This window comes from Podarcis filfolensis (genome assembly GCF_964270895.1).
Source record: "Podarcis filfolensis genome assembly, chromosome: 2".
Lineage (NCBI taxonomy): Eukaryota > Metazoa > Chordata > Lepidosauria > Squamata > Lacertidae > Podarcis > Podarcis filfolensis.
In genome coordinates this window covers 116,543,953-116,688,131 of record NC_139605.1, presented here as the reverse complement: position 1 = coordinate 116,688,131, position 144,179 = coordinate 116,543,953, and the positions used below count along the sequence as shown (strand labels likewise).

At 42.1% G+C, this 144,179-nt stretch overlaps 2 protein-coding genes and 1 long non-coding RNA gene across 5 annotated transcripts; 2 read left to right on the top strand and 1 right to left on the bottom strand.

The window, feature by feature from the left end:
* The first annotated feature begins 52,614 nt into the window (after positions 1 to 52,614).
* LOC310755915 (claudin-34-like) lies at positions 52,615 to 95,846 on the top strand. Of its 2 annotated transcripts, none has more exons than XM_083599434.1 (2): positions 52,615 to 52,866; positions 94,430 to 95,795. In XM_083599434.1, the coding sequence occupies exons 1-2, from the start codon at positions 52,829 to 52,831 to the stop codon at positions 95,484 to 95,486; spliced, it is 1,095 nt and encodes a 364-aa protein (XP_083455560.1). In that variant the 5' UTR covers positions 52,615 to 52,828; the 3' UTR covers positions 95,487 to 95,795. The 2 variants fall into 2 exon arrangements, 1 of the variants encoding a protein (XP_083455560.1); XR_014544591.1 differs by lacking the exon at positions 52,615 to 52,866 and adding an exon at positions 93,711 to 94,203 and having other exon boundaries at positions 94,430 to 95,846.
* On the top strand, positions 90,296 to 138,677 carry LOC310755975 (claudin-34-like). Its single transcript, XM_083599545.1, has 2 exons — positions 90,296 to 90,356; positions 137,384 to 138,677. The coding sequence occupies exon 2, from the start codon at positions 137,385 to 137,387 to the stop codon at positions 138,381 to 138,383; it is 999 nt and encodes a 332-aa protein (XP_083455671.1). The 5' UTR covers positions 90,296 to 90,356; position 137,384; the 3' UTR covers positions 138,384 to 138,677.
* On the bottom strand, positions 123,065 to 125,716 carry LOC310756035. 2 transcript variants are annotated; one of them, XR_014544670.1, is made up of 2 exons: positions 125,633 to 125,716; positions 123,065 to 124,359 (listed from the first exon to the last, which is right to left on the bottom strand). It is a non-coding gene; the product is annotated as an uncharacterized lncRNA (long non-coding RNA). The 2 variants fall into 2 exon arrangements; XR_014544671.1 differs by lacking the exon at positions 125,633 to 125,716 and adding an exon at positions 124,737 to 124,857.
* Positions 138,678 to 144,179: the final 5,502 nt, after the last annotated feature.

Genomic DNA, 144,179 nt, shown 5'->3' with positions numbered 1-144,179 from the left:
GTTTCCCATGATAAAAACCCATCTGTTTCCGCCGAAAAACCTTTCAAGTGATCATTTGCAATAGTTTGGCACCATTTTTGAGAGAATTGCAGAAAGTCAGATTTTTGCTGAAATTGTGACCGCACGGCTTAGGGATTTTTTCAAAAAAAAGTTGTTCAGACGTCAAGGGCTAATTCTGTTTCCGATGATAAAAACCCATCTGTTTGCACTTAAAAACCTTTCAGGCGATCGTTTGCAACAGTTTGGCACCATTTTTCAGTGAATTGCAGAATGTCAGATTTTTTGCTGAAATTGTGACCTAGCGGCTTAGGGATTTTTTCAAAAAAAAGTTGTTCAGACGTTTAGGGCTAATTCTGTTTCCGATGATAAAAACCCATCTGTTTCCACCGAAAAACCTTTCAGGGGATCGTTTGCAACAGTTTGGCACCATTTTTGAGTGAATTGCAGAACGTCAGATTTTTGCTGAAATTGTGACCGCGCGGCTTAGGGATTTTTTCAAAAAAATGTTTTTCCGCAAGGTTAGATGTTGGGGGCTAATTCTGTTTCCTATGATAAAAACCCATCTCTTTCCACCGAGAAAGCATTCAGGGGATCGTTTGCAACAGTTTGGCACCATTTTTTAGTGAATTGCAGAACGTCATATTTTTTCTGAAATTGTGATTAGGGATTTTTTCAAAAAAATGTTTTTCCGCAAGTTTAGATGTTGGGGGCTAATTCTGTTTCCTATGATAAAAACCCATCTTTTTCCGCCGAGAAACATTTCAGGTGATCGTTTGCAATAGTTTGGCACCATTTTTGAGTGAATTGCAGAACGTCAGATTTTACCTGAAATTGTGACCGTGCGGCTTAGGGACTTTTTCCAAAAAAGTGTTGTTCAGACGTCGAGGGCTAATTCTGTTTCTGATGATAAAAACCCATCTGTTTCCACCGAAAAACCGTTCAGGGGATCGTTTGCAACAGTTTGGCACCATTTTTGAGTGAATTGCAGAACGTCAGATTTTTGCTGAAATTGTGACCGCGCTGCTTAGGGATTTTTTTTAAAAAAAAAAGTGGTTCAGATGACGAGAGCTCATTCTGTTTCTGATGATAAAAACCCATCTGTTTCCACCGAAAAACCGTTCAGGGGATCGTTAGCAACAGTTTGGCACCATTTTTGAGTGAATTGCAGAACGCCAGATTTTTGCTGAAATTCTGACCGCGCGGCTTAGGGATTTTTTGAAAAAAAAGTTTTTCCGAAAGTTTAGATGTTGAGGGCTAATTCTGCTTCCGATGATAAAATCCCATCTATTTCCGCCGAAAAACATTTCAGGGGATCATTTGCAACAGTTTGGCACCATTTTTGAGTGAATTGCAGAACATCAGATTTTTCCTGAAATTGTGACCACGCGGCTTAGGGATTTTTTCAAAAAAAAGTTGTTGAGACGTAGATGGCTAATTCTGTTTCCGATGATAAAAACCCATCTGTTTCCACCAAAAAACCTTTCAGGGGATAGTTTGCAATAGTTTGGCACCATTTTTGAGTGAATTGCAGAACGTCAGATTTTTTCTGAAATTGTGATTAGGGATTTTTTCAAAAAAATGTTTTTCCGCAAGTTTAGATGTTGGGGGCTAATTCTGTTTCCTATGATAAAAACCCATCTTTTTCCGCCGAAAAACCTTTCAGGGGATCGTTTGCAACACTTTTGCACTATTTTTGAATGAATTGCATCACGCCAGATTTTTGCTGAAATTGTGACCGCGCGGCTTAGGGATTTTTTCCAAAAAAGTGTTGTTCAGACGTCGAGGGCTAATTCTGTTTCTGATGATAAAAACCCATCTGTTTTTCAGACGTTTAGGGCTAATTCTGTTTCTGATGATAAAAACCCATCAGTTTCCACCGAAAAACCTTTCAGGAGATCGTTTGCAACACTTTGGCACCATTTTTGAGGGAATTGCAGAATGTCAGATTTTTCCTGAAATTGTGATTTAGGGATTTTTAGGGATTTTTTCCAAAAAATGTTGTTGAGCTGTAGAGGGCTAATTCTGTTTCCGATGATAAAAACCCATCTGTTTCCACCGAAAAACCTTTCAGGGGATAGTTTGCAATAGTTTGGCACCATTTTTGAGTGAATTGCAGAACGTCAGATTTTTTCAGAAATTGTGACCGTGCGGCTTAGGGAGTTTTTCAAAAAAAAGTTGTTCAGACGTATAGGGCTAATTCTGTTTCTGATGATAAAAACCCATCTGTTTCCACCGAAAAACCTTTCAGGGGATCGTTTGCGACACTTTGGCACCATTTTTGAGTGAATTGCAGAGCCCCAGATTTTTGCTGAAATTGTGACCGCGCGGCTTAGGGATTTTTTTCCAAAAAAAGTTGTTCAGACTTCGAGGGCTAATTCTGTTTCTGATGATAAAAACCCATCTATTTCCACCGAAAAACCTTTCAGGCGATCGTTTGCAACAGTTTGGCAGCATTTTTTGGTTAATTGCAGAACGTCAGATTTTTGCTGAAATTGTGACCGCGCGGCTTAGGGATTTTTTCAAAAAAAAGTTGTTGAGACGTCGAGGGCTATTTCTGTTTCCGATGATAAAACCCCATCTGTTTCCACCGAAAAACCTTTCAAGGGATCATTTGCAACAGTTTGGCACCATTTTTGAGTGAATTGCAGAACGTCAGATTTTTGCTGAAATTGTGACCGCGCTGCTTAGGGATTTTTTTTTTTAAAAAAAGATTTTCAGATGTCGAGGGATAATTCTGTTTCCGATGATAACAACCCATTTGTTTCCACCGAAAAACCTTTCAGGGGATCGTTTGCAACAGTTTGGCACTATTTTTGAATGAATTGCAGAACGCCAGATTTTTGCTGAAATTGTGACCGCGCGGCTTAGGGATTTTTTCCAAAAAAGTGTTGTTCAGACGTCGAGGGTTAATTCTGTTCCTGATGATAAAAACCCATCTGTTTCCACCGAAAAACCTTTCAGGGGATCGTTTGCAACAGTTTGGCACCATTTTTTAGTGAATTGCAGAACGCCAGATTTTTGCTGAAATTCTGACCGCGCGGCTTAGGGATTTTTTCAAAAAAAAAAGGTTGTTCAGATGTCGAGAGCTAATTCTGTTTCTGATGATAAAACCCCATCTGTTTCCACCGAAAAACCTTTCAGGGGATCGTTTGCAACAGTTTGGCAACATTTTTTAGTGAATTGCAGAACGTCAGATTTTTGCTGAAATTGTGACCGCGCTGCTTAGGGGTTTTTTTTTAAAAAAAAGTTGTTCAGATGTCGAGGGCTAATTCTGTTTCCAATGATAAAAACCCATCTGTTTCCACTGAAAAACCTTTCAGGGGATCGTTTCCAACAGTTTGGCACCATTTTTGATTGAATTGCAGAACGTCAGATTTTTGCTGAAATTGTGACCGCGCGGCTTAGGGATTTTTTCAAAAAAAAAAGTTGTTGAGACGTAGAGGGCTAATTCTGTTTCTGATGATAAAAACCCATCTCTTTCCACCGAGAAAGCATTAAGGGGATCGTTTGCAACAGTTTGGCACCATTTTTTAGTGAATTGCAGAACGTCATATTTTTTCTGAAATTGTGATTTGGGATTTTTTCAAAAAAATGTTTTTCCGCAAGTTTAGATGTTGGGGGCTAATTCTGTTTCCTATGATAAAAACCCATCTTTTTCCGCCGAGAAACATTTCAGGTGATCGTTTGCAATAGTTTGGCACCATTTTTGAGTGAATTGCAGAACGTCAGATTTTACCTGAAATTGTGACCGTGCGGCTTAGGGACTTTTTCCAAAAAAGTGTTGTTCAGACGTCGAGGGCTAATTCTGTTTCTGATGATAAAAACCCATCTGTTTCCACCGAAAAACCTTTCAGGGGATCCTTTGCACCAGTTTCGCACCATTTTTCAGTCAATTTCAGAACGTCAGATTTCTGCTGAAATTGTGACCGCGCGGCTTTGGGATTTTTTTTTAAAAAAATGTTGAGACTTCGAGGGCTAATTCTGTTTCCGATGATAAAAACCCATTTGTTTACACCGAAAAACCTTTCAGGCGATCGTTTGCAACAGTTTGGCACCATTTTTGAGTCAATTGCAGTACGTCAGTTTTTTGCTGAAATTGTGACCGCGCGGCTTATTGATTTTTTCAAAAAAAAGTTGTTCAGACGTTGAGGGCTAATTCTGTTTCTGATGATAAAACCCCATCTGTTTCCACCGAAAAACCTTTCAGGGGATCGTTTGCAACAGTTTGGCACCATTTTTCAGTCAATTGCAGTACGTCAGTTTTTTGCTGAAATTGTGACCGCGCGGCTTATTGATTTTTTCAAAAAAAAGTTGTTGAGACGTCGAGGACAAATTCTGTTTCTGATGATAAAACCCTATCTGTTTCCACCGAAAAACCTTTCAGGGGATCGTTTGCAACAGTTTGGCAACATATTTTAGTGAATTGCAGAACGTCAGATTTTTGCTGAAATTGTGACCGCGCGGCTTAGGGATTTTTTTTTTAAAAAAATTGTTCAGACGTCGAGGACAAATTCTGCTTCAATGATAAAAACCCATCCGTTTCCACTGAAAAACCTTTCAGGTGATCGTTTGCAACACTTTGGCAGCATTTTTCAGTCAATTGCAGAACGTCAGATTTTTTCTGAAATTGTGACCGAGCAGCTTAGGGATTTTTTCAAAAAAAAGTTGTTGAGACGTCGAGGGCTAATTCTGTTTCTGATGATAAAAACCCATCTGTTTCCACCGAAAAACCTTTCAGGGGATCGTTTCCAACAGTTTGGCACCATTTTTAAGTGAATTGCAGAACGTCAGATTTTTGCTGAAATTGTGACCGCGCGGCTTAGAGATTTTTTCCAAAAAAGTGTTGTTCATACGTAGAGGGCTAATTCTGTTTCTGATTATAAAAACCCATCTCTTTCCACCGAAAAGCTTTCAGGGGATCGTTTGTAACAGTTTGGCACCATTTTTGAGTGAATTGCAGAACGCCACATTTTTGCTGAAATTGTGACCGCGCTGCTTAGGGGTTTTTTTTAAAAAATGTTTTTCCGCAAGTTCAGACCTTGAGGGCTAATTTTGTTTCCGATGATAAAAACCCATCTGTTTCCGCCGAGAAACCTTTCAGGGGATCGTTTGCAACAGTTTGGCAACATTTTTTAGTGAATTGCAGAACGTCAGATTTTTGATGAAACTGTGACCGCGCGGCTTAGGGGTTTTTTTTTTAAAAAAAGTTGTTCAGATGTCGAGGGCTAATTCCGTTTCCGATGATAATTTTTGCTGAAATTCTTACCGCGCGGATTAGGGATTTTTTGAAAAAAAAGTTTTTCCGCAAGTTCAGACGTTGAGGGCTAATTCTGCTTCCGATGATAAAATCCCATCTATTTCCGCCGAAAAACATTTCAGGTGATCATTTGCAACAGTTTGGCACCATTTTTGAGTGAATTGCAGAACGTCAGATTTTTGATGAAACTGTGACCGTGCGGCTTAGGGACTTTTTCCAAAAAAGTGTTGTTCAGACGTTGAGGGCTAATTCTGTTTCTGATGATAAAAATCCATCTGTTTCCACCGAAAAACCTTTCAGGGGATCGTTTGCAAAAGTTTGGCACCATTCTTGAGTGAATTGCAGAACGCCAGATTTTTGCTGAAATTGTGACCGCGCAGCTTAGGGATTTTTTCAAAAAAAAGTTGTTGAGACGTAGATGGCTAATTCTGTTTCCGATTATAAAAACCCATCTGTTTCCACCGAAAAACCTTTCAGGGGATAGTTTGCAATAGTTTGGCACCATTTTTGAGTGAATTGCAGAACGTCAGATTTTTGCTGAAATTGTGACCGCGCGGCTTAGGGATTTTTTCAAAAAAAAGTTGTTGAGACGTCGAGGGCTATTTCTGTTTCCGATGATAAAACCCCATCTGTTTCCACTGAAAAACCTTTCAAGGGATCATTTGCAACAGTTTGGCACCATTTTTGAGTGAATTGCAGAACGTCAGATTTTTGCTGAAATTGTGACCGCGCTCCTTAGGGTTTTTTTTAAAAAAAAAGATTTTCAGATGTCGAGGGCTAATTCCGTTTCCGATGATAACAACCCATCTGTTTCCACCGAAAAACCGTTCAGGGGATCGTTTGCAACAGTTTGGCTCCATTTTTCAGTCAATCGCAGAAGGTCAGATTTTTGCTGAAATTCTTACCGCGCGGATTAGGGATTTTTTGAAAAAAAAGTTTTTCCGCAAGTTCAGACGTTGAGGGCTAATTCTGCTTCCGATGATAAAATCCCATCTATTTCCGCCGAAAAACATTTCAGGTGATCATTTGCAACAGTTTGGCACCATTTTTGAGTGAATTGCAGAACGTCAGATTTTTGATGAAACTGTGACCGTGCGGCTTAGGGACTTTTTCCAAAAAAGTGTTGTTCACACGTAGAGGGCTAATTCTGTTTCTGATGATAAAAACCCATCAGTTTCCACCGAAAAACCTTTCAGGAGATCGTTTGCAACACTTTGGCACCATTTTTGAGGGAATTGCAGAATGTCAGATTTTTCCTGAAATTGTGATTTAGGGATTTTTAGGAATTTTTTCCAAAAAATGTTGTTGAGCTGTAGAGGGCCAATTCTGTTTCCGATGATAAAAACCCATCTGTTTCCACCGAAAAACCTTTCAGGGGATCGTTTGCAATAGTTTGGCACCATTTTTGAGTGAATTGCAGAACGTCAGATTTTTTCTGAAATTGTGACCGTATGGCTTAGGGAGTTTTTCAAAAAAAAGTTGTTCAGACGTTTAGGGCTAATTCTGTTTCCAATGATAAAAACCCATCTGTTTCCACTGAAAAAGCTTTCAGGGGATCGTTTCCAACAGTTTGGCACCATTGTTGATTGAATTGCAGAACGTCAGATTTTTGCTGAAATTGTGACCGCGCGGCTTAGGGATTTTTTCAAAAAAAAAAGTTGTTGAGACGTAGAGGGCTAATTCTGTTTCCGATGATAACAACCCATTTGTTTCCACCGAAAAACCTTTCAGGGGATCGTTTGCAACACTTTTGCACTATTTTTGAATGAATTGCATCACGCCAGATTTTTGCTGAAATTGTGACCGCGCGGCTTAGGGATTTTTTCCAAAAAAGTGTTGTTCAGACGTCGAGGGCTAATTCTGTTTCTGATGATAAAAACCCATCTGTTTCCACCGAAAAACCGTTCAGGGGATCGTTTGCAACAGTTTGGCACCATTTTTGAGTGAATTGCAGAACGTCAGATTTTTGCTGAAATTGTGACCGCGCTGCTTAGGGATTTTTTTAAAAAAAAAAAGTGGTTCAGATGACGAGAGCTCATTCTGTTTCTGATGATAAAAACCCATCTGTTTCCACCGAAAAACCGTTCAGGGGATCGTTAGCAACAGTTTGGCACCATTTTTGAGTGAATTGCAGAACGCCAGATTTTTGCTGAAATTCTGACCGCGCGGCTTAGGGATTTTTTGAAAAAAAAGTTTTTCCGAAAGTTTAGATGTTGAGGGCTAATTCTGCTTCCGATGATAAAATCCCATCTATTTCCGCCGAAAAACATTTCAGGGGATCATTTGCAACAGTTTGGCACCATTTTTGAGTGAATTGCAGAACATCAGATTTTTCCTGAAATTGTGACCACGCGGCTTAGGGATTTTTTCAAAAAAAAGTTGTTGAGACGTAGATGGCTAATTCTGTTTCCGATGATAAAAACCCATCTGTTTCCACCAAAAAACCTTTCAGGGGATAGTTTGCAATAGTTTGGCACCATTTTTGAGTGAATTGCAGAACGTCAGATTTTTTCTGAAATTGTGATTAGGGATTTTTTCAAAAAAATGTTTTTCCGCAAGTTTAGATGTTGGGGGCTAATTCTGTTTCCTATGATAAAAACCCATCTTTTTCCGCCGAAAAACCTTTCAGGGGATCGTTTGCAACACTTTTGCACTATTTTTGAATGAATTGCATCACGCCAGATTTTTGCTGAAATTGTGACCGCGCGGCTTAGGGATTTTTTCCAAAAAAGTGTTGTTCAGACGTCGAGGGCTAATTCTGTTTCTGATGATAAAAACCCATCTGTTTTTCAGACGTTTAGGGCTAATTCTGTTTCTGATGATAAAAACCCATCAGTTTCCACCGAAAAACCTTTCAGGAGATCGTTTGCAACACTTTGGCACCATTTTTGAGGGAATTGCAGAATGTCAGATTTTTCCTGAAATTGTGATTTAGGGATTTTTAGGGATTTTTTCCAAAAAATGTTGTTGAGCTGTAGAGGGCTAATTCTGTTTCCGATGATAAAAACCCATCTGTTTCCACCGAAAAACCTTTCAGGGGATAGTTTGCAATAGTTTGGCACCATTTTTGAGTGAATTGCAGAACGTCAGATTTTTTCAGAAATTGTGACCGTGCGGCTTAGGGAGTTTTTCAAAAAAAAGTTGTTCAGACGTATAGGGCTAATTCTGTTTCTGATGATAAAAACCCATCTGTTTCCACCGAAAAACCTTTCAGGGGATCGTTTGCGACACTTTGGCACCATTTTTGAGTGAATTGCAGAGCCCCAGATTTTTGCTGAAATTGTGACCGCGCGGCTTAGGGATTTTTTTCCAAAAAAAGTTGTTCAGACTTCGAGGGCTAATTCTGTTTCTGATGATAAAAACCCATCTATTTCCACCGAAAAACCTTTCAGGCGATCGTTTGCAACAGTTTGGCAGCATTTTTTGGTTAATTGCAGAACGTCAGATTTTTGCTGAAATTGTGACCGCGCGGCTTAGGGATTTTTTCAAAAAAAAGTTGTTGAGACGTCGAGGGCTATTTCTGTTTCCGATGATAAAACCCCATCTGTTTCCACCGAAAAACCTTTCAAGGGATCATTTGCAACAGTTTGGCACCATTTTTGAGTGAATTGCAGAACGTCAGATTTTTGCTGAAATTGTGACCGCGCTGCTTAGGGATTTTTTTTTTTAAAAAAAGATTTTCAGATGTCGAGGGATAATTCTGTTTCCGATGATAACAACCCATTTGTTTCCACCGAAAAACCTTTCAGGGGATCGTTTGCAACAGTTTGGCACTATTTTTGAATGAATTGCAGAACGCCAGATTTTTGCTGAAATTGTGACCGCGCGGCTTAGGGATTTTTTCCAAAAAAGTGTTGTTCAGACGTCGAGGGTTAATTCTGTTCCTGATGATAAAAACCCATCTGTTTCCACCGAAAAACCTTTCAGGGGATCGTTTGCAACAGTTTGGCACCATTTTTTAGTGAATTGCAGAACGCCAGATTTTTGCTGAAATTCTGACCGCGCGGCTTAGGGATTTTTTCAAAAAAAAAAGGTTGTTCAGATGTCGAGAGCTAATTCTGTTTCTGATGATAAAACCCCATCTGTTTCCACCGAAAAACCTTTCAGGGGATCGTTTGCAACAGTTTGGCAACATTTTTTAGTGAATTGCAGAACGTCAGATTTTTGCTGAAATTGTGACCGCGCTGCTTAGGGGTTTTTTTTTAAAAAAAAGTTGTTCAGATGTCGAGGGCTAATTCTGTTTCCAATGATAAAAACCCATCTGTTTCCACTGAAAAACCTTTCAGGGGATCGTTTCCAACAGTTTGGCACCATTTTTGATTGAATTGCAGAACGTCAGATTTTTGCTGAAATTGTGACCGCGCGGCTTAGGGATTTTTTCAAAAAAAAAAGTTGTTGAGACGTAGAGGGCTAATTCTGTTTCTGATGATAAAAACCCATCTCTTTCCACCGAGAAAGCATTAAGGGGATCGTTTGCAACAGTTTGGCACCATTTTTTAGTGAATTGCAGAACGTCATATTTTTTCTGAAATTGTGATTAGGGATTTTTTCAAAAAAATGTTTTTCCGCAAGTTTAGATGTTGGGGGCTAATTCTGTTTCCTATGATAAAAACCCATCTTTTTCCGCCGAGAAACATTTCAGGTGATCGTTTGCAATAGTTTGGCACCATTTTTGAGTGAATTGCAGAACGTCAGATTTTACCTGAAATTGTGACCGTGCGGCTTAGGGACTTTTTCCAAAAAAGTGTTGTTCAGACGTCGAGGGCTAATTCTGTTTCTGATGATAAAAACCCATCTGTTTCCACCGAAAAACCTTTCAGGGGATCCTTTGCACCAGTTTCGCACCATTTTTCAGTCAATTTCAGAACGTCAGATTTCTGCTGAAATTGTGACCGCGCGGCTTTGGGATTTTTTTTTAAAAAAATGTTGAGACTTCGAGGGCTAATTCTGTTTCCGATGATAAAAACCCATTTGTTTACACCGAAAAACCTTTCAGGCGATCGTTTGCAACAGTTTGGCACCATTTTTGAGTCAATTGCAGTACGTCAGTTTTTTGCTGAAATTGTGACCGCGCGGCTTATTGATTTTTTCAAAAAAAAGTTGTTCAGACGTTGAGGGCTAATTCTGTTTCTGATGATAAAACCCCATCTGTTTCCACCGAAAAACCTTTCAGGGGATCGTTTGCAACAGTTTGGCACCATTTTTCAGTCAATTGCAGTACGTCAGTTTTTTGCTGAAATTGTGACCGCGCGGCTTATTGATTTTTTCAAAAAAAAGTTGTTGAGACGTCGAGGACAAATTCTGTTTCTGATGATAAAACCCTATCTGTTTCCACCGAAAAACCTTTCAGGGGATCGTTTGCAACAGTTTGGCAACATATTTTAGTGAATTGCAGAACGTCAGATTTTTGCTGAAATTGTGACCGCGCGGCTTAGGGATTTTTTTTTTAAAAAAATTGTTCAGACGTCGAGGACAAATTCTGCTTCAATGATAAAAACCCATCCGTTTCCACTGAAAAACCTTTCAGGTGATCGTTTGCAACACTTTGGCAGCATTTTTCAGTCAATTGCAGAACGTCAGATTTTTTCTGAAATTGTGACCGAGCAGCTTAGGGATTTTTTCAAAAAAAAGTTGTTGAGACGTCGAGGGCTAATTCTGTTTCTGATGATAAAAACCCATCTGTTTCCACCGAAAAACCTTTCAGGGGATCGTTTCCAACAGTTTGGCACCATTTTTAAGTGAATTGCAGAACGTCAGATTTTTGCTGAAATTGTGACCGCGCGGCTTAGAGATTTTTTCCAAAAAAGTGTTGTTCATACGTAGAGGGCTAATTCTGTTTCTGATTATAAAAACCCATCTCTTTCCACCGAAAAGCTTTCAGGGGATCGTTTGTAACAGTTTGGCACCATTTTTGAGTGAATTGCAGAACGCCACATTTTTGCTGAAATTGTGACCGCGCTGCTTAGGGGTTTTTTTTAAAAAATGTTTTTCCGCAAGTTCAGACCTTGAGGGCTAATTTTGTTTCCGATGATAAAAACCCATCTGTTTCCGCCGAGAAACCTTTCAGGGGATCGTTTGCAACAGTTTGGCAACATTTTTTAGTGAATTGCAGAACGTCAGATTTTTGATGAAACTGTGACCGCGCGGCTTAGGGGTTTTTTTTTTAAAAAAAGTTGTTCAGATGTCGAGGGCTAATTCCGTTTCCGATGATAATTTTTGCTGAAATTCTTACCGCGCGGATTAGGGATTTTTTGAAAAAAAAGTTTTTCCGCAAGTTCAGACGTTGAGGGCTAATTCTGCTTCCGATGATAAAATCCCATCTATTTCCGCCGAAAAACATTTCAGGTGATCATTTGCAACAGTTTGGCACCATTTTTGAGTGAATTGCAGAACGTCAGATTTTTGATGAAACTGTGACCGTGCGGCTTAGGGACTTTTTCCAAAAAAGTGTTGTTCACACGTAGAGGGCTAATTCTGTTTCTGATGATAAAAATCCATCTGTTTCCACCGAAAAACCTTTCAGGGGATCGTTTGCAAAAGTTTGGCACCATTCTTGAGTGAATTGCAGAACGCCAGATTTTTGCTGAAATTGTGACCGCGCAGCTTAGGGATTTTTTCAAAAAAAAGTTGTTGAGACGTAGATGGCTAATTCTGTTTCCGATTATAAAAACCCATCTGTTTCCACCGAAAAACCTTTCAGGGGATAGTTTGCAATAGTTTGGCACCATTTTTGAGTGAATTGCAGAACGTCAGATTTTTGCTGAAATTGTGACCGCGCGGCTTAGGGATTTTTTCAAAAAAAAGTTGTTGAGACGTCGAGGGCTATTTCTGTTTCCGATGATAAAACCCCATCTGTTTCCACTGAAAAACCTTTCAAGGGATCATTTGCAACAGTTTGGCACCATTTTTGAGTGAATTGCAGAACGTCAGATTTTTGCTGAAATTGTGACCGCGCTCCTTAGGGTTTTTTTTAAAAAAAAAGATTTTCAGATGTCGAGGGCTAATTCCGTTTCCGATGATAACAACCCATCTGTTTCCACCGAAAAACCGTTCAGGGGATCGTTTGCAACAGTTTGGCTCCATTTTTCAGTCAATCGCAGAAGGTCAGATTTTTGCTGAAATTCTTACCGTGACCACGCGGCTTAGGGATTTTTTCAAAAAAAAGTTGTTGAGACGTAGATGGCTAATTCTGTTTCCGATGATAAAAACCCATCTGTTTCCACCAAAAAACCTTTCAGGGGATAGTTTGCAATAGTTTGGCACCATTTTTGAGTGAATTGCAGAACGTCAGATTTTTTCTGAAATTGTGACCGTGCGGCTTAGGGAGTTTTTCAAAAAAAAGTTGTTCAGACGTTTAGGGCTAATTCTGTTTCTGATGATAAAAACCCATCTGTTTACACCAAAAAAACTTTCAGGGGATCGTTTGCAATAGTTTGGCACCATTTTTGATTCTATTGCAGAACGTCAGATTTTTGCTGAAATTATGACCGCGCGCCTTAGGGATTTTTTCAAAAAAAAGTTGTTCAGACGTCAAGGGCTAATTCTGTTTCCGATTATAAAAACCGATCTGTTTCCACCGAAAAACCTTTCAGGGGATCGTTTGCGACTCTTTGGCACCATTTTTGAGTGAATTACAGAACCCCAGATTTTTGCTGAAATTGTGACCGCGCGGCTTACGGATTTTTTTCCAAAAAAAGTTGTTCAGACTTCGAGGGCTAATTCTGTTTCTGATGATAAAATCCCATCTGTTTCCATTGAAAAACCTTTCAGGCGATCGTTTGCAACAGTTTGGCAGCATTTTTTGGTGAATTGCAGAACATCAGATTTCCGGGTTGGCGCCATCGCCGAATGGCGGACTCCCTCCGAGCTCCGGAGGGAGCCGGCTCGGCAGGGGCTGGGTTTTACCGCACCGGCGATGCGGGGACCCTTAGAAACCACGGCCACGGGGGCCGTGGACTTGGAGACTCGGCTAGCACCGCTAGCGCCCTCCCGACTCGTGAAGGAGCCTTTTTAAAGGCTACGGATCGGGTGCCGGGGAGAAGCGTGGTGCTTTGAGTCCTCTGCCATCCCTGCCGAGCGAAGCCGCATGCCATCCGGCGGAGAGCGCTGACTTCTTCCATTGAGAATTTGGACTTTTAACAACAACCCGTGAGTAAATTGGAAATCGGGTTTAAAAGAAGAAAAATTTTTTGGATTTGAGACGAGCGGGGGGGGATCTAAAAAGGAAGTCAGTCCCCCTCCCTATTGTAGACATTTTAAAACAAGGATTGGGAAGCCAAGGCCCAAAAAGAACGGTATCTTTGCTAAAATCAAGAATTCCATGATGGGAAAGTACAAGAATTGTGCTGGAGGAAGAATTGAAGGAGAAGGAAAATGCACCCCCCTCCCTGGGAACCGGGGCGATTGAGGAGTGAGCCTGGTGAAAAGAGCCGGTGATTTTGACAGCTGTCAAAGTAGCTGTCAAAGTCGGAATTTTAAAGAGGATTTTATTACAAGGACCTTGCTGGTCAAATTTGTTACAACTTGATATAATTTGTTAAGACTTGAATACAAAATGGCGAAAATACGGAGAACAATCGGATTTTTGGAAACAAAGTTACAACAACCCCCCTAGAGGAGCTTCGGGACATTACAAAGATGGGCGTAAGCCGGGAAAAATACAACACTTCGGAATTTCACAGAACTGGTTATCTCCTGGGAAAGCTGCAAAACTGAAACTGAATCTCGTCTACAGGGTGTTTAGACTAAAAGGAGACAACAGAATACTTTACTGAAGAAGGAAGGGACTGAACGCAAGTTTTTGTTCCTGAATAACAACAACCCATGTAGAGTTACTAAACTTCTGAATAAGAAAGTTTTAGCAGCGGAACAAGAGGAAGCTGGACTATAACCTTGAAAGAACAATGGGGGGAATTTTATAATTTGACATTTTTAAAGATTTAGGAATTAATTTTTAAAAAGTAATCCTAAAAATGGGAAATAATTCTGCAAGGAGTTGGGGGAAAAATGGGATTGATGGACTTAAGACTTCCAGGCTGGAAACATAGATTGGAGGATAAGGGAAATTAAACCGGGGAAGGGGAGGGAGAATTAGAATCCAAAGGCTTGCAACTATTTTCTGAATTGGTTTTCTTTTTTCTAATATATTTCTTATTTTTTTATACTTTTATTCTGTGTGCTTTTACTTTAATGGGAAAAAAGGGGGACATTGTGGAAAGAAAAGGGGGCGGGCTATGGGGAGAGATCTTTTGCTTTTTTTTTATCAAGGGTGTTGCATAAGGTTTGTATAAATTTAAATTTGAACAATGGGGTATATAAATTGTGCTTTAAATCAGAAACAGAACTTGTGGAAACAACAATATGAAAGGGGAATACGGTAGGGGTGGGGGAAGGGGGGAGTCCCAGAAAGTGGATGTTTGAAAATAAGGTTCTGAATGTATCTTCATAATTTCTTTTCTTCTCTTTCTGTATTTTGGAAACTTCAATAAATATTATTTAAAAAAAAAAAAAAAAGAACATCAGATTTTTGCTGAAATTCTGACCGCGCGGGTTAGGGATTTTTTTAAAAAAAGTTGATGAGACGTCGAGGGCTAATTCTGTTTCCGATGATAACAACCCATTTGTTTCCACCGAAAAACCTTTCAGGGGATCGTTTGGAACAGTTTCGGACTATTTTTGAATGAATTGCAGAACGCCACATTTTTGCTGAAATTGTGACCGCGCGGCTTAGGGATTTTTTTTAAAAAAAGTTTTTCCGCAAGTTCAGACGTTTTGGGCTAATTCTGTTTCCCATGATAAAAACCCATCTGTTTCCGCCGAAAAACCTTTCAAGTGATCATTTGCAATAGTTTGGCACCATTTTTGAGAGAATTGCAGAAAGTCAGATTTTTGCTGAAATTGTGACCGCACGGCTTAGGGATTTTTTCAAAAAAAAGTTGTTCAGACGTCAAGGGCTAATTCTGTTTCCGATGATAAAAACCCATCTGTTTGCACTTAAAAACCTTTCAGGCGATCGTTTGCAACAGTTTGGCACCATTTTTCAGTGAATTGCAGAATGTCAGATTTTTTGCTGAAATTGTGACCTAGCGGCTTAGGGATTTTTTCAAAAAAAAGTTGTTCAGACGTTTAGGGCTAATTCTGTTTCCGATGATAAAAACCCATCTGTTTCCACCGAAAAACCTTTCAGGGGATCGTTTGCAACAGTTTGGCACCATTTTTGAGTGAATTGCAGAACGTCAGATTTTTGCTGAAATTCTGACCGCGCGGCTTAGGGATTTTTTCAAAAAAATGTTTTTCCGCAAGGTTAGATGTTGGGGGCTAATTCTGTTTCCTATGATAAAAACCCATCTCTTTCCACCGAGAAAGCATTCAGGGGATCGTTTGCAACAGTTTGGCACCATTTTTTAGTGAATTGCAGAACGTCATATTTTTTCTGAAATTGTGATTAGGGATTTTTTCAAAAAAATGTTTTTCCGCAAGTTTAGATGTTGGGGGCTAATTCTGTTTCCTATGATAAAAACCCATCTTTTTCCGCCGAGAAACATTTCAGGTGATCGTTTGCAATAGTTTGGCACCATTTTTGAGTGAATTGCAGAACGTCAGATTTTACCTGAAATTGTGACCGTGCGGCTTAGGGACTTTTTCCAAAAAAGTGTTGTTCAGACGTCGAGGGCTAATTCTGTTTCTGATGATAAAAACCCATCTGTTTCCACCGAAAAACCTTTCAGGGGATCCTTTGCACCAGTTTCGCACCATTTTTCAGTCAATTTCAGAACGTCAGATTTCTGCTGAAATTGTGACCGCGCGGCTTTGGGATTTTTTTTTTAAAAAATGTTGAGACTTCGAGGGCTAATTCTGTTTCCGATGATAAAAACCCATTTGTTTACACCGAAAAACCTTTCAGGCGATCGTTTGCAACAGTTTGGCACCATTTTTGAGTCAATTGCAGTACGTCAGTTTTTTGCTGAAATTGTGACCGCGCGGCTTATTGATTTTTTCAAAAAAAAGTTGTTGAGACGTCGAGGACAAATTCTGTTTCTGATGATAAAACCCTATCTGTTTCCACCGAAAAACCTTTCAGGGGATCGTTTGCAACAGTTTGGCAACATATTTTAGTGAATTGCAGAACGTCAGATTTTTGCTGAAATTGTGACCGCGCGGCTTAGGGATTTTTTTTTTTAAAAAAATTGTTCAGACGTCGAGGACAAATTCTGCTTCAATGATAAAAACCCATCCGTTTCCACTGAAAAACCTTTCAGGTGATCGTTTGCAACACTTTGGCAGCATTTTTCAGTCAATTGCAGAACGTCAGATTTTTTCTGAAATTGTGACCGAGCAGCTTAGGGATTTTTTCAAAAAAAAGTTGTTGAGACGTCGAGGGCTAATTCTGTTTCTGATGATAAAAACACATCTGTTTCCACCGAAAAACCTTTCAGGGGATCGTTTCCAACAGTTTGGCACCATTTTTAAGTGAATTGCAGAACGTCAGATTTTTGCTGAAATTGTGACCGCGCGGCTTAGAGATTTTTTCCAAAAAAGTGTTGTTCATACGTAGAGGGCTAATTCTGTTTCTGATGATAAAAACCCATCTCTTTCCACCGAAAAGCTTTCAGGGGATCGTTTGTAACAGTTTGGCACCATTTTTGAGTGAATTGCAGAACGCCACATTTTTGCTGAAATTGTGACCGCGCTGCTTAGGGGTTTTTTTAAAAAAATGTTTTTCCGCAAGTTCAGACCTTGAGGGCTAATTTTGTTTCCGATGATAAAAACCCATCTGTTTCCGCCGAGAAACCTTTCAGGGGATCGTTTGCAACAGTTTGGCAACATTTTTTAGTGAATTGCAGAACGTCAGATTTTTGCTGAAATTGTGACCGCGCGGATTAGGGATTTTTTGAAAAAAAAGTTTTTCCGCAAGTTCAGACGTTGAGGGCTAATTCTGCTTCCGATGATAAAATCCCATCTATTTCCGCCGAAAAACATTTCAGGTGATCATTTGCAACAGTTTGGCACCATTTTTGAGTGAATTGCAGAACGTCAGATTTTTGATGAAACTGTGACCGTGCGGCTTAGGGACTTTTTCCAAAAAAGTGTTGTTCACACGTAGAGGGCTAATTCTGTTTCTGATGATAAAAACCCATCAGTTTCCACCGAAAAACCTTTCAAGAGATCGTTTGCAACACTTTGGCACCATTTTTGAGGGAATTGCAGAATGTCAGATTTTTCCTGAAATTGTGATTTAGGGATTTTTAGGGATTTTTTCCAAAAAATGTTGTTGAGCTGTAGAGGGCTAATTCTGTTTCCGATGATAAAAACCCATCTGTTTCCACCGAAAAACCTTTCAGGGGATCGTTTGCAATAGTTTGGCACCATTTTTGAGTGAATTGCAGAACGTCAGATTTTTTCTGAAATTGTGACCGCGCGGCTTAGAGATTTTTTCCAAAAAAGTGTTGTTCATACGTAGAGGGCTAATTCTGTTTCTGATGATAAAAACCCATCTGTTTCCACTGAAAAAGCTTTCAGGGGATCGTTTCCAACAGTTTGGCACCATTTTTGATTGAATTGCAGAACGTCAGATTTTTGCTGAAATTGTGACCGCGCGGCTTAGGGATTTTTTCAAAAAAAAAAGTTGTTGAGACGTAGAGGGCTAATTCTGTTTCCAATGATAAAAACCCATTTGTTTCCACCGAAAAACCTTTCAGGGGATCGTTTGCAACACTTTTGCACTATTTTTGAATGAATTGCATCACGCCAGATTTTTGCTGAAATTGTGACCGCGCGGCTTAGGGATTTTTTCCAAAAAAGTGTTGTTCAGACGTTGAGGGCTAATTCTGTTTCTGATGATAAAAACCCATCTGTTTCCACCGAAAAACCGTTCAGGGGATCGTTTGCAACACTTTGGCACCATTTTTCAGTCAATCGCAGAAGGCCAGATTTTTGCTGAAATTGTGACCGCGCGGCTTAGGGATTTTTTCCAAAAAAGTGTTGTTCAGACGTCGAGGGCTAATTCTGTTTCTGATGATAAAAACCCATCTGTTTCCACCGAAAAACCGTTCAGGGGATCGTTTGCAACAGTTTGGCACCATTTTTGAGTGAATTGCAGAACGTCAGATTTTTGCTGAAATTGTGACCGCGCTGCTTAGGGATTTTTTCAAAAAAAAAAAGTGGTTCAGATGACGACAGCTCATTCTGTTTCTGATGATAAAAACCCATCTGTTTCCACCGAAAAACCGTTCAGGGGATCGTTTGCAACAGTTTGGCACCATTTTTGAGTGAATTGCAGAACGCCAGATTTTTGCTGAAATTCTGACCGCGCGGCTTAGGGATTTTTTGAAAAAAAAGTTTTTCCAAAAGTTTAGATGTTGAGGGCTAATTCTGCTTCCGATGATAAAATCCCATCTATTTCCGCCGAAAAACATTTCAGGGGATCATTTGCAACAGTTTGGCACCATTTTTGAGTGAATTGCAGAACGTCAGATTTTTCCTGAAATTCTGACCACGCGGCTTAGGGATTTTTTTAAAAAAAAGTTTTTCAGACGTTTAGGGCTAATTCTGTTTCTGATGATAAAAACCCATCAGTTTCCACCGAAAAACCTTTCAGGAGATCGTTTGCAACACTTTGGCACCATTTTTGAGGGAATTGCAGAATGTCAGATTTTTCCTGAAATTGTGATTTAGGGATTTTTAGGGATTTTTTCCAAAAAATGTTGTTGAGCTGTAGAGGGCTAATTCTGTTTCCGATGATAAAAACCCATCTGTTTCCACCGAAAAACCTTTCAGGGGATAGTTTGCAATAGTTTGGCACCATTTTTGAGTGAATTGCAGAACGTCAGATTTTTTCAGAAATTGTGACCGTGCGGCTTAGGGAGTTTTTCAAAAAAAAGTTGTTCAGACGTATAGGGCTAATTCTGTTTCTGATGATAAAAACCCATCTGTTTCCACCGGAAAAACTTTCAGGGGATCGTTTGCAACAGTTCGGCAACATTTTTGATTCAATTGCAGAACGTAAGATTTTTGCTGACCGCGCGCCTTAGGGATTTTTCCCAAAAAAGTGTTGTTCAGACGTCGAGGGCTAATTCTGTTTCTGATGATAAAAATCCATCTGTTTCCACCGAAAAACCTTTCAGGGGATCGTTTGCAAAAGTTTGGCACCATTTTTGAGTGAATTGCAGAACGCCAGATTTTTGCTGAAATTGTGACCGCGCAGCTTAGGGATTTTTTCAAAAAAAAGTTGTTCAGACGTCAAGGGCTAATTCTGTTTCCGATTATAAAAACCCATCTGTTTCCACCGAAAAACCTTTCAGGGGATCGTTTGCGACACTTTGGCACCATTTTTGAGTGAATTGCAGAGCCCCAGATTTTTGCTGAAATTGTGACCGCGCGGCTTAGGGATTTTTTTCCAAAAAAAGTTGTTCAGACTTCGAGGGCTAATTCTGTTTCTGATGATAAAAACCCATCTATTTCCACCGAAAAACCTTTCAGGCGATCGTTTGCAACAGTTTGGCAGCATTTTTTGGTTAATTGCAGAACGTCAGATTTTTGCTGAAATTGTGACCGCGCGGCTTAGGGATTTTTTCAAAAAAAAGTTGTTGAGACGTCGAGGGCTATTTCTGTTTCCGATGATAAAACCCCATCTGTTTCCACCGAAAAACCTTTCAAGGGATCATTTGCAACAGTTTGGCACCATTTTTGAGTGAATTGCAGAACGTCAGATTTTTGCTGAAATTGTGACCGCGCTGCTTAGGGATTTTTTTTTTAAAAAAAAGATTTTCAGATGTCGAGGGATAATTCTGTTTCCGATGATAACAACCCATTTGTTTCCACCGAAAAACCTTTCAGGGGATCGTTTGCAACAGTTTGGCACTATTTTTGAATGAATTGCAGAACGCCAGATTTTTGCTGAAATTGTGACCGCGCGGCTTAGGGATTTTTTCCAAAAAAGTGTTGTTCAGACGTCGAGGGTTAATTCTGTTCCTGATGATAAAAACCCATCTGTTTCCACCGAAAAACCTTTCAGGGGATCGTTTGCAACAGTTTGGCAACATTTTTTAGTGAATTGCAGAACGTCAGATTTTTGCTGAAATTGTGACCGCGCTGCTTAGGGGTTTTTTTTTAAAAAAAAGTTGTTCAGATGTCGAGGGCTAATTCTGTTTCCAATGATAAAAACCCATCTGTTTCCACTGAAAAACCTTTCAGGGGATCGTTTCCAACAGTTTGGCACCATTTTTGATTGAATTGCAGAACGTCAGATTTTTGCTGAAATTGTGACCGCGCGGCTTAGGGATTTTTTCAAAAAAAAAAGTTGTTGAGACGTAGAGGGCTAATTCTGTTTCTGATGATAAAAACCCATCTCTTTCCACCGAGAAAGCATTAAGGGGATCGTTTGCAACAGTTTGGCACCATTTTTTAGTGAATTGCAGAACGTCATATTTTTTCTGAAATTGTGATTAGGGATTTTTTCAAAAAAATGTTTTTCCGCAAGTTTAGATGTTGGGGGCTAATTCTGTTTCCTATGATAAAAACCCATCTTTTTCCGCCGAGAAACATTTCAGGTGATCGTTTGCAATAGTTTGGCACCATTTTTGAGTGAATTGCAGAACGTCAGATTTTACCTGAAATTGTGACCGTGCGGCTTAGGGACTTTTTCCAAAAAAGTGTTGTTCAGACGTCGAGGGCTAATTCTGTTTCTGATGATAAAAACCCATCTGTTTCCACCGAAAAACCTTTCAGGGGATCCTTTGCACCAGTTTCGCACCATTTTTCAGTCAATTTCAGAACGTCAGATTTCTGCTGAAATTGTGACCGCGCGGCTTTGGGATTTTTTTTTAAAAAAATGTTGAGACTTCGAGGGCTAATTCTGTTTCCGATGATAAAAACCCATTTGTTTACACCGAAAAACCTTTCAGGCGATCGTTTGCAACAGTTTGGCACCATTTTTGAGTCAATTGCAGTACGTCAGTTTTTTGCTGAAATTGTGACCGCGCGGCTTATTGATTTTTTCAAAAAAAAGTTGTTCAGACGTTGAGGGCTAATTCTGTTTCTGATGATAAAACCCCATCTGTTTCCACCGAAAAACCTTTCAGGGGATCGTTTGCAACAGTTTGGCACCATTTTTCAGTCAATTGCAGTACGTCAGTTTTTTGCTGAAATTGTGACCGCGCGGCTTATTGATTTTTTCAAAAAAAAGTTGTTGAGACGTCGAGGACAAATTCTGTTTCTGATGATAAAACCCTATCTGTTTCCACCGAAAAACCTTTCAGGGGATCGTTTGCAACAGTTTGGCAACATATTTTAGTGAATTGCAGAACGTCAGATTTTTGCTGAAATTGTGACCGCGCGGCTTAGGGATTTTTTTTTTAAAAAAATTGTTCAGACGTCGAGGACAAATTCTGCTTCAATGATAAAAACCCATCCGTTTCCACTGAAAAACCTTTCAGGTGATCGTTTGCAACACTTTGGCAGCATTTTTCAGTCAATTGCAGAACGTCAGATTTTTTCTGAAATTGTGACCGAGCAGCTTAGGGATTTTTTCAAAAAAAAGTTGTTGAGACGTCGAGGGCTAATTCTGTTTCTGATGATAAAAACCCATCTGTTTCCACCGAAAAACCTTTCAGGGGATCGTTTCCAACAGTTTGGCACCATTTTTAAGTGAATTGCAGAACGTCAGATTTTTGCTGAAATTGTGACCGCGCGGCTTAGAGATTTTTTCCAAAAAAGTGTTGTTCATACGTAGAGGGCTAATTCTGTTTCTGATTATAAAAACCCATCTCTTTCCACCGAAAAGCTTTCAGGGGATCGTTTGTAACAGTTTGGCACCATTTTTGAGTGAATTGCAGAACGCCACATTTTTGCTGAAATTGTGACCGCGCTGCTTAGGGGTTTTTTTTAAAAAATGTTTTTCCGCAAGTTCAGACCTTGAGGGCTAATTTTGTTTCCGATGATAAAAACCCATCTGTTTCCGCCGAGAAAACTTTCAGGGGATCGTTTGCAACAGTTTGGCAACATTTTTTAGTGAATTGCAGAACGTCAGATTTTTGATGAAACTGTGACCGCGCGGCTTAGGGGTTTTTTTTTTAAAAAAAGTTGTTCAGATGTCGAGGGCTAATTCCGTTTCCGATGATAATTTTTGCTGAAATTCTTACCGCGCGGATTAGGGATTTTTTGAAAAAAAAGTTTTTCCGCAAGTTCAGACGTTGAGGGCTAATTCTGCTTCCGATGATAAAATCCCATCTATTTCCGCCGAAAAACATTTCAGGTGATCATTTGCAACAGTTTGGCACCATTTTTGAGTGAATTGCAGAACGTCAGATTTTTGATGAAACTGTGACCGTGCGGCTTAGGGACTTTTTCCAAAAAAGTGTTGTTCACACGTAGAGGGCTAATTCTGTTTCTGATGATAAAAATCCATCTGTTTCCACCGAAAAACCTTTCAGGGGATCGTTTGCAAAAGTTTGGCACCATTTTTGAGTGAATTGCAGAACGCCAGATTTTTGCTGAAATTGTGACCGCGCAGCTTAGGGATTTTTTCAAAAAAAAGTTGTTGAGACGTAGATGGCTAATTCTGTTTCCGATTATAAAAACCCATCTGTTTCCACCGAAAAACCTTTCAGGGGATAGTTTGCAATAGTTTGGCACCATTTTTGAGTGAATTGCAGAACGTCAGATTTTTGCTGAAATTGTGACCGCGCGGCTTAGGGATTTTTTCAAAAAAAAGTTGTTGAGACGTCGAGGGCTATTTCTGTTTCCGATGATAAAACCCCATCTGTTTCCACTGAAAAACCTTTCAAGGGATCATTTGCAACAGTTTGGCACCATTTTTGAGTGAATTGCAGAACGTCAGATTTTTGCTGAAATTGTGACCGCGCTGCTTAGGGATTTTTTTTTTAAAAAAAAGATTTTCAGATGTCGAGGGATAATTCTGTTTCCGATGATAACAACCCATTTGTTTCCACCGAAAAACCTTTCAGGCGATCGTTTGCAACACTTTTGCACTATTTTTGAATGAATTGCAGAACGCCAGATTTTTGCTGAAATTGTGACCGCGCGGCTTAGGGATTTTTTCCAAAAAAGTGTTGTTCAGACGTCAAGGGTTAATTCTGTTTCTGATGATAAAAACCCATCAGTTTCCACCAAAAAACCTTTCAGGAGATCGTTTGCAACACTTTGGCACCATTTTTGAGGGAATTGCAGAATGTCAGATTTTTCCTGAAATTGTGATTTAGGGATTTTTAGGGATTTTTTTCCAAAAAATGTTGTTGAGCTGTAGAGGGTTAATTCTGTTTCCGATGATAAAAACCCATCTGTTTCCACCGAAAAACCTTTCAGGGGATAGTTTGCAATAGTTTGGCACCATTTTTGAGTGAATTGCAGAACGTCAGATTTTTTCAGAAATTGTGACCGTGCGGCTTAGGGAGTTTTTCAAAAAAAAGTTGTTCAGACGTATAGGGCTAATTCTGTTTCTGATGATAAAAACCCATCTGTTTCCACCGGAAAAACTTTCAGGGGATCGTTTGCAACAGTTCGGCAACATTTTTGATTCAATTGCAGAACGTAAGATTTTTGCTGACCGCGCGCCTTAGGGATTTTTTCCAAAAAAGTGTTGTTCAGACGTCGAGGGCTAATTCTGTTTCTGATGATAAAAATCCATCTGTTTCCACCGAAAAACCTTTCAGGGGATCGTTTGCAAAAGTTTGGCACCATTTTTGTGTGAATTGCAGAACGCCAGATTTTTGCTGAAATTGTGACCGCGCAGCTTAGGGATTTTTTCAAAAAAAAGTTGTTGAGACGTAGATGGCTAATTCTGTTTCTGATGATAAAAACCCATCTGTTTCCACCGAAAAACCGTTCAGGGGATCGTTTGCAACAGTTTGTCACTATTTTTGAGTGAATTGCAGAACGTCAGATTTTTGCTGAAATTGTGACCGCGCTGCTTAGGGATTTTTTCAAAAAAAAAAAGTGGTTCAGATGACGACAGCTCATTCTGTTTCTGATGATAAAAACCCATCTGTTTCCACCGAAAAACCGTTCAGGGGATCGTTTGCAACAGTTTGGCAACATTTTTTAGTGAATTGCAGAACGTCAGATTTTTGCTGAAATTGTGACCGCGCTGCTTAGGGGTTTTTTTTTAAAAAAAAGTTGTTCAGATGTCGAGGGCTAATTCTGTTTCCAATGATAAAAACCCATCTGTTTCCACTGAAAAACCTTTCAGGGGATCGTTTCCAACAGTTTGGCACCATTTTTGATTGAATTGCAGAACGTCAGATTTTTGCTGAAATTGTGACCGCGCGGCTTAGGGATTTTTTCAAAAAAAAAAGTTGTTGAGACGTAGAGGGCTAATTCTGTTTCTGATGATAAAAACCCATCTCTTTCCACCGAGAAAGCATTAAGGGGATCGTTTGCAACAGTTTGGCACCATTTTTTAGTGAATTGCAGAACGTCATATTTTTTCTGAAATTGTGATTAGGGATTTTTTCAAAAAAATGTTTTTCCGCAAGTTTAGATGTTGGGGGCTAATTCTGTTTCCTATGATAAAAACCCATCTTTTTCCGCCGAGAAACATTTCAGGTGATCGTTTGCAATAGTTTGGCACCATTTTTGAGTGAATTGCAGAACGTCAGATTTTACCTGAAATTGTGACCGTGCGGCTTAGGGACTTTTTCCAAAAAAGTGTTGTTCAGACGTCGAGGGCTAATTCTGTTTCTGATGATAAAAACCCATCTGTTTCCACCGAAAAACCTTTCAGGGGATCCTTTGCACCAGTTTCGCACCATTTTTCAGTCAATTTCAGAACGTCAGATTTCTGCTGAAATTGTGACCGCGCGGCTTTGGGATTTTTTTTTAAAAAAATGTTGAGACTTCGAGGGCTAATTCTGTTTCCGATGATAAAAACCCATTTGTTTACACCGAAAAACCTTTCAGGCGATCGTTTGCAACAGTTTGGCACCATTTTTGAGTCAATTGCAGTACGTCAGTTTTTTGCTGAAATTGTGACCGCGCGGCTTATTGATTTTTTCAAAAAAAAGTTGTTCAGACGTTGAGGGCTAATTCTGTTTCTGATGATAAAACCCCATCTGTTTCCACCGAAAAACCTTTCAGGGGATCGTTTGCAACAGTTTGGCACCATTTTTCAGTCAATTGCAGTACGTCAGTTTTTTGCTGAAATTGTGACCGCGCGGCTTATTGATTTTTTCAAAAAAAAGTTGTTGAGACGTCGAGGACAAATTCTGTTTCTGATGATAAAACCCTATCTGTTTCCACCGAAAAACCTTTCAGGGGATCGTTTGCAACAGTTTGGCAACATATTTTAGTGAATTGCAGAACGTCAGATTTTTGCTGAAATTGTGACCGCGCGGCTTAGGGATTTTTTTTTTAAAAAAATTGTTCAGACGTCGAGGACAAATTCTGCTTCAATGATAAAAACCCATCCGTTTCCACTGAAAAACCTTTCAGGTGATCGTTTGCAACACTTTGGCAGCATTTTTCAGTCAATTGCAGAACGTCAGATTTTTTCTGAAATTGTGACCGAGCAGCTTAGGGATTTTTTCAAAAAAAAGTTGTTGAGACGTCGAGGGCTAATTCTGTTTCTGATGATAAAAACCCATCTGTTTCCACCGAAAAACCTTTCTGGGGATCGTTTCCAACAGTTTGGCACCATTTTTAAGTGAATTGCAGAACGTCAGATTTTTGCTGAAATTGTGACCGCGCGGCTTAGAGATTTTTTCCAAAAAAGTGTTGTTCATACGTAGAGGGCTAATTCTGTTTCTGATTATAAAAACCCATCTCTTTCCACCGAAAAGCTTTCAGGGGATCGTTTGTAACAGTTTGGCACCATTTTTGAGTGAATTGCAGAACGCCACATTTTTGCTGAAATTGTGACCGCGCTGCTTAGGGGTTTTTTTTAAAAAATGTTTTTCCGCAAGTTCAGACCTTGAGGGCTAATTTTGTTTCCGATGATAAAAACCCATCTGTTTCCGCCGAGAAAACTTTCAGGGGATCGTTTGCAACAGTTTGGCAACATTTTTTAGTGAATTGCAGAACGTCAGATTTTTGATGAAACTGTGACCGCGCGGCTTAGGGGTTTTTTTTTTAAAAAAAGTTGTTCAGATGTCGAGGGCTAATTCCGTTTCCGATGATAATTTTTGCTGAAATTCTTACCGCGCGGATTAGGGATTTTTTGAAAAAAAAGTTTTTCCGCAAGTTCAGACGTTGAGGGCTAATTCTGCTTCCGATGATAAAATCCCATCTATTTCCGCCGAAAAACATTTCAGGTGATCATTTGCAACAGTTTGGCACCATTTTTGAGTGAATTGCAGAACGTCAGATTTTTGATGAAACTGTGACCGTGCGGCTTAGGGACTTTTTCCAAAAAAGTGTTGTTCACACGTAGAGGGCTAATTCTGTTTCTGATGATAAAAATCCATCTGTTTCCACCGAAAAACCTTTCAGGGGATCGTTTGCAAAAGTTTGGCACCATTTTTGAGTGAATTGCAGAACGCCAGATTTTTGCTGAAATTGTGACCGCGCAGCTTAGGGATTTTTTCAAAAAAAAGTTGTTGAGACGTAGATGGCTAATTCTGTTTCCGATTATAAAAACCCATCTGTTTCCACCGAAAAACCTTTCAGGGGATAGTTTGCAATAGTTTGGCACCATTTTTGAGTGAATTGCAGAACGTCAGATTTTTGCTGAAATTGTGACCGCGCGGCTTAGGGATTTTTTCAAAAAAAAGTTGTTGAGACGTCGAGGGCTATTTCTGTTTCCGATGATAAAACCCCATCTGTTTCCACTGAAAAACCTTTCAAGGGATCATTTGCAACAGTTTGGCACCATTTTTGAGTGAATTGCAGAACGTCAGATTTTTGCTGAAATTGTGACCGCGCTGCTTAGGGATTTTTTTTTTAAAAAAAAGATTTTCAGATGTCGAGGGATAATTCTGTTTCCGATGATAACAACCCATTTGTTTCCACCGAAAAACCTTTCAGGCGATCGTTTGCAACACTTTTGCACTATTTTTGAATGAATTGCAGAACGCCAGATTTTTGCTGAAATTGTGACCGCGCGGCTTAGGGATTTTTTCCAAAAAAGTGTTGTTCAGACGTCAAGGGTTAATTCTGTTTCTGATGATAAAAACCCATCAGTTTCCACCAAAAAACCTTTCAGGAGATCGTTTGCAACACTTTGGCACCATTTTTGAGGGAATTGCAGAATGTCAGATTTTTCCTGAAATTGTGATTTAGGGATTTTTAGGGATTTTTTTCCAAAAAATGTTGTTGAGCTGTAGAGGGTTAATTCTGTTTCCGATGATAAAAACCCATCTGTTTCCACCGAAAAACCTTTCAGGGGATAGTTTGCAATAGTTTGGCACCATTTTTGAGTGAATTGCAGAACGTCAGATTTTTTCAGAAATTGTGACCGTGCGGCTTAGGGAGTTTTTCAAAAAAAAGTTGTTCAGACGTATAGGGCTAATTCTGTTTCTGATGATAAAAACCCATCTGTTTCCACCGGAAAAACTTTCAGGGGATCGTTTGCAACAGTTCGGCAACATTTTTGATTCAATTGCAGAACGTAAGATTTTTGCTGACCGCGCGCCTTAGGGATTTTTTCCAAAAAAGTGTTGTTCAGACGTCGAGGGCTAATTCTGTTTCTGATGATAAAAATCCATCTGTTTCCACCGAAAAACCTTTCAGGGGATCGTTTGCAAAAGTTTGGCACCATTTTTGTGTGAATTGCAGAACGCCAGATTTTTGCTGAAATTGTGACCGCGCAGCTTAGGGATTTTTTCAAAAAAAAGTTGTTGAGACGTAGATGGCTAATTCTGTTTCTGATGATAAAAACCCATCTGTTTCCACCGAAAAACCGTTCAGGGGATCGTTTGCAACAGTTTGTCACTATTTTTGAGTGAATTGCAGAACGTCAGATTTTTGCTGAAATTGTGACCGCGCTGCTTAGGGATTTTTTCAAAAAAAAAAAGTGGTTCAGATGACGACAGCTCATTCTGTTTCTGATGATAAAAACCCATCTGTTTCCACCGAAAAACCGTTCAGGGGATCGTTTGCAACAGTTTGGCAACATTTTTTAGTGAATTGCAGAACGTCAGATTTTTGCTGAAATTGTGACCGCGCGGCTTAGGGGTTTTTTTTTAAAAAAAAGTTGTTCAGACGTATAGGGCTAATTCTGTTTCTGATGATAAAAACCCATCTGTTTCCACTGAAAAAGCTTTCAGGGGATCGTTTCCAACAGTTTGGCACCATTGTTGATTGAATTGCAGAACGTCAGATTTTTGCTGAAATTGTGACCGCGCGGCTTAGGGATTTTTTCAAAAAAAAAAGTTGTTGAGACGTAGAGGGCTAATTCTGTTTCCGATGATAACAACCCATTTGTTTCCACCGAAAAACCTTTCAGGGGATCGTTTGCAACACTTTTGCACTATTTTTGAATGAATTGCATCACGCCAGATTTTTGCTGAAATTGTGACCGCGCGGCTTAGGGATTTTTTCCAAAAAAGTGTTGTTCAGACGTCGAGGGCTAATTCTGTTTCTGATGATAAAAACCCATCTGTTTCCACCGAAAAACCGTTCAGGGGATCGTTTGCAACAGTTTGTCACCATTTTTGAGTGAATTGCAGAACGTCAGATTTTTGCTGAAATTGTGACCGCGCTGCTTAGGGATTTTTTCAAAAAAAAAAAAGTGGTTCAGATGACGACAGCTCATTCTGTTTCTGATGATAAAAACCCATCTGTTTCCACCGAAAAACCGTTCAGGGGATCGTTTGCAACAGTTTGGCACCATTTTTGAGTGAATTGCAGAACGCCAGATTTTTGCTGAAATTCTGACCGCGCGGCTCAGGGATTTTTTGAAAAAAAAGTTTTTCCCAAAGTTTAGACGTTGAGGGCTAATTCTGCTTCCGATGATAAAATCCCATCTATTTCCGCCGAAAAACATTTCAGGGGATCATTTGCAACAGTTTGGCACCATTTTTGAGTGAATTGCAGAACGTCAGATTTTTCCTGAAATTCTGACCACGCGGCTTAGGGATTTTTTTAAAAAAAAGTTTTTCAGACGTTTAGGGCTAATTCTGTTTCTGATGATAAAAACCCATCAGTTTCCACCGAAAAACCTTTCAGGAGATCGTTTGCAACACTTTGGCACCATTTTTGAGGGAATTGCAGAACGTAAGATTTTTGCTGACCGCGCGCCTTAGGGATTTTTTCCAAAAAAGTGTTGTTCAGACGTCGAGAGCTCATTCTGTTTCTGATGATAAAACCCCATCTGTTTCCACCGGAAAAACTTTCAGGGGATCGTTTGCAACAGTTCGGCAACATTTTTGATTCAATTGCAGAACGTCAGATTTTTGCTGACCGCGCGCCTTAGGGATTTTTTCCAAAAAAGTGTTGTTCAGACGTCGAGGGCTAATTCTGTTTCTGATGATAAAAATCCATCTGTTTCCACCGAAAAACCTTTCAGGCGATCGTTTGCAACAGTTTGGCACCATTTTTGAGTGAATTGCAGAACGCCAGATTTTTGCTGAAATTGTGACCGCGCAGCTTAGGGATTTTTTCAAAAAAAAGTTGTTGAGACGTAGATGGCTAATTCTGTTTCTGATGATAAAAACCCACCTGTTTCCGCCGAAAAACCTTTCAGGTGATCATTTGCAATAGTTTGGCACCATTTTTGAGAGAATTGCAGAACGTCAGATTTTTGCTGAAATTGTGACCGCACGGCTTAGGGATTTTTTCAAAAAAAAGTTGTTCAGACGTCAAGGGCTAATTCTGTTTCCGATGATAAAAACCCATCTGTTTGCACTTAAAAACCTTTCAGGCGATCGTTTGCAACAGTTTGGCACCATTTTTCAGTGAATTGCAGAATGTCAGATTTTTTGCTGAAATTGTGACCTCGCGGCTTAGGGATTTTTTTAAAAAAAAGTTGTTGAGACGTCGAGGGCTAATTCTGTTTCCGATGATAAAAACCCATCTGTTTCCACCGAAAAACCTTTCAGGGGATCGTTTGCAACAGTTTGGCACCATTTTTGAGAGAATTGCAGAAAGCCAGATTTTTTCCTGAAATTGTGACAGCGCGGCTTAGGGATTTTTTCAAAAAAAAGTTGTTGAGACGTCGAGGGCTAATTTTGTTTTAATTATAAAAACCCATTTGTTTCCACCGAAAAACATTTCAGGGGATCGTTTGCAACAGTTTGGCACCATTTTTGAGTGAATTGCAGAACGCCAGATTTTTGCTGAAATTGTGACCGCGCGGCTTAGGGATTTTTTCAAAAAAAAGTTGTTGAGACGTCGAGGGCTAATTTTGTTTTAATTATAAAAACCCATTTGTTTCCACCGAAAAACATTTCAGGGGATCGTTTGCAACAGTTTGGCACCATTTTTGAGTGAATTGCAGAACGTCAGATTTTTTCTGAAATTGTGACCGTGCGGCTTAGGGATTTTTTCCAAAAAAGTGTTTTTCAGACGTCGAGGGCTAATTATGTTTCCGATGATAAAAACCCATCTGTTTCCACCGAAAAACCTTTCAGGCGATCGTTTGCAACAGTTTGGCAGCATTTTTGGGTTAATTGCAGAACGTCAAATATTTGCTGAAATTCTGACCGCGCGGATTAGGTATTTTTTTTTTTTTAAATTGTTCAGACGTCGAGGGCTAATTCTGTTTCTGATGATAAAAACCCATCTATTTCCACCGAAAAACCTTTCAGGCGATCGTTTGCAACAGTTTGGCAGCATTTTTTGGTGAATTGCAGAACGTCAGATTTTTGCTGAAAATGGGCGGGGTCTAACTAAATTATTATTATTATTATTGTTTTATTTGTGTGTGTGTGTTTATCTTGTATAAAAGTTTAAAACACACAAAAAAACAGAGTGGAAGCAAGAAGGAATCTTCAGATATTAAATAAATGCAAGGAGTGAATTGCCAGGACTTGGAAGCCCCCTGGTGATGAATTCACTCTTTCCACCCACCCACCCCCCTTTCAAAAATGTGCATGGAATGAATGAGCTGGCATTCAAATCTATTCTTTAAAAAAGCATATTTCCTATTATTATTGGGTCCATTCTGACAAATATTGGGTCCATTCTCTCAATTCTTCCCCTACTTGATTCCCTCATTTCTGGGGGTTGGACTAGATGACCCATGGGGTCCCTTCCAACTCTTCCGTTCTACAATTCTCTCGCCTACAATTCCGACACCCGCTTCAGGTGAACCTGAACAAACAACACTGACACCAAACCCTACATATAGTAAGTAAAATAGAAAAATCGCCACCCGACCTCAGCCCCACCCATCTTTCCCCCCCTCCACCTCTTTCCCCTTTTCTTCCTAATGTCTCAACAAATGAAAATGATTTGTAAAAATGTTACATGGGCGAAAATAAATGAGAGAGAGAGACATTGCACACTTTTGTAAATCAACAAAATCTTTAATAAATAAATAAATAACTACTAGTCATAAAAAAGAGGCCTCCTCACCTGAAGGACATCAAAGCCCACCTGAAGTCCCAAAACAAAACTATCAGATCCTGATCCACGCAGATCCATCCGTGTATGGAGCGATCTGTGTGGATCTGCATCTGATAGTTTACCACTCCCTGTTGTAGGGAATCACATATATAATTGTATGTTTGGGGACATCAAGTGGGCTTTGATGTCCTTCAGGTGAGCTTTGGGGTGTATGGCTTTCCTCCATCTCCTCTTCGCAGGATTCCTCTGGAATGACAAAATCTTCCGCATGGCTTTCCTCCATCTCATCTGTGGATTTCTCTTCAATTACGAGATCCAGCAGAGAACCACACTTTCCGCAAGTAGTTAGACTCTTGCTTTTTGCCGCGCTTCTTGGGGTGATCAGCCTTACAGTTGCTATTTGACATTTATCTGTTGCGGTGGTCTAGACGCAAAATCTCTCAATCCCAACAAATGCTGCACTCAGCAGCTGGAAACCTGCAGCGATATAGCCTAGATAAATAGAAGGTCCAATATGCTGCTCGCTGGGAATTTGAGGCAATTCAAAAGCTTGTGGGAAGACAATTTTCCCATTATGTAAGACGGCAGACATGTTCCATATCACGGAAATCAGGACGAGTATCCCTGCAACTAAGTTCAGGAGAGCTGCAAGCCTGAAAAAGGTTAACACAAAATTCTTATGTTTTCTGGGCTTGAACACATTATACAAGGCAAATGAAATTAATGCTAGGGCTGCTGAATTCATAATGGCAGCTAATGCCATTAAATCCTGTGCAATAAAAATTTCCCTCGGGAGGCTTGGATGTTGCTCATTGAGATCTTCGCAATGCCAAAAAGAGTTTCCGTCGTTAGAAGGGTCTTTCCAAAAGCAGACCTGCCAGATTCCAACCCAGATGTTTTCAGAGCCAATCCCCTTGATGTTTTCCACACGCCACACTCTCCAGCTGACAACGGCTGTTGAGGCAATGCACATAATCCAGGCCACAATATCCATCAGGAATGCACACAACTGGAGACCGGAAACTAAACTCAGCCACCTGACCACCAGGGAGCCTTCTTTCACCCGCATGGGGGGTTTGGAGGGGAGGGGAGCAGGGGAGACCTTGGCAGACATCCTGGAAACAAAAGAGAAGACAAGATGCAGTGAGAGAGGGAATAACAAGCATGTCTAGTCATTGAAGGACATCCTCCCTCCTGCATTCTTCCTTCTATGCACAGAAAGAAGCAGCAAAAGAAAGAGTTCCCCTGCTCTCTCCCACCCCCTGGTTAGGTAGAGACATCTGATCCACACATACTTTCTTCCAGCAAACTGCTACTGATTTAATATACTCTTGCACTGTTCCTGTGAAAATGGCCAGAACCTCAGCAACCTGTTGTGGATGGGAAGTTGCTCATGATTCGCTGTTCTGCTATCTGCTACTGCAGCTATCTTTTTCCACTGAGCATAAACACAGCTATGGCATAGTGAGGAATGTTTAAGCCATAAACTTACGTGAAATGCCTTCCTCAGCTAGAGTCTAGCGTGCCAGGAACAGAGCAGATATTTGCTAGGTGCTCCTGAGCCTCAAGAAGACTGAGCTGTTGGCCACTGAGCTGACGTTCGCCTGAGCAGCCGGCCAGCCACAGCAGCAACTGCTCTGCAGAATTCTTAGGTCAGTTACAGTTACAGTTAGAATCCTGACAACACCACAAATCATAACTTTAAGGTACTGGTCATTTGGAACATCAGGAAAGTGGAAAATGGGAGGGAACTCAGTTCCCTTCTTTCCCAATGCAGAGTGTCTATTCCAGGACACTGTGCAGTTAAAACACGTTCTTCCTGAAGTCAGATTCAGAGCAGTTCCAGCAGTAAAAATGGTGATACAGTATGTGTATCTCAGTACAGATTTGTTTGATGGTCCTGAATGCATTTCATAAAGGATCTCCATGTACAAGAAAGGCTAATAGAGTGAGGCCCTGAACCATAAGAATCTCCTTGGCAAAATTATTGAAAACTCCCTACAAACCTCTCATTCTTCTTCTCCATTCCATCTTGTTTGGACATAATAGTAAGGGAGAAGATCTTAGCTCTTTTCCTTTGCACTGGGATTACATGGAATTTGTGCCAGGGGACCCCATCACTCACACCAATACGGGCAACACCATTTTCAGAACCTAGGTGCCCATGATTTAAAATCGCTTTCCTAAGACACTTCCGTCAAAATATTTGTGTTGCTTGCTTCCTGTTCCTTTCTGTGTTGATGCTCTGAATGTGAGCTGCTCAGCTGCATGGAGTTTCCACTGAAGTGTGTGTTTGTGTGTGTGAGTGTGTGATTATCATTCGGCCAAGTAATGGGCCTAAATCCATCTATTTCACCTGAAATAACTTTGGGAGCCAGCATTTAAAAATCTAAAGTAGCTATCAAATTCAGAGGAATTAAAAGCTGTCATCTTTTTGACTATTTTAAACACCTTAGAACATACACAAATGTTAATGTTTGAAGGAAGGCAGCAAATGGAGCATTGGAGCCATCCATTCATTTCAGGAGTTGTGACCATTGATAAGATGAAGCACTTTCACATTGCATGGCAGTGTGCAGTGCTTTTAAAAAGGTAAAGGACCCCTGACACTTAAGTCCAGTCACGGCTCTGGGTTGCGCCACTCATTGGCTTTACTGGCCGAGGGAGCCGACGTTGGTCCGCATACAATTTTTCCGGGTCATGTGGCCAGCAAGACTAAGCCGCTTCTGGCGAAACCAGAGCAGCGCACTGAAACGCCCTTTACCTTCCCGCCGGAGCGGTACCTATTTATCTACTTGCACTTTGACGTGGTTTGGAACTGCTAGGTTGGCAGGAGCTGGGACAGAGCAAAGGGAGCTCACCCCCCTCAAAGATGCAAGTCCAGTTCTGTTTGGCCGACAAGTTCTTCCCAAGTGTGGGGATGTTTTCAGGGGCTCTTTGCTTTTCCCTGCCTCCCCTTTCATCCTCACCTGAGGAGATCTTGGCCATTCTCTTGACAGGGACCTCCGTTCTCAGGCCGGATTTCTGTTTTCCTTCATTCCTCCTTCTCCCGGTCTGGTTCACTGAGCAAATAAGAGAGAGGAGGTTCCATGCAAGTCAAGGTGTGCAATGGATCTTCAGGGCATTTGGGAGGAAGAAAAGGTTCAGGAACAAGCGACGCAGCAGCCCCCCAAGCGTAAAAACACATTTGACATATCGCTCATGAGATTCGCCCCCCCTTAGGATATAAATGCAGAACATCCTGCGCTCCTATTAATATATAAAGTGGGGTATTTCATATGATAAGAACAGAGGAAGCTGCCTTATACGGAGCCAGGTCAATTTTGGGAAAGTGCTACATGGGCCAGTCCACCAATTGGCTACCAATGAGAACATAGCAAAAGACAAAATGGCTGCCATATGGTGTGGTATGAAATAAATTTGCCTGGCTGTGGGGCGTGAAGGCCGCACCCTGCAAGACCCTTTCCACGTGGCCTAGGCCCCGACTCGCTAGCCCCACAAAAGAGGCTCCTCACGAGGCCAGAGGAACATGGCCTGACTGTGGGGCATGATTCAAAACCTCCAGTCCCAGTCCACTGCTCTAACCACTAAACCACACTGCCCCCCATTGCAGTCTATAACAGCCTGGAGGGCCACAGATGCCCCATATTCTCTGGCTCTGAGATTGCCCAAAGATTCCTTTCTCTCCCTTGCTGTGCAAAAAGAAAAATGCCCATGACAAAAGTGACATTTTTGGTTCTTTGGAGAGAGTTCTGCTTCCCTCTCTCTCGCTCTTCATTTAAAGGAGTCTCATCCCTTTTCCCACCCAACTTCCTCCTGCACACAGCTTCAAGATTTCCATGAAGAACTAACTAACCAACCAACCGACCAACCCATAATTGGAAATTACGAGATTAAGGAGATAATTTATTTTTATATAATGAAAACAGATGGGAGGATAAGTGAATTGCGCATGGCAAGAATATATAGGATGGCAAAAATCAAAAGAAACAAAGATTATGATTTGGGTTCTTAAAATAACAACAACACATGCTTCCTCAGTGGATTTCAGAACAAATATGTCTCTCTTTTTTAAAATTACCCAAACAGTATAATGCAAGGAGTTGTAGTGATAGGCTTCGGCCTTTCCTGCCTAGCTTGACTCTCCTCAGCTTTGATGCAATACGTTTTTTTCTGAGGGCTAATATTATCAGACTTTTCTCCTCCAGCTCTACAATTAAAACTTTTGTGGCCAAATTTTCCACATCCCTAGCATTGAACTTCTTTGGAATTTGTATAATTTGTTTTCCACCCTTTCTCCTCAGTGAGACTGGTGTTGGCTTGGGCCTTGTCATTTTGCCCTTTTGACAATGGCATATTTCCCTTGTCTTTCTCTGAAGAGGGGTTTCCCTTTGTTGGAATTTATTTCTGTTAGTCCCCCACACTTTCCCGCCAAAACTTGGTTCATCGAACCTATGGTCCCTTATTTCATTTATTTGGTCAGCTAAATTAGCGGCTTCTTGAAGTGATTTGAGGGTGTCTTTCCTTTATAAAATATTTTAATTGATCGTTTATTGTTTCATAAAATTGTTCCAGAGCAAACACTTCTCTGATTTTTGGAACAGAGTCTGCCCTCGCCTGTTCTAACCATTTTATGAGGTAGTTTGAGATTTTCGCCCCAAGCTGAGCGGATGTCTCCTCCCTCACTTTAGTCACACTTCTAAATTTCTTTCTCTTTTGTTCTGAGGTAATCCCAAACCTGGTGTATATTAGTTGCTTAAATATATCAACATTTTTTGAATAGTTCTCCGACATTTGGGCATAAATTTGTGCTAATGACCCACTGATCCTGCCTCTAAGGATCGTCATCTTATCCTTATCTTTCACTTGAAAGTCTTGACAAGTTCTTTCAAATGATATAATGAAAGCCTCAGGGCAAACTTTTTCCTTAAACTCAGGAAAACGCTTTAAATCTACCTTCACTTGAGTTGGACTACTGGTGTTATTACTATTATTTTGATTCTCCGTAGCTGCCAATTCCAGTTTCCTCATCTCCAACTGAAATTGCATTCTTTCTAATTCCTGTGCAGATTTAATCTTTTCCAATTCCAATCTATATTCTTGTTCTAACTTCCACTTTTCAAATTCTTCAGAGAATTTTGGACCTCCTGCCGCAGGTTGAATATTCATTATATTTTCTAAACTCTGCTCTTCCCTCTGAGGATTTCCATTCTCCTCTCCTTCAGAGCTTTCATAAGTTGTTTCCCTCACAGGGTTTCTTATCTTTTTGGGTGACATATTGTGTGAGTGAGAACTATCAATAAATTAACAAATAAGAGAAATTTCCTCTCAGTTCTGTTTCTTCTGGCTAGGCTTCTCTCAAGACTCTGGTCCCAAAGCTCTGCTATGGGTTTTCTCTCGAACCCTTCAAGCTTCACTTCCTCTGACCACGAGCCGAAATCCTCTACCAGAACAGACTTGCAGCTCTCTTTCTCTTAGTTATCTTGGCTTTGCGGCTTATCTTGGGTACCTCACAACTACACCCCCGGCTAGGTAATCCCTTCCCCGATTTACCCTTCCCCCTCCAGGTGTATTGTTTTCCCTACCAAATCCCACCACTTGCCTACCACTTCTGTGGTGACAGGTGGTGATGTTACGGTTGTAATCCCACCGCAGCCACCAATTTTGTGGCCATCACACAGGGCCCTGGACGTTTGACGGTCTATTGACCCTGTGCCACCACTGTGATTGCTTTCTTTTTTTGCAAATGCTTTTTAATGAGTTTTTTCACAAACAAAATAAAACAATCTTTTAGTCATCATTTTATGTGTCATCTTATTTACACTGCGTATATACACGCCCAGACTTCCTTCCTTCCCAGCTGCGGTTTTCTTAATATATATCTTCTCTTACAGATTCTTATTCTCTTCTATACACATCACAGGATTTATGTTAACCCTGCTGTAGTTTTTAAACTTCTACAGTTAATTCTTATGTATGCCACAAATTTACCCCATTCTTCTTCAAACTTTGTCCCTTTTTGGTGCCGGATTTTATACGTCATTTTAGCTAATTCTGTGTATTCAAAAAATTGAGCCTGCCATTCCATAACCGTTGGGGTCTCCTGTGACTTCCACTTTTGAGCTACAAGGATCCTAGCTGCTACTGGAGCATATTGGAATAATTTATGATCCTCCTTTTTTACTTCCTCCCCGATTATCCCTCATAAAAAAGCCTCCAGTTTTTTCGAGAATGTATACATAAAAAGTTTCCTCAGTTCATTATATATAAAGTCCCAAAATTTTTTCATCTTTTCACACTCCCACCACATGTGGCCACCACTGTGATTGCTTTCTTGGCTGCCACCACCCCGTTTCTCACGGGACACACGGAGTCCAGACAGGTGTTAACATTAACAAATAATCAAGTTTATTTTTAAATGCAGGAACAAGCGTATGGTTTCAGTTTATTTTTCTCTTCTCAGTTTCTTAATTTTAGTTCCTAACAACTCCAAACTGATTATTCCAACTATCTATCTGACTCTCCCTAACAATTCCTCTCACTCTCTCACAATACAACTTGACCAACCCACTGCCTATTCCTCCCTCTTCCTTCTCCAACTCCCTTTTTTTTAAAATGAATATTTATTAGATTTTCCAATTTTATATAAACACAAAAAAAGAGAAAAAGAAAAATATTAAAAACAATTCAGTTTCAATAACAGTTTTTCAATCACATATTTCTTTGACTTCCTCATACCTCCCCTTCTTGTTCTCTAGTTCACTTTATTAATTCAGCAAATCCTAATCTCTTAACTTTCCTTTTAAAATGAAACCTTATTTTCCATTCAGCTTTTTTTAAATTTAATAACATAAACCATTATAATCCCCATTATCTTTATCATAACAGCTAGTCCCCACCAACATCTTTTCAAAATTCATTAATTTTATAATATTTCTGTAGATAATCCTTAAATTTCTTCCAATCTTCTTCTGCTGACTTTTCTCCCTGGTCGCGGATTCTGCCGGTCATTTCTGCCAGTCCCATACAGTCGATCAACTTCATCTGCCATTCTTCCAGAGTGGGTAGATCCTGAGTCTTCCAGTGCTTTGCTATAAGTATTCTTGCTGCCGTTGTAGCGTACATAAAGAAAATTCTGTCTTTCTTTGGCACCAAATGGCCGACTATGCCCAAGAGAAAAGCCTCTGGTTTTTTCAGGAAGGTATACTTAAGTATCTTTTTCATTTCATTATAAATCATTTCCCAGAAGGCCTTAATCTTTGGGCACGTCCACCATAGGTGAAAGAATGTACCTTCAACTTCCTTATATTTCCAGCATTTATTATCGGGCAAGTGATATATTTTTGCGAGCTTGGCTGGAGTTATGTACCACCTGTATATCATTTTCATAATATTCTCTCTTAAGGCATTACATGCCGTGAATTTCATACCTGTGGTCCATAACTGTTCCCAATCAGCAAACATGATGTTATGTCCAAGATCTTGTGCCCATTTAATCATAGCTGACTTAACCGTTTCATCCTGTGTATTCCATTTCAGCAGCAAGTTATACATTTTTGACATGATTTTAGTTTTAGGTTCTAGCACTTCTGTTTCTAATTTAGATTTTTCCACCTGAAAGCCAATTTTCCTGTCCAAATTGTATGCCTCCCTTATCTGAAAATAATGTAACCAGTCTCGGACTTTGTTTTTTAATTTCTCAAAACTCTGCAATTTCAGTCTATCTCCTTCTTGCTCCAAAATTTCCCAATATTTTGGCCAACTGGCCTCCATATTGAGTTTTTTCTGAGCTTTCGCTTCCATTGGTGACAACCACCTTGGGGTTTTGTTTTCCAGTAAATCCTTATATCTAGTCCAGACATTAAACAAAGATCTCCTAACAATGTGATTCTTAAACGCTTTGTGAGCTTTAACCTTGTCATACCACAAATATGCATGCCATCCAAAAACATTGTTAAAACCTTCTAAGTCCAAAATGTCTGTGTTTTCAAGAAGCAGCCAGTCTTTCAACCAGCAGAATGCTGCTGACTCATAATAGAGTCTGAAGTCTGGCAGGGCGAAGCCACCCCTTTCTTTTGCATCAGTTAAAATCTTATATTTTATCCTAGGCTTCTTGCCCTGCCAGACAAATTTAGAAATATCTTTCTGCCACTTCTTAAAACATTCCATCTTGTCCACAATTTGTAATGTTTGAAACAAAAACAACATTTTAGGCAATACATTCATCTTTATAGCTGCTATTCGACCCATCAAGGAAAGCTTCAAATTTGACCATGTTTCGAGATCTTTTTTCACTTCTGACCAGCATTTCTCATAATTATTTTTAAATAAGTTCCCATTTTTAGATGTCATGTTAATCCCCAGATATTTCACCTTCCTCACCACAGACAGACCTGTTTCATTCTGAAATTTCTCTTTTTCAAACAATGTCATATTTTTCTCTAAAACCTTAGTTTTGGTCTTATTCAATTTAAATCCTGCCACCTGACCAAATTCTTGAATTAGTTCTAAAACTCTTTTAGTACTAGATTCTGGCTCCTGTAACGTCAAAACTAGATCATCTGCAAATGCTCTCAATTTATACTGTTTAACTCCAACCTGTATACCTTTAACCAACCGGTCCCTTCTAATCATATTCAGCAAAACCTCCAGGACCGATATAAAAAGTAAGGGGGAAATTGGGCATCCTTGTCGTGTCCCTTTTTCAATCTTAAATTGTTCCGTAACCACATTATTTACAATTAATTTGGCCTTTTGTTCAGAGTATATTGCACCTATACCATTTTCAAAACCTTGGCCTACCCCCATACCCTGTAGATTCTTTTTCATAAAACTCCAAGAAATATTGTCGAAGGCTTTCTCCGCGTCCACAAATATCAAAACAGCTTTAGTATTTATATCCACATCTAGCTTTTCCAAAATGTCGATTACATTCCTCAAATTGTCAGATATGTGTCTTCCCGGCAGAAAGCCCGCTTGGTCCTTATGTATCTCTTCAATCAATACTCTTTTCAATCTCTTGGCTAAAATGTCAGCAAAAATTTTGTAATCCACATTTAATAAGGATATGGGACGGTAGTTTTTAAGTTGGGTCTTTTCAGTCTCTGTTTTCGGTATAAGTGTAATGTAGGCCTCTTTCCACGATTCTGGTGCCTTTTTCCCTTCCAGAATCTCATTGCAGACTTCCTTCAGAGGTTGTACTATCCAATCCTTCAAGGATCTATAGTATCTGGAGGTCAGTCCGTCCGGTCCCGGGGATTTGCCCAATTGCATATTTAAGATGGCACCTTCTATCTCCTGATCTGTTATTTTACAGTTCAACAATACTTTACTTTCCTGTGAGATTTTTTGTAATCCATTTGTTTTCAAAAATCCATCGATGTCCCTTTCATTCTGTGGCCCTTGTGCATATAATTGCTTAAAATACTTCTGGAAACAATTTCTTATCTCATTTGGATTATTTATGTCTTTTCCTTCTACTTCCAGGTTTGTAATTGTATTCAGTTTTTGTCTTTTTTTCAATTGCCATGCCAGTAATTTCCCACATTTATCCGCCGATTCAAATGTCTTCTGTCTCATTTGTTTAATTTTCCATTCTATTTCCTGATTCATCAATTCCATATATTGTGTTTGGTATATCTTTATTTCTCTCAGAATCTCTTGTGACTTCGGCTTGGCTCTCAATTTTTTCTCACCTTCTTTAATTTTCTCCAAAATTTTATCTTTTTTCTCATTTTGCCTTCTCCCAGATTACTCTTGCGTCCACATTTGTTGGCAAATTTAATTCAAAATAGTCTTTTAAAGTCTTTTGGGACTTGTTGTATACTTCTTCATCTCTAAATAGGGTGTCATTCATCCTCCATCTAAAGGTACCGGTTGTTGTTGACTTCATCTCCATCTTTACAGCGTTATGGTCGGAGCATGTTTTGGGGCAGATTTCCACTTTTTTTATCTTTGGAGCCATTCCTCTAGTAATCCAGATTTGGTCAATTCTGGTCCATGTCATCTTGGCTTCAGAGAAGAATGTTCCTTCTCTCTCCAAGGGGTTCTTAGTTCTCCAAATATCGATCAAGTCCATGTTATCAGTCATTTCAAAAAAAGTTTTTGGTAGTCTACCATCTTTGGTAACTACCTGTTTTTGGGCCTTGTCCATATTGGTTGATACAACTCCATTCATGTCCCCCATCAAAATTATATTGTAGTCCATAAAGTCCATCAAAGTCTCATGCAGTTTCTTGAAAAATTCCGACTTCCCCTCATTTGGTGCATACACACCTACTATCAAAAATTTCTCCCCTTGAAACTGAATTTCAATGGCCAAATATCTTCCTTGCTCATCTTTGAGGATAAATTTCGGTGAGAGTTTCTCCTTAGCATAAATCACCACTCCTCTTTTTTTAACTTTGTCAGACGAAATAAATTCTTGCCCTAATCTTTTATTAACCAATATTTTCCTGTGTAGCCTCGTGACATGAGTCTCTTGTAAACAAATCAGGTCCAGATGTTCTTTCTTTAATATATGAAATATCTCTTTTCTCTTTCTAGGGGAGTTCAATCCATTACAATTCCAGCTTAAAAGTTGCAGAGACATGATTGATTAGTTAGTTTTCCCTCCTACTGCACCAAGTTGTTGTTCTTCTTCTGTCGGTGGCTTGTCTCTCCTTGGGCCGGAGCGTCCAGATATCAAATTTGCAATCTCCAAGAGTCCTTGTCCTGGCATCAATACGTCCTCAGTAGAGTCCACTTCCTTCTGCAGGTCCTCTTCGTGGTCTTTCAAAAACTTGTCCTTGTCGTTCACTGTCCTTATTCTTATTTTCTTTCCTCTATATTTAAAAGATAGGCCTTGGGGGAATTCCCACCTAAAGATTATTCTGTTTTTCCTCAGCAAGGCAACCAAGTCTCTGTAGTGGGCCCTTACCTCCAAGATATGTTTGGGTATATCTTTGAAGATTTCCACATAGGTGTCCCCAATTTCCAGGGTTCTTTGGTAATGTAAGTTCAGTATCTTGTCTCTTTCTTCCTTAGTTTTCAAAATTATCAGACAGTCTCTTGCTTTGTTCTTTCCTTGTCTTCTGCCAAGTCTGAAAGCACTCACAATAGTGAATTCTTCCTCCCCCAGGTCCTTTTGCCAAAATTGTGTAAATTCTTTTGTAAGAAATTCTACCAAATTATCTTTCTCACTTTCTGGCACGCCTCTTATTCTTAAGTTTCTCGCTTTTCTTTCAAGATCTATCATCGACAACGTCAAGTCATACTCTTCAAATTTCTTATATACCGGTGGAATCTGTTCCTGGGCAGCAGTTGCAATTTCCTTGGCTTCTTCAGCCAATTTTCTAGTTGACGCCGATTCTTCCAATAATTTTTCAATAGACTGCGTATTAGAGTTCACCTTTTTCCCTAGTTCATTTATACTTGAGGTATTCAAATTAATGCTTGCAGTGTTCGCTTCAATTTTTGCACAGGCCTCTGCTACTTGTTTATTTGTCTCTTCAACTCTGTTTGCCAGTTTCTCCAAAGATGCATCAATTTTACCCAGTGCTTGGGCTAACAGTTCATCAGTTGACATAACCTTTAATTTTGCCTGTGGGGCAACAGCTCCTGCTGTGCCCACTACACCCCCCGTTGAGGGCCTTCTAGTGGTATCTACTTTGTATTGTTTTCCGGATCTGGTAGTTTTCTCCTGTGTCAACTCTGCTTTGTCTGCCATAACACTCACATGCACTCCCAAGGTCAGTCACACACTTGAGGAATTTGTTTTGATAGAATAGGAATTTTCCCACAGCAAAACTTGCAGTCTAAAGTGTCTTTGCAACGTAGTTACCACTAGGGGTCTCAAACCAACTTCTTGTTGCAACTTTATAACCAATAATGTTCAAAAAGTCCCCGTTTCTTAGTATCAAATTTTTAGTCCCAAAATGTTCCTTTCCTTTCCCAGCTACTGTATCCTTTGCAGAGCTAAATCAAACTTTAAACTCCATTCTCCATTTGACAGATCCCTCTGATCGGCTTCTCTGTCATAGGCAGTCCGTTCCCAAGTTTTAAAGTCAGCAGATGTATTTTAAAAATTCTTTCCTTGCAGGTCTAAGATCTTTCAAATATCTATCCACTGTTCCTGCTAACAGTGGAGTAGGTTTTCTCTTCAGATATTGGGTTTTAATCCTCCCGAGAACTCCTCTTTCCAAGTCCCAGCTTTGAAGTCTCTTTACTTTGATCTGTTAACAGTCCGGGAAGGCAGACTTCCTGTTTTTACCTTCCCCCGTTTCGGCCGAATTCTTAGTAATTTCTTCCCAATATATGTCAAATTCCTACTCACGGGTAGTTGTTTTTGAGTCCAATTAGCCAGAAAAGAAATCAGCGCTCTCCGACCCTGGCTGTGCGGCTTCACTTCAAGGAGACGGGTAGACAGCTCTCAGCTCCGCACCCCTCACCCCCGGTCCGTTCCGGAGCCTTTAAAAAGGCTCCTTTGCAGCGAGGGGGGGCACAAATGGAGCCCGCCGAGCCTTCAGTTCACAGGCTTCCCCACCTGTGATTTTTTTTGGGTCCCCGCTTCGCCGTAGCGGTAGAACCCCAGCTCCACGAAGCCGATTTCCTCCGGTGTTCAGAGGAAATCCGCCATTACGGTCGCCGGCGCTGACCGGAAGTCTTCCTTCTCCAACTCCCAAACCTCAACTGACTTTCAAAACTTTTTTTTTTTTAGAAATATTTATTAAGATTTTACAAAGACAAATATACAAAAACACATAATAAAAAAATAAAAAATAAAAAATAAAAAGATAAGCAAAACATACAGAAAAAACAAGAAAAATTAAAAACAATTGTTTTTCATAACATAAAACTCATTTGCTTGTTTCTTTGACTTCCTCACACCTCCCCTTCTTGTATTCCCATTTAAATAATCAAATCAGCAAATCCTTACCCTCTTTCATTTATCTTATCTCTATAACTTAACATTTTATAACTCAGTATTTTCATCCATTATCAATTCATTTTCGCATATTCTTATTAACTTTGTTGCCAATACCACTTATTTCCAATCCAACACCATTTTAGTTATTATTATTATTATTTTTACCTAATTATACCCTTCTTCCATATTCTTAAAGCATTACAGCTGGAAACCACTTAATTTCTATCCAACATCATTCTAACATTCATTAATTTTGCAATATTTCTGTAAATAATCTTTAAATTTCTTCCAATCTTCTTCCACCGCCTCTTCTCCCTGGTCCCGGATTCTGCCAGTCATTTCTGCCAGTCCCATATAGTCCATCATCTTCATCTGCCATTCTTCCAAAGTGGGTAAATCTTGTGTCTTCCAATACTTTGCAATAAGTATTCTTGCTGCTGTTGTAGCGTACATAAAAAAAGTTCTGTCCTTCTTTGGCACCAATTGGCCGACAATGCCCAGAAGAAAGGCCTCTGGTTTCTTCAGGAAGGTATATTTAAATACCTTTTTCATTTCATTATAAATCATTTCCCAGAAAGCCTTAATCCTTGGGCACGTCCACCAAAGGTGAAAGAATGTACCTTCAGTTTCTTTACATTTCCAACATTTATTATCGGGCAGGTGATATATTTTTGCAAGCTTGACTGGGGTCATGTACCACCTGTATATCATTTTCATAATATTCTCTCTTAAGGCATTACATGCCGTAAATTTCATACCGGTGGTCCACAACTGTTCCCAGTCCGCAAACATAATGTTATGTCCAACATCTTGTGCCCATTTAATCATAGCAGATTTCACCGTTTCATCCTGAGTGTTCCATTTCAACAGCAAGTTATACATCCTTGACAAAATCTTAGTTTTGGGTTCTAACAGTTCTCTTTCTAATTTTGATTTTTCCACCTGGAAGCCAATTTTCTTGTCCAAATTATATACCTCCATTATCTGATAGTAATGAAGCCAATCTCTCAGTTTGTTTTTTAGTTTCTCAAAACTCTGCAATTTTAATCTATCTCCCTCTTGTTCCAAAATTTCCCAATATTTCGGCCATTTGGCCTCCATATTGAGCTTTTTCTGAGCTTTTGCTTCCATTGGTGACAGCCACCTTGGTGTTTTATTTTCCAATAAATCCTTATATCTTGTCCAGACATTGAACAAAGTTTTCCTGACAATATGGTTCTTAAATGCTTTATGTGCTTTAACCTTGTCATACCACAAATATGCATGCCACCCGAAAACATTGTTAAAAGCTTCTAAATCCAAAATGTCTGTGTTCTCAAGAAGTAGCCAGTCTTTCAGCCAGCAAAATGCTGCTGATTCATAGTAAAGTTTAAAGTCTGGCAGGGCAAATCCACCCCTTTCCTTTGCATCAGTCAATATCTTAAATTTTATTCTGGGCTTCTTGCCCTGCCAGATAAATTTAGAGATATCTTTCTGCCACTTCTTGAAACAATCCATCTTGTCCACAATTTGCAATGTTTGAAACAAAAACAGCATTCTCGGTAATACATTCATCTTTATAGCTGCAATTCGACCCAACAAGGAAAGCTTCAAATTTGACCAAATTTCTAAGTCTTTTTTCACTTCCGTCCAACATTTTTCATAATTATCTTTAAATAAGTTCCCATTTTTTGCTGTCATATTAATCCCCAAGTATTTCACTTTCTTAACCACAGTCAAACCTGTCTCATTCTGAAACCTCTCTCTTTCAATCAGTGTTAAATTTTTCTCTAAAACCTTACTTTTTGACTTGTTCAATTTAAATCCTGCCACTTGACCGAATTCTTGAATTAGTTCTAAAACCCTTTTAGTACTAGATTCTGGCTCCTGTAACGTTAATACTAAATCATCTGCAAATGCTCCCAATTTGTACTGTTTGGCTCCGACCTGTATACCTTTAACCAACCGGTCCCTTCTAATCATATTCAGCAAAACCTCCAAAGCTCACCTGAAGGACATCAAAGCCCACCTGATGTCCCCAAACATATGATTATACATGTGATTCCTTTCAGCCGTAAAGACTAAACTGATAGTTTTGTTTTGGGACATCAGATGGGCTTTGATGTCCTTCAGGTGACGAGGCCTCTTTTTTATGACTAGTATTTATTTATTTATTAAAGATTTTGTTGATTTACAAAAGTGTGCAATGTCTCTCTCTTGTGTCCCCCCCCCCCCATGTAACACATTTACAAATCATTTTCATTTGTTGAGACATTAGGAAGAAAAGGGGAAAGAGGCGGAGGGGGGAAAGATGGGTGGGGTGGGGTTGGTTATTTTCCTTCCTATATGTAGGGTTTGGTGTCAGCGTTGTTTGTGCAGTTTCTTTGCTGTTCGCTTGTGTTCCTTTGGTGGTGAGAGAGGTTGGGGTTGGCCTAGGGTGTGGTTATTCATTTGTAGTTGGCTGTGGTGCTCTTTGTTTTCATGTGTGAGTGGGGTGGGTGGGTGTTTGGGATCAGCAACAAATCTACTTATTTCAAGACGTCCCTTAAAGCAGTAGTGGATCACCATGAAGAAGGTGCCACCACCCAGAAGGCCTCTGCCTGGTTCCCTGTAACTTGACTTTTCGCAGGCGTCTCCTACGTTTGTCCTTCTAGCGCCTGCTGAAAACCTTTGATTTCACCCCCCAGAGGCGCACTCCATTGCCTCTCGAAAGAGATGCCACAACTTCCCAGGGAACTCTGGGAATGGGAGTTCTGGGTGTGGCATAGGGGGTCTCCTAACGGCTCTCAGCACTACAGCTCCCAGAATCCTTTTGGGGGAAGCGTTGCAAGATACCATATGGCTTTTAAGTGGATGTTGGGCGTGTAACATCAGCTGTCATGCATTCCCCATCCACTGGATGTCAGGATTTCCTAACAAAAACCTCCAAAACAAAGCCACACTCCTTTCTACCCCCTAAAAAAAGACCATCAACTGGAGAAAATGTGGTTTATCTGCTGGTATGATTGGTACAAGCTGAAGCGGGTGTCAGAATTATAGGCGAAAGAATTGTAGAACGGAAGAGTTGGAAGGGACCCCATGGGTCATCTAGTCCAACCCCCAGGAATGAGGGAATCAAGAAGGGTCAGAAGTGAGAGAATGGACCCAATGTTTGTCAGAATGGACCCAATAATAATAGGAAATATGCTTTTTTAAAGAATAGATTTGAATGCCAGCTCATTCATTCCATGCACATTTTTGAAAGGGGGGTGGGTGGGTGGAAAGAGTGAATTCATCACCAGGGGGCTTCCAAGTCCTGGCAATTCACTCCTTGCATTTATTTAATATTTGAAGATTCCTTCTTGCGTCAGCTTTGGTTTTGGGGAGTTTTATTTTTTATACAAGATAAAAACACAAATAAATAAGACAACCATAATGATTTAGTTAGACCCTGCCCATCCGGCTGGGTTTCCCCCTCTTTTAATTCTAGAAGAGCATTAGAGTTCTGATATAAAAGAGGGAAGATAAGTTGCAGCTAAGGGTGGAAAAGAAAAAAAGCATCCTAGGAAATGGGATGGGAAGCAGATAATAGAAAAGGGGGGGGGGTGACTTACTATGTAACGAATCCTGATGTGCAATTTGTGGAATTTCAACAACAACACCACAACAAAATACTTAATAAAAACAAGAACAGAAAGAAATCTCTATCCCTAATTAGGTATTATCTAGATAAAAAGCAAGAAATAAAGGACACAACTAATTCAAACCCATTCATTCCAATAGGCTTACTCTGAGTAGAATCTCACTGCATTGTCACCAGAACTCCTTGCATTACAGTGTTTGGGTAATTTTAAAAAAGAGAGACACATTTGTTCTGAAATCCACTGAGGAGGCATCTGTTGTTGTTATTTTAAGAACCCAACTCATAATCTTTGTTTCTTTTGATTTTTGCCATCCTATATATTCTTGCCTTGAGCAATTCACTTATCCTCCCATCTGTTTTCATTATTTAAAAATAAATTATCTCCTTAATCTCGTAATTCCAATTATGGTTAGTTGGTTAGTTAGTTAGTTAGTTAGTTAGTTGTTCTTCATGGAAATTTTGAAGCTGTGTGCAGGAGGAAGTTGGGTGGGAAAAGGAATGAGGCTCCTTTAAATGAAGAGAGAGAGAGAGAGAGAGAGAGAGAGAGAGAAGCAGAACTGTCTCCAAAGAACCAAAAATGTCACTTTTGTCATAGGCATTTTTCTTTTTGCACAACAAGGGAGAGAAAGGAAACTTTGGGCAATCTCAGAGCCAGAGAATATGGGGCATCTGTGGCCCTCCAGGCTGTTATAGACTGCAATGGGGGGCAGTGTGGTTTAGTGGTTAGAGCAGTGGACTGGGACTGGAGGTTTCGGATCATGCCCCACAGCCAGGCCATGTTCCTCTGGCCTCGCGAGGAGCCTCTTTTGTGGGGCTAGCGAGTCGGGGCCTAGGCCACGTGGAAAGGGTCTTGCAGGGTGCGGCCTTCACGCCCCACAGCCAGGCAAATTTATTTCATACCAAACCATATGGCAGCCATTTTGTCTTTTGCTATGTTCTCATTGGTAGCGAATTGGTGGACTGGCCCATGTAGCACTTTCCCAAAATTGGTCTGGCTCCGTATAAGGCAGCTTCCTCTGTTCTTATCATATGAAATACCCCACTTTGTATATTAATAGGAGCGCAGGATGTTCTGCATTTATATCCTAAGGGGGTGGGGCGAATCTCTTGAGTGATATGTCAAATGTGTTTTTATGCTTGGGGGGCTGCTGCGTCGCTTGTTCCTGAACCTTTTCTTCCTCCCAAATGCCCTGAAGATCCATTGCACACCTTGACTTGCATGGATGATGGTGTGGATGATGTCATGCAGATACAGAACTGGACTTGCGTCTTTGAGGGGGGTGAGCTCCCGTTGCTCAGTCCCAGCTCCTGCCAACCTAGCAGTTCCAAACCATGTCAAAGTGCAAGTAGATAAATAGGTACCGCTCTGGAGGGACGGTAAACGGCGTTTCTGTGCGCTGTTCTGGTTTCGCCAGAAGCGGCTTAGTCATGCTGGCCACATGACCCGGAAAAACTGTCTGCGGACCAACGTCGGCTGCCTCGGCCAGTAAAGCCAGATGAGTGGCAACCCCCCCCCCCGAGTTGCTCGTGACTGGACTTAAGTGTCAGGGGTCCTTCACCTTTTTAAAAGCACTGCACACTGCCATGCGATGTGAAAGTGCTTCATCTTATCAATGGTCACAGCTCCTGAAATGAATGGATGGCTCCAATGCTCCATTTGCTGCCTTCCTTCAAACATTAACATTTGTGTATGTTCTAAAATTATAAATTTTTATTCATATTTGCACATATATCCAGAAAAAACATAAACAAAAAATCCACCACATACCTTATACAAATTATATCCACTTCACAAATCATAAATAAAATACATAACTGAACTAGTCTCAACTGAGCCTTGGACTTCCCTCCACTCCTTTGGTAAGTATCGAATAAATTATATAGTCGCGTACTTTTTAACTCTTTTACATAGGCCTTTCCCGCTGTTAGAGTTATTTCAACCCCGCCAGTGTCACCTGAGATTTAGATTCCATATACATTAAATATTTCTTCCAATTATCATGAAATTTCTGTTCGTCTTGGTCCCTTACTCTTCCTGATATTCTGTTGAGCTCAGCATAATTTATCATTTTAACCTGCCAATCACTTATGTTAGGTATTACTTCTAATTTCCAATTTTGTGCTAACATAATTCTTGCAGCTGTCGTAGCATATAGAAACAAGGTCTTGTCTTCTTTTTTAATTTCTTTACCGACCATTCCTAACAAAAAAGCTTCTGGCTTTTTGGGAAATGTATATTTCAAGTTTTTTTTAAGTTCATTATAAACCAATTCCCAAAAGCCTCTCACTTTGCAACACGACCACCACATATGGTAGAGGTCACCTTCTACCTCTCTACATTTCCAGCATCTTTTATCCTTCAACTTATAAATCTTCGCTAATTTCACTGGTGTATGATACCACCTGTAGATCATTTTCCACAGGTTTTCCTTTAGTGCCGTGCATGCCGTAAATCTCATATTCTTGTTCCATAGTTCCAACCACCTCTCAAAGTCGATGTTATATCCAATATCTATCGCCCACTTAGTCATAGCCTCCTTCACCTCCTCATCTTTTGTATACCACTCCAGCAAAATATCATACATCCTTGACAGTGTTTTGTTCTTACCTTCTATAACTTCTACATTAAATTTAGATTTTTTATCTTCAAATCCTACTTTCTTTTTGTCTTCTTTTAGCAGATCATTTACTTGGTGGTATTGCAACCACCCTGTAAATAAATTTTTGATCTCTTCATATGGTCTAAGTTTAATCCCTTTATCTGTCTTCCAAGTTAGTTCTTCATAGGTGGCATTCTTCCCTTCCATGTTTATTTTTTTTATAGTTAACACCTCTATTGGTGAAATCCACCAAGGTGTCTTCCTTTCCAATATATTTTTATTTCTTTCCCATACTTGGAATAGTGGTCCCCTAAAAATATGATTTAGAAAGCCTCTATGAACTTTCACCTTTTCGTACCACAGGTACGAGTGCCACCCGTACCTGTTATCGAAACCTTCCAAGTCCAAGATGTCCCTATTTTCCAATCTTATCCAATCCTTCAGCCACAATAAACACGCCGCTTCATAATATAAACTTAGATCCGGTAGAGAGAATCCCCCTCTTTCTTTTTTGTCCACCAATATTTTCATTTTTATTCGTGGTCTTTTGCCTTGCCAGATGTATCTCGCTAAGGCTCTTTGCCACTCTTTACACTGCTTTAGACCTTTTAGTACCGGAATGGTTTGAAACAAAAATAACATTCTGGGGAGAACGTTCATTTTGATAACTGCTATCCTCCCCAGAAAAGATAACCTCAATCTCTCCCAGATTTCAAGATCTTTCTTAATATTCTTCCAAGTGACTTCGTAATTATCCTTATATAGGTTAATATTTTTCGCTGATATCCACACTCCAAGATATTTCACTTTCTTTGCTGTCATAATTCCCATCTTTTGTTCTAGTTCTACAATATCTTCCTTAGTTAGATTTTTAGTCAACATTTTAGTCTTATTTTTATTAATCTTGAGGCCTGATACCGCTCCAAACTCTTCAAATTTTTGCAAGGCTTCTTTCATACTATTTTTTGGGTCTTCTAGAGTTAATACAATATCATCCGCGAAAGCTTTTATCTTATGTTCTTTAATCCCTACCTTAATCCCTTTCACTTCCACTGCCTCTCTCAGTCTCTTAGTAAGTACTTCAAGTACTGTTATAAATAACAGAGGAGACAGGGGGCAGCCTTGTCTAGTCCCTTTAGATATGTCAAAAAATTCTGATGTTGAGTTATTTATTATTAGCTTAGCTTTTTGTTCATTATAGATAGCTTCTATACCTTTTCTAAACCTTTCACCCAGCCCCATCGTTTTTAGATTTTCTGTCAGGAAGCACCAAGAAACGTTATCAAAGGCCTTTTCGGCATCAATGAAAATCAAAGCGGCTTGTTTGTCTATTCTAGTTTCCAAATATTCAATGATATCTATCACATTTCTTACGTTGTCCTTCAATTGTCTCCCTGGAAGGAAGCCCGTTTGATCTTTATGGATTCTGTTATTTAATACTTTTTTTAATCTTTCGGCCATTACATCCGCAAACAGTTTATAGTCGTTATTTAATAATGAAATTGGCCTATAGTTTTTCACCTCTAAGGCATCCACATCTTTTTTAGGAATTAATGCCTTCCTACAAACATTAACATTTGTGTATGTTCTAAGGTGTTTCAAATAGTCAAAAAGATGACAGCTTTTAATTCCTCTGAATTTGATAGCTACTTTAGATTTTTAAAGGCTGGCTCCCAAAGTTACTTCAGGTGAAATAGATGGATTTAGGCCCATTGCTTGGCCAAATGTTAATCACACACTCACTGACTCACACACACACACAAACTTCAGTGGAAACTGCATGCAGCTGAGCAGCTCACGTTTGGAGCATCAACACAGAAAGGAACAGGAAGCAAGCAACACAAATATTTTGACGGAAGTGTCTTAGGAAAGCCATTTTAAATCATGGGCACCTAGGTTCTGAAAATGGTATTGCCTGTATTGGTGTGAGTGATGGGGTCCCATGGCACAAATTCCATGTAATCCCAGTGCAAAGGAAAAGAGCTAAGATCTTCTCCCTTACTATAATGTCCAAACAAGATGTGATGGGGAAGAAGAATGAGAGGTTTGTAAGGAGTCTTCAATTATTTTGCCAAGGAAATTCTTATGGTTCAGGGCGTCACTCTATTAGCCTTTCTTGTACATGGAGATCCTTTATGAAATGCATTCAGGACCATCAAACAAATCTGTACTGAGACACACATACTGTATCACCATTTTTACTGCTGGAACTGCTCTGAATCTGACTTCAGGAAGAACGCGTATTAACTGCACAGTGTCCTGGAATAGACACTCTGCATTGGGAAAGAAGGGAACTGAGTTCCCTCCCATTTCCCACTTCCTGATGTTCCAAATGACCAGTACCCTGGAGTTATGATTTGTGGTGTTGTCAGGATTCTAACTGGACTGTAACTGACCTAAGAATTCTGCAGAGCAGTTGCTGCTGTGGCTGGCCAGCTGCTCAGGCGAACGTCAGCTCAGTGGCCAACAGCTCAGTCTTCTTGAGGCTCAGGAGCACCTAGCAAATACCTGCGCTGTTCCTGGCACGCTCGACTCTAGCTGAGGAAGGCATTTCATGTAAGTTTATGGATTAAACATTCCTCACTATGCCATCAGCTGTGTTTATGCTCAGTGGAAAAAGATAGGTGCAGTAAAGGTAAAGGGACGCCTGACCATTAGGTCCAGTTGTGACCGACTCTGGGGTTGCGGTGCTCATCTCGCTTTATTGGCCAAGGGAGCCGGCATACAGCTTCCGGGTCATTATTAAGCCGCTTCTGGCGAACTAGAGCAGCGCACAGAAACGCCGTTTGCCTTCCCATCGGAGCGGTACCTATTTATCTACTTGCACTTTGACGTACTTTCGAACTGCTAGGTTGGCAGGAGCAGGGACCGAACAACGGGAGCTCACCCCGTTGCTGGGATTCGAACCGCCAACCTTCTGATCGGCAAGTCCTAGGCTCTGTGGTTTAACCCACAAAACAGCAAAATCATGAGCAGCTTCCCATCCACAACAGGTTGCTGAGGTTCTGGCCATTTTCACAGGAACAATGCAACAGTAGATTAAATCAGTAGCAGTATGAGTGTCGGCTTCTCTGGATCAGATGTCTCTACCTAACCAGGGGGTGGGAGAGAGCAGGGGAACTCTTTCTTTTGCTGCTTCTTTCTGTGCATGGAATGCAGGAGGGAGGATGTCCTTCAATGACTAGACATGCTTGTTATTCCCTCTCTCACTGCATCTTGTCTTCTCTTTTGTTTCCAGGATGTCTGCCAAGGTCTCCCCTGGTCCCCTCCTCTCCAAACCCCCCCTGAGGGTGAAAGAAGGCTCCCTGGTCGTCCAATGGCTGAGCTTAGTTTCCGGCCTCCAGATATCTGCATTCCTGGTGGATATTTTGGCCTTGCCGATGTGCATTGTGTCAGCACTCAGTGTCAACTGGAGAGTGTGGCGTGTGGAAGACATCAAGGGGATTGGCTCTGGAAACATCTGGATTGGAATCTGGGATGTCTGCTTTTGGAAAGACCCTTCTAACGACGGCAACTCTTTTTGGCATTGCGAAGAGCTCAATGAGCAACATCCAACCCTCCCGAGGGAAATTTTTATTGCACAGGATTTAATGGCATTAGCTTCCATCATGAATTCAGTGGCCCTAGGATTAATTTCATTTGCCTTGTACAATGTGTTCAAGCCCAGAAAACATAAGGATTTTCTCTTTCGCTTTTTTAGGCTTGGAGCTCTGCTGAACTTAGTTGCAGGGATACTCGTCCTGATTTCTGTGGTATGGAACATGTCTGCTGTCTTACAAAATGGGGAAATTGACTTCCCTGAAACTTTTGAATTGCCTCAAATTCCCAGCGAGCAGCATATTGGACCTTCTATTTATCTAGGCTATATCGCTGCAGGTTTCCAGCTGCTGAGTGCAGCATTGGTTGGGATTGAGAGATGTTGCATCAGGACCACCGCAACAGATACATCTCTCATAGAAACTGTAGTGGTGATTTCCCCAGGAAGTGCAGTGAATAGCGAGAGTCTAACTACATGTTCGAAGTGTGGTTCTTTGCTGGATCTAGTAATTCAAGAGAAATCCTCCACAGTGGAGATGGAGGAAAGCTGTGCAAGTGATCTTGTCATTCCAGAGGAATCCTGCGAAGTGGAGATGGAGGAAAGTCCCAAACATACCATAATACATGTTATTCCCTGCAACAGGGAGTAATAAACTAGTATTTATTTATTTATTTAAGATTTTGTTGATTTACAAAAGTGTGCAATGTCTCTCTCTCATGTTTTCTCCCCCCATGTAATATTTTTACAAATCATTTTCATTTGTTGAGACATTAGAAATAGGTGGAGGGGGGGAACGATGGGTGGGGGTGGGGTTGGGTGGCGATTTTTCTATTTTACTTACTATACGTAGGATTTGGTGTTAGCATTGTTTGTGCAGGTTCTTTGCTGTTTGCTTGTAATTAATAAACCAATATTAATTAAAATATTGACTCTGTTCGCATGATCTTGGCCGGTCTTAATGCACGCTCTCGTTCCGTTTTTCAGAGCCTCCTCCAGAGCAGACCCACTAAAGCCTAACCGGTGGGTCTACTCCTGTGTAGGATTCAGTTCTTGATAATTGTGCACTTGGGTCTGGGTTAAAGGCGGATCTACACGGATCCTCATGGATCCTCCACTTTCTTAAAAAATAACTCCAACAAATGCAGTGTCAAATCACACCTGGAAGGCACGCCTACAGACTGGACTATCAAAAACGTGGATGCAGCACCACAAAAACATGGATCCGAGGCATGGATCCTCATGAATTCATATGATTTTTATAGTGAAACAAAATAAAAACACCATGATACTGTAGACCACTTTTTAGTCTGTAAGCAGAACCAAAGAAATCACGCATCCACTGTTTCGTGCTGCCGAAATGGAGCAAAAATATGGTTAAAAAACACGCATCCTGATGAATCCTCATGATTTTTGCATTAGATCAGGCCAAAGTTACCATCAGATCAAATATCATGGCCATGGGCACAGTATCCACCACAAAAAGCACGAATCCACGGCTTCCTGGCAACACCGTAGCCCAAAAACATGGTTTTGAAGCATGGATCCTCATGGATCCTCACGCTTTTCACATTGGGCCACCCCAAACTCACTGTCAAATCACACATCATGTCCAGCGGCACAGCCTGCAGCACAAAAAACTCGGATCCACGGCTTCCTGGTCATACCATGGCCCAAAAACGTGGTTTTGAAGCACGGATCCTCATGGATCCTCATGCTTTTTGCATTGGGGCAATCCAAACTCACTATCAAATCACACATTATGCCCAGGGTCACAACCTGCACCACAAAAAAAACTCGGATCCACGGCTTCCTGGCCACTCCATGGCTCAAAAACGTGGTTTTGAAGCACGGATCCTCATGGATCCGCACTCTTTTCACATTGGGGCTCCCGAAACTCACCGTCAAATCACACATCATCGCCAGGGGCACAGCCTGCACCACAAAAATCATGAGTTGCACTACAAAAATCACAAAAATGCCCTTACCTGCACTGTTAATGTCACCACTGGAACATTATTATTAGAGCCGATAGGAGAATATATGACTATATATTGTACCAATATATGGTTCATCTTCAAGAACAGATCAAATACATGCCAAAGTATTAAAGAGGACAAAAAATATGAAACTGCTTACATACTGTCAACTAATATCCAGATTCAAGAAAGACTGTATGGCAAACATTTAAATCAGTGAAAAGACAGAATTTAAGTCCATCATAACAGAGTTCTACCTTTTGGGTAAAATTTATCAACTATTACTCAAATATGACACCGAGCCCGAACAAGCAAAACCTTATATGACAAAATGGATGCAAAAAATTTAAGAGCAGTTTACAGTGGTACAAGAGAACAATTATGAATAAAGGAATAACATTTACTGCAAGTTAAGCCCTAAAACAAAATTGGTACAGTGGAATCTCGGGTTGCAGACATAACCCATGACTGAGGCACGTCCGCAACCCACAGCGTTCGCATCCTGAAGCGCCACGGCTGCACAGGCGCTGGCGCAATTTGGCGCTTCTGCGCATGTGCGAGTGGCGAAACCCGGAAGTAACCCGTTCCGGTACTTAACCTGAGGCGGCCGTAACATGAGGTATGACTGTACAAAAATGTTCTTTCAATGGTATATAACTTTGAAAAATATACAGAAGATGAATAATGCAATGAATGGACATTGCTGGAAATGTGATAGACCTTAAGGAATCTTCTTCCATTTATGGTGCACTTGTGAAAAGACCAAAAAGTTTTGGAGGAAAGTTCATTTCGAAATGAAAAAATGTAAAAAAAACAACCCTAAATTTGCATTGGACCCCAAAACTATGCTGTTGGGAATGACTCCTTCAGCTACTGTATTGTGAAATCGTCAGTGGAAGTATTTAGTTATATGACCATAGCAGTTAGAGTGGTGTTGGCTAACATATGGAAATCTGACATATGTCCTGAAATAGATGCATGGAAAGAGAAACTATCAGAATATGCAGTAATGGCAAAACTCGCCAATTTAGTAAATAATTGACTCATCTTTATAATTTGTATACAACTTAACAGAACTGTAAGAAAATGAACATCTGTATGGATTTGTATAATAGACCTTAGTTACAAAAATATTTCCTGTTTAAAAATAGAAGCTTTGGGTGTATATGATAAAGAAAGAAATATATAGTAGAAGAAATCTTGTCTGTCTGATCTAGAAATGAAATCATATTTTCAAATAATTCTTGCTTTAGATTTTTATAATCATATATGGTATTTCTCCAATAGCAAATCACCTAGAATTGGAAATAATATTTAGTACACTAACCTTTGTTTAACTCTTGATAAATGTCAGCTTGCTGAGTTATTTTGTACCATTGTGATTCAATGTTATATTTGCGCTCAACAAGGGAAACCCACATGACCTGAAGGAACTACAACTAATCCAGAATGTGGCAGCTAGTCTGGTGACTGGGAGTGGCCACTGGGACCATATAACGCATGTCCTGAAAGACTTATATTGGCTCCCAGTACATTTCCGAGCACAATTCAAAGTGTTGGTGCTGACCTTTAAAGCCCTAAACGGCCTCGGCCCAGTAGACCTGAAGGAGCTGGAGCATGTCCAGAGGAGGGTGACCAAAATGTAAAAGGTCTGGAATCCAAGCCCTATGAGGAGAGATTTAGGGAGCTGGATTTGTTTAATCTAGAGAAGAGAAGATTAAGGAGTGACATGATAGCCATGTTTAAATATTTGAAGGGATGTCATGTTGAAGAGGGGGCAAGCTTGTTTTCTGCTGCTCTAGAGACTAGGATGCAGAATAATGGATTCAAACTATGGGAAAAGCGATTCCACCTAAACATTAAGAAGAAATTGCTGTCAGTAAGGGCTGTTGGACAGTGGAATATGCCACCTCGGAGAGTAGTAGAGTCTCCTTCTTTGGAGGTTTTTAAGTGGAGGCTGGCCGGCCATCTGTCAGGAGTGCTTTGCTTGTGTGTTCCAGCATGGCAGGGGGTTGGACCAGATGGTCCTTGTGGTCTCTTCCAGCTCTATGATTTTATGATTCTATGACACTAGCTAGTACGCTGCACTGTTCCATTAGATAGATATTGTTGCTATTTTTTAAGCTAAAGGTTATGTATAGCTGCCATCTGTTAGTCTTTGAGCCAGTGTGGTGTAGTGGTTAAGAGCGGTGGACTCGTAATCTGGTGAGCTGTGTTTGCTTCCCCGCTCCTCCACATGCAGCTCCTCACAGGGTGTCTGTTGTGGGGAAGGAAGGGAAAGGAGATTGTTAGCTGCTTTGAGACTCCTCAAGGGGAGTGAAAGGCGGAATATCAAGTCCAAACTCTTCTTCCAAACTCTTTGTAATAGTGACATTTCCCATAAATATGCTGAGACACAACTGAATAATGTTATAGATTTCAATGGGATTCATGGAAGGGCCAAGTTTATTCAGCAGTTTAAATGAATGGGGCATGGAAGTGCTTAACTGGTTCTTAAGCAGGGCCAAAACCTGGGGGAAGGAATCTTCAGTCTCTGCAGAAAACAGCAGGCACAACAACATTTTCTATGGAATGCAGAGCCAGTTTTTCTCATAAGCAAGCAAGGGGAGCCCCTGAGGTGCTGGATGCACCACTAGAGCTGGCGGCATGGTGTGAGTACCAAGGTTGGTTTTGCTCTCTGCATTTTTCCTGAAGTTGTTGAGCTGTGAAAATCATGCCCACTGTCCCCCTAGAAGGCTGAAAACCATTTTGGGATTCAGGAAGGGTCACCTCGGATAATGTTAAGAGATGGTTTGTTAAGATCAATAATTTTGCCGGCCACAGTTAATAGAGAGATGCCGTGATAGTTTCCGCAATCAGTTCTGTCACCTTTTTAAAAAGAGATTGATAATTTTGGCATCCCTGAAGTCTGCTGGGATCGCTTCTCTCTCCCAGAGTTTTTTGATGCACTTGTGAAGTTGTTGTGTAAGTTCAATTCCACCCACTTGGAAGATTTCAGCAGGTATCCCATCAGGTCCACTGGCTTTGTTGTTTTTCACTTGGTTAATAGCTGTACACAACTCTCCCAGATTTGGAGATACAGCAAGCTCATCTCTAATTTGTTTTTGCAGGATTTGTGAGAGGACCTCAGCAGCTATGGGGGAGTTGTGGTTAAGGAGATGTTGGTAGTGTCCTTTCCAACACAGTGCAATAGCTTCTTTATCCTTTAGAAGTGTGGTACCATCTGCTGAGCGGAGGGGGCATATGCTATGATATAGTGGTCCATAGATGGTCTGTGTGGCTTTAAAGAAACTCTGTGCATCATGAGTGTCGGATAAGTGCTGGATCTCTTGAGCTTTCTTTTATCCACCAGGTGTTTTTTAGTTCTCTGGTTCTTAGCAAGCAGTGAATTGCCAGGATTTGGAAGCCCCCTGGTGATGAAATCACTCTTTCCACCCACCCACCCACCACAGTTTCAAAAATGTGCATGGAATGAATGAGCTGGCATTCAAATATATTCTTTTAAAAGCATATTTTCTATTATTATTGGGTCCATTCTGACAAATATTGGGTCCATTCTCTCACTTCTGCCCCCTCTTGATTCCCTCATTTCTGGGGGTTGGACTAGATGACCCATGGGATCCCTTCCAACTCTTCCGTTCTACAATTCTCTTGCCTACAATTCTGAAACCCGCTTCAGCTTGTACCAATCATACCAGCAGATAAACCGCATTTTCTCCAGTTGATGGTCTTTTTTTAGGGGGTAGAAAGGAGCGTGGCTTTGTTTTGGAGGTTTTTGTTAGGAAATCCTGACATCCAGTGGATGGGGAATGCATGACAGCTGACGTTACACGCCCAACATCCACTTAAAAGCCATATGGTACCTTGCAACGCTTCCCCCAAAAGGATTCTGGGAGCTGTAGTGCTGAGAGCCGTTAGGAGACCCCCTATGCCCCTCCCAGAACTCCCATTCCCAGAGTTCCCTGGGAAGTTGTGGCATCTCTTTCGAGAGGCAATGGAGTGCGCCTCTGGGGGGTGAAATCAAAAGTTTTCAGCAGGCGCTGGAAGGACAAACGTAGGAGACGCCTGCGAGAAGCCAAGTTACAGGGAACCAGGCAGAGGCCTTCTGGGTGGTGGCGCCTTCTTCATGGTGATCCACTACTGCTTTATCTATTTATTTTTATAATTTTTGTTATATTTTATACAATTGTAACACATACTGCAACAAACGTTGCACAACCCAAAAAACAAACCAAAACAAAGATTACAAAAGGAAAAAGGAAAAAAAGAAAGAAAAAGATAAAGAATACATCTATAACAAACAACAACAGACAAATAAACCACACAAACAAGCTTAATTATTTAAAAATCTAATCTTCTAGACATATTACTTGACTTTCTCTAACCCCTCCCTTCTGAGTTTCTTTGTGTCTGAATGTAACAGTTTTCCAATATCATTATTAAAGCACAATATTCCAGTTATAATCAAATTTATTCACTTTTCTTAATGTTCTAAATCCCATTTATTGAAATAAATCCTAATTTAATCCTAGGCCTGTTAGGTACTTTCAAGGAACTTCTAATGTTTAATATTACAATCTTTATTCAAATAGTCCTTAAATTTCCTCAAATCTTTTTGATATTCCTCTTCTTTCTGGTCGCGGATTCTTTCAGTAAGGTCAGCTAGCTCCATGAAGTCCGTCATCTTCATTTGCCATTCTTCCAAAGTTGGTAGTTCTTATGTTTTCCACTTCTCGGCTAGTAAGATTCGAGCAGCAGTTGTGGCATACAAAAATAATTTTACATCTTTCTTGGGCAATTCCAAACCTGTTATTCCTAGAAGAAAGGCTTCTGGTTTCTTTATAAATGTATATTTCATTATTTTTTCCAATTCATTATGAATCTTTTCCCAGAAGTCTTTCACCTTAGGACAGGTCCACCACATATGATAAAAATTTCCTTCTTCTTTTTCTTTGCTAATTTAACAGGGGTCAAGTACCATCTATACATCATTTTCATTATATTTTCCTTTAACATCGTACATGCGGTAAACTTGATCCCTTTCTTCCATAACCTCTACCAGTCCTCCATCATTATATTATGTCCCACATCTCTTGCCCAATCAATCATAACCAGTTTAACTTGTTCATCCTTTGTATGCCAGTAAAAAATAAATTTGACATTTTAGACATATTCTTAACTTTAGTATCTAACAACTCCGTTTCCAAGTTGTTCCGCAAGTTCAGATATCGAGGGCTAATTCTGTTTCAAATTATAGAAACCCATCAGTTTCCACCGAAAAACCTTTCAGGGAATCGTTTGCAACATTTTGGCACCATTTTTGAGTGAATTGCAGAACGCCAAATTTTTGCTGAAATTGTGACCGCGCGGCTTAGGGCTTTTTTTCAAAAAAAAGTTGTTGAGTCGTCGGGGGCTAATTCTGTTTCCGATGATAAAAACCCATCTTTTTCCACCGAAAAACCTTTCAGGGGATCGTTTGCAACAGTTTGGCACCATTTTTGAGTGAATTCCAGAACGTCATATTTTTGCTAAAATTGTGACCGCGCGGCTTAGGGACTTTTACAAAAAAAAAAGTTGTTCAGATGTCGAGGGCTAATTCTGTTTCCGATGATAAAAACCCATCTGTTTCCACCGAAAAACCTTTCAGGGAATCGTTTGCAACAGTTTGGCACCATTTTTGAGTGAATTGCAGAACGTCACATTTTTGCTGAAATTGTGACCGCACGGCTTAGGGATTTTTTTTTAAAAAAAGTTGTTCAGACGTCGAGGGCTAATTCTGTTTCAGATGATAAAAACCCATCTGTTTCCACGGAAAAACTTTTCAGGGGATCGTTTGCAACAGTTTGGCATCATTTTTCAATGAATTGCAGAATGTCAGATTTTTGCTGAAATTGTGACCGCGCAGCTTAGGGATTTTTTTTTTTAAAAAAAGTTGTTCAGACGTTGAGGGCTAATTCTGTTTCCGATGATAAAAACCCATCTGTTTCCACCGAAAAACCTTTCAGGGGATCGTTTGCAACAGTTTGGCACCATTTTTGAGTGAATTGCAGAATGTCAGATTTTTTCTGAAATTGTGACCGCGCGGCTTAGGGATTTTTTCAAACAAAAAGTTGTTCAGACGTCGAGGGCTATTTCTGTTTCCAATGATAAAACCCCCTCAGTTTCCACCGAAAAACCTTTCAGGGGATCGTTTGCAACAGTTTGGCACCATTTTTGAGTGAATTCTAGAACGTCAGATTTTTGCTAAAATTGTGACCGCGCAGCTTAGGGATTTTTTCCAAAAAAATGTGATTGAGACGTCAAGGGCTAATTGTGTTTCCGATGATAAAAACCCATGTGTTTTGACCAAAAAACCTTTCAGGGGATCGTTTGAAACAGTTTGGCACCATTTTTGAGTGAATTCCAGAACGTCAAATTCTTGCTGAAATTGTGACCGGGCAGCGTAGGGATTTTTTCCAAAAAAAGTTGTTCAGACGTCGAGGGCTGTTTCTGTTTCCGATGATAAAAACCCATCTGTTTCCACTGAAAAACCTTTCAGGGGATCATTTGCAATAGTTTGGCACCATTTTTGAGTGAATTGCAGAATGCCAGATTTTTGCTGAAATTGTGACCGCGCGGCTTAGGGATTTTTTCCAAAAAAATGTGGTTGAGACGTCGAGGGCGATTTCTGTTTCCGATGATAAAAACCCATCTGTTTCCACTGAAAAACCTTTCAGGGGATCATTTGCAATAGTTTGGCACCATTTTTGAGTGAATTGCAGAACACCAGATTTTTGCTGAAATTGTGACCGCGCGGCTTAGGGATTTTTTCAAAAAAAGTTGTTCAGACGTCGAGGGCTAATTCTGTTTCCGATGATAAAAACCCATCTGTTTCCACGGAAAAACATTTCAGGGGATTGTTTGCAACAGTTTGGCACCATTTTTTAGTGAATTGCAGAACGTCAGATATTTGCTGAAATTGTGACCGCGCTGCTTAGGGATTTTTTCAGAAAAAAAAGTTGTTCAGATGTCAATGGCTAATTCTGTTTCCGATGATAACAACCCATTTGTTTCCACCGAAAAACCTTTCAGAGGATCGTTTGCAACAGTTTGGCACTATTTTTAAATGAATTGCAGAACGCCAGATTTTTGCTGAAATTGTGACCGCGCGGCTTAGGGATTTTTTTAAAAAAAAAGTTGTTCAGACGTCGAGGGCTAATTCTGTTTCCAATGATAAAGAGCATCTGTTTCCCCCGAAAAACCTTTCAGGGGATCGTTTGCTACAGTTTGGCACCATTTTTGAGTGAATTGCAGACCCTCAGATTTTTGCTAAAATTGTGACCGCGCGGCTTAGGGATTTTTCCAAAACAAGTTGTTCAACAGTTGAGGGCTATTTCTGTTTCCGATGATAAAAACCCATCTGTTTCCACCGAAAAACCTTTCAGGGGATCGTTTGAAACAGTTTGGCACCATTTTTGAGTGAATTCCAGAACGTCAGATTTTTGCTGAAATTGTGACCGGGCAGCGTAGGGATTTTTTCCAAAAAAAGTTGTTCAGACGTCGAGGGCTATTTCTGTTCCCGATTATAAAACCCCATCAGTTTCCACCGAAATCCTTTCAGGGGATCGTTTGCAACAGTTTGGCACCATTTTTGAGTGAATTCCAGAACGGAAGATTTTTGCTGAAATTGTGACCGGGCAGCGTAGGGATTTTTTCCAAAAAAAGTTGTTCAGACGTCGAGGGCTATTTCTGTTCCCGATTATAAAACCCCATCAGTTTCCACCGAAATCCTTTCAGGGGATCGTTTGCAACATTATATATATATTGTTGGAAGTAGCAACAAAATCAAGTTCAAGTTCAAGTTCAAGTTTTATTGCGGCAAAAGCCAGTAACACTAAACACCACAAGATCAAACAAAAAGAGATCAACAACAACATCAGAAAAGAAAAGAAAAAAGATTACACAAGGGAACTTCGCAGTGTGCCATTCAACAGAAGAGATTTTCGCTTCCTGATTACTAAAGTGCAAAATTTGGCCACCTCATATGATATTGAGCTTGAGGAATCTTCCAGAAGGTATTTTCGTAGAATTTCGGGGGAGGATTCCAAATAATGTTGTAGGGGTATAAATTTTGATAAAAGCGGCAAAATAAGTTGAACTCGTTCTTCACTATAAAATTCGCAAAATAGAAGGATGTGTGTGACAGATTCTACCTTATTAGACATACAGGGGCAGAGACGCGCATGCATTGGTACCCGCGTGAATTTGCGGTACAGCACTGCTGAGGGCATTGTCTCAAAGCGGGCTCTAGAGAAAGCCCATCTATAAGCTTCTTTAGTGATGTTAGTTAAGTAATGGGCAGCTGCAAAATTAGGCCAAGCTTTTAAGCATCTATACGTCTCCGGGAGTAGGGCGACTTCTTGTTGTAATTCGACATCGTAAAGTCTCTGAGTGATAATTGCTTTTGCCTTGTTCGGAGTTTCAATAAAAAGATTTTCAGGGTTTAGGCCAATTTGTTTGATCTTATTAGTTATTTGCATAAACCAAGGAGGATAGGGAGCTGCGGCCAGGAAGCAAGGTAACAGTCCCTTAGGATTGTAATGGATTTTCAGCCAGAGGGATATTGCTTGCTCCCAGACTTTTAATTCCACTCTGGGCAGTCCTGCCTCTTGCCTTAAGACTGCATTAGGTGTACACTTTGGGGTAGCAAATAATGATCTTAAGAATTTTGATTGTACTGTTTCAAGGGTTGGCAGAGGGGCTAATTTGAGAGCCATACAGGAGTTGGGCTAGAGATTTTGCCTGAAAAACTTTTAGGGCCATCGGGAGGAAGCCAGCTCCTTTCCTTCTGAATAATCTAAGGATGGCATTTGCACTTCTTCCTGCTGATATAGCTGATGTGGTCAGGTGTGTTGACAGTTTGGCATTATAAGAGAAAGTAATGCCTAAGTATTGGAAGGTCTTAGTCTGTTCAATGGCGTTTCCCTTTACGCTCCAATTATCTTTCCTGAAGGAGCGGTTAAAATGTACAATTTTGGTTTTGGCAAAGTTAATTGTTAACAGTTCAGTGTTACATTGGTCACTAAACTTTCCTAAGGCACGTTTCAGGCCCACTTTGGTTTGAGAGAGAAGAACAGCGTCATCCGCATACATTAAAACTGGTACTTTTCTGCCGTTAGAGAACACGGGGGGTGGGTTTCGATTTCACGGCAGCATGTGACCAGGGAGTTAACATAGATGTTAAATAAAAATGGGGCTAATAGGCATCCTTGTCTAACTCCCCTTTGGACTGGGATTTCTCTAGAGAGTCTGCCGTCCTGTGCGAGTCTTATCTGGAGGGTATTGTTCTCATGAAGCTTAATCATCAGAAGTAATAACCTTCTGTTAATACCCATATTGGCCAATCTGGCCCAGAGCCTACCCCTGGATACAGAATCAAATGCTGCCTTTAGGTCCACAAAGGCCGCATACAATGACTTTTTCCAATGTTTCACATACTTATAGACAAAATAATCTAACACTAAGCAGTGATCTATGGTAGAACGTCCAGATGTAAACCCTGCTTGTTCAATTTCTAGCAAGTCATTATGATCTAACCATTCACATAATTTTAAACATAGATGTTTTGTATAAAGTTTACAGATCACATTCAGAAGACTAATTGGTCTATAATTAGATGGCTCAGAGGGGTTGCCCTTTTTAAATATAGGAACAATTATAGCCAGTCCCCAATCTTTAGGGATTTCAGTTGTCTTATCTATATATGAAAATAGATTTGCAAGAACCGGGGCCCACCAGTTTATTTGCGCTTTCAGAAGTTCAGCGACAATGAAATCACTTCCTGGGGCTTTGCCAGATTTCATTTGTAGAATTAACAAAGTGATCTCAGTTTCAGATGTTGGGGGCCATGGTGTATCATTATCTAAAGAGATGTTAAGCAGCGCGGAAGGACGATGTTCCCTAAACAGCACTTTATAGTGCTCTTCCCATGAGTTTGCAGGGATTATTGTGCCCTCGTTAGGAGTTTTGGTTTGACTGGAGATAATTTTCCAGAAGTTGGTGTTGTCTTTTTCTATTGACGCTTTTATGAGGGCCTGCCAGATGAGAGAGTCTGCGGTTCTTTTTTTGGTTTTTAGTAACTCTTTGTAGTTCTTTTTTTTAAGTTGTAACTCTAATTTAGTAATAGGGTTAGGATTTTGCCGGAAGACCTTAAAGCATTCCCTAAGTATAAGTTTTGCCTGGATGCATTCGCGGTCAAACCATTTTTTGTTGGTAGGGAACTCATTGTGGTTAGGTCTCCTGAGTCTTGACAATAACGGTTGGAGTTTTCGGATTAAAGTGTTATAATGGTCAATTGGGGAGGTCTCTTCAGTGTCATTGGAGGTCAGATCAGCCCAGAGGAGTTGACCTTCCATTGATTCTGTCCAAATGCTAAAATTGTTATTAACATAAGGGGACCATTTAATTCTGGATCTGCCTATTTGTTGTAGAACATTAGGGTCAGGTGTCTGTGGGACGAGCCCACATCTAGAGGGTTCCCAAAATTCAGTCCTTTTAAGATTTAGGGGTAGATGGTCACTTTCGGTTCTTATATCTACAGTAAATTCAATATATTCATCAAAGAGTTCTTGGGAGACAAGAATGTAGTCAATAACAGAATGCCTTAAGCCTGACCAATAAGTAAATTGGCCAGGGCAGTCTCCCGAGGAGAGGCCGTTTAAAATAACAAGGTTTAAACTAAGCGCCATTAGAAAAAGACATGTACCAGCAAAATTGGTAACTGGGTCAAGTGAATGACGCCTGAATAGGGGCCAATGTTCATCATTAGCATTTAGGGGACCCATTCCACTTTCATTAATTAGCTGTTCGTCTGAGTGGCCTAGCCTTGCATTAAAGTCCCCACCAATAATTAAGGAGGCAGAGGGGAACTTATTTGAGACAAGGAGAATGCAGTCTTCCAGTTCGTTCCAGATGTTTTTAAGATCAGTTTGTTTCATAAGTGGATGAATATAAACATTGATGCATATGATCTTAAAGTGGGTAGAGAATATTTTAACAGCCAAAATCCATTTTTTATCGATTTTCAATTGGATAGGGGAGGTTCCTAGATCTGTCGATACGAAGGTGCTCAGACCTCCCGCCGGTCTTCCGCCTTTTGGGCCGATTGTGGCACAGGAATGGAAAGCAAAATAATTGTGTAGTTCAAAAGGATTTTGCATCCAGGTTTCTTGGAGCATGATGATCTTGAACTGTGATACGTAGGTTAGAACGTCTTTGTCCATTGTTTTCGATTGCCATCCAGCAACGTTCCAGGATAGTAGTAGAGGCGGGAGTCATTTTGTCTCTTCAATAGCATCTAGGGCTTTCCCGGGGTCGTGGAAGATGCATCCATTGGATGGTAAAGTCTCCGGTAATGTGATTAGGGGCGCCACAGAGATTTCGGTGTGGATTTCAGTTGGGCAGAGTAGGGGTGTGTGTTCTGACGTGACCTGAGGAGATTCATATCCCATTTTTCGCTCCAAGTTAGGTGGAGTATTTGCCTCTTTTGTGGGCGCTAGATCTTCAGAGTTGCGGAGATAGAGTAATAACTCATCTAGTCTGTCCGTTATCTCTGTTTGTTCGGCTTTTGGCAGATAGGAGCAGGAAACAAGTAACTCCTGCTCCATCGAATTCTCTAGATGAGTAGCCTTTGATAGGAGGGGCATGGGGGTCTCTGTCCAACTAATTAAGTCTGAGGGTGGAGAGGAAGAGCTCGTAGTAAGTGGGGTGCCCTCATTTTTAATTGCTTTCCTTTTAGCTGGAGAGTAGGGTATAAGAGGGCAAATCTTAGTGTTGATAAAAACTCTTGTAATAAAAATTCCATAATTAGTCAGGTAGCTTCGTAGGGACATCATATAAGTTGGAAACTTTTTAGATTCGAAGGTGAGCAGTATCCTCTGCATGTGTGGCTTGCTGCAAATGTGGACAGTGGATTTCAGATCGATGGAAAGGGGATTTACGCCCAAAAGCTCAGCTAGATGTCTTCTTGCGACATGTATAGACGACCAGTTAACAACCTGACCTTTGAAGGGGAGGATAATTAAACAGAGTCTAGTGGCTTGTAGTGAGAGATTGTAGGAAGATATGGTGTGTAAATCTTCCATAGTTTGTTCATTTTCAAATTTGCAGCCAGTCTGCGAAGTTGAGCGCAGTAGGACAGGTACTCTAGGTGTTGGTTCGGCCCTATCCTCCGGTGAAGCATCTACGGGGCTGACATTAACTTTTGGGGATACAAAGGATAAAATCTTCTCTAGGGAGCCTTTGATGTCTCTTATGTATTTAAAGATATAGTCCAAGGTTTTAGCCACTAGGTCTAACGTGGTAGAGTGTTCCAGTAGTAATTCAGAGAGATGGTTTTCTTGTTCTCTGATGTAGTCTTCCACCTGAATGGGCATAGTTGGAACTTTTTTGGGACCTTTTGGTCTCGTGATGGTGTTGTTTAAGGGGTTAGTGGGTTGTTTAGCGGATAATTCCTTCGGTGTAGTTTCCTTATCTATTATCTCTGCTAATGGAGAGAAGCTATTCGAGGTCGGAATATTAAAAGTATCCTTTGTTTTTCCATTAAAGAATTCGCTGATTTTGGTTTGCTTGGTGAGGGGCAAACATGACATTTCCTCTAAGTCCTCAGATTCTCTGCAGCGTTTTCCAACCCCCCCTCCTCGCATCAGCAGGGCTGTCTAATAGCAATTAGAGTCATCTCTCCCTTTACCTCGCTCTTCTATCTTCCCTAGGTTTTTCAAAGAATCGAGGGAGTATTTTCATTGAAAGTATCCTGTTCAAGGAGGAGTAGTGTGCCAAAGGTTATTGGCATAACACTAAATTATGCTCCGTCTGTGCCTCCAAACTTGCAGTGGGAACAGCCCATGAGTCTTCCTGTAAACTCTTCGCAATGTGATAAGATAGTCAATTCAGCTTTAAACTTCCAAGAAGAGTCAGGAATACAAAGCGTGGGATAGAATGCGGTGAGGTGCTTAAATTTATCTGAGCTCAGTGTTCATTAAAATAGTCTTTAAAATAGTCTTTAAAAGGAGTAAGAGAAAATAAAAAGATAAAATCAACGGGCTCACATTAGTAGAGTGCTGGTCGCCATCATACCGGAAGTCCTCGATGTCCGATCTGCTTCCACCGAAAAACCTTACAGGTGACTGTTTGCAACAGTTTGGCACCATTTTTGAGTGAATTGCAGAACGGCAGATTTTTGCTGAAATTGTGACCGCGCGGCTTAGAGATTTTTTCCAAAAAAAGGTGTTCAGACGTCGAGGGCTACTTCTGTTTCCGATGATAAAAACCCATCTGTTTCCACCACAAAAACCTTTCAGGGGATCGTTTGCAACAGCTTGGCACCATTTTTGTGTGAATTGCAGAACGTCAGATTTTCGCTGAAATTGTGACCGCGCGGCTTAGGGATTTTTTCAAAAAAAAGTTGTTCAGACGTTGAGGGCTACTTCTGTTTCCGATGATAAAAACCCATCTGTTTCCACCGAAAAACCTTTCAGGGGATCGTTTGAAACAGCTTGGCACCATTTTTGAGTGAATTGTAGAACGTCAGATTTTCGCTGAAATTGTGACCGCGCGGCTTAGGGGTTTTTTCAAAAAAAAGTTGTTCAGACGTCGAGGGCTAATTCTGTTTGGGATGATAAAAACCCATCTGTTTCCACCAAAAAACCTTTCAGGGGTTCGTTTGCAACAGTTGGCACCATTTTTGAGTGAATTGCAGAACGTCAGATATTTGCTGAAATTTTGACTGCGCGGCTGATGGATTTTTTAAAAAAAAAGTTGTTCAGACGTCGAGGGCTAATTCTGTTTCCAATGATAAAAAGCCATCTGTTTCCACCACAAAAACCTTTCAGGGGATCGTTTGCAACAGTTTGGCACCATTTTTGAGTGAATTGCACAACATCAGATTTTTGCTGAAATTGTGACCGCGCGGCTTAGGGATTTTTTCAAAAAAAAGTTGTTCAGACGTTGAGGGCTAATTCTGTTTCCAATGATAAAAACCCATCTGTTTCCACCACAAAAACCTTTCAGGGGATCGTTTGCAACAGTTTGGCTCCATTTTTGAGTGAATCGCAGAACGTCAGAATCTTGCAAGGTTGATTGCCACTTTGTGTGAATCTGTGCTCCGGGGACCCAATAGCAGACATGGAACAGGTCCAACTGCCAGATTAAGACCTGAGAGGCACCAGGGTTCAAATCCCCCACTCGGCTATGAAGCCACATCTAAAAGAGCATAGAAATAAAGAAGACCACGAAATGATACAAGCATGTCCCCCCGCTTTGCAGCCTCCTTTAAACAGATGTGAGGAGTCTCGGTGTGCCATCCTGCGGACCAATGTCAGCTCCCTCGGCCAGTAAAGCCAATGAGTGGCACAACCCCAGAGCCGTGACTGGACTTAACTGTCAGGGGTCCTTTACCTTTACCTTTTTAAAAGCACTGCACAGTGCCATGCGATGTGAAAGTGCTTCATCTTATCAATGGTCACACCTCCTGGGATGAATGGATGGCTCCAATGCTCCATTTGCTGCCTTCCTTCAAACATTAACATTTGTGTATGTTCTAAGGTGTTTCAAATAGTCAAAAAGATGACAGCTTTTAATTCCTCTGAATTTGATATCTACTTTAGATTTTTAAAGGCTGGCTCCCAAAGTTATTTCAGGTGAAATAGATGGATTTAGGAAGAAGAACGATAGGTTTGTAAGGAGTCTTCAATAATTTTGCCAAGGCAATTCTTATTGTTCAGGGCCTCATGCTATTAGCCTTTCTTGTACATGGAGATCCTTTATGAAATGCATTCAGGACCATCAAACAAATCTGTACTGAGATACACACATCACCATTTTTACTGCTGGAACTGCTCTGAATCTGGCTTCAGGAAGAACGTGTTTTAACTGCGCAGTGTCCTGGAATAGACACTCTGCATTGGGAAAGAAGGGAACTGAGTTCCCTCCCATTTTCCACTTCCTGATGTTCCAAATGACCAGTACCCTGGAGTTATGATTTGTGTTGTTGTCAGGATTCTAACTGTAACTGTAACTGACCTAAGAATTCTGCAGAGCAGTTGCTGCTGTGGCTTGCTGGCTGCTCAGGCGAACGTTAGCTCAGTGGCCAGTAGCTCAGTCTTCTTGAGGCTCAGGAACACCTAGCAAATACCTGCTCTGTTCCTGGCACGCTAGACTCTAGCTGAGGAAGGCATTTCACGTAAGTTTATGGATTAAACATTCCTCACTATGCCATAGCTGTGTTTATGCTCGGTGGAAAAGGATAGGTGCAGTAGCAGATAGCAGAACAGCGAAACATGAGCAGCTCCTATCCACAACAGGTTACTGAGGTTCTGGCCATTTTCACAGGAACAGTGCAAGAGTATATTAAATCAGTAGCAGTTTGCTGGAAGAAAGTATGTGTGGATCAGATGTCTATACCTTAAGGGGGGGGGGAGAGAGAGCAGGGGAACTCTTTCTTTTGCTGCTTCTTTCTATGCATGGAAGGAAGAATGCAGGAGGGAGGATGTCCTTCAATGACTAGACATGTTTGTTATTCCCTCTCTCACTGCATGTTGTCTTCTCTTTTGTTTCCAGGATGTCTTCCAAGGTCTCCCCTGCTCCTCTCCTCTCCAAACCCCCCCTGCAGGTGAAAGAAGGCTCCCTGGTGGTCAGGTGGCTGAGATTAGTGTCCTGCCTCCAGCTGTGTGCATTCCTGATGGATATTATGGCCTGGATGACGTGCATTGCCTCAACAGCCCTTGTCAACTGGAGAGTGTGGCGTGTGGAAAACGCCAAGGGAATTGGCTCTGGAAACATCTGGATTGGAATCTGGCAGGTCTGTTTTTTGAAAGACCCTTCTAACGACGGAAACTATTATTACCATTGTGAAGAGCTCCATGAACAACATCCAAACCTCCCGAGGGAAATTTTTATTGCTCAGGACTTAATGGCCTTAGCTGCCATTATGAATTCAGCGGCCCTTGGATTACAGTCATTCGCCCTCTGCAATGTGTTCGAAGCCAGAAAACATAAGGATTTTCTCTTAACCTTTTTTGGGCTTGGAGCTCTGCTGAACTTACCAGCAGGGATACTCGTCCTGATTTCTGTGGTATGGAACATGTCTGCTGTCTTACAAAATGGGGGAATTGACTTCCCTGAAACTTTTGAATTGCCTCAAATTCCCAGCGAGCAGCATATTGGACCTTCTATTTATCTAGGCTATATCGCTGCGGGTTTCCAGCTGCTGAGTGCAGCATTGGTTGGGATTGAGAGATGTTGCATCAGGACCACCGCAACAGATACATCTCAAATAGAAATTGTAGTGGTGATTACCCCAAGAAGTGCGGTGAAAAGCGAGAGTCTTACTACTTGTTCAAAGTGTGGTTCTCTGCTGGACCTGGTAATTCAAGAGAAATCCTCCACAGTGGAGATGGAGGAAACCCATGCGGAAGATCTTGTCAAATCCTGCGCAGTTGAGATGGAGGAAGGCTGTGCAAGTGATCTTGTCATTCCAGAGGAATCCTGCACAGTTGAGATGGAGGAAAGCTGTGCAAGTGGTCTTGTCATTCCAGAGGAATCCTGCACAGTTGAGATGGAGGAAAGCTGTGCAAGTGATCTTGTCATTCCAGAGGAATCCTGCACAGCTGAGATGGAGGAAAGCTGTGCAAGTGATCTTGTCATTCCAGAGGAATCCTGCAAAGTTGAGATGGAGGAAAGCTGTGCAAGTGATCTTGTCATTCCAGAGGAATCCTGCACAGTGGAGATGGAGGAAAGCCATACACCCAAAGCTTACCTGAAGGACATCAAAGGCCACCTGATGTCCCCAAACATACAATTATACATGTGATTCCCTACAACAGGAAGTCGTAAACTATCAGATGCAGTTCCACGCAGATCGCTCCATACACGCATAGATCTGTGTGGATCAGGACTTCAGGGATTTTGGGACTTCAGGTGGGCTTTGATGTCCTTCAGATGAGGAGGCCTCTTTTTTATGATTTTTTAAAATAATATTTATTTATTTATTTATTAAAGATTTTGTTGATTTACAAAAGTGTGCAATGTCTTTCTCTCATGTTTTTTCCCCCATGTAACATTTTTACAAATCACTTTCATTTGTTGAGACATTAGGAAGGAAAGGGGAAAGAGGTGGAGGGGTGGAAAGATGGGTGGGGGTGGGGTCGGGTGGCCTAGGGTGTGGTTATTCATTTGTAGTTGGCTGTGGTGGTCTTTGTTTTCATGTGTGAGTGGGGTGGGTGGGTGTTTTGGATCAGCACCAAATCTACTTATTCCAAGACCTCCCTTAAAGCAGTAGTGGATCACCATGAAGAAGGCGCCACCACTGAGAAGGCCTCTGCCTGGTTCCCTGTAACTTGGCTGCTCCCAGAGATGGGGGGGGTCATATTTTTTTCCTTGATTTCCCCCTCTGAAAACTAGGTGCACCCTATGGTCAGGTGCGCCCTATAGAGCGAAAAATACCATAATAATAATTTAGTTAGACCCCCCCCCATCCGGCTGGGTTTTCCCCTCTTTTAATTCTAATAGCACATTAAAGTTCTGATATAAAAAAGGTTTGTCCTGGAATATCAGTTCTGGCAGCGGGGAAGAGCTAAGTGCCTTCATGCCCTGCCTGGAAGCTTCCTTGAATCACCCATCCGGCTTTTGTGGACATCAGTGCATTGGACTAGAATGGGCTATCGGTCTGTTTGCATGACCCTAAGTAATTGTGAGGTTGGGTAACTTGCGATCTGAACAGCAGTGCCATTTCCTAGAAAGTCAAACATCTTTTCTGTTTCTGTGGAATTAAGCTTTACTTAGAATAAGATACATTCTCCGCAATTCGCAGTCTCCCTCTGTCCTCATCTGCCACAGTCCACAAAAGTCTGGGTGTCTTTTTCTGTTGTCCTTGTGAGGCATCTGATCATAGCCTGCATTTTAATCAAGGCTTATATTTTGATCAGATTCCTGTATTCTAAAAATGAGCTTAAATTCACATGTTTCTTTCGAGACAGGAAACCAGCAGGCAAGGTCTTTGTCGCAGGCAAGGTCTTTGTCAGAGGCCCCTTTGGTTTATTGCGGTCATAAAACAGGCTGGGAGCAAAAGGTCACACTGACCATACAAATTATAGAATACAATCAAGGTTGCAAAAACACAATTAATTATTGTGCCTCCCATTAAACTTGAGCCACATCTTCCTAAGGTTAAAAGGGCAAGAGCTAATACAAACAGCAGCTGGCTAGGGAAGAGGCCTCTCTCTCTCTCTGAAGCTGCTTTGAAGCTTCAGAGAATTTAAGGGAACTTAGAGAACTTAGCTTTTACTAAGTTCCTTTTTACTTAAGACAAGATCTTTGCTTCTAAAAATCTATATATGTTATGTATGAAATATATTGGCTTAAATGTAATTATGCAAAGGATTTAGAAAGTAAGAAATCATAGAATCATAGAATCATAGAAGAAGTTGGAATAGACCACGAGGGCCATTGAGTCCAGACCCCTGCCAAGCAGGAAAAACAATCAGAGCACTCCTGACATATGGTTGTCAAGCCTCTGCTTAATGACCTCCAAAGAAGGAGATCTTTCATTGATAATGTGAGGGAAGGTGAACAAAAAGATCTGTTCAGATAAAATTAGCCACCATCTGTTTTGGAGTGAATAGGGCAATAGGGCAAAAGATGAAATGTTAGTTAAGGCGCCTAGTCTAGGGCAAAAGGTTATCTGGTAATTAAGGTGCCTTGTAGAGGTTAATGGCTATTTTTTTTGCCAATTATAAATAGAAGGAAATATAGCTCTTTGTCTCCCATAAAAGGTAATAGGAAATGGGTGTATCTTTTATGATTGGTTCTAGCAAACAGCCAATAGGAATTTTAACCAGGCTGATTGGACAGAGGCAGCCAAAGGAGGAGCAAGGGGGCTGGGCTGAGGGAATATAAGTGCTGGCCATAATGGCAGGAGGCCAGGCCAGAGCTTGGTAACCTTATACCACTGTGCCTCACATTTATTTGTCTGACAAATAAATTATTATTTTAATTTCTCTATTGCTGCGTTGAATATTTCATTCCAGCTAAGCGTTAACCACAAGCAGGGTGCTACACTTGTGCTTTCCAAACAACTGGCCTCCTCCCAAACCGTAGTGCTTATATACTGGGATGGATCTCGTACACGGAAAACCACAAGAAGAATTCAATTCCGCAGCATCTGTTAACAGCCCCCCCCCCAATCTCTGAAAATTCCAAAGAGCTCAATATGGTTTCCAGAACCCTGAGAAAGCTGCAGTTCCCAGCACCTTTAACAAACTACAGTTCCCAGGATTCTTGGTGGGGGCGCCTTAAATGTACGGTGCGGCTACGAGGGTTGCAAAGCAAAGTTCACAGTCCTATAAAGAAAGCTGGTTTAAGCAGGAATATAGGTCCCCAATTAAGGGCTGATTCAAGCAGGAAGGTGGAGAGGCAGTGTGGCCTAGTGGTTAGACTGCCAAACTAGGACCTGGGAGGCACCGAGCTCAAATCCCCCACTCGGCTATAAAGCCACATCTAAAAGAGCATAGAAATAAAGAAGACCGCGAAATGATACAAACATGACCCCCGCTTTGCAGCCTCCTTTGAACAGATGTGAGGAGGCTCGGTGTGCCATCCTGCCCAGGGCCGAGCGATGTCTGGTTTTCAACGTCATCCGATGAGCAGGGCTTAAATTCAGCTCAGTTGGGCGGGATTCCAAGCAAACCCCTTCCAGATTCAGAAGCCGGTTTGTCTCCTCAACAGTCCCCCTTCTTTGTTTTAGCAGGGGAATCCAGTCTCATTCAGGCAGGGGGCTGCCTTGAATTTCCTGCTGAAACCCCCAAGTTGTCCAACTCTCTTTTAGCTGAAATCCCATCTTGATTGAGGAAGGGGGTTTGCATTAGAAGTGGGACAGGCGGGGAGGGGGAATAGTTTCTAGCAGCAGGACCTCCCCAGGTGTTTTGAGGACCTATTACTAATCAATTGATTGATTTTCTATATAAACCTTTTGCAAATAGATCTTTTTTAAAAAAGAAACACAGTAAGCCACACATTTCCTGCGAATTATCCCCCATGACCATTGCAAAGCTCACAATAATAACAGTAATAGCAGCATATTGGGCCTAAACTCTGCCTAGGAAGCAAACAGGGGTGGGCTGTCTAAAATAATTGTGCCCAGAAAAGGGTGGTGGTGGACTGGAGAGTTTTAGGAGATAGAGAGTGACCCCTCCCTTCCCCCAACTTAATCTGCAGCTAAATTTGATGTGAAATGTGCTTTTCTTAAAAAAACAAAAAGCCAGCCACAGGGACAGTCTAAGGAACAATATTTCGGGGGGGGGGGGAGTGGGGAGATAGCTCCATTAGAAATTCCACACTGTTAAGGAAAATTCCAGGTTGAGAGACTACTCAGCAGGCCAGCTTCTCGGGGTACAGGTCCCACCCCCACCCCGCAGGTCCATGTGGTCAGTAAAAGGAGGAAATTCCAGCAAGCAAGCAATTTGGAGCAGTCAGTAGACTCAGAGCCTTTCTTGTTGCGCAACAGATTCAACAGCAGCCAGTGAACCCAGAGCATGGAGCCACATTGACTTTGAAAACTTTCCCACCATATGTCAGAATACAGTTTGCACAGCATCATCAATACATCATTGCTACATCACTAACATGTCACAAAAGGAGAGGGTTACACAAGATTAGGATAGGCAGCTATGTCAGGGCAACACCCAAGTACAGTATAAGATTAGCATCATCGGCAAACATGTCTTAAGTACCCACCACCCAAAGTATAACAGAAATTCCTTGGCATGTCTGGAGCCGGAGGCAAGTCTGGGGATGAGATTTGGCTTCCCTTGGAGAACAAGGAGCCCAGCAATTGTCATCTCTGGGCATTTCCTGGGGCAGGAGGTGTGTACACATGTCTTCAAGCTTGGGGAGGTGGAAGGGGAAAGAGTCTTTTTTCCCAGGGCAAAATGGTGCTGGAATGGAGGAACTTGGCAAAGGGGTTGATTTTATAGGATTCATAAAGCTTGGTATCTTCCCTGAGCTGTCAAGTCGAAAGGATACGTTCAGGCCTAATATTTGTAACATTTAACAACTTTAAAGATGTGCCCCACCCCCCGTAATTTCCGTAACACCTTGGGAGATGAATTTGTTTAGGTTCTGTAGGGATGGAGAGATTTTGCGTCAAGACCACCGCAACAGAAAAATGTCAAATAGCAACTGTAAGGCTGATTACCCCAAGAAGCGCAGTGAAAAGCGAGAATCTAACTATTTGCTCAAAGTGTGGTTCTCTGCTGGATCTCATAATTGAAGAGAAATCCTCCGCAGTTGAGATGGAGGAAAGCCATGCAGAAGATTTTGTCATTCCAGAGGAATCCTGCGAAGTGGGGATGGAGGAAAACCCCAAACATACCATCATACATGTTACTCCCTGCAACAGGGAGTAGCAAACTGCTAAATATTGGAATATATTGATATATGGCAATATCTGAAATAAGGATGGAGCTATGCAGAGGTATTGGCTGGCTTCACAGTGAGGAGCTCTCAGTAGAAGCTAGGGTTACCCAGCTGGCGTGTACCCCATTGATGTTTTTCCTTTTTGTGTTTCTTGGTCTTGTGCTGGTGCCAGGCTATTTTGTGCCCTAGGCATGGCTAGCTACTTGCACTCCTCTCCCCAAAACTAGTATTTATTTATTTATTTTTTAAAGATTTTGTTGATTTACAAAAGTGTGCAATGTCTCTCATGTCCCCCACCCCCATGTAAAATTTTTACAAATCATTTTCATTTGTTGAGACATTAGGAAGAAAAGGGGAAAGAGGGGGGGGGAGATGGGGTGGGTCAGGTGGCGATTTTTCTATTTTCCTTACTATACGTAGGGTTTGGTGTCAGTGTTGTTTGTGCAGGTTCTTTGCTGTTCGCTTGTGTTCCTTTGGTGGTGATAGAGGTTGGGGTTGGCCTAGGGTGTGGTTATTCATTTGTAGTTGGCTGTGGTGGTCTTTGTTTTCATGTGTGAGTGGGGTGGGTGGGTGTTTGGGATCAGCAACAAATCTACTTATTCCAAGACCTCCCTTAAAGCAGTAGTGGATCACCATGAAGAAGGCGCCACCACCCAGAAGGCCTCTGCCTGTAACTTGGTTCCCTGTAACTTGGCTTCTCTCAGGCGTCTCCTTCGTTTTTCCTTCTAACGCCTGCTGAAAACCTTTGATTTCACCCCCCAGAGGCGCACTCCATTGCCTCTCAAAAGAGATGCCCACAACTTCCCAGGGAATTCTGGGAATGGTAGTTCTGGGAGGCATATTTGTTCTGAAATCCACTGGGCAGGCATGTGTTGGTGTTATTTTAAGAACCCAAATCATAATCTTTGTTTCTTTTGATATTTGCCATCCTATATATTCTTGCCTTGTGCAATTAATTTATCCTCCCATCTATTTTCATTATATAAAAATAAATTATCTCCTTAATCTCGTAAATGGGTTGGTTAGTTAGTTAGTTCTTCATGGAAATCTTGAAGCTGGGGGGGCAGTGTGTGCAGGAGGAAGTTGGGTGGGGAAAAGGATGAGGCTCCTTTAAATGGAGAGAGAGAGAGAGAGAGAGAGAGAGAGAGAGAGAGAGAGAGAGAGAGAGAGAGGTCTCCAAAGAACCAAAAATGTCACATTTTGTCATGGGCATTTTTCTTTTTGCACAACAAGGGAGAGAAAGGAAACTTTGGGCAATCTCAGAGCCAGAGAATATGGGGCATCTGTGGCCCTCCAGGCTGTTATAGACTGCAATGGGGGGCAGTGTGGTTTAGTGGTTAGAGCACTGGACTGGGACTGGAGGTTTTGAATCATGCCCCACAGCCAGGCCATGTTCCTCTGGCCTCGTGAGGAGCCTCTTTTGTGGGGCTAGCGAGTCGGGGCCTAGGCCACGTGGAAAGGGTCTTGCAGGGTGCGGCCTTCACACCCCACAGCCAGGCAAATTTATTTCATACCACACCATTTGGCAGCCATTTTGTGTTCCCATTGGTAGCCAATTGGTGGACTGGCCCATGTAGCACTTTCCCAAAATTGGTCTGGCTCCGTATAAGGCAGCTTCTTCTGTTCTTATCATATGAAATACCCCACTTTGTATATTAATAGGAGCACGGGATGTTCTGCATTTATATCCTAAGGGGGGGGGGCGAATCTCTTGAGCGATATGTCCAAATGTGTTTTTACGCTTGGGGGGCTGCTGCGTCGCTTGTTCCTGAACCTTTTCTTCCTTCCAAATGCCCTGAAGATCCATTGCACACCTTGACTTGCATGAAACCTCCTCTCTCTTATTTGCTCAGTGAACCAGACCAGGAGAAGGAGGAATGAAGGAAAACAGAAATCCGGCCTGAGAACGGAGGTCCCTGTCAAGAGAATGGCCAAGATCTCCTCAGGTGAGGATGAAAGGGGAGGCAGGGAAAAGCAAAGAGCCCCTGAAAACATCCCCACACTCGGGAAGAACTTGTCGGCCCCAAACCCCTGCACGGAAGTGTATCTGCATGAAGACGGTCAGGACTTTTCTATTGGATGGGTGTCACTGAGCAGAGTTTTCAATGGAGATGGCGTATCCTGATTAAGTGGGGGAAACAGAATGGGAGAGCATTTGGGTGTGGATGATGTCATGCAGATACAGAACTGGACTTGCGTCTTTGACGGGGTGAGCTCCCGTTGCTCGGTCCCAGCTCCTGCCAACCTAGCAGTTCCAAACCACGTCAAAGTGCAAGTAGATAAATAGGTACCGCTCCGGCAGGACGGTAAACGGCGTTTCTGTGCACTGCTCTGGTTTCGCCAGAAGCGGCTTAGTCTTGCTGGCCACATGACCCAGAAAAATTGTCTGCGGACCAATGTCAGCTCCCTCGGCCAGTAAAGCCAATGAGTGGCACAACCCCAGAGCCGTGACTGGACTTAACTGTCAGGGGTCCTTTACCTTTACCTTTTTAAAAGCACTGCACACTGCCATGCGATGTGAAAGTGCTTCATCTTATCAATGGTCACACCTCCTGGGATGAATGGATGGCTCCAATGCTCCATTTCCTGCCTTCCTTCAAACATTAACATTTGTGTATGTTCTAAGGTGTTTCAAATAGTCAAAAAGATGACAGCTTTTAATTCCTCTGAATTTGATATCTACTTTAGATTTTTAAAGGCTGGCTCCCAAAGTTATTTCAGGTGAAATAGATGGATTTAGGCCCATTGCTTGGCCGAATGTTAATCAAACACACACACACACACACTTCAGTGGTAACTGCATGCAGCTGAGCAGCTCACATTCGGAGCATCAACACAGAAAGGAACAGGAGGGAAGCAACACAAATATTTTGACTGAAGTGTCTTAGGAAAGCGATTTTAAATCATGGGCACCTAGGTTCTGAAAATGGTGTTGCCCGTATTGGTGTGAGTGATGGGGTCCCCTGGCACAAATGTCATGTAATCCCAGTGCAAAGGAAAAGAGCTAAGATCTTCTCCCTTACTATAATGTCCAAACAAGATGGGATGGGGAAGAAGAACGATAGGTTTGTAAGGAGTCTTCAATAATTTTGCCAAGGCAATTCTTATTGTTCAGGACCTCATGCTATTAGCCTTTCTTGTACATGGAGATCCTTTATGAAATGCATTCAGGACCATCAAACAAATCTGTACTGAGATACACACATCACCATTTTTACTGCTGGAACTGCTCTGAATCTGGCTTCAGGAAGAACGCGTTTTAACTGCGCAGTGTCCTGGAATAGACACTCTGCATTGGGAAAGAAGGGAACTGAGTTCCCTCCCATTTTCCACTTCCTGATGTTCCAAATGACCAGTACCCTGGAGTTATGATTTGTGTTGTTGTCAGGATTCTAACTGGACTGTAACTGACCTAAGAATTCTGCAGAGCAGTTGCTGCTGTGGCTGGCTGGCTGCTCATGCGAACGACAGCTCAGTGGCCAACAGCTCAGTCTTCTTGAGGCTCAGGAATACCTAGCAAATATCTGCTCTGTTCCTGGCACGCTAGACTCTAGCTGAGGAAGGCATTTCACGTAAGTTTATGGATTAAACATTCCTCACTATGCCATAGCTGTGTTTATGCTCGGTGGAAAAGGATAGGTGCAGTAGCAGATAGCAGAACAGCGAAACATGAGCAACTTCCCATCCACAACAGGTTGCTGAGGTTCTGGCCATTTTCACAGGAACAGTGCAAGAGTATATTAAATCAGTAGCAGTTTGCTGGAAGAAAGTATGTGTGGATCAGATGTCTATACCTAACCGGGGGGGGGGGGGGGGAGAGAGAGAGAGAGAGCAGGGGAACTCTTTCTTTTGCTGCTGCTTTCTGTTCATTGAAGGAAGAATGCAGGAGGGAGGATGTCCTTCAATGACTAGACATGTTTGTTATTCCCTCTCTCACTGCATGTTGTCTTCTCTTTTGTTTCCAGGATGTCTTCCAAGGTCTCCCCTGCTCCTCTCCTCTCCAAACCCCCCCTGCGGGTGAAAGAAGGCTCCCTGGTGGTCAGGTGGCTGAGATTAGTGTCCTGCCTCCAGCTGTGTGCATTCCTGATGGATATTATGGCCTGGATGACGTGCATTGCCTCAACAGCCCTTGTCAACTGGAGAGTGTGGCGTGTGGAAAACGCCAAGGGAATTGGATCTGGAAACATATGGATTGGAATCTGGCAGGTCTGTTTTTTGAAAGAACCTTCTAACGACGGAAACTATTATTACCATTGTGAAGAGCTCCATGAACAACATCCAAACCTCCCGAGGGAAATTTTTATTGCTCAGGACTTAATGGCCTTAGCTGCCATTATGAATTCAGCGGCCCTTGGATTACAGTCATTCGCCCTCTGCAATGTGTTCGAAGCCAGAAAACATAAGGATTTTCTCTTAACCTTTTTTGGGCTTGGAGCTCTGCTGAACTTACCAGCAGGGATACTCGTCTTGATTTCTGTGGTGTGGAACATGTCTGCTGTCTTACAAAATGGGGGAATTGACTTCCCTGAAACTTTTGAATTGCCTCAAATTCCCAGCGAGCAGCATATTGGACCTTCTATTTATCTAGGCTATATCGCTGCAGGTTTCCAGCTGCTGAGTGCAGCATTCGTTGGGATGGAGAGATGCTGCATCAGGACCACCGCAACAGATACATCTCAAATAGAAATTGTAGTGGTGATTACCCCAAGAAGTGCGGTGAAAAGCGAGAGTCTTACTACTTGTTCAAAGTGTGGTTCTCTGCTGGACCTGGTAATTCAAGAGAAATCCTCCGCAGTGGAGATGGAGGAAACCCATGCGGAAGATCTTGTCAAATCCTGCGCAGTTGAGATGGAGGAAGGCTGTGTAAGTGATCTTGTCATTCCAGAGGAATCCTGCACAGTTGAAATGGAGGAAAGCTGTGCAAGTGGTCTTGTCATTCCAGAGGAATCCTGCACAGTTGAAATGGAGGAAAGCTGTGCAAGTGATCTTGTCATTCCAGAGGAATCCTGCACAGTTGAGATGGAGGAAAGCTGTGCAAGTGATCTTGTCATTCCAGAGAAATCCTGCACAGTGGAGATGGAGGAAAGCCATACACCCAAAGCTTACCTGAAGGACATCAAAGGCCACCTGATGTCCCCAAACATACGATTATACATGTGATTCCCCACAACAGGAAGTCGTAAACTATCAGATGCAGATCCACGCAGATCGCTCCATACACGCATAGATCTGCGTGGATCAGGACTTCAGGGATTTTGGGACTTCAGGTGGGCTTTGATGTCCTTCAGATGAGGAGGCCTCTTTTTATGATTTTTTAAAAATAATATTTATTTATTTATTTATTAAAGATTTTGTTGATTTACAAAAGTGTGCAATGTCTCTCTCTCATGTTTTTTCCCCCATGTAACATTTTTACAAATCATTTTCATTTGTTGAGACATTAGGAAGGAAAGGGGAAAGAGGTGGAGGGGTGGAAAGATGGGTGGGGGTGGGGTCGGGTGGCCTAGGGTGTGGTTATTCATTTGTAGTTGGCTGTGGTGGTCTTTGTTTTCATGTGTGAGTGGGGTGGGTGGGTGTTTGGGATCAGCAACAAATCTACTTATTCCAAGACCTCCGTTAAAGCAGTAGTGGATCACCATGAAGAAGGCGCCACCACTGAGAAGGCCTCTGCTTGGTTCCCTGTAACTTGGCTGCTCCCAGAGATGGGGGGGATCATATTTTCTTCCTTGATTTCCCCCTCTGAAAATTAGGTGCACCCTATGGTCAGGTGCGCCCTATAGAGCGAAAAATACCGTAATAATAATTTAGTTAGACCCCGCCCATCCGGCTGGGTTTCCCCCTCTTTTAATTCTAATAGCACATTAAAGTTCTGATATAAAAAAGGTATGCCCTGGAATATCAGTTCTGGGAGGGGGGAAGAGCTAGGTTCCTTCATGCCCTGCCTGGAAGCTTCCTTGAATCATCCGTCCGGTTTTTGTGGACATCAGTGCATTGGACTAGAATGGGCTATCAGTCTGTTTGCATGACCCTAAGTAATTGTGAGGTTGAGTAACATGCGATCTGAACAGCAGTGCCATATCCTAGAAAGTCAAACATCTTTTCTGTATCTGTGGAATTATGCTTTACTTAATTAATAAGATACATTCTCCCCAATTCGCAGTCTCCCTCTGTCCTCATCTGCCACAGTCCACAAAAGTCTGGGTGTCTTTTTCTGTCGACCTTGTGCTTTCCAAACAACTGGCCTCCTCCCAAACCGTAGTGCTTATATACTGGGATGGATCTCGTACACGGAAAACCACAAGAAGAATTCAATTCCGCAGCATCTGTTAACAGCCCCCCCCCCAAGTCTCTGAAAATTCCAAAGAGCTCAATATGGTTTCCAGAACCCTGAGAAAACTGCAGTTCCCAGCACCTTTAACAAACTACAGTTCCCAGGATTCTTGGTGGGGGCGCCTTAAATGTACGGTGCTGTTACCAGCGTTGCAAAAAGAAAGCTGGTTTAAGCAGGAATATAGGTCCCCAATTAAGGGCTGATTCAAGCAGGAAGGTGGAGAGGCAGTGTGGCCTAGTGGTTAGACTGCCAAACTAGGACCTAGGAGGCACCGGGGTTCAAATCCCCCACTCGGCTATGAAGCCACATCTAAAAGAGCATAGAAATAAAGAAGACCACAAAATGATACAATCATGTCCCTCTGCTTTGCAGCCTCCTTTGAACAGATGTGAGGAGTCTCGGTGTGCCATCCTGCCCAGGGCCGAGCGATGTCTGGTTTTCACCGTCATCCGATGAGCAGGGCTTAAATTCTGCTCAGTTGGGCGGGATTCCAAGCAAACCCCTTCCTGATTCAGAAGCGGGTTTGTCTCCTCAACAGTCCCCCTTCTTTGTTTTAGCAGGGGAATCCAGTCTCATTCAGGCAGGGGGCTGCCTTGAATTTCCTGCTGAAACCCCCAAGTTGTCCAACTCTCTTTGAGCTGAAATCCCATCTTGATTGAGGAAGGGGGTTTGCATTAGAAGTGGGACGGGCGGGGAGGGGGAATAATTTCTAGCACGGGTGGCGATTTTTCTATTTTCCTTACTATATGTAGGGTTTCGTGTCAGCGTTGCTTGTGCAGGTTCTTTGCTGTCCTTAATTGGGGACCTATATTCCTGCTTAAACCAGCTTTCTTTATAGGACTGTGAACTTTGCTTTGCAAGCCTGGTAGCCGCACCGTACATTTAAGGCGCCCCCACCAAGAATCCTGGGAACTGTAGTTTGTTAAAGGTGCTGAGAACTGCAGTTTTCTCAGGGTTCTGGAAACCATATTGAGCTCTTTGGAATTTTTAGAGATTTTTTTTGGGGGGGGCTGTTAATAGATGGGGTTTTTGTGCTTTTATTTTTATACAAGATAAAAACACACACAAAAAATAAAACAATAATAATAATTATTTAGTTAGACCCCGCCCATCCGGCTGGATTTTCCCCTCTTTTAATTCTTATAGCGCATTAGAGTTCTGATATAAAAAAGGTTTGTCCTGGAATATCAGTTCTGGGAGGGGGGAAGAGCTAAGTGCCTTCATGCCCTGCCTGGAAGCTTCCTTGAATCATCCGTCTGGTTTTTGTGGACATCAGTGCATTGGACTAGAATGGGCTATCGGTCTGTTTGCATGACCCTAAGTAATTGTGAGGTTGGGTAACTTGCAATCTGAACAGCAGTGCCATTTCCTAGAAAGTCAAACATCTTTTCTGTATCTGTGGAATTATGCTTTACTTAATTAATAAGATACATTCTCCCCAAATCGCAGTCTCCCTCTGTCCTCATCTGCCACAGTCCACAAAAGTCTGGGTGTCTTTTTCTGTCGACCTTGTGCTTTCCAAACAACTGGCCTCCTCCCAAACCGTAGTGCTTATATACTGGGATGGATCTCGTACACGGAAAACCACAAGAAGAATTCAATTCCGCAGCATCTGTTAACAGCCCCCCCCCCCCAAGTCTCTGAAAATTCCAAAGAGCTCAATATGGTTTCCAGAACCCTGAGAAAACTGCAGTTCCCAGCACCTTTAACAAACTACAGTTCCCAAGATTCTTGGTGGGGGCGCCTTAAATGTACGGTACGGATACCAGCGTTGCAAAAAGAAAGCTGGTTTAAGCAGGAATATAGGTCCCCAATTAAGGGCTGATTCAAGCAGGAAGGTGGAGAGGCAGTGTGGCCTAGTGGTTAGACTGCCAAACTAGGACCTAGGAGGCACCGGGGTTCAAATCCCCCACTCGGCTATGAAGCCACATCTAAAAGAGCATAGAAATAAACAAGACCACAAAATGATACAATCATGTCCCCCTTGGCAGCCTCCTTTAAACAGATGTGAGGAGTCTCGGTGTGCCATCCTGCCCAGGGCCGAGCGATGTCTGGTTTTCAACGTCATCCGATGAGCAGGGCTTAAATTCTGCTCAGTTGGGCGGGATTCCAAGCAAAACCCTTCCTGATTCAGAAGCAGGTTTGTCTCCTCAACAGTCCCCCTTCTTTGTTTTAGCAGGGGAATCCAGTCTCATTCAGGCAGGGGGCTGCCTTGAATTTCCCGCTGAAACCCCCAAGTTGTCCAACTCTCTTTTAGCAGAAATCCCATCTTGACTGAGGAAGGGGGTTTGCATTAGAAGTGGGACAGGCGGGGAGGGGGAATAGTTTCTAGCAGCAGTACCTCCCCAGGTGTTTTGAGGACCTATTACTAATCGATTGATTGATTTTCTATATAAACCTTTTGCAAATAGATCTTTTTTAAAAAAGAAACACAGTAAGCCACACATTTCCTGCGAATTATCCCCCATGACCATTGCAAAGCTCACAATAATAACAGTAATAGCAGCATATTGGGCCTAAACTCTGCCTAGGAAGCAAACAGGGGTGGGCTGTCTAAAATAATTGTGCCCAGAAAAGGGTGGTGGTGGACTGGAGAGTTTTAGGAGATAGAGAGTGACCCCTCCCTTCCCCCAACTTAATCTGCAGCTAAATTTGATGTGAAATGTGCTTTTCTTAAAAAAACAAAAAGCCAGCCACAGGGACAGTCTAAGGAACAATATTTCGGGGGGGGGGGAGTGGGGAGATAGCTCCATTAGAAATTCCACACTGTTAAGGAAAATTCCAGGTTGAGAGACTACTCAGCAGGCCAGCTTCTCGGGGTACAGGTCCCACCCCCACCCCGCAGGTCCATGTGGTCAGTAAAAGGAGGAAATTCCAGCAAGCAAGCAATTTGGAGCAGTCAGTAGACTCAGAGCCTTTCTTGTTGCGCAACAGATTCAACAGCAGCCAGTGAACCCAGAGCATGGAGCCACATTGACTTTGAAAACTTTCCCACCATATGTCAGAATACAGTTTGCACAGCATCATCAATGCATCATTGCTACATCACTAACATGTCACAAAAGGGGAGGGTTACACAAGATTAGCACAGGCAGCTATGTTAGGGCAACACCCAAGTACAGTATAAGATTAGCATCATCGGCAAACATGTCTTAAGTACCCACCACCCAAAGTATAACAGAAATTCCTTGGCATGTCTGGAGCCGGAGGCAAGTCTGGGGATGAGATTTGGCTTCCCTTGGAGAACAAGGAGCCCAGCAATTGTCACCTCTGGGCATTTCCTGGGGCAGGAGGTGTGTACACATGTCTTCAAGCTTGGGGAGGTGGAAGGGGAAAGAGTCTTTTTTCCCAGGGCAAAATGGTGCTGGAATGGAGGAACTTGGCAAAGGGGTTGATTTTATAGGATTCATAAAGCTTGGTATCTTCCCTGAGCTGTCAAGTCGAAAGGATACGTTCAGGCCTAATATTTGTAACATTTAACAACTTTAAAGATGTGCCCCACCCCCCGTAATTTCCGTAACACCTTGGGAGATGAATTTGTTTAGGTTCTGTAGGGATGGAGAGATTTTGCGTCAAGACCACCGCAACAGATAAATGTCAAATAGCAACTGTAAGGCTGATTACCCCAAGAAGCGCAGTGAAAAGCGAGAATCTAACTATTTGCTCAAAGTGTGGTTCTCTGCTGGATCTCGTAATTGAAGAGAAATCCTCCGCAGTTGAGATGGAGGAAAGCCATGCAGAAGATTTTGTCATTCCAGAGGAATCCTGCGAAGTGGGGATGGAGGAAAACCCCAAACATACCATCATACATGTTACTGCAACAGGGAGTAGCAAACTGCTAAATATTGGAATATATTGATATATGGAAATATCTGAAATAAGGATGGAGCTATGCAGAGGTATTGGCTGGCTTCACAGGTTTTCCCACGTTGTGATTTTTGTACAACACACACTCACACACTTCATGATTCGCAATATATTGGCAGGTCAAATATTATGAAACCAAAGTGGCGATATGGTCGATATATTGCTCAGCCCGACTAGTTGCGGGACAGAATCTTTAAACTATTTTCTGTCCCCTGTGCGTGTCAATACTGTACATAGATTTGAGTCACCTGAACCTGCAGATGCAATCTCTGGAACGTGGATGTCTAATTGGATGGTGGGAGTGTGTTTGGGAGGAGCTGAAGGAGCCCCCTGTTCTGCTGTCCTCTCCCCCTCGGTCAGGCAACTACTCACCAGCTACTTCTCTGTCGTCAGTGCCTCTGTCATGTGCCGCAATGTCACAAAGACCAACTTCTTGCACTTAGCATTGCACAGAAGAGCACAGGAGCCTTTCTCGGCTTGGGTGAGGAGCTCTCAGTAGAAGCTAGGGTAACCCAGCTGGCGTGTACCCCATTGATGTTTTTCCTTTTTGTGTTTGTTGGTCTTGTGCTGGTGCCAGGCTATTTTGTGCCCTAGGCATGGCTAGCTACTTGCACTCCTCTCCCCAAAACTAGTATTTATTTATTTATTTATTTATTTATTTAAGATTTTGTTGATTTACAAAAGTGTGCAATGTCTCTCTCTCATGTCCCCCCCCCCCATGTAAAATTTTTACAAATCATTTTCATTTGTTGAGACATTAGGAAGAAAAGGGGAAAGAGGTGGAGGGGGGGAAGATGGGGTGGGTGAGGTGGCGATTTTTCTATTTTCCTTACTATACGTAGGGTTTGGTGTCAGCGTTGTTTGTGCAGGTTCTTTGCTGTTCGCTTGTGTTCCTTTGGTGGTGATAGAGGTTGGGGTTGGCCTAGGGTGTGGTTATTCATTTGTGGTTGGCTGTGGTGGTCTTTGTTTTCATGTGTGAGTGGGGTGGGTGGGTGTTTGGGATCAGCAACAAATCTACTTATTCCAAGACCTCCCTTAAAGCAGTAGTGGATCACCATGAAGAAGGCGCCACCACCCAGAAGGCCTCTGCCTGGTTCCCTGTAACTTGGCTTCTCTCAGGCGTCTCCTTCGTTTTTCCTTCTAGCGCCTGCTGAAAACCTTTGATTTCACCCCCCAGAGGCGCACTCCATTGCCTCTCGAAAGAGATGCCACAACTTCCCAGGGAATTCTGGGAATGGGAGTTCTGGGAGGCATATTTGTTCTGAAATCCACTGGGCAGGCATGTGTTGGTGTTATTTTAAGAACCCAAATCATAATCTTTGTTTCTTTTGATATTTGCCATCCTATATATTCTTGCCTTGCGCAATTAATTTATCCTCCCATCTATTTTCATTATATAAAAATAAATTATCTCCTTAATCTCGTAAATTCCAATCATGGGTTGGTTAGTTAGTTAGTTCTTCATGGAAATCTTGAAGCTGGGGCGGGGGGTGCAGGAGGAAGTTGGGTGGGGAAAAGGTTGAGGCTCCTTTAAATAAAGAGAGAGAGAGAGAGAGAGAGAGAGAGAGAGAGAGAGAGAGAGAGAGAGAGGGGTGTCTCCAAAGAACCAAAAATGTCACATTTTGTCATAGGCATTTTTCTTTTTGCACAAGGGAGAGAAAGGAAACTTTGGGCAATCTCAGAGCCAGAGAATATGGGGCATCTGTGGCCCTCCAGGCTGTTATAGACTGCAATGGGGGGCAGTGTGGTTTAGTGGTTAGAGCACTGGACTGGGACTGGAGGTTTCGAATCATGCCCCACAGCCAAGCCATGTTCCTCTGGCTTCATGAGGAGCCTCTTCTGTGGGGCTAGCGAGTCGGGGCCTAGGCCACGTGGAAAGGGTCTTGCTGGGTGTGGCCTTCACGCCCCACAGCCAGGCATATTTATTTCATACCACACCATATGGCAGCCATTTTGTCTTTTGCTATGTTCTCATTGGTAGCCAATTGGTGGACTGGCCCATGTAGCACTTTCCCAAAATTGGTCTGGCTCCATATAAGGCAGCTTCCTCTGTTCTTATCATATGAAATACCCCACTTTGTATATTAATAGGAGTGCAGGATGTTCTGCATTTATATCCTAGCGGGGTGGGGCGAATCTCTTGAGCGATATGTCCAAATGTGTTTTTATGCTTGGGGGGCTGCTGCGTCGCTTGTTCCTGAACCTTTTCTTCCTCCCAAATGCCCAGAAGATCCATTGCACACCTTGACTTGCATGGAACCTCCTCTCTCTTATTTGCTCAGTGAACCAGACCGGGAGAAGGAGGAATGAAGGAAAACAGAAATCCGGCCTGAGAACGGAGGTCCCTGTCAAGAGAATGGCCAAGATCTCCTCAGGTGAGGATGAAAGGGGAGGCAGGGAAAAGCAAAGAGCCCCTGAAAACATCCCCCCACTCGGGAAGAACTTGTCGGCCAAACCCCTGCACGGAAGTGTATCTGCATGAAGACGGTCAGCACTTTTCTATTGGATGGGTGTCACTGAGCAGAGTTTGCAATGGAGATGGTGTATCCTGATTAAGTGGGGGAAACAGAATGGGAGAGCATTTGGGTGTGGATGATGTCATGCAGATACAGAACTGGACTTGCGTCTTTGATGGGGTAAGCTCCCTTTGCTCGGTCCCAGCTCTTGCCAACCTAGCAGTTGCAAACCATGTCAAAGTGCAAGTAGATGAGTAGGTACTGCTCTGGCCGGACAGGAAACGTAGTCTCTGTGCGCTGCTCTGGTTTCGCCAGAAGCGGTTTAGTCATGCTGGCCACATGACCCGGAAAAACTGTCTGCGGACCAACGTTGGCTCCCTCGCCCAGTGAAGCTAGATAGGTGCCCCAACCCCAGAGTCATTCATGACTGGACTTAACTGTCAGGGGTCCTTTACCTTTACCTTTTTAAAAGCACTGCACAGTGCCATGCGATGTGAAAGTGCTTCATCTTATCAATGGTCACACCTCCTGGGATGAATGCATAGCTCCAATGCTCCATTTGCTGCCTTCCTTCAAACATTAACATTTGTGTATGTTCTAAGATGTTTCAAATAGTCAAAAAGATGACAGCTTTTAATTCCTCTGAATTTGATATCTACTTTAGATTTTTTTTATATAAATATTTATTCAATTTTCCAATTTTATACAGACACAAAAAGAAAAAGAAAAAGAAAAATATTAAAAACAAATCAATTTCAATAACAATTTTTCAATAACATGTTTCTTTGACTTCCTCATACCTCCCCTTCTTGTTTTCTAGTTCAAATTGTTAATCCAGCAAATCCTAATCTCTTAACATTCCTTTTAACTAACACCTTATTTTCCAATCAACTTTTTTAAAAAAATTTTTTGACTTAAACAATATTAATCCCAGTTCTTTTTATCATAACAGCTAGAGACCACATAAGTTCAATCCAGCATCTTTCAAATTTCATTAATTTTGCAGTATTTCTGTAAATAGTCCTTAAATTTCTTCCAATCTTCTTCTGCCGACTCTTCTCCCTGGTCGCGGATTCTGCCAGTCATTTCTGCCAGTCCCATACAGTCAATCAACTTCATCTGCCATTCTTCCAGAGTGGGTAGATCTTGCGTCTGCCAGTGCTTTGCTATAAGTATTCTTGCTGCCGTTGTAGCATACATAAAGAAAGTTCTGTCCTTCTTTGGCACCAAATGGCCAACTATGCCCAAGAGAAAAGCCTCTGGTTCCTTCAAGAAGGTATACTTAAATACCTTTTTCATTTCATTATAAATCATTTCCCAGAAAGCCTTAATCTTTGGGCACGTCCACCAAAGGTGAAAGAATGTACCTTCAACCTCCTTACATTTCCAACATTTATTATCGGGCAAATTATATATTTTTGCAAGCTTGACTGGGGTCATGTACCACCTGTATATCATTTTCATAATATTCTCTCTTAAGGCATTACATGCCGTAAATTTCATACCGGTGGTCCATAACTGTTCCCAGTCAGCAAACATAATGTTATGTCCAACATCTTGTGCCCATTTAATCATAGCTGACTCTACTTTAGATTTTTAAATAATAATAATAATAATAATAATAATAATAATAATAATAATAATAATAATAATATCTTTATTGTCATTGCCCCCTCTCAGGGACAACGAAATTACTTGACTGCTCCATAAAAACACTAATTAAAACAATACAGTATAGTACAGCAAGGAAGATTAGATGACTTTCAAAGTCCAGGCTTCCCATTCAGGGCCGAGATCGCTCTGGAGAAGAAGCTGTTCTTAAGACGGCTCGTTCTTGTCTTCATCGTCCTGTATCTCCGTCCCGATGGCAGGAGCTCGAAGAGACAGTGACCAGGCTGCGATGGATCTTTTACTATGTCCAGTGCCTTCCTATGGCACCTTGTGGCATAAATCTGCTCTAAGGTGGAAAGTGGGCAGCCAACAATGCTCTCTGCTGCCTTAACAACTCTGCACAACCCCATCCTGTCCTGGGTAGTACAGCTTCCATACCACACACATAAGCCATAAGTGAGCACGCTCTCAATGGCACAGTGATAGAAGGCAAGCAGCAGTTTCTGCGGAAGATGGTTTTTCCTTAGAATTCTCAAAAAGTACAGTCTCTGCTGCGCCTTCTTCACAAGCCCCCTTGTGTTGACACTCCAGGACAGATCCTCTTGTAATTCAATGCCCAAAAATCTGAACGTTGTTACCCTCTCCACACAGACCCCATCAATCAAAAGTGGCTGGATATTGCTCTTCTGTCTCCTGAAGTCCACCACAAGCTCCTTTGTCTTCCTTGTATTTATGAGCAAGTTGTTAGCTCTGCACCACTCTGTCAGCCGCTCCACCTCATCTCTATAGTCCGTTTCACCCTCCCTTTCAGGGATGAGCCCAATCACGGTTGTGTCATCTGCAAATTTGACAACCCTATTACTAGGGTGAGCAGCGACACAATCGTACGTGTAGAGAATATAAAGGAGCGGACTGAGTACGCATCCCTGTGGTGTTCCTATGTTAGTCTTAAGCATTTTAGAGACTGGCTCCCAGTCTCTAAAAAGTTATTTATCCTAAAGGCTGGCTCCCAAAGTTATTTATCCTAAAGGCTCCCAAAGTTATTTATCCTAAAGGCTGGCTCCCAAAGTTATTTATCCTAAAGGCTGGCTCCCAAAGTTATTTATCCTAAAGGCTGGCTCCCAAAGTTATTTCAGGTGAAATTGATGGATTTAGGCCCGTTGCTTGGCCGAATGTTAATCACACACACACACACACACACACTTCAGTGGTAACTGCATGCAGCTGAGCAGCTCACATTCGGAGCATCAACACAGAAAGGAACGGAAAGAAAGCAACACAAATATTTTGACTGAAGTGTCTTAGGAAAGCGATTTTAAATCATGGGCACCTAGGTTCTGAAAATGGTGTTGCCCGTATTGGTGTGAGTGATGGGGTCCCCTGGCACAAATTTCATGTAATCCCAGTGCAAAGGAAAAGAGCTAAGATCTTCTCCCTTACTATAATGTCCAAACAAGATGGGATGGGGAATCATAGAATCATAGAATCATAGAATCATAGAATTGGAAGAGACCACAAGGGCCATCGAGTCCAACCCCCTGCCAAGCAGGAAACAGCATCAGAGCACTCCTGACATATGGTTGTCAAGCCTCTGCTTAAAGACCTCCAAAGAAGGAGACTCCACCACACTCCTTGGCAGCAAATTCCACTGAAGAATGAGAGTTTTGTAGGGAGTCTTCAATAATTTTGCCAAGGAGATTCATATGGTTCAGGGCCTCATGCTATTAGCCTTTCTTGTACATGGAGATCCTTTATGAAATGCATTCAGGACCATCAAACAAATCTGTACTGAGATACACACATCACCATTTTTACTGCTGGAACTGCTCTGAATCTGGCTTCAGGAAGAACGTGTTTTAACTGCGCAGTGTCCTGGAATAGACACTCTGCATTGGGAAAGAAGGGAACTGAGTTCCCTCCCATTTTCCACTTCCTGATGTTCCAAATGACCAGTACCCTGGAGTTATGATTTGTGTTGTTGTCAGGATTCTAACTGGCCTGTAACTGACCTAAGAATTCTGCAGAGCAGTTGCTGCTGTGGCTGGCCGGCTGCTCAGGCGAACGTCAGCTCAGTGGCCAACAGCTCAGTCTTCTTGAGGCTCTGCTCTGTTCAGATACCTGCTCTGTTCCTGGCACGCTGAGGAACGCATTTCACGTAAGTTTATGGATTAAACATTCCTCAGTAGCAGTTTGCTGGAAGAAAGTATGTGTGGATCAGATGTCTCTACCTAACCAGGGGGTGGGAGAGAGCAGGGGAACCCTTTCTTTTGCTGCTTCTTTCTGTGCATGGAAGGAAGAATGCAGGAGGGAGGATGTCCTTCAATGACTAGACATGCTTGTTATTCCCTCTCTCACTGCATGTTGTCTTCTCTTGTTTTCAGGATGTCTGCCAATGTCTCCCCTGGTCCCCTCCTGGCCAAACCCCCCCTGCGGGTGAAAGAAGGCTCCCTGGTGGTCAGGTGGCTGAGATTAGTGTCCTGGCTCCAATTATCTGCATTCCTAATGGATACTTTGGCCTTGCCGATGTGCATTGTGTCAACACTCAGTGTCAACTGGCGAGTGTGGCGTGTGGAAAACGTCAAGGGATTTGGCTCTGGAAACATATGGATTGGAATCTTGAAGGTCTGCTTTTTGAAAGACCCTTCTAACGACGGAAACTATTATTACCATTGTGAAGAGCTCCATGAACAACATCCAAAACTCCCGAGGGAAATTTTTATTGCTCAGGACTTAATGGTCTTAGCTGCCATTATGAATTCAGCGGCCCTTGGATTACAGTCATTCGCCCTCTACAATGTGTTCGAAGCCAGAAAACATAAGGATTTTCTCTTAACCTTTTTTGGGCTTGGAGCTCTGCTGAACTTATCTGCAGGGATACTCGTCTTGATTTCCGTAATATGGAACATGTCTGCTGTCTTACAAAATGGGGGAATTGACTTCCCTGAAACTTTTGAATTGCCTCAAATTCCCAGCGAGCAGCATATTGGACCTTCTATTTATCTAGGCTATATCGCTGCAGGTTTCCAGCTGCTGAGTGCAGCATTGGTTGGGATTGAGAGATGTTGCATCAGGACCACCGCAACAGATACATCTCAAATAGAAACTGTAGTGGTGATTACCCCAGGAAGTGAGGTGAAAAGCGAGAGTGTAACTACTTGTACGAATTGTGGTTCTCTGCTGGATCTCGTAATTCAAGAGAAATCCTCCACAGGTGAAATGGAGAAAAGCTGTGCAAGTGATCTTGTCATTCCAGAGGAATCCTGCACAGTTGAGATGGAGGAAAGCTGTGCAAGTGATCTTGTCATTCCAGAGGAATCCTGCGCAGTAGAGATGGAGGAAAGCCGTACGCCCCAAAGCTTACCTGAAGGACATCAAAGCCCACCTGATGTCCCCAAACATACAATTATATATGTGATTCCCTTCAACCGTGAAGACTAAACTATCAGATCCAGATCCACACAGATCGCTCCATACACGCATGGATCTGCGTGGATCAGGATATGATAGTTTTGTTTTGGGACTTCAGGTGGGTTTTGATGTCCTTCAGGTGAGGAGGCCTCTTTTTTATGACTAGTATTTATTTATTTATTTATTTAGGATTTTGTTGATTTACAAAAGTGTGCAATGTCTCTCTCTCATGTTCCCCCCCCCCCATGTAACACTTTTACAAATCATTTTCATTTGTTGAGACATTAGGAAGAAAAGGGGAAAGAGGTGCAGGGGGGGAAAGATGGGTGGGGGTGGGGTCGGGTGGCGATTTTTCTATTTTACTTACTATATGTAGGGTTTGGTGTCAGCGTTGTTTGTGCAGGTTCTTTGCTGTTTGCTTGTAATTAATAAACCAATTAATAAACCAATATTAATTAAAATATTGACTCTGTTCGCATGATCTTGGCCGGTCTTAATGCACGCTCTCGTCCCGTTTTTCAGAGCCTCCTCCAGAGCAGACCCACAAAAGGCTAACCGGTGGGTCTACTGCTGTGTAGGATTCAGTTCCTGATAATTGTGCACTTGGGTCTAAGGTTAAAGGCGGATCTACATGGATCCTCATGGATCCTCCACTTTTTAAAAAATAACTCCAACAAATGCAGTGTCAAATCACACCTGCAAGGCACGCCTGCAGACTGGACTATCAAAAACGTAGATGCAACACCACAAAAACATGGATCCGAGACATGGATCCTCATGAATTCATATGATTTTTATAGTGAAACAAAATAAAAACACCATGATACTGTAGACCACTTTTTAGTCTGTAAGCAGAACCAAAAAAATCACGCATCCACTGTTTCGTGCTGCTGAAATGGCGCTTTACTATGGGAAAAGCGATTCCACCTAAACATTAAGAAGAAATTGCTGTCAGTAAGGGCTGTTGGACAGTGGACTATGCCACCTCGGAGAGTAGTAGAGTCTCCTTCTTTGGAGGTTTTTAAGTGGAGGCTGGCCGGCCATCTGTCAGGAGTGCTTTGCTTGTGTGTTCCAGCATGGCAGGGGGTTGGACCAGATGGTCCTTGCGGTCTCTTCCAGCTCTATGATATTATGATTCTATGACACTAGCTAGTACGCTGCACTGTTCCATTAGATAGATATTGTTGCTATTTTTTAAGCTAAAGATTATGTATAGCTGCCATCTGTTAGTCTTTGAGCCAGTGTGGTGTAGTGGTTAAGAGCGGTGGACTCGTAATCTGGTGAGCTGTGTTCGCTTCCCCGCTCCTCCACATGCAGCTCCTCACAGGGTGTCTGTTGTGGGGAAGGAAGGGAAAGGAGATTGTTAGCTGCTTTGAGACTCCTCAGGGGAGTGAAAGGCGGAATATTAAGTCCAAACTCTTCTTCCAAACTCTTTGTAATAGTGACATTTCCCATAAATATGCTGAGACACAACTGAATAATGTTATAGATTTCAATGGGATTCATGGAAGGGCCAAGTTTATTCAGCAGTTTAAATGAATGGGGCATGGAAGTGCTTAACTGGTTCTTAAGCAGGGCCAAAACCTGGGGGAAGGAATCTTCAGTCTCTGCAGAAAACAGCAGGCACAACAACATTTTCTATGGAATGCAGAGCCAGTTCTTCTCATAAGCAAGCAAGGGGAGCCCCTGAGGTGCTGGATGCACCACTAGAGCTGGCGGCATGGTGTGAGTACCAAGGTTGGTTTTGCTCTCTGCATTTTTCCTGAAGTTGTTGAGCTGTGAAAATCATGCCCACTGTCCCCCTAGAAGGCTGAAAACCATTTTGGGATTCAGGAAGGGTCACCTCGGATAATGTTAAGAGATGGTTTGTTAAGATCAATAATTTTGCCGGCCACAGCTAATAGAGAGATGCCATGATAGTTTCCGCAATCAGTTCTGTCACCTTTTTAAAAAGAGATTGATAATTTTGGCATCCCTGAAGTCTGCTGGGATCGCTTCTCTCTCCCAGAGTTTTTTGATGCGCTTGTGAAGTTGTTGTGTAAGTTCAATTCCACCCACTTGGAAGATTTCAGCAGGTATCCCATCAGGTCCACTGGCTTTGTTGTTTTTCACTTGGTTAATAGCTGTACACAACTCTCCCAGATTTGGAGATACAGCAAGCTCATCTCTGATTTGTTTTTGCAGGATTTGTGAGAGGACCTCAGCAGCTATGGGGGAGTTGTGGTTAAGGAGATGTTGGTAGTGTCCTTTCCAACACAGTGCAATAGCTTCTTTATCCTTTAGAAGTGTGGTACCATCTGCTGAGCGGAGGGGGCATATGCTATGATATATTGGTCCATAGATGGTCTGTGTGGCTTTAAAGAAACTCTGTGCATCATGAGTGTCGGATAAGTGCTGGATCTCTTGAGCTTTCTTTTATCCACCAGGTGTTTTTTAGTTCTCTGGTTCTTAGCAAGCAGTGAATTGCCAGGATTTGGAAGCCCCCTGGTGATGAAATCACTCTTTCCACCCACCCACCACAGTTTCAAAAATGTGCATGGAATGAATGAGCTGGCATTCAAATCTATTCTTTAAAAAAGCATATTTCCTATTATTATTGGGTCCATTCTGACAAATATTGGGTCCATTCTCTCACTTCTCACCCTTCTTGATTCCCTCATTCCTGCGGGTTGGACTAGATGACCCATGGGGTCCCTTCCAACTCTTCCGTTCTACGATTCTCTCGCCTACAATTCCGACACCCGCTTCAGCTTGTACCAATCATACCAGCAGATAAACCGCATTTTCTCCAGTTGATGGTCTTTTCTTAGGGGGTAGAAAGGAGCGTGGCTTTGTTTTGGAGGTTTTTGTTAGGAAATCCTGACATCCAGTGGATGGGGAACGCATGACAGCTGACGTTACACGCCCAACATCCACTTAAAAGCCATATGGTACCTTGAAACGCTTCCCCAAAAGGATTCTGGGAGCTGTAGTGCTGAGAGCCGTTAGGAGACCCCCTATGCCCCTCCCAGAACTCCCATTCCCAGAGTTCCCTGGGAAGTTGTGGCATCTCTTTCGAGAGGCAATGGAGTGCGCCTCTGGGGGGTGAAATCAAAAGTTTTCAGCAGGCGCTGGAAGGAAAAACGAAGGAGACGCCTGCGAAAAGCCAAGTTACAGGGAACCAGGCAGAGGCCTTCTGGGTGGTGGCGCCTTCTTCATGGTGATCCACTACTGCTTTATTTATTTATTTTTATAATTTTTGTTATATTTTATACAATTGTAACACATACTGCAACAAACGTTGCACAACCCAAAAAACAAACCAAAACAAAGATTACAAAAGGAAAAAGGAAAAAAAGAAAGAAAAAGATAAAGAATACATCTATAACAAACAACAACAGACAAATAAACCACACAAACAAGCTTAATTATTTAAAAATCTAATCTTCTAGACATATTACTTGACTTTCTCTAACCCCTACCTTCTGAGTTTCTTTGTGTCTGAATGTAACAGTTTTCCAATATCATTATTAAAGCACAATATTCCAGTTATAATCAAATTTATTCACTTTTCTTAATGTTCTAAATCCCATTTATTGAAATAAATCCTAATTTAATCCTAGGCCTGTTAGGTACTTTCAAGGAACTTCTAATGTTTAATATTACAATCTTTATTCAAATAGTCCTTAAATTTCCTCAAATCTTTTTGATATTCCTCTTCTTTCTGGTCGCGGATTCTTTCAGTAAGGTCAGCTAGCTCCATGAAGTCCATCATCTTCATTTGCCATTCTTCCAAAGTTGGTAGTTCTTATGTTTTCCATTTCTCGGCTAGTAAGATTCGAGCAGCAGTTGTGGCATACAAAAATAATTTTACATCTTTCTTGGGCAATTCCAAACCTGTTATTCCTAGAAGAAAGGCTTCTGGTTTCTTTATAAATGTATATTTCATTATTTTTTCCAATTCATTATGAATCTTTTCCCAGAAGTCTTTCACCTTAGGACAGGTCCACCACATATGATAAAAATTTCCTTCTTCTTTTTCTTTGCTAATTTAACAGGCGTCAAGTACCATCTATACATCATTTTCATTATATTTTCCTTTAACATCGTACATGCGGTAAACTTGATCCCTTTCTTCCGTAACCTCTCCCAGTACTCCATCATTATACTATGTCCCACATCTCTTGCCCAATCAATCATAACCAGTTTAACTTGTTCATCCTTTGTATGCCAGTAAAAAATAAATTTGACATTTTAGACATATTCTTAACTTTAGTATCTAACAACTCCGTTTCCAAGTTGTTCCGCAAGTTCAGATATCGAGGGCTAATTCTGTTTCAAATTATAGAAACCCATCTGTTTCCAACGAAAAACCTTTCAGGGGATCGTTTGCAACAGTTTGGGACCAGTTTTGAGTGAATTGCAGAATGTCAGATTATTGCTGAAATTGTGACCGCGCGGCTTAGGGATTTGCAAAGGCGTTGCAAACTAAAGCCTATGAAAGTTTTTGGATAAAGGATTAAAATTCCACTGGTTAAAAATATCAAACCCCCCTTGGAAGCAGGAGAAGAGGGGGGAAGCCGTGGACCTAGGGAGAACCTGCAGGAGAGAGGGAAAAGTAAACTACCACTGCTCTGAACCTGGGGACGGTCTGCCTGATGACGTTTGGGGAAGGTTCACTGACAGAACGGATTTGACAGATACTTAAAATTAGAAAGATACTGTTTCCATTGATCTCTTCTGAGTTTATTAAAGGGTGAAAAATAACTGAAAATCGAAACTGTTTCTGTGACTGAAAGAACTGATAAAATTTGAAACTGCTTCCCTCTAGAGGGAGCATGTGAAACTGTTACAGGAGTGTAACAGGGTAAACTCCAGCTGCAAGATAAAGTCTCTGAGAATCAGAGATTGACCTTGGACTATTCAAAATGCTGATAGGAGAAGTTATTGTGACTGCATTATTTAAAATAAATCATTCACTTGAACAGCTGCATAAAAATGTAGATGACATGATCTTCAAACTTGACAGCCGGGAACAGAAAGTGACTAACTTGAATCAAAAAGCAAGCAACAACATGGACTTGGTACAGGAAAATATCTTGGCAAGACAAATGGTGGAGGAAAAGGAGAAAGATGCCGTTGTGAAACTTAAAGTAACTCAAGAAGGATCCTCAGTTCTACAGAGGCAAATCGAGGATTACAAATGGAGGCCCTGCATGACTGATTTTAGCAAAAACCAAAGCTTGAGGATGGGACCCTGGCTTGGACTGAAGAACGAAAGTTGGAAAGACCCCTTCATCCAGGGATTAACTGACATCTGGGACATGGGTTGGGGCCTGGAGGAGCTTGAAGCTGCGGGGGCCTATGGACTTGGAGGAATCCTGAAATACGTCCTGAAATACCCTATGGACCTTAGTTTCAAGTATGGAAATTTGGCTGAGCTGTTCAGAAGGAACAAAAGTTCTGTTTGGTTGGAGTTTTCCCGAGATTTGCTCCTGAGCATCAAAAAATATGAAGAAGATCCGCAGAAGGGACTTGGAAAAGAATTAAGAGCCTCGGACATAAGATCTCCAGGTTGATGGAATATATGGATTAGACAGAAAGGACTGGCAGAATCCGAAACCAGGGAGAGGAGAGGGTGGAGGAAGATTGGGAAGCTAAAGCTTATATTTCGAAATTTTGCAAAATTAATGACTGTTAGAAAAATCGTGGAATATTATTAGATGGATTTAGTAGAAATGTTAGAAGAGTTAAGAATAGATAAGGAATTTAGTCTTAAAGGGAAATAAGGTTAAAAAATATGTTATTTATAAGACGATAAAAAACAGAGAAAGGTGGAAAGGATTTGCTGACATAATTAGAAGAATGGGAATACAAAAAGGGAGATGTGAGGAAGTCGAGGAAACAAGGAAATGAAGGATAGAATATGGAAAAGGAGAGATGTATTTTAAACTGTTTTGTTTAGATTTATTTATGTGTTTAGCTTAATGGGATTGGGTTGGGGTTTATATTATTTGTATACTGTATTGCATTGTGGTGTTTTTTCACTTTTTTGTGTTTTTTTCTTTCTTTCTTCGTTTGTCTTTAAATTTTCTCTTTTCTTCTTTTTCTGTAATCTTTCAAAGCAATAAATATTATTTTTTAAAAAAATTCTGTTTCCAATGATAAAAACCCATCTGTTTCCACCAAAATCCTTTCAGGGGATCGTTTGCAACAGTTTGGCACCATTTTTGAGTGAATTGCAGAACGCCAGATTTTTGCTGAAATTCTGACCGCGCGGCTTAGGGACATTTTTTTTAAAAAGTTGCTGAGACGTCGAGGGCTAATTCTGTTTCCGATGATAAAAACCCATCTGTTTCCACCGAAAAACCTTTCAGGGGATAGTTTGCAACAGTTTGGCACCATTTTTGAGTGAATTGCAGAACGTCAGATTTTTGCTGAAATTCTGACCGCGCGGCTTAGGGACATTTTTTAGAAAAAGTTGTTGAGACGTTGAGGGCTAATTCTGTTTTCGATGATAAAAACCCATTTTTTCACCATTTTTGAGTGAATTGCAGAAAGTCAGATTTTTGCTGAAATTGTGACCGTGCGGCTTAGGGATTTTTTCAAAAAAAAGTTGTTCAGACGTCGAGGGCTTATTCTGTTTCCGATGATAAAAACCCATCCGTTTTCACCGAAAAACCTTTCAGGGGATCGTTTGGAACAGTTTCGGACTATTTTTGAATGAATTGCAGAACGCCAGATTTTTTCTGAAATTGTGACCGCGCGGTTTAGGGATTTTTTTCCAAAAAAGTGTTGTTGAGACGTCGGGGGCTAATTCTGTTTCTGATGATAAAAACCCATCTGTTTCCACCGAAAAACCTTTCAGGCGATCGTTTGCAACAGTTTGGCAGCATTTTTCAATGAATTGCAGAACGTCAGATTTTTGCTGAAATTCTGACCGCGCGGCTTAGGGACATTTTTTTAAAAAAGTTGTTGAGACGTCGAGGGCTAATTCTGTTTTCGATGATAAAAACCCATCTGTTTCCACCGAAAAACCTTTCAGGGGATAGTTTGCAACAGTTTGGCACCGTTTTTTAGTGAATTGCACAACGTCAGATTTTTGCTGAAATTCTGACCGCGCGCCTTAGGGATTTTTTCAAAAAAAAAAAAGTTGTTCAGATGTCGAGGGCTAATTCTGTTTCTGATGATAAAAACCCATCTGTTTCCACCGAAAAACCTTTCAGGTGATCATTTGCAACAGTTTGGCACCATTTTTCAATCAATTGCAGAAGGTCAGATTTTTGCTGAAATTCTGACCGCGCGGCTTAGGGATTTTTTCAAGAAAAATTGTTGAGACGTTGAGGGCTAATTCTGTTTCTGATGATAAAAACCCATTTGTTTCCACTGAAAAACCGTTCAGGCGATTGTTTGCAACAGTTTGGCACCATTTTTGAGTGAATTGCAGAACGTCAGATTTTTGCTGAAATTGAGACCGCGCTGCTTAGGGATTTTTTCAAAAAAAAAAGTTGTTCAGATGTCGAGGGCTAATTCTGTTTCCGATGATAAAAACCCATTTGTTTCCACCAAAAAACCTTTCAGGGGATCGTTTGGAACAGTTTCGGACTATTTTTGAATGAATTGCAGAACGCCAGATTTTTGCTGAAATTGTGACCGCGCGGCTTAGGGATTTTTTCAAAAAAAATGTTGTGCAGACGTCGAGGTCTAATTCTGTTTCAATGAAAAAAACCCATCTGTTTCCACCGAAAAACCTTTCAGGGGATCGTTTGCAACAGTTTGTCACCATTTTTCAGTCAATTGCAGAAGGTCAGATTTTTCTGAAATTGTGACCGCGCGTATCAGTGAACTGTCATCGGAAGAACCGGTGGTGCAAGGGCTCCCAGAGGTTGAGAGAGACTTATCAGCGGAGGAGGGAACCAGCAGGGGGCGAGAAAGAGCTCCAAGGTAAAGCGAGTCAGAAGAATGGCTCAGAGACAATTCCAGCGAGAACAGCGAGGAGGTTTCAGGACCTCCTATAGGGACACCCACTCCTCGCCGGAAATCGTCACGTAGAGAGTCCAGAAGACGTGTTTCCGTTAAGGAGCTGTTATGCTGGAAGAAATTCCGTAAACGCCCACTGTCGGATTCTGCCAGCGACTAACGGAGCCATGCTTATGGAGCTCCGTTACGGACAGTGGTTTGTGGACTTAGCCAAACACTGAGGGACTAGGAACTTTACGCACAAGCAGCTCAACATCCCATCACAGCAATCCGACAGTCCCTGAAAGCAGCTTGTGCAGAGAAGGCATCATGAGCAACCCAGCCGGAACCGGAGAAGCAGGAGGAGCTGGAGCCGGTCCAAGCCTGGAAGAAAGGTACCGGGTGTTGGAGGTCCAGCTAGCGCTGCAAAGGGCGAGGCTCGATGAGAGGAGTGCTCAGGATGCAGAAAAGGCAAAGGCCCCCCCCCACAAGCAAGAAAGATGCCAGGATTGGTGCAGAAGTTTGGGGGGGATCCCAGGAACTATCAAGCCTTTAGGACAGAGATGCAGTATGCTCTTAATCTGCAGTTTGATGACTTTCCCGACGAGGAATCGCGAGTGGCGTTTGTGGTTAGCCATCTCAAAGGGGGGGCGAGAGACTGGGTTAGACCCCTGATGGCAGGGCATAATGAAGTCTTGAAAGACGCACAGAAATTTTTTCGCGCCATGGACCTGATTTTTTCCAGCGACATTGAACAGGGAGTGGTGCGCAGACAGTTGATGGCTTGTAAACAGGGGAGCCGATCTGTCCGTGAGTACTGGACTGAGTTTACTATGTTGATACACAAATTGGGGTGGGATCTGTCAGCGGAACCCATTCAAATGCTTTTCGAAGAGGGACTTTCTTCGGCTGTGAAAGACGAACTTTCCCGGGCGCCCAGGGCGGAGTCTATGGACCAGCTGACCAAATCAGCGCTGACCATTGGAGCACGCCAGGAGGCTAGAGCCTTGGAGAAGCGGGAAGGGAAAGGGGAGCTTTGGAGGGATTTCCGCATTCCAGAGATTCCGGAGCCAACTTTCCCGCCCGCTGAGCCGATGGAAGTTGGAACAGCGCGCGCGCGGGCAGTTTCAAATCCCAGTGAAGGGCGGAAGAAGGAGGGGAAGAGCCCCAAGAAATGTTATCTCTGCCAGCAGCCAGGTCATTTTGCCAGAGTCTGTCCACAAAGAAAGGAATGGCAAGGGATGGCAGGAGCTGTTGGGGGGAAGGAGGAGGAAGGGCAGGACCAAGTAAAAGCCAGCGCCTGACTGCCACCATCAGGGCACAGCAGTCAGGCCAAGGAGCAGTAAAAGTGCCCACGCCGGAACCTCCGAGACCAGCCCTAGTGATAGAGGTGTTGCTAGAGCTGCCAAACGGACATCCCTTAAAGATAAGGGCGCTATTGGACTCAGGCAGCTCCTGTAATTTTATGAGCAAGGAGTTTGCAGCAGAACACCAGATACAGACTATCCCTTTAAGCAACCCCTTGCAGGTGACCACGATCGATGGGAGAGAGCTGTTGGGAGGAGAAGTCAGCTTACAGACCGTCCCAATGGTAATGAGGGTAGCCAGGCACACCGAAAGAATAGCGTTCAATGTGGCCACCTTGGGAGGGGCTCCCATTATTTTGGGGATGAGCTGGCTAGCGTTGCATGATCCGCTAGTGGGCTGGCATCAGAGAGTGGTCTCCTTTGGGTCAGCACATTGCCTAGAACATTGCAAAGAGGGCAAGGCTCCAGAAGGGGCAAAGGCCTTTCTAGCAGGAACAGAAGTAACGGACAAAGGAAAGGTGCCCAAACAATACGCTGACCTGAGCAATGTCTTCAGCGAAAGGGAAGCAGACAAACTACCACCGCATAGACCCTTTGACTGCCAGATCAATCTAGTCCCTGGAGCCCAGCTCCCTGTGGGCAAGCTGTATGCCATGTCAGACAGAGAAATGCAGGAGTTGAGGGAGTTTATTGACAAAAACCTGAAGAGAGGTTTCATCAGAGAGTCCAGAGCAGTGGGGGGCAGCCCAGTGTTTTTTGTGGACAAAAAAAAACACGGATAAACCTAGACTTGTAGTGGACTTCCGGAGCATAAATGCAGTGTCGGAACCAGTGGCTTTCCCCATGCCCAGGATTGATGACATTTTGACCCGGGTGAGGAAGGGAAAAATTTTCACTAAACTGGACCTAAGGGGGGCATACAACCTGATACGGATAAGGAAGGGGGATGAATGGAAGACAACGATGTTCACCCCTCTAGGGGCTTTCGAATATCTCGTTATGCCCTTTGGATTACAAGCAGGCTCAGCATGTTTTCAATCGTTCATGAACCACGTGCTGGGGCCTCTGCTCTACAAGAATTGTGTGGCCTTCCTAGATGACGTATTAGTCTATTCAGAGAATGAGGAGCAGCATGTAAAGGACGTCAGAGAAGTGTTGAGCCGACTGCAAGCAAACCAACTGTGGGTGAAATTAGAGAAGTGTCAGTTTCACACCAAGGAAGTGGAATTCCTGGGGTACCGCTTGTCAGACAAGGGATTAGCCATGGATCCAGGCAAGGTCCAGGCGGTACTGGAATGGAAGACACCGAAAACGAAAAAAGATGTGCAAAGATTCTTAGGGTTTGGGAACTTTTATCGGAAGTTCATCAAGAACTTTGCCCATTTAACGGCTCCCATCACGGACTGTCTCAGCAGCAAGAAGAAATTTGTTTGGACGGCAGAAGCGGAGCAAGCATTCGAAGAATTGAAAAAGGCCTTCGCTTCGGAAGAACAGCTCCTGCATGTGGATTTACAAAAACCCATGAGAGTGGAAACTGACGCATCAGACCGGGCGGTGGGGGCGGTGCTTCTTCAGCCGGGGAAGGATAAGTCGGAGTGGAGACCGTGTGCCTTCTTCTCGCGGAAGTTAAACAAATCCGAGAAGAACTACACGGTATATGACCGAGAACTACTCGCCATTCACGAAGCGTTCCGGAAATGGAGACACTTACTAATTGGTGCACAACACAAGGTGCAAGTATGCACGGACCACAAGAATTTAGAGTACTGGAGAACGGCACGAGTGCTCAACCAATGGCAAGTGAGATGGGCACAGGAGTTCTCCAAATTTTATTTTGAAATTTGCTATGTGCCAGGCCCAGAAAACGTCAGGGCGGACGCTCTCTCACGCAAACCAGAGAATTTGGAGGGGGAGGGAGCACCCGAAGAGAGACATATCATCCCAGAGGACCGCTGGGTGTGTGGGGCGGCGTTGGTGGGGCAAAGGGAACTGGTAGAGGAGACGCAGAATGATGAATACGCCCAGAATAAGCTCCAAGGTCTAAGGAGGGAGGGAGAAAACTCCGGAGGTTTTGAAGAAAGAAACGGGGCATTGTATTACAAAGGGGCACTATATATACCCGAAGGGGAATTGAGAGGGAGAGTACTCAAACAGATGCACGACAGCCCTACAGCAGGGCATTTTGGGCAACACAAAACCATGTGGTTGGTTACCAGGGAATTTTGGTGGCCCAGGGTGAGGGAAGATGTAAGGGAGTATGTAAGAGGGTGTGACCAATGCCAGCGAGCCAAGGGAGAAAGGCGGGCGCCGGCGGGGTTGTTAGAACCGTTGCCCACACCAGAGAGGCCATGGGAGGCGGTATCGATAGATTTTATGACTGATCTGCCGAAATCCAAGGGGAAAACCGCCATACTGGTAGTAGTAGACCTGTTAACTAAGATGGGCCACTTTGTAGCTTGCTCACATGCAGTCACGGCGGAAGAGACAGCTAAATTGTTTGTAGAACGTATTTTTAGACTGCATGGCGCCCCCTTGAGGGTGGTCTCAGATCGGGGCAAACAATTCACGTCCAGATTCTGGAGGAAGCTCATGAGCTTACTGCACGTGGAGGTCAATTTTTCGACTGCCCGGCACCCAGAAACCAACGGGCAGGCGGAAAGAGCAAACGGTATCCTCCAACAATACCTGAGGTGTTATGTCAATGACAGAGAGAATGATTGGGTGGAAAAGTTGGCGCTGGCGGAATTTGCCTACAATAATGCGGAGAATGTGTACACCGGGATGAGCCCCTTTTTGGCTAATTATGGGTGCCACCCCAGGGCATTTCCAGGGGGAGGAGGGGAGAGATGGAGCGTCCCAGCCGCAGAACTTTTTGTAGAAGAAATGGAAGCGATCCATCGTCAACTCCAACTCAACTTAGAAAGGGCCAAAGAACAATATAAGAAGCAGGCAGACAAGAACAGAAGGGAAGGTGAAACCATAAGGGTGGGGAATCAGGTGTGGCTGTCCACCCAAGGACTGCCGTTCAAGGGGGGTTGCAAGAAATTGAGACCCAAAAGATTGGGACCATTTGAGGTCATTCAACAGGTTAACCCCGTAGCTTTCAGACTCCGGTTACCGAACCACATGAAACTGCACCCAGTATTCCACAGGTCATTACTGTCACCGTATGGGGGGGGGAAAGAAGGGGTTTCCCCACAGGGACCAGTGTTAGAAGAGAGGGAAAGCAGCAACCATGTGGCGGAGATCCTCGACTCCAGGTGGAAGGGTAATCAGGTGGAGTATTTGGTAGCGTGGGAAGGGGAACCGGAGTCAGAAAACACCTGGGTAACGGCAGAGGAAGTCAATGACGAGGTCTTGATCGAAGCGTTCCATCAAAGGTTCCCCAGGAAACCTCAGTCAGTAGCGAGGTTCCGGAGGGAGTACTTTGGCACCACCGACGAGGAGGAGGAATTGGAAGGATTCACGGGGTCTGAGTGGGAAGAAGGAATAGATTCCGAGGAGGATGAGTACTTAGAAACCCGAAACAGCAACCGGTGGAGGAAAATGTTCGAGACTTCGGAAGATGAGGGAAGTTCTTTCAGGGGTTTTGCTCCCTCGCCTCCAGCAGAGGAAGGGAGGGGAGGGGGTGGAGGGGGCCCTGGAGGGGAGGTGGATGTCAGGGAACTGTCATCGGAAGAACCGGTGGTGCAAGGGCTCCCAGAGGTTGAGAGAGACTTATCAGCGGAGGAGGGAACCAGCAGGGGGCGAGAAAGAGCTCCAAGGGAAAGCGAGTCAGAAGAATGGCTCAGAGACAATTCCAGCGAGAACAGCGAGGAGGTTTCAGGACCTCCTATAGGGACACCCACTCCTCGCCGGAAATTGTCACGTAGAGAGTCCAGAAGACGTGTTTCCGTTAAGGAGCTGTTATGCTGGAAGAAATTCCGTAAACGCCCACTGTCGGATTCTGCCAGCGACTAACGGAGCCATGCTTATGGAGCTCCGTTACAGACAGTGGTTTGTGGACTTAGCCAAACACTGAGGGACTAGGAACTTTACGCACAAGCAGCTCAACATCCCATCACAGCGCGGCTTAGGGATTTTTTTCAAAAAAAAGTTGTTGAGACGTCAAGGGCTAATTCTGTTTCCGATGATAAAAACCCATCCGTTTCCACCGAAAAACATTTCAGGGGATCGTTTGCAACAGTTTGGCACCATTTTTGAGTGAATTGCAGAACGTCAGATTTTTGCTGAAATTATGACCGCGCGGCTTAGGGATTTTTTCCAAAAACGTGTTGTTCAGACTTCGAGGGCTAATTCTGTTTCTGATGATAAAAACCCATCTGTTTCCACCGAAAAACCTTTCAGGCGATCATTTGCAACAGTTTGGCAGCATTTTTCAGTGAATTGCAGAACGTCAAATTTTTGCTGAAATTCTGTCCGCGCGGCTTAGGGATTTTTTCAAAAAAAAGTTATTCAGACGTCGAGGGCTAATTCTGTTTCTGATGATAAAAACCCATCTGTTACCACCGAAAAACTTTTCAGGGGATCTTTCGCAACAGTTTGGCACCATTTTTGAGTGAATTGCAGCACGTCAGATTTTTGCTGAAATTGTGACCGCGCGGCTTACGGATTTTTTCAAAAAAAAGTTGTTGAGACGTCGAGGGCAAATCCTGTTTCCGATGATAACAACCCATTTGTTTCCACCGAAAAATCTTTCAGGGGATCGTTTGCAACAGTTTGGCACCATTTTTCAGTCAATTGCAGAAGGTCAGATTTTTCTGAAATTGTGACCGCGCGGCTTAGGGATTTTTTCAAAAAAAATTGTTGTGACGTTGAGGGCTAATTCTGTTTCCGATGATAAAAACCCATCCGTTTTCACCGAAAAACCTTTCAGGGGATCGTTTGGAACAGTTTCGGACTATTTTTGAATGAATTGCAGAACGCCAGATTTTTTCTGAAATTGTGACCGCGCGGCTTAGGGATTTTTTCCAAAAAAATGTTGTGCAGACGTCGAGGGCTAATTCTGTTTCAATGATAAAACCCCATCCGTTTCCACCGAAAAACATTTCAGGGGATCGTTTGCAACAGTATGGCACCATTTTTGATTGAATTGCAGAACGTCAGATTTTTGCTGAAATTCTGACCGCGCGCCTTAGGGATTTTTTCAAAAAAAAGTTGTTCAGACGTCGAGGGCTATTTCTGTTTCCGAAGATAAAAACCCATCTGTTTCCACTGAAAAACCTTTCAGGGGATCGTTTGCAACAGTTTGGCAGCATTTTTCAGTGAATTGCAGAACGTCAAATTTTTGCTGAAATTCTGTCCGCGCGGCTTAGGGATTTTTTCAAAAAAAAGTTATTCAGACGTCGAGGGCTAATTCTGTTTCTGATGATAAAAACCCATCTGTTACCACCGAAAAACTTTTCAGGGGATCTTTCGCAACAGTTTGGCACCATTTTTGAGTGAATTGCAGCACGTCAGATTTTTGCTGAAATTGTGACCGCGCGGCTTACGGATTTTTTCAAAAAAAAGTTGTTGAGACGTCGAGGGCAAATCCTGTTTCCGATGATAACAACCCATTTGTTTCCACCGAAAAATCTTTCAGGGGATCGTTTGCAACAGTTTGGCACCATTTTTCAGTCAATTGCAGAAGGTCAGATTTTTCTGAAATTGTGACCGCGCGGCTTAGGGATTTTTTCAAAAAAAATTGTTGTGACGTTGAGGGCTAATTCTGTTTCCGATGATAAAAACCCATCCGTTTTCACCGAAAAACCTTTCAGGGGATCGTTTGGAACAGTTTCGGACTATTTTTGAATGAATTGCAGAACGCCAGATTTTTTCTGAAATTGTGACCGCGCGGCTTAGGGATTTTTTCCAAAAAAATGTTGTGCAGACGTCGAGGGCTAATTCTGTTTCAATGATAAAACCCCATCCGTTTCCACCGAAAAACATTTCAGGGGATCGTTTGCAACAGTATGGCACCATTTTTGATTGAATTGCAGAACGTCAGATTTTTGCTGAAATTCTGACCGCGCGCCTTAGGGATTTTTTCAAAAAAAAGTTGTTCAGACGTCGAGGGCTATTTCTGTTTCCGAAGATAAAAACCCATCTGTTTCCACTGAAAAACCTTTCAGGGGATCGTTTGCAACAGTTTGGCAGCATTTTTCAGTGAATTGCAGAACGTCAAATTTTTGCTGAAATTCTGTCCGCGCGGCTTAGGGATTTTTTCAAAAAAAAGTTATTCAGACGTCGAGGGCTAATTCTGTTTCTGATGATAAAAACCCATCTGTTACCACCGAAAAACTTTTCAGGGGATCTTTCGCAACAGTTTGGCACCATTTTTGAGTGAATTGCAGCACGTCAGATTTTTGCTGAAATTGTGACCGCGCGGCTTACGGATTTTTTCAAAAAAAAGTTGTTGAGACGTCGAGGGCAAATCCTGTTTCCGATGATAACAACCCATTTGTTTCCACCGAAAAATCTTTCAGGGGATCGTTTGCAACAGTTTGGCACCATTTTTCAGTCAATTGCAGAAGGTCAGATTTTTCTGAAATTGTGACCGCGCGGCTTAGGGATTTTTTCAAAAAAAATTGTTGTGACGTTGAGGGCTAATTCTGTTTCCGATGATAAAAACCCATCCGTTTTCACCGAAAAACCTTTCAGGGGATCGTTTGGAACAGTTTCGGACTATTTTTGAATGAATTGCAGAACGCCAGATTTTTTCTGAAATTGTGACCGCGCGGCTTAGGGATTTTTTCCAAAAAAATGTTGTGCAGACGTCGAGGGCTAATTCTGTTTCAATGATAAAACCCCATCCGTTTCCACCGAAAAACATTTCAGGGGATCGTTTGCAACAGTATGGCACCATTTTTGATTGAATTGCAGAACGTCAGATTTTTGCTGAAATTCTGACCGCGCGCCTTAGGGATTTTTTCAAAAAAAAGTTGTTCAGACGTCGAGGGCTATTTCTGTTTCCGAAGATAAAAACCCATCTGTTTCCACTGAAAAACCTTTCAGGGGATCGTTTGCAACAGTTTGGCACCATTTTTTAGTGAATTGCACGTCAGATTTTTGCTGAAATTGTGACCGCGATGCTTAGGGATTTTTTCAAAAAAAAAAAGTTGTTCAGATGTCGAGGGCTAATTCTGTTTCTGATGATAAAACCCCATCTGTTTCCAACGAAAAACCTTTCAGGGGATCGTTTGCAACAGTTTGGCACTATTTTTGAATGAATTGCAGAACGTCAGATTTTTGCTGAAATTCTGACCGCGCCCCTTAGGGTTTTTATCCAAAAAAGTGTTGTTGAGACGTCGGGGGCTAATTCTGTTTCTGATGATAAAAACCCATCTGTTTCCACCGAAAAACCTTTCAAGGGATCGTTTGCAACAGTTTGGCACCATTTTTCAGTCAATCACAGAAGGTATGATTTTTGCTGAAATTCTGACCGCGCGGCTTAGGGATTTTTTGAAAAAAAACTTTTTCCGCAAGTTCAGACGTTGAGGGCTAATTCTGTTTCCGATGATAAAATCCCATCTATTTCCGCCGAAAAACCTGTCAGGTGATCATTTGCAACAGTTTGGCACCATTTTTGAGTGAATTGCAGAACGCCAGATTTTTGCTGAAATTGTGACCGCACGGCTGAGGGATTTTTTCCAAAATAGTGTTGTTCAGACTTCGAGGGCTAATCCTGTTTCTGATGATAAAAACCCATCTGTTTCCACCGAAAAACCTTTCAGGCGATCATTTGCAACAGTTTGGCAGCATTTTTCAGTGAATTGCAGAACGTCAGATTTTTGCTGAAATTCTGACCGCGAGCCTTAGGGATTTTTTTTTTAAAAAAGTTGTTGAGACGTTGAGGGCTATTTCTGTTTCTGATGATAAAACCCATCTGATTCCACCGAAAAACATTTCAGGGATCGTTTGCAACAGTTTGGCACCATTTTTGAGTGAATTGCAGCACGTCAGATTTTTGCTGAAATTGTGACCGCGCGGCTTAGGGATTTTTTGAAAAAAAAGTTTTTCCGCAAGTTCAGACGTTGAGGGCTAATTCCGTTTCCGATGATAACATCCCATCTATTTCCGCCGAAAAACCTTTCAGGTGATCATTTGCAACAGTTTGGCACCATTTTTGAGTGAATTGCAGAATGTCAGATTTTGCTGAAATTCTGACCGCGCGGCTTAGGGATTTTTTCCAAAAAAAAAAGTTGTTCAGATGTCGAGGGCTAATTCTGTTTCTGATGATAAAACCCCATCTGTTTCCAACGAAAAACCTTTCAGGTGATCATTTGCAACAGTTTGGCACCATTTTTGAGTGAATTGCAGAATGTCAGATTTTGCTGAAATTCTGACCGCGCGGCTTAGGGATTTTTTCCAAAAAAAAAAGTTGTTCAGATGTCGAGGGCTAATTCTGTTTCTGATGATAAAACCCCATCTGTTTCCAACGAAAAACCTTTCAGGTGATCATTTGCAACAGTTTGGCACCATTTTTGAGTGAATTGCAGAATGTCAGATTTTGCTGAAATTCTGACCGCGCGGCTTAGGGATTTTTTCCAAAAAAAAAAGTTGTTCAGATGTCGAGGGCTAATTCTGTTTCTGATGATAAAACCCCATCTGTTTCCAACGAAAAACCTTTCAGGGGATCGTTTGCAACAGTTTGGCACTATTTTTGAATGAATTGCAGAACGTCAGATTTTTGCTGAAATTCTGACCGCGCCCCTTAGGGATTTTTTCCAAAAAAGTGTTGTTGAGACGTCGGGGGCTAATTCTGTTTCTGATGATAAAAACCCATCTGTTTCCACCGAAAAACCTTTCAAGGGATCGTTTGCAACAGTTTGGCACCATTTTTCAGTGAATTGCAGAACGTCAAATTTTTGCTGAAATTCTGTCCGCGCGGCTTAGGGATTTTTTCAAAAAAAAGTTATTCAGACGTCGAGGGCTAATTCTGTTTCTGATGATAAAAACCCATCTGTTACCACCGAAAAACTTTTCAGGGGATCTTTCGCAACAGTTTGGCACCATTTTTGAGTGAATTGCAGCACGTCAGATTTTTGCTGAAATTGTGACCGCGCGGCTTACGGATTTTTTCAAAAAAAAGTTGTTGAGACGTCGAGGGCAAATCCTGTTTCCGATGATAACAACCCATTTGTTTCCACCGAAAAATCTTTCAGGGGATCGTTTGCAACAGTTTGGCACCATTTTTCAGTCAATTGCAGAAGGTCAGATTTTTCTGAAATTGTGACCGCGCGGCTTAGGGATTTTTTCAAAAAAAATTGTTGTGACGTTGAGGGCTAATTCTGTTTCCGATGATAAAAACCCATCCGTTTTCACCGAAAAACCTTTCAGGGGATCGTTTGGAACAGTTTCGGACTATTTTTGAATGAATTGCAGAACGCCAGATTTTTTCTGAAATTGTGACCGCGCGGCTTAGGGATTTTTTCCAAAAAAATGTTGTGCAGACGTCGAGGGCTAATTCTGTTTCAATGATAAAACCCCATCCGTTTCCACCGAAAAACATTTCAGGGGATCGTTTGCAACAGTATGGCACCATTTTTGATTGAATTGCAGAACGTCAGATTTTTGCTGAAATTCTGACCGCGCGCCTTAGGGATTTTTTCAAAAAAAAGTTGTTCAGACGTCGAGGGCTATTTCTGTTTCCGAAGATAAAAACCCATCTGTTTCCACTGAAAAACCTTTCAGGGGATCGTTTGCAACAGTTTGGCACCATTTTTTAGTGAATTGCACGTCAGATTTTTGCTGAAATTGTGACCGCGATGCTTAGGGATTTTTTCAAAAAAAAAAAGTTGTTCAGATGTCGAGGGCTAATTCTGTTTCTGATGATAAAACCCCATCTGTTTCCAACGAAAAACCTTTCAGGGGATCGTTTGCAACAGTTTGGCACTATTTTTGAATGAATTGCAGAACGTCAGATTTTTGCTGAAATTCTGACCGCGCCCCTTAGGGTTTTTATCCAAAAAAGTGTTGTTGAGACGTCGGGGGCTAATTCTGTTTCTGATGATAAAAACCCATCTGTTTCCACCGAAAAACCTTTCAAGGGATCGTTTGCAACAGTTTGGCACCATTTTTCAGTCAATCACAGAAGGTATGATTTTTGCTGAAATTCTGACCGCGCGGCTTAGGGATTTTTTGAAAAAAAACTTTTTCCGCAAGTTCAGACGTTGAGGGCTAATTCTGTTTCCGATGATAAAATCCCATCTATTTCCGCCGAAAAACCTGTCAGGTGATCATTTGCAACAGTTTGGCACCATTTTTGAGTGAATTGCAGAACGCCAGATTTTTGCTGAAATTGTGACCGCACGGCTGAGGGATTTTTTCCAAAATAGTGTTGTTCAGACTTCGAGGGCTAATCCTGTTTCTGATGATAAAAACCCATCTGTTTCCACCGAAAAACCTTTCAGGCGATCATTTGCAACAGTTTGGCAGCATTTTTCAGTGAATTGCAGAACGTCAGATTTTTGCTGAAATTCTGACCGCGAGCCTTAGGGATTTTTTTTTTAAAAAAGTTGTTGAGACGTTGAGGGCTATTTCTGTTTCTGATGATAAAACCCATCTGATTCCACCGAAAAACATTTCAGGGATCGTTTGCAACAGTTTGGCACCATTTTTGAGTGAATTGCAGCACGTCAGATTTTTGCTGAAATTGTGACCGGCTTAGGGATTTTTTGAAAAAAAAGTTTTTCCGCAAGTTCAGACGTTGAGGGCTAATTCCGTTTCCGATGATAACATCCCATCTATTTCCGCCGAAAAACCTTTCAGGTGATCATTTGCAACAGTTTGGCACCATTTTTGAGTGAATTGCAGAATGTCAGATTTTGCTGAAATTCTGACCGCGCGGCTTAGGGATTTTTTCCAAAAAAAAAAGTTGTTCAGATGTCGAGGGCTAATTCTGTTTCTGATGATAAAACCCCATCTGTTTCCAACGAAAAACCTTTCAGGTGATCATTTGCAACAGTTTGGCACCATTTTTGAGTGAATTGCAGAATGTCAGATTTTGCTGAAATTCTGACCGCGCGGCTTAGGGATTTTTTCCAAAAAAAAAAGTTGTTCAGATGTCGAGGGCTAATTCTGTTTCTGATGATAAAACCCCATCTGTTTCCAACGAAAAACCTTTCAGGTGATCATTTGCAACAGTTTGGCACCATTTTTGAGTGAATTGCAGAATGTCAGATTTTGCTGAAATTCTGACCGCGCGGCTTAGGGATTTTTTCCAAAAAAAAAAGTTGTTCAGATGTCGAGGGCTAATTCTGTTTCTGATGATAAAACCCCATCTGTTTCCAACGAAAAACCTTTCAGGGGATCGTTTGCAACAGTTTGGCACTATTTTTGAATGAATTGCAGAACGTCAGATTTTTGCTGAAATTCTGACCGCGCCCCTTAGGGATTTTTTCCAAAAAAGTGTTGTTGAGACGTCGGGGGCTAATTCTGTTTCTGATGATAAAAACCCATCTGTTTCCACCGAAAAACCTTTCAAGGGATCGTTTGCAACAGTTTGGCACCATTTTTCAGTCAATCGCAGAAGGTATGATTTTTGCTGAAATTCTGACCGCGCGGCTTAGGGATTTTTTGAAAAAAAACTTTTTCCGCAAGTTCAGACGTTGAGGGCTAATTCTGTTTCCGATGATAAAATCCCATCTATTTCCGCCGAAAAACCTGTCAGGTGATCATTTGCAACAGTTTGGCACCATTTTTGAGTGAATTGCAGAACGCCAGATTTTTGCTGAAATTGTGACCGCACGGCTGAGGGATTTTTTCCAAAATAGTGTTGTTCAGACTTCGAGGGCTAATCCTGTTTCTGATGATAAAAACCCATCTGTTTCCACCGAAAAACCTTTCAGGCGATCATTTGCAACAGTTTGGCAGCATTTTTCAGTGAATTGCAGAACGTCAGATTTTTGCTGAAATTCTGACCGCGAGCCTTAGGGATTTTTTTTTTAAAAAAGTTGTTGAGACGTTGAGGGCTATTTCTGTTTCTGATGATAAAACCCATCTGATTCCACCGAAAAACATTTCAGGGATCGTTTGCAACAGTTTGGCACCATTTTTGAGTGAATTGCAGCACGTCAGATTTTTGCTGAAATTGTGACCGCGCGGCTTAGGGATTTTTTGAAAAAAAAGTTTTTCCGCAAGTTCAGACGTTGAGGGCTAATTCCGCTTCCGATGATAACATCCCATCCATTTCCGCCGAAAAACCTTTCAGGTGATCATTTGCAACAGTTTGGCACCATTTTTGAGTGAATTGCAGAATGTCAGATTTTGCTGAAATTCTGACCGCGCGGCTTAGGGATTTTTTCAAAAAAAAGTTGTTGAAACGTTGAGGGCTAATTCTGTTTCCGATGATAAAACCCCATCTGTTTCCACCGAAAAACCTTTCAGGGGATCGTTTGCAACAGTTTGGCACCATTTTTGAGTGAATTGCAGAATGTCAGATTTTTGCTGAAATTCTGACCGCGCGGCTTAGGGATTTTTTCCAAAAAAAAAAAGTTGTTCAGATGTCGAGGGCTAATTCTGTTTCTGATGATAAAACCCCATCTGTTTCCAACGAAAAACCTTTCAGGTGATCATTTGCAACAGTTTGGCACCATTTTTGAGTGAATTGCAGAATGTCAGATTTTGCTGAAATTCTGACCGCGCGGCTTAGGGATTTTTTCAAAAAAAAAAAAGTTGTTCAGATGTCGAGGGCTAATTCTGTTTCTGATAATAAAACCCCATCTGTTTCCAACGAAAAACCTTTCAGGGGATCGTTTGCAACAGTTTGGCACTATTTTTGAATGAATTGCAGAACGTCAGATTTTTGCTGAAATTCTGACCGCGCCCCATAGGGATTTTTTCCAAAAAAGTGTTGTTGAGACGTCGGCGGCTAATTCTGTTTCTGATGATAAAAACCCATCTGTTTCCACCGAAAAACCTTTCAAGGGATCGTTTGCAACAGTTTGGCACCATTTTTCAGTCAATCGCAGAAGGTATGATTTTTGCTGAAATTCTGACCGCGCGGCTTAGGGATTTTTTGAAAAAAAACTTTTTCCGCAAGTTCAGACGTTGAGGGCTAATTCTGTTTCCGATGATAAAATCCCATCTATTTCCGCCGAAAAACCTGTCAGGTGATCATTTGCAACAGTTTGGCACCATTTTTGAGTGAATTGCAGAACGCCAGATTTTTGCTGAAATTGTGACCGCGCGGCTTAGGGATTTTTTTTAAAAAAAGTTTTTCCACAAGTTCAGACGTTGAGGGCTAATTCTGTTTCCGATGATAAAAACACATCTGTTTCCGCCGAAAAACCTTTCAGGTGATCTTTTGCAATAGTTTGGCAACATTTTTGAGTGAATTGCAGAAAGTAAGATTTTTGCTGAAATTGTGACTGAGCGGCTTAGGGATTTTTCAAAAAAAAATTGTTCAGACGTCGAGGGCTAATTCTGTTTCAATGATAAAAACCCATCCGTTTCCACCGAAAAACCTTTCAGGCGATCATTTGCAACGGTTTGGCACCATTTTTGAGTTAATTGCAGAATGTCAGATTTTTGCTGAAATGGTGACCGCGTGGCTTAGGGATTTTTTCCCAAAAAATGTTGTACAAACGTCGAGGGCTAATTGTGTTTCTGATGATAAAAACCCATCTGTTTCCACCGAAAAACCTTTCAGGCGATCGTTTGCAACAGTTTGGCACCATTTTTGAGGGAATTGCAGAAAGCCAGATTTTTGCTGAAATAGTGACCGCGTGGCTTAGGGATTTTTCAAAAAAAAGTTGTTGAGACGTCGAGGGCTAATTCTGTTTCCGATGATAAAAACCCATCTGTTTCCACCGAAAAACCTTTCAGGGAATCGTTTGCAACAGTTTGGCACCATTTTTGAGGGAATTGCAGAAAGGCAGATTTTTGCTGAAATTGTGACCGCGCGGCTTAGGGATTTTTTCAAAAAAAAAAGTTGTTGAGACGTCGAGGGCTAATTCTGGTTCCGATGATAACAACCCATTTGTTTCCACCGAAAAACCTTTCAGGGGATCGTTTGCAACAGTTTGGCACTATTTTTGAATGAATTGCAGAATGCCAGATTCTTGCTGAAATTGTGACCGCGCGGCTTAGGGATTTTTGCAAAAAAGTGTTGTTTAGACCTCGTGGGCTAATTCTGTTTCTGATGATAAAAACCCATCTGTTTCCACCGAAAAACCTTTCAAGGGATCGTTTGCAACAGTTTGGCACCATTTTTCAGTCAATCGCAGAAGATCAGATTTTTGCTGAAATTCTGACCGCGCGGCTTAGGGATTTTTTGAAAAAAAAGTTTTTCCGCAAGTTCAGACGTTGAGGGCTAATTCTGTTTCCGATGATAAAATCCCATCTATTTCCGCCGAAAAACATTTCAGGGGATCATTTGCAACTGTTTGGCACCATTTTTGAATGAATTGCAGAACGTCAGATTTTTGCTGAAATTCTGACCGCGCGGCTTAGGGATTTTTTTTAAAAAAAGTTTTTCCACAAGTTCAGACGTTGAGGGCTAATTCTGTTTCAATGATAAAAACCCATCTGTTTCCACTGAAAAACCTTTCAGGGGATCGTTTGCAACAGTTTGGCACCATTTTTGAGGGAATTGCAGAATGTCACATTTTTGCTGAAATTGTGACTGCGCGGCTTAGGGATTTTTTTAAAAAAAAATTGTTGAGACGTCGAGGGCTAATTCTGTTTCCGATGATAAAAACCCATCTGTTTCCACCAAAAAACCTTTCAGGGGATTGTTTTCAACAGTTTCGCACCATTTCTGAATGAATTGCAGAACGGCAGATTTTTGCTGAAATTCTGACCGCGCGGCTTAGGGAGTTTTTCAGAAAAAAGTTGTTCAGACGTTTAGGGCTAATACTGTTTCTGATGATAAAAACCCATCTGTTTGCACCGAAAAAACTTTCAGGGAATCGTTTGCAACAGTTTGGCACCATTTTTGAGTGAATTGCAGAACGCCAGATTTTTGCTGAAATTGTGACCGCGCGGCTTAGGGATTTTTTTTAAAAAAAGTTTTTCCACAAGTTCAGACGTCGAGGGCTAATTCTGTTTCAATGATAAAAACCCATCCGTTTCCACCGAAAAACCTTTCAGGCGATCATTTGCAACGGTTTGGCACCATTTTTGAGTTAATTGCAGAATGTCAGATTTTTGCTGAAATGGTGACCGCGTGGCTTAGGGATTTTTTCCCAAAAAATGTTGTACAAACGTCGAGGGCTAATTGTGTTTCTGATGATAAAAACCCATCTGTTTCCACCGAAAAACCTTTCAGGCGATCGTTTGCAACAGTTTGGCACCATTTTTGAGGGAATTGCAGAAAGCCAGATTTTTGCTGAAATGGTGACCGCGTGGCTTAGGGATTTTTCAAAAAAAAGTTGTTGAGACGTCGAGGGCTAATTCTGTTTCCGATGATAAAAACCCATCTGTTTCCACCGAAAAACCTTTCAGGGAATCGTTTGCAACAGTTTGGCACCATTTTTGAGGGAATTGCAGAAAGGCAGATTTTTGCTGAAATTGTGACCGCGCGGCTTAGGGATTTTTAAAAAAAAAAAAGTTGTTGAGACGTCGAGGGCTAATTCTGGTTCCGATGATAACAACCCATTTGTTTCCACCGAAAAACCTTTCAGGGGATCGTTTGCAACAGTTTGGCACTATTTTTGAATGAATTGCAGAATGCCAGATTCTTGCTGAAATTGTGACCGCGCGGCTTAGGGATTTTTGCAAAAAAGTGTTGTTTAGACCTCGTGGGCTAATTCTGTTTCTGATGATAAAAACCCATCTGTTTCCACCGAAAAACCTTTCAAGGGATCGTTTGCAACAGTTTGGCACCATTTTTCAGTCAATCGCAGAAGATCAGATTTTTGCTGAAATTCTGACCGCGCGGCTTAGGGATTTTTTGAAAAAAAAGTTTTTCCGCAAGTTCAGACGTTGAGGGCTAATTCTGTTTCCGATGATAAAATCCCATCTATTTCCGCCGAAAAACATTTCAGGGGATCATTTGCAACTGTTTGGCACCATTTTTGAATGAATTGCAGAACGTCAGATTTTTGCTGAAATTCTGACCGCGCGGCTTAGGGATTTTTTTTAAAAAAAGTTTTTCCACAAGTTCAGACGTTGAGGGCTAATTCTGTTTCAATGATAAAAACCCATCTGTTTCCACTGAAAAACCTTTCAGGGGATCGTTTGCAACAGTTTGGCACCATTTTTGAGGGAATTGCAGAATGTCACATTTTTGCTGAAATTGTGACTGCGCGGCTTAGGGATTTTTTTAAAAAAAAATTGTTGAGACGTCGAGGGCTAATTCTGTTTCCGATGATAAAAACCCATCTGTTTCCACCAAAAAACCTTTCAGGGGATTGTTTTCAACAGTTTCGCACCATTTCTGAATGAATTGCAGAACGGCAGATTTTTGCTGAAATTCTGACCGCGCGGCTTAGGGAGTTTTTCAGAAAAAAGTTGTTCAGACGTTTAGGGCTAATACTGTTTCTGATGATAAAAACCCATCTGTTTGCACCGAAAAAACTTTCAGGGAATCGTTTGCAACAGTTTGGCACCATTTTTGAGTGAATTGCAGAACGCCAGATTTTTGCTGAAATTGTGACCGCGCGGCTTAGGGATTTTTTTTAAAAAAAGTTTTTCCACAAGTTCAGACGTTGAGGGCTAATTCTGTTTCCGATGATAAAAACACATCTGTTTCCGCCGAAAAACCTTTCAGGTGATCTTTTGCAATAGTTTGGCAACATTTTTGAGTGAATTGCAGAAAGTAAGATTTTTGCTGAAATTGTGACTGCGCGGCTTAGGGATTTTTCAAAAAAAAATTGTTCAGACGTCGAGGGCTAATTCTGTTTCAATGATAAAAACCCATCCGTTTCCACCGAAAAACCTTTCAGGCGATCATTTGCAACGGTTTGGCACCATTTTTGAGTTAATTGCAGAATATCAGATTTTTGCTGAAATGGTGACCGCGCGGCTTAGGGATTTTTTCAAAAAAAAGTTGTTGAGACGTCGAGGGCTAATTTTGTTTTAATTATAAAAACCCATTTGTTTCCACCGTAAAACCTTTCAGGGGATCGTTTGCAACAGTTTGGCACCATTTTTGAGTGAATTGCAGAACGCCAGATTTTTGCTGAAATTGTGACCGCGCGGCTTAGGGATTTTTTTTAAAAAAAGTTGTTGAGACGTAGAGGGCTAATTCTGTTTCCGATGATAAAAACCCATCTGTTTCCACCGAAAAACCTTTCAGGCGATCGTTTGCAACAGTTTCGCACCATTTTTGAGTGAATTGCAGAACGCCAGATTTTTTCTGAAATTGTGACCGCGCGGCTTAGGGATTTTTTCCAAAAAAGTGTTGTTCAGACGTCGAGGGCTAATTATGTTTCCGATGATAAAAACCCATCTGTTTCCACCGAAAAACCTTTCAGGCGATCGTTTGCAACAGTTTGGCACCATTTTTGAGTTAATTGCAGAACGTCAGATATTTGCTGAAATTCTGACCGCGCGGCTTAGGTATTTTTTTTTAAAAAAGTTTTTCCGCAAGTTCAGACATCGAGGGCTAATTCTGTTTCAATGATAAAAACCCATCCGTTTCCACCGAAAAGCATTTCAGGGGATCGTTTGCAACAGTCTGGCACAATTTTTGAGGGAATTGCAGAACGTCAGATTTTTTCTGAGATTGTGACCGCGCGGTTTAGGGATTTTTTCAAAAAAAAGTTGTTGAGACGTCGAGGGCTAATTCTGTTTCCAATGATAGAAACCCATCTCTTTCGACCGAAAAACCTTTCAGGGGATCGTTTGCAACAGTTTCGCACCAGTTTTGAGTGAATTCCAGAACGTCAGATTTTTTGCTGAAAATGGGCGGGTTCTAACTAAATTATTATTACTATTGTTTTATTTTTTTGTGTGTGTGTTTATCTTGTATAAAAGATTAAAACACACACAAAAACAGAGTTGAAGCAAGAAGGCATCTTCAAATATTAAGTAAATGCAAGGAGTGAATTGCCAGGACTTGGAAGCCCCCTGGTGATGAATTCACTCTTTCCACCCACCCAACCCCCTTTCAAAAATGTGCATGGAATGAATGAGCTGGCATTCAAATCTATTCTTTAAAAAAGCATATTTCCTATTATTATTGGGTCCATTCTGACAAATATTGGGTCCATTCTCTCAATTCTTCCCCTACTTGATTCCCTCATTTCTGGGGGTTGGACTAGATGACCCATGGGGTCCCTTCCAACTCTTCCGTTCTACAATTCTCTCGCCTACAATTCCGACACCCGCTTCAGGTGAACCTGAACAAACAACACTGACACCAAACCCTACATATAGTAAGTAAAATAGAAAAATCGCCACCCGACCTCACCCCCACCCATCTTTCCCCCCCTCCACCTCTTTCCCCTTTTCTTCCTAATGTCTCAACAAATGAAAATGATTTGTAAAAATGTTACATGGGGGAAAATACATGAGAGAGAGAGACATTGCACACTTTTGTAAATCAACAAAATCTTTAATAAATAAATAAATAAATAAATAAATAAATAAATAACTACTAGTCATAAAAAAGAGGCCTCCTCACTTGAAGGACATCAAAGCCCACCTGAAGTCCCAAACAAAACTATCAGATCCTGATCCACGCAGATCCATCCGTGTATGGAGCGATCTGTGTGGATCTGCATCTGATAGTTTACCACTCCCTGTTGTAGGGAATCACATATATAATTGTATGTTTGGGGACATCAGGTGGGCTTTGATGTCCTTCAGGTGAGCTTTGGGGTGTATGGCTTTCCTCCATCTCCTCTTCGCAGGATTCCTCTGGAATGACAAAATCTTCCGCATGGCTTTCCTCCATCTCATCTGTGGATTTCTCTTCAATTACGAGATCCAGCAGAGAACCACACTTTCCGCAAGTAGTTAGACTCTCGCTTTTTGCCGCGCTTCTTGGGGTGATCAGCCTTACAGTTGCTATTTGACATTTATCTGTTGCGGTGGTCTTGACGCAAAATCTCTCAATCCCAACCAATGCTGCACTCAGCAGCTGGAAACCTGCAGCGATATAGCCTAGATAAATAGAAGGTCCAATATGCTGCTCGCTGGGAATTTGAGGCAATTCAAAAGCTTGTGGGAAGACAATTTTCGCATTATGTAAGACGGCAGACATGTTCCATATCACGGAAATCAAGACGAGTATCCCTGCAACTAAGTTCAGGAGAGCTGCAAGCCTAAAAAAGGTTAACACAAAATTCTTATGTTTTCTGGGCTTGAACACATTATACAAGGCAAATGAAATTAATCCTAGGGCCGCTGAATTCATAATGGCAGCTAATGCCATTAAATCCTGTGCAATAAAAATTTCCCTCGGGAGGCTTGGATGTTGCTCATTGAGATCTTCGCAGTGCCAAAAAGAGTTGCCGTCGTTAGAAGGGTCTTTCCAAAAGCAGACCTGCCAGATTCCAACCCAGATGTTTTCAGAGCCAATCCCCTTGATGTTTCCCACACGCCACACTCGCCAGTTGACAACGGCTGTTGAGGCAATGCACATAATCCAGGCCACAATATCCATCAGGAATGCACACAACTGGAGACCGGAAACTAAACTCAGCCACCTGACCACCAGGGAGCCTTCTTTCACCCGCATGGGGGGTTTGGAGGGGAGGGGAGCAGGGGAGACCTTGGCAGACATCCTGGAAACAAAAGAGAAGACAAGATGCAGTGAGAGAGGGAATAACAAGCATGTCTAGTCATTGAAGGACATCCTCCCTCCTGCATTCTTCCTTCTATGCACAGAAAGAAGCAGCAAAAGAAAGAGTTCCCCTGCTCTCTCCCACCCCCTGGTTAGGTAGAGACATCTGATCCACACATACTTTCTTCCAGCAAACTGCTACTGATTTAATATACTCTTGCACTGTTCCTGTGAAAATGGCCAGAACCTCAGCAACCTGTTGTGGATGGGAAGTTGCTCATGATTCGCTGTTCTGCTATCTGCTACTGCAGCTATCTTTTTCCACTGAGCATAAACACAGCTATGGCATAGTGAGGAATGTTTAAGCCATAAACTTACGTGAAATGCGTTCCTCAGCTAGAGTCTAGCGTGCCAGGAACAGCGCAGATATTTGCTAGGTGCTCCTGAGCCTCAAGAAGACTGAGCTGTTGGCCACTGAACTGACGTTCGCCTGAGCAGCCGGCCAGCCACAGCAGCAACTGCTCTGCAGAATTCTTAGGTCAGTTACAGTTACAGTTAGAATCCTGACAACACCACAAATGATAACTCCAAGGTACTGGTCATTTGGAACATCAGGAAAGCATTGGAGCCATCCATTCATTTCAGGAGTTGTGACCATTGATAAGATGAAGCACTTTCACATCGCATGGCAGTGTGCAGTGCTTTTAAAAAGGTAAAGGACCCCTGACACTTAAGTCCAGTCACGGCTCTGGGGTTGCGCCACTCATTGGCTTTACTGGCCGAGGGAGCTGACGTTGGTCCACAGACAGTTTTTCCGGGTCATGTGGCCAGCAAGACTAAGCCACTTCTGGCGAAACCAGAACAGAGCACAGAAACGCCGTTTAGGTCCAGTCGTGACCGACTCTGGGGTTGCGGCGCTCATCTCGCTTTATTGGCCGAGGGAGGCGGCCTACAGCTTCCGGGTCTTGTGGCCAGCATGACTAAGCCGCTTCTGGCAAACCAGAGCAGCGCACCGAAACGCCCTTTACCTTCCCGCCGGAGCGGTACCTATTTATCTACTTGCACTTTGACGTGGTTTGGAACTGCTACGTTGGCAGGAGCTGGGACAGAGCAAAGGGAGCTCACCCCGTCAAGGACGCAAGTCCAGTTCTGTATCTGCATGACATCATCCACACCCAAATGTTCTCCCGTTCTGTTTCCCCCAATTAATTTGGTAACACCATCTCCATTGCAAACTCTGCTCAGTGACACCCATCCAACAGAAAAGTGCTGACCGTCTTCATGCAGATACACTTCCGTGCAGGGGTTTGGCCGACAAGTTCTTCCCGAGTGTGGGGATGTTTTCAGGGGCTCTTTGCTTTTCGTGCCTCCCCTTTCATCCTCACCTGAGGAGATGTTGGCCATTCTCTTGACAGGGACCTCCATTCTCAGGCCGGATTTCTGTTTTCCTTCATTCCTCCTTCTCCCGGTCTGGTTCACTGAGCAAATAAGAGAGAGGAGGTTTCATGCAAGTCAAGGTGTGCAATGGATCTTCAGGGCATTTGGGAGGAAGAAAAGGTTCAGGAACAAGCGACGCAGCAGCCCCCCAAGCGTAAAAACACATTTGACATATCGCTCATGAGATTCGCCCCCCCCTTAGGATATAAATGCAGAACATCCTGCGCTCCTATTAATATATAAAGTGGGGTATTTCATATGATAAGAACAGAGGAAGCTGCCTTATACGGAGCCAGGTCAATTTTGGGAAAGTGCTACATGGGCCAGTCCACCAATTGGCTACCAATAAGAACATAGCAAAATACAAAATGGCTGCCATATGGTGTGGTATGAAATAAACTTGCCTGGCTGTGGGGCGTGAAGGCCGCACCCTGCAAGACCCTTCCCACGTGGCCTAGGCCCCGACTCGCTAGCCCCACAAAAGAGGCTCCTCACGAGGCCAGAGGAACATGGCCTGGCTGTGGGGCATGATTCAAAACCTCCAGTCCCAGTCCACTGCTCTAACCACTAAACCACACTGCCCCCCATTGCAGTCTATAACAGCCTGGAGGGCCACAGATGCCCCATATTCTCAGGCTCTGAGATTGCCCAAAGTTTCCTTTCTCTCCCTTGCTGTGCAAAAAGAAAAATGCCCATGACAAAAGTGACATTTTTGGTTCTTTGGAGAGAGTTCTGCTTCCCTCTCTCTCTCTCTTCATTTAAAGGAGTCTCATCCCTTTTCCCACCCAACTTCCTCCTGCACACAGCTTCAAAATTTCCATGAAGAACAACTAACTAACTAACCAACCAACCAACCAACCATAATTGGAAATTACGAGATTAAGGAGATAATTTATTTTTATATAATGAAAACAGATGGGAGGATAAGTTAATTGCGCAAGGCAAGAATATATAGGATGGCAAAAATCAAAAGAAACAAAGATTATGATTTGGGTTCTTAAAATAACAACAACACATGCCTCCTCAGTGGATTTCAGAACAAATATGTCTCTCTTTTTTAAAATTACCCAGACAGTATAATGCAAGGAGTTGTAGTGATAGGCTTCGGCCTTTCCTGCCTAGCTTGACTCTCCTCAGCTTTGATGCAATACGTTTTTTTCTGAGGGCTAATATTACCAGACTTTTCTCCCCCAGCTCTACAATTAAAACTTTTGTGGCCAAATTTTCCACATCCCCAGCATTGAACTTCTTTGGAATTTGTATAATTTGTTTTCCACCCTTTCTCCTCAGTGAGACTGGTGTTGGCTTGGGCCTTGTCATTTTGCCCTTTTGACAATGGCATATTTCCCTTGTCTTTCTCTGAAGAGGGGTTTCCCTTTGTTGGAATTTATTTCTGTTAGTCCCCCACACTTTCCCGCCAAAACTTGGTTCATCGAACCTATGGTCCCTTATTTCATTTATTTGGTCAGCTAAATTAGCGGCTTCTTGAAGTGATTTGAGGGTGTCTTTCCTTTATAAAATATTTTAATTGGTCGTTTATTGTTTCATAAAATTGTTCCAGAGCAAACACTTCTCTGATTTTTGGAACAGAGTCTGCCCTCTCCTGTTCTAACCATTTTATGAGGTAGTTTGAGATTTTCGCCCCAAGCTGAGCGGATGTCTCCTCCCTCACTTTAGTCACACTTCTAAATTTCTTTCTCAGTTGTTCTGAGGTAATCCCAAACCTGGTGTATATTAGTTGCTTAAATATATCAACAGTTTTTGAATAGTTCTCCGACATTTGGGCATAAATTTGTGCTAATGACCCACTGATCCTGCCTCTAAGGATCGTCATCTTATCCTTATCTTTCACTTGAAAGTCTTGACAAGCTCTTTCAAATGATATAATGAAAGCCTCAGGGCAAACTTTTTCCTTAAACTCAGGAAAACGTTTTAAATCTACCTTCACTTGAGTTGGACTACTGGTGTTATGACTATTATTTTGATTCTCCGTAGCTGCCAATTCCAGTTTCCTCATCTCCAACTGAAATTGCATTCTTTCTAATTCCTGTGCAGATTTAATCTTTTCCAATTCCAATCTATATTCTTGTTCTAACTTCCACTTTTCAAATTCTTCAGAGAATTTTGGACCTCCTGCCTCAGGTTGAATATTAGTTACATTTTCTAAACTCTGCTCTTCCCTCTGAGGATTTCCATTCTCCTCTCCTTCAGAGCTTTCATAAGTTGTTTCCCTCACAGGGTTTCTTATCTTTTTGGGTGACATATTGTGTGAGTGAGAACTATCAATAAATTAACAAATAAGAGAAATTTCCTCTCAGTTCTGTTTCTTCTGGCTAGGCTTCTCTCAAGACTCTGGTCCCAAAGCTCTGCTATGGGTTTTCTCTCGAACCCTTCAAGCTTCACTTCCTCTGACCACGAGCCGAAATCCTCTCCCAGAACAGACTTGCAGCTCTCTTTCTCTTAGTTATCTTGGCTTTGCGGCTTATCTTGGGTACCTCACAACTACACCCCGGGCTAGGTAATCCCTTCGCCGATTTACCCTTCCCCCTCCAGCTGTATTGTTTTCCCCACCGAATCCCACCACTTGCCTACCACTTCTGTGGTGACAGGTAGTGATGTTATGCCACCGCAGGGACGGTTGTAATCCCACCGCAGCCACCAATTTTGTGGCCATCACACAGGGCCCTGGACATTTGACGGTCTATTGACCCTGTGCCACTGAGGCATCCGATCATAGCCTGCATTTTAATCAAGGCTTATATTTTGATCAGATTCCTGTATTCTAAAAATGAGCTTAAATTCACAAATGTTTCTTTCGAGACAGGAAACCAGCAGGCAAGGTCTTTGTCAGAGGCCCCTTTGGTTTATTGCGGTCATAAAACAGGCTGGGAGCAAAAGGTCACACTGACCATACAAATTATAGAATACAATCAAGGTTGCAAAAACACAATTAAATAGTAATAATTATTGTGCCTCCCATTAAACTTGAGCCACATCTTCCTAAGGTTAAAAGGGCAAGAGCTAATACAAACAACAGCTGGCTTGAAAGGGGGGTGTAGATTTAAGGGGTTGCTTTAAAAACTGTTTTTATAAAGTTCCTTTTTTACTTAGAAAAGGTCTTTGCTTCTAAAAATCTATATATGTTATGTATGAAATATATTGGCTTAAATGTAATTATGCAAAGGATTTAGAAAGTAATGTTAGATTCTTATGTTAGATTCTTATTTCATAGAATCATAGAATCATAGAAGAGTTGGAATAGACCACGAGGGCCATTGAGTCCAGACCCCTGCCAAGCAGGAAAAACACCATCAAGAGCACTCCTGACATATGACCTCCAAAGAAGGAGCTCTTTCATAGATGCTGTGTGGGAAGATGAACAAAAGATCTGTTCAGATAAAATTAGCCACCATCTGTTTTGGAGTGAATAGGGCAATAGGGCAAAAGGTGAAATGTTAGTTAAGGCGCCTAGTCTAGGGCAAAAGGTTATCTGGTAATTAAGGTGCCTTGTAGAGGTTAATGGCTATTTGTTTGCCAATTATAAATAGAAGGAAATATAGCTCTTTGTCTCCCATAAAAGGTAATAGGAAATGGGTGTATCTTTTATGATTGGTTCTAGCAAACAGCCAATAGGAATTTTAACCAGGCTGATTGGACAGAGGCAGCCAGAGGAGGAGCAAGGGGGCTGGGCTGAGGGAATATAAGTGCTGGCCATAATGGCAGGAGGCCAGGCCAGAGCTTGGTAACCATATACCACTGTGCCTCACATTTATTTGTCTGACAAATAAATTATTATTTTAATTTCTCTATTGCTGCGTTGAATATTTCATTCCAGCTAAGCGTTAACCACAAGCAGGGTGCTACACCACCACTGTGATTGCTTTCTTTTTTTGCAAATGCTTTTTATTGAGTTTTTTCACAAACAAAATAAAACAATCTTTTAGTCATCATTTTATGTGTCATCTTATATACACTGCGTATATACACGCCCAGACTTCCTTCCTTCCCAGCTGCGGTTTTCTTAATATATATCTTCTCTTACAGATTCTTATTCACTTCTATACACATCACAGGATTTATGTTAACCCTGCTGTAGTTTTTAAACTTCTGCAGTTAATTCTTATGTATGCCACAAATTTACCCCATTCTTCAAACTTTGTCCCTTTTTGGTGCCAGATTTTATACGTCATTTTAGCTAATTCTGTGTATTCAAAAAATTGAGCCTGCCATTCCATAACCGTTGGGGTCTCCTGTGACTTCCACTTTTGAGCTACAAGGATCCTAGCTGCTACTGGAGCATATTGGAATAATTTATGATCCTCCTTTTTTACTTCCTCCCCTATTATCCCTAATAAAAAAGCCTCCAGTTTTTTCGAGAATGTATACTTAAAATGTTTCCTCAGTTCATTATATATAAAGTCCCAAAATTTTTTCATCTTTTCACACTCCCACCACATGTGGCCACCACTGTGATTGCTTTCTTGGCTGCCACCACCCCGTTTCTCACGGGACACACGGAGTCCAGACAGGTCTTAACATTAACAAATAATCAAGTTTATTTTTAAATACAGGAACAAGCGTATGGTTTCAGTTTATTTTTCTCTTCTCAGTTTATTAATTTTAGTTCCTAACAACTCCAAACTGATTATTCCAACTATCCATCTGACTCTCCCTAACAATTCCTCTCACTCTCTCACAATACAACTTGACCAACCCACTGCCTATTCCTCCCTCTTCCTTCTCCAACTCCCAAACCTCAACTGACTTTCAAAACTTTTTATTTTAGAAATATTTATTAAGATTTTACAAAGACAAATATACAAAAACACATAATAAAATAAAAAATAAAAAATAAAAAGATAAGCAAAACATACAGAAAAAACAATTGTTTTTCATAACATAAAACTCATTTGCTTGTTTCATTGACTTCCTCACACCTCCCCTTCTTGTATTCCCATTTAAATAATCAAATCAGCAAATCCTTACCCTCTTTCATTTATCTTATCTCTATAACTTAACATTTTATAACTCAGTATTTTCATCCATTATCAATTCATTTTCACATATTCTTATTAACTTTGTTGCCAATACCACTTATTTCCAATCCAACACCATTTTAGTTATTTTATTTTTTACCTAATTATACCCTTCTTCCATATTCTTAAAGCATTACAGCTGGAAACCACTTAATTTCTATCCAACATCATTCTAACATTCATTAATTTTGCAATATTTCTGTAAATAGTCTTTAAATTTCTTCCAATCTTCTTCCACCGCCTCTTCTTCCTGGTCCCGGATTCTGCCAGTCATTTCTGCCAGTCCCATATAGTCCATCATCTTCATCTGCCATTCTTCCAAAGTGGGTAAATCTTGTGTCTTCCAATACTTTGCTATAAGTATTCTTGCTGCTGTTGTAGCGTACATAAAAATAGTTCTGTCCTTCTTTGGCACCAATTGGCCGACAATGCCCAGAAGAAAGGCCTCTGGTTTCTTCAGGAAGGTATATTTAAATACCTTTTTCATTTCATTATAAATCATTTCCCAGAAAGCCTTAATCCTTGGGCACGTCCACCAAAGGTGAAAGAATGTACCTTCAGTTTCTTTACATTTCCAACATTTATTATCGGGCAGGTGATATATTTGTGCAAGCTTGACTGGGGTCATGTACCACCTGTATATCATTTTCATAATATTCTCTCTTAGGGCATTACATGCCGTAAATTTCATACCGGTGGTCCACAACTGTTCCCAGTCAGCAAACATAATGTTATGTCCAACATCTTGTGCCCATTTAATCATAGCAGATTTCACCGTTTCATACTGAGTGTTCCATTTCAACAGCAAGTTATACATCCTTGACAAAATCTTAGTTTTGGGTTCTAACAGTTCTGTTTCTAATTTTGATTTTTCCACCTGGAAGCCAATTTTCTTGTCCAAATTATATGCCTCCATTATCTGATAGTAATGAAGCCAATCTCTCACTTTGTTTTTTAGTTTCTCAAAACTCTGCAATTTTAATCTATCTCCCTCTTGTTCCAAAATTTCCCAATATTTCGGCCATTTGGCCTCCATATTGAGCTTTTTCTGAGCTTTTGCTTCCATTGGTGACAGCCACCTTGGTGTTTTATTTTCCAATAAATCCTTATATCTTGTCCAGACATTGAACAAAGCTTTCCTGACAATATGGTTCTTAAATGCTTTATGTGCTTTAACCTTGTCGTACCACAAATATGCATGCCACCCGAAAACATTGTTAAAACCTTCTAAATCCAAAATGTCTGTGTTCTCAAGAAGTAGCCAGTCTTTCAGCCAGCAAAATGCTGCTGATTCATAGTAAAGTTTAAAGTCTGGCAGGGCAAATCCACCCCTTTCCTTTGCATCAGTCAATATCTTAAATTTTATTCTGGGCTTCTTGCCCTGCCAGACAAATTTAGAGATATCTTTCTGCCACTTCTTGAAACAATCCATCTTGTCCACAATTTGCAATGTTTGAAACAAAAACAGCATTCTCGGTAATACATTCATCTTTATAGCTGCAATTCGACCCAACAAGGAAAGCTTCAAATTCCACCAAATTTCTAAGTCTTTTTTCACTTCCGTCCAACATTTTTCATAATTATCTTTAAATAAGTTCCCATTTTTTGCTGTCATATTAATCCCCAAGTATTTCACTTTCTTAACCACAGTCAAACCTGTCTCATTCTGAAACCTCTCTCTTTCAATCAGTGTTAAATTTTTCTCTAAAACCTTACTTTTTGACTTGTTCAATTTAAATCCTGCCACTTGACCGAATTCTTGAATTAGTTCTAAAACCCTTTTAGTACTAGATTCTGGCTCCTGTAACGTTAATACTAAATCATCTGCAAATGCTCCCAATTTGTACTGTTTGGCTCCGACCTGTATACCTTTAACCAACCGGTCCCTTCTAATCATATTCAGCAAAACCTCCAAAGCTCACCTGAAGGACATCAAAGCCCACCTGATGTCCCCAAACATATGATTATACATGTCATTCCTTTCAGCCGTAAAGACTAAACTGATACTTTTGTTTTGGGACATCAGATGGGCTTTGATGTCCTTCAGGTGACGAGGCCTCTTTTTTATGACTAGTATTTATTTATTAATTAAAGATTTTGTTGATTTACAAAAGTGTGCAATGTCTCTCTCTTGTGTGTGTCCCCACCCCCCATGTAACACATTTACAAATCATTTTCATTTGTTGAGACATTAGGAAGAAAAGGGGAAAGAGGCGGAGGGGGGAAAGATGGGTGGGGTGGGGTTGGGTGGCGATTTTTCTATTTTCCTTCCTATATGTAGGGTTTGGTGTCAGCGTTGTTTGTGCAGGTTCTTTGCTGTTCGCTTGTGTTCCTTTGGTGGTGAGAGAGGTTGGGGTTGGCCTAGGGTGTAGTTATTCATTTGTAGTTGGCTGTGGTGCTCTTTGTTTTCATGTGTGAGTGGGGTGGGTGGGTGTTTGGGATCAGCAAGAAATCTACTTATTCCAAGACCTCCCTTAAAGCAGTAGTGGATCACCATGAAGAAGGCGCCACCACCCAGAAGGCCTCTGCCTGGTTCCCTGTAACTTGAGTTCTCGCAGGTGTCTCCTAGGTTTGTCCTTCTAGCGCCTGCTGAAAACCTTTGATTTCACCCCCCAGAGGCGCACTCCATTGCCTCTCGAAAGAGATGCCACAACTTCCCAGGGAACTCTGGGAATGGGAGTTCTGGGAGGGGCATAGGGGGTCTCCTAACGGCTCTCAGCACTACAGCTCCCAGAATCCTTTTGGGGGAAGCGTTGCAAGGTACCATATGGCTTTTAAGTGGATGTTGGGCGTGTAACATCAGCTGTCATGCGTTCCCCATCCACTGGATGTCAGGATTTCCTAACAAAAACCTCCAAAACAAAGCCACACTCCTTTCTACCCCCTAAAAGAAGACCATCAACTGGAGAAAATGTGGTTTATCTGCTGGTATGATTGGTATAAGCTGAAGCGGGTGTCAGAATTGTAGGCAATAAAATAAAATGAAATAAAGGACACAACTAATTCAAACCCATTCATTCCAATAGGCTTACTCTGAGTAGAATCTCACTGCATTGTCACCAGAACTCCTTGCATTACAGTGTTTGGGTAATTTTAAAAAAGAAGACATATTTGTTCTGAAATCCACTGAGGAGGCATGTGTTGTTGTTATTTTAAGAACCCAAATCATAATCTTTGTTTCTTTTGATTTTTGCCATCCTATATATTCTTGCCTTGCGCAATTAACTTATCCTCCCATCTGTTTTCATTATATAAAAATAAATTATCTCCTTAATCTCGTAAATTCCAATTATGGTTGGTTGGTTAGTTAGTTAGTTGTTCTTCATGGAAATTTTGAAGCTGTGTGCAGGAGGAAGTTGGGTGGGAAAAGGGATGAGGCTCCTTTAAATGAAGAGAGAGAGAGAGAGAGAGAGAGAGAGAGAGAGAGAGAGAGAGAGAAGCAGAACTGTCTCCAAAGAACCAAAAATGTCACTTTTGTCATGGGCATTTTTGTCATGCACAACAAGGGATAGAAAGGAAACTTTGGGCAATCTCAGAGCCAGAGAATATGGGGCATCTGTGGCCCTCCAGGCTGTTATAGACTGCAGTGGGGGGAAGTGTGGTTTAGTGGTTAGAGCACTGGACTGGGACTGGAGGTTTCGGATCATGCCCCACAGCCAGGCCATGTTCCTCTGGCCTCGTGAGGAGCCTCTTTTGTGGGGCTAGCGAATCGGGGCCTAGGCCACGTGGAAAGGGTCTTGCAGGGTGCGGCCTTCACGCCCCACGGCCAGGCAAATTTATTTCATACCACACCATATGGCAGCCATTTTGTCTTTTGCTATGTTCTCATTGGTAGCCAATTGGTGGACTGGCCCATGTAGCACTTTCCCAAAATTGACCTGGCTCCATAAAAGGCAGCTTTCTCTGTTCTTATCATATGAAATACCCCACTTTGTATATTAATAGGAGCGCAGGATGTTCTGCATTTATATCCTAAGGGGGTGGGGCGAATCTCTTGAGCGATATGTCAAATGTGTTTTTATGCTTGGGGGGCTGCTGCGTCGCTTGTTCCTGAACCTTTTCTTCCTCCCAAATGCCCTGAAGATCCATTGCACACCTTGACTTGCATGAAACCTCCTCTCTCTTATTTGCTCAGTGAACCAGACCGGGAGAAGGAGGAATGAAGGAAAACAGAAATCCGGCCTGAGAATGGAGGTCCCTGTCAAGAGAATGGCCAAGATCTCCTCAGGTGAGGATGAAAGGGGAGGCAGGGAAAAGCAAAGAGCCCCTGAAAACATCCCCACACTCGGGAAGAACTTGTCGGCCAAACCCCTGCACGGAAGTGTATCTGCATGAAGACGGTCAGCACTTTTCTATTGGATGGGTGTCACTGAGCAGAGTTTGCAATGGAGATGGTGTATCCTGATTAAGTGGGGGAAACAGAACGGGAGAGCATTTGGGTGTGGATGATGTCATGCAGATACAGAACTGGACTTGCGTCTTTGAGGGGGGTGAGCTCCCGTTGATCAGTCCCAGCTCCTGCCAACCTAGCAGTTCCAAACCACGTCAAAGTGCAAGTAGATAAATAGGTACCGCTCTGGAGGGACGGTAAACGGCGTTTCTGTGCGCTGTTCTGGTTTCGCCAGAAGCGGCTTAGTCATGCTGGCCACATGACCCGGAAATACTGTCTGCGGACCAACGTCGGCTGCCTCGGCCAGTAAAGCCAGATGAGTGGCAACCCCCCCCCCCAGAGTTGCTCGTGACTGGACTTAACTGTCAGGGGTCCTTTACCTTTTTAAAAGCACTGCCCACTGCCATGCGATGTGAAAGTGCTTCATCTTATCAATGGCCACAACTCCTGAAATGAATGGATGGCTCCAATGCTCCATTTGCTGCCTTCCTTCAAACATTAACATTTGTGTATGTTCTAAGGTGTTTAAAATAGTCAAAAAGATGACAGCTTTTAATTCCTCTGAATTTGATAGCTACTTTAGATTTTTAAAGGCTGGCTCCCAAAGTTATTTAGGCCCATTGCTTGGCCGAATGTTAATCACACACTCACACACACACACACACACACACACACACACACTTCATTGGAAACTGCATGCAGCTGAGCAGCTCACATTCGGAGCATCAACACAGAAAGGAACAGGAAGCAAGCAACACAAATATTTTGACGGAAGTGTCTTAGGAAAGCGATTTTAAATCATGGGCACCTAGGTTCTGAAAATGGTATTGCCCGTATTGGTGTGAGTGATGGGGTCCCATGGCACAAATTTCATGTAATCCCAGTGCAAAGGAAAAGAGCTAAGATCTTCTCCCTTACTATAATGTCCAAACAAGATGGGATGGGGAAGAAGAATGAGAGGTTTGTAAGGAGTCTTCAATAATTTTGCCAAGGAAATTCTTATGGCTCATGCTATTAGCCTTTCTTGTACATGGAGATCCTTTATGAAATGCATTCAGGACCATCAAACAAATCTGTACTGAGATACACATACTGTATCACCATTTTTACTGCTGGAACTGCTCTGAATCTGACTTCAGGAAGAACGTGTTTTAACTGCACAGTGTCCTGGAATAGACACTCTGCATTGGGAAAGAAGGGAACTGAGTTCCCTCCCATTTTCCACTTCCTGATGTTCCAAATGACCAGTACCCTGGAGTTATCATTTGTGGTGTTGTCAGGATTCTAACTGGACTGTAACTGACCTAAGAATTCTGCAGAGCAGTTGCTGCTGTGGCTGGCCGGCTGCTCAGGCGAACGTCAGCTCAGTGGTCAACAGCTCAGTCTTCTTGAGGCTCAGGAGCACCTAGCAAATACCTGCGCTGTTCCTGGCACGCTAGACTCTAGCTGAGGAAGGCATTTCATGTAAGTTTATGGATTAAACATTCCTCACTATGCCATCAGCTGCGTTTATACTCAGTGGAAATAGATAGGTGCAGTAAAGGTAAAGGGACGCCTGACCATTAGGTCCAGTTGTGACCGACTCTGGGGTTGCGGCGCTCATCTCGCTTTATTGGCCGAGGGAGCCGGCATACAGCTTCTGGGTCATTATTAAGTCGCTTCTGGCGAACCAGAGCAGCGCAAAGAAACACCGTTTGCCTTCCCATCGGAGCGGTACCTATTTATCTACTTGCACTTTGACGTACTTTCGAACTGCTAGGTTGGCAGGAGCAGGGACCGAACAACGGGCGCTCACCCCGTTGCGGGGATTCGAACCGCCAACCTTCTGATCGGCAAGTCCTAGGCTCTGTGGTCTAACCCACAAAACAGCAAAATCATGAGCAGCTTCCCATCCACAACAGGTTGCTGAGGTTCTGGCCATTTTCACAGGAACAATGCAACAGTAGATTAAATCAGTAGCAGTGTGCTGGAAGAAAGTATGAGTGTCGGCTTCTCTGGATCAGATGTCTCTACCTAACCAGGGGGGTGGGAGAGAGCAGGGGAACTCTTTCTTTTGCTGCTTCTTTCTGTGCATGGAATGCAGGAGGGAGGATGTCCTTCAATGACTAGACATGCTTGTTATTCCCTCTCTCACTGCATCTTGTCTTCTCTTTTGTTTCCAGGATGTCTGCCAAGGTCTCCCCTGGTCCCCTCCTCTCCAAACCCCCCCTGCGGGTGAAAGAAGGCTCCCTGGTCGTCCAATGGCTGAGCTTAGTTTCCGGCCTCCAGATATCTGCATTCCTGGTGGATATTTTGGCCTTGCCGATGTGCATTGTGTCAGCACTCAGTGTCAACTGGAGAGTGTGGCGTGTGGAAGACATCAAGGGGATTGGCTCTGGAAACATCTGGATTGGGATCTGGGATGTCTGCTTTTGGAAAGACCCTTCTAACGACGGCAACTCTTTTTGGCATTGCGAAGAGCTCAATGAGCAACATCCAACCCTCCCGAGGGAAATTTTTATTGCACAGGATTTAATGGCATTAGCTTCCATCATGAATTCAGTGGCCCTAGGATTAATTTCATTTGCCTTGTACAATGTGTTCAAGCCCAGAAAACATAAGGATTTTCTCTTTCGCTTTTTTAGGCTTGGAGCTCTGCTGAACTTAGTTGCAGGGATACTCGTCCTGATTTCTGTGGTATGGAACATGTCTGCTGTCTTACAAAATGGGGAAATTGACTTCCCTGAAACTTTTGAATTGCCTCAAATTCCCAGCGAGCAGCATATTGGACCTTCTCTTTATCTAGGCTATATCGCTGCAGGTTTCCAGCTGCTGAGTGCAGCATTGGTTGGGATCGAGAGATGTTGCATCAGGACCACCGCAACAGATACATCTCTAATAGAAACTGTAGTGGTGATTTCCCCAGGAAGTGCAGTGAATAGCGAGAGTTTAACTACTTGTTCAAAGTGTGGTTCTTTGCTAGATCTGGTAATTCAAGAGAAATCCTCCACAGTTGAGATGGAGCAAAGCTGTGCAAAAGATCTTGTCATTCCTGAGGAATCCTGCGCAGTAGAGATGGAGGAAAGCCGTACGCCCCAAAGCTCACCTGAAGGACATCCAAGTCCACCTGAAGTCCCAAAACATACTATTATACATGTTATACCCTACAACAGGGAGTCGTAAACTATCAGATCCAGATCAACGCAGATCGCTCCATACACGGATGGATCTGCGTGGATCAGGATATGATAGTTTTGTTTTGGGACTTCAGGTGGGCTTTGATGTCCTTCAGGTGACGAGGCCTCTTTTTTTAGGACTAGTATTTATTTATTCATTAAAGATTTTGTTGATTTACAAAAGTGTGCAATGTCTCTCTTTCATGTTTTTCCCCCCATGTAACATTTTTATAAATCATTTTCATTTGTTTAGACATTAGAAAGAAAAGGGGAAATAGGTGGAGGGGGGGAACGATGGGTGGGGGTGGGGTTGGGTGGCGATTTTTCTATTTTACTTACTATACGTAGGGTTTGGTGTTAGCATTGTTTGTGCAGGTTCTTTGCTGTTTGCTTGTAATTAATAAACCAATTAATAAACCAATATTAATTAAAATATTGACTCTGTTCGCATGATCTTGGCCGGTCTTAATGCACGCTCTCGTTCCGTTTTTCAGAGCCTCCTCCAGAGCAGACCCACTAAAGCCTAACCGGTGGGTCTACTCCTGTGTAGGATTCAGTTCTTGATAATTGTGCACTTGGGTCTGGGTTAAAGGCGGATCTACACGGATCCTCATGGATCCTCACGCTTTTCACATTGGGCCACCCCAAACTCATGTCAAATCACACATCATGTACAGGGGCACAGCCTGCACGACAAAAAGCTCAGATCCACGGCTTCCTGGTCATACCATGGCCCAAAACCATGGTTTTGAAGCATGGATCCTCATGCTTCTTGCATTGGGCTACCCCTAAATCACCATCAAATCACACATCATAGCCAGGGGCACAGCCTGCAACACAAAAACTAGGACCCACAGCTTCCTGGCCACTCCATGGCCCAAAAACGTGGATTTGAAGCACGGATCCTCATGGATCCTCATGATTTTTGCACTAGATCAGCCCAAAGTCACCATCAGATCAAACATCATGGCCATGGGCACAGCATGCAACATAAAAATCACGGATCCATGGCTTCCTGGCCATACCGTGGCCCAAAAACGTGGTTTCGAAGCATGGATCCTCACGCTTTTTCCATTGGGCCACCCCAAGGTAAAGGTAAAGGGACCCCTGACCATTAGGTCCAGTCGTGACCGACTCTGGGGTTGCGGCGGTCATCTCGCTTTATTGGCCGAGGGAGGCGGCCTACAGTTTCCGGGTCTTGTGGCCAGCATGACTAAGCCGCTTCTGGCAAACCAGAGCAGCGCACAGAAACGCCCTTTACCTTCCCGCCGGAGCGGTACCTATTTATCTACTTGCACTTTGACGTGGTTTGGAACTGGTTGGCAGGAGCTGGGACAGAGCAACGGGAGCTGACCCCGTCAAGGACGCAAGTCCAGTTCTGTATCTGCATGACATCATCCACACCCAAATGCTCTCCCGTTCTGTTTCCCCCAATTAATTTGGTAACACCATCTCCATTGAAAACTCTGCTCAGTGACACCCATCCAACAGAAAAGTGCTGACCGTCTTCATGCAGATACACTTCCGTGCAGGGATTTGGCCGACAAGTTCTTCCCGAGTGTGGGGATGTTTTCAGGGGCTCTTTGCTTTTCCCTGCCTATTAATATACAAAGTGGGGTATTTCATATAATAAGAACAGAGGAAGCTGCCTTATACGGAGCCAGGTCAATTTTGGGAAAGTGCTACATGGGCCAGTCCACCAATTGGCTACCAATGAGAACATAGCAAAAGACAAAATGGCTGCCATATGGTATGGTATGAAATAAATTTGCCTGGCTGTGCGGCGTGAAGGCCGCACCCTGCAAGACCCTTTCCACGTGGCCTAGGCCCCGACTTGCTAGCCCCACAAAAGAGGCTCCTCGCGAGGCCAGAGGAACATGGCCTGGCTTTGGGGCATGATTCAAAACCTCCAGTCCCAGTCCACTGCTCTAACCACTAAACCACACTGCCCCCCTTTGGGTGACATATTGTGTGAGTGAGAACTATCAATAAATTAACAAATAAGAGAAATTTCCTCTCAGTTCTGTTTCTTCTGGCTAGGCTTCTCTCAAGACTCTGGTCCCAAAGCTCTGCTATGGGTTTTCTCTCGAACCCTTCAAGCTTCACTTCCTCTGACCACGAGCCGAAATCCTCTACCAGAACAGACTTGCAGCTCTCTTTCTCTTGGTTATCTTGGCTTTGCGGCTTATCTTGGGTACCTCACAACTACACCCCCGGGCTAGCTAATCCCTTCCCCGATTTACCCTTCCCCCTCCAGCTGTATTGTTTTCCCCACCGAATCCCGCCGCTTGCCTACCACTTCTGTGGTGACAGGTAGTGATGTTATGCCACCGCAGGGACGGTTGTAATCCCACCGCAGCCACCAATTTTGTGGCCATCACACAGGGCCCTGGACGTTTGACGGTCTATTGACCCTGTGCCACCACTGTGATTGCTTTCTTTTTTTGCAAATGCTTTTTACTGAGTTTTTTCACAAACAAAATAAAACAATCTTTTAGTCATCATTTTATGTGTCATCTTATTTACACTGCGTATATACACGCCCAGACTTCCTTCCTTCCCAGCTGCGGTTTTTTAATATATATCTTCTCTTACAGATTCTTATTCACTTCTATACACATCACAGGATTTATGTTAACCCTGCTGTAGTTTTTAAACTTCTACAGTTAATTCTTATGTATGCCTCAAATTTACCCCATTCTTCTTCAAACTTTGTCCCTTTTTGGTGCCGGATTTTATACGTCATTTTAGCTAATTCTGTGTATTCAAAAAATTGAGCCTGCCATTCCATAACCGTTGGGGTCTCCTGTGACTTCCACTTTTGAGCTCCAAGGATCCTAGCTGCTACTGGAGCATATTGGAATAATTTATGATCCTCCTTTTTTACTTCCTCCCCTATTATCCCTAATAAAAAAGCCTCCAGTTTTTTCGAGAATGTATACTTTAAAAGTTTCCTCAGTTCATTATATATAAAGTCCCCAAAAATTTTTCATCTTTTCACACTCCCACCACATGTGGCCACCACTGTGATTGCTTTCTTGGCTGCCACCACCCCGTTTCTCACGGGACACACGGAGTCCAGACAGGTCTTAACATTAACAAATAATCAAGTTTATTTTTAAATGCAGGAACTAGCGTATGGTTTCAGTTTATTTTTCTCTTCTCAGTTTCTTAATTTTAGTTCCTAACAACTCCAAACTGATTATTCCAACTATCTATCTGACTCTCCCTAACAATTCCTCTCACTCTCTCACAATACAACTTGACCAACCCACTGCCTATTCCTCCCTCTTCCTTCTCCAACTCCCAAACCTCAACTGACTTTCAAAGCTTTTACTCCCCCCTTGCATCCTCACTGGCCAATCACATCACACCCATTTTAACCCTTTCCTTATGACCCATCCTAGGAGGCAAATGCCACAGCCATACACCCCAAAGCTCACCTGAAGGACATCAAAGCCCACCTGATGTCCCCAAACCTATGATTATACATGTCATTCCTTTCAGCCGTAAAGACTAAACTGATAGTTTTGTTTTGGGACTTCAGGTGGGCTTTGATGTCCTTCAGGTGACGAGGCCTCTTTTTTATGACTAGTATTTATTTATTAATTAAAGATTTTGTTGATTTACAAAAGTGTGCAATGTCTCTCTCTTGTGTCCCCCCCCCCCCCCATGTAACACATTTACAAATCATTTTCATTTGTTGAGACATTAGGAAGAAAAGGGGAAAGAGGTGGAGGGGGGAAAGATGGGTGGGGTGGGGTTGGGTGGCGATTTTTCTATTTTCCTTCCTATATGTAGGGTTTGGTGTCAGCGTTGTTTGTGCAGGTTCTTTGCTGTTTGCTTGTGTTCCTTTGGTGGTGAGAGAGGTTGGGGTTGGCCTAGGGTGTGCTTATTCATTTGTAGTTGGCTGTGGTGCTCTTTGTTTTCATGTGTGAATGGGGTGGGTGGGTGTTTGGGATCAGCAAGAAATCTACTTATTCCAAGACCTCTCTTAAAGCAGTAGTGGATCACCATGAAGAAGGCGCCACCACCCAGAAGGCCTCTGCCTGGTTCCCTGTAACCTGACTTCTCGCAGGCGTCTCCTACGTTTGTCCTTCTAGCGCCTGCTGAAAACCTTTGATTTCACCCCCCAGAGGCGCACTCCATTGCCTCTCGAAAGAGATGCCACAACTTCCCAGGGAACTCTGGGAATGGGAGTTCTGGGAGGGGCATAGGGGGGTCTCCTAACAGCTCCCAGAATCCTTTTGGGGGAAGCGTTGCAAGGTACCATATGGCTTTTAAGTGGATGTTGGGCGTGTAACGTCAGCTGTCATGCATTCCCCATCCACTGGATGTCAGGATTTCCTAACAAAAGCCTCCAAAACAAAGCCACACTCCTTTCTACCCCCTAAAAAAAGACCATCAACTGGAGAAAATGTGGTTTATCTGCTGGTATGATTGGTATAAGCTGAAGTGGGTGTCAGAATTGTAGGCGAAAGAATTGTATTTTTTTTTTATATAATATTTTTATTTTTTCCATATAAACACAACATACATAAACATACAAAGACAAAAACAGAACAAAAAAAAAAAACATGTATCATTTCATATCCTAATTTCTTATACCTTTCTTCCCCGACTTCCTCATGCCTCCCTTTTCTGTATTCCAAATTCTTATCGATTGTTCAGCCAATCTTCCCTTATTTTAATTTAAATTTAGACTAGTCTTCCTTATTCTCCTTGTCTTAACCATAGCTAATAGTAACCATTTACTTTCCAGTCCAACATCATTCTAACTTTCATTAATTTTGTAATATTTCTTTAAATAGTCTTTAAATTTTTTCCATTCTTCTTGCGCTGCTTCTCTTCCCTGGTTTCGGATTCTGCTCGTCATTTCTGCCAAGCCCATGTAGTCTATCACCTTCATCTGCCATTCTTCCAGTGTGGGTAGCTCTTGCGTCTTCCAGTACTTCGCAATGAGTATTCTAGCTGCTGTTGTAGCATACATAAAGAAAGTTATATCCGTCTTTAACACCCCTTGGCCGACAATACCCAAGAGAAAGGCCTCTGGTTTCTTGGGGAAAGTATATTTAAATACCTTTTTAAGTTCATTATAGATCATTTCCCAGAATACCTTAATCTTCGGGCAAGTCCACCAAAGATGAAAAAATGTACCTTCAGTTTCTTTACATTTCCAACATTTATTGTCAGGCAAATGGTAAATCTTTGCAAGCTTGACTGGGGTTATGTTCCACCTATATATCATTTTCATAATGTTTTCTCTTAAGGCATTACATGCCGTAAATTTCATCCCGGTGGTCCACAACTTTTCCCAATCAGCAAACAAAATATTATGGCCAATGTCCTGAGCCCATTTAATCATGGCCGATTTAACCGTTTCATCTTGTGTATTCCATTTCAGCAGCAAATTGTACATTTTTGACAAATTCTTAGTACTGGATTCTAACAGTTCTGTCTCCAATTTTGATTTTTCCACCTGGAAGCCAATTTTACTGTCCAGTTTAAACGCTTCATTTATTTGATGATAGTGCAACCAGTCTCTCACCTTCCCTTTTAATTTCTCAAAACTCTGCAATCTCAGTTTGTCCCCTTCCTTTTCCAAAATTTCCCAGTATCTTGGCCACTTGGACTCCATATTTAACTTTTTAACTGCCTTAGCTTCCATTGGCGACAGCCACCTTGGAGTTTTATTTTCCAGCAAGTCTTTATATCTAACCCAGACATTTAATAGTGCTTTTCTGACAATATGATTTTTAAAACTTTTATGTGCTTTAACCTTGTCATACCACAAATATGCATG

Bases quoted from the DNA above. Each gene is read 5' to 3' on its own strand.
- LOC310755915 (XM_083599434.1), top strand. From the start codon at position 52,829: ATGTCCAAACAAGATGTGATGGGGAAGAAGAATGAGAG. The intron at 52,867-94,429 runs GTTTGTAAGGAG...TCTTGTTTTCAG, and splicing joins ATGGGGAAGAAGAATGAGAG to GATGTCTGCCAATGTCTCCC.
- LOC310755975 (XM_083599545.1), top strand. From the start codon at position 137,385: ATGTCTGCCAAGGTCTCCCCTGGTCCCCTCCTCTCCAAACCCCCCCTG.